This window comes from Sphaerodactylus townsendi, linkage group LG01, assembly GCF_021028975.2.
Source record: "Sphaerodactylus townsendi isolate TG3544 linkage group LG01, MPM_Stown_v2.3, whole genome shotgun sequence".
Classification (NCBI taxonomy): domain Eukaryota; kingdom Metazoa; phylum Chordata; class Lepidosauria; order Squamata; family Sphaerodactylidae; genus Sphaerodactylus; species Sphaerodactylus townsendi.
This window is the reverse complement of record NC_059425.1, coordinates 134,193,928-134,323,926: the sequence shown is the minus strand read 5'-3', so window position 1 is coordinate 134,323,926 and position 129,999 is coordinate 134,193,928. Positions and strand designations below refer to the sequence as shown.

Genomic DNA, 129,999 nt, shown 5'->3' with positions numbered 1-129,999 from the left:
GGGGGGGGGGTGGGGGGGGGGGGGGGTGGGGGGGGGGGGGGGTGGGGGGGGGGGGGGGTGGGGGGGGGGGGGGGTGGGGGGGGGGGGGGGTGGGGGGGGGGGGGGGTGGGGGGGGGGGGGGGTGGGGGGGGGGGGGGGTGGGGGGGGGGGGGGGTGGGGGGGGGGGGGGGTGGGGGGGGGGGGGGGTGGGGGGGGGGGGGGGTGGGGGGGGGGGGGGGTGGGGGGGGGGGGGGGTGGGGGGGGGGGGGGGTGGGGGGGGGGGGGGGTGGGGGGGGGGGGGGGTGGGGGGGGGGGGGGGTGGGGGGGGGGGGGGGTGGGGGGGGGGGGGGGTGGGGGGGGGGGGGGGTGGGGGGGGGGGGGGGTGGGGGGGGGGGGGGGTGGGGGGGGGGGGGGGTGGGGGGGGGGGGGGGTGGGGGGGGGGGGGGGTGGGGGGGGGGGGGGGTGGGGGGGGGGGGGGGTGGGGGGGGGGGGGGGTGGGGGGGGGGGGGGGTGGGGGGGGGGGGGGGTGGGGGGGGGGGGGGGTGGGGGGGGGGGGGGGTGGGGGGGGGGGGGGGTGGGGGGGGGGGGGGGTGGGGGGGGGGGGGGGTGGGGGGGGGGGGGGGTGGGGGGGGGGGGGGGTGGGGGGGGGGGGGGGTGGGGGGGGGGGGGGGTGGGGGGGGGGGGGGGTGGGGGGGGGGGGGGGTGGGGGGGGGGGGGGGTGGGGGGGGGGGGGGGTGGGGGGGGGGGGGGGTGGGGGGGGGGGGGGGTGGGGGGGGGGGGGGGTGGGGGGGGGGGGGGGTGGGGGGGGGGGGGGGTGGGGGGGGGGGGGGGTGGGGGGGGGGGGGGGTGGGGGGGGGGGGGGGTGGGGGGGGGGGGGGGTGGGGGGGGGGGGGGGTGGGGGGGGGGGGGGGTGGGGGGGGGGGGGGGTGGGGGGGGGGGGGGGTGGGGGGGGGGGGGGGTGGGGGGGGGGGGGGGTGGGGGGGGGGGGGGGTGGGGGGGGGGGGGGGTGGGGGGGGGGGGGGGTGGGGGGGGGGGGGGGTGGGGGGGGGGGGGGGTGGGGGGGGGGGGGGGTGGGGGGGGGGGGGGGTGGGGGGGGGGGGGGGTGGGGGGGGGGGGGGGTGGGGGGGGGGGGGGGTGGGGGGGGGGGGGGGTGGGGGGGGGGGGGGGTGGGGGGGGGGGGGGGTGGGGGGGGGGGGGGGTGGGGGGGGGGGGGGGTGGGGGGGGGGGGGGGTGGGGGGGGGGGGGGGTGGGGGGGGGGGGGGGTGGGGGGGGGGGGGGGTGGGGGGGGGGGGGGGTGGGGGGGGGGGGGGGTGGGGGGGGGGGGGGGTGGGGGGGGGGGGGGGTGGGGGGGGGGGGGGGTGGGGGGGGGGGGGGGTGGGGGGGGGGGGGGGTGGGGGGGGGGGGGGGTGGGGGGGGGGGGGGGTGGGGGGGGGGGGGGGTGGGGGGGGGGGGGGGTGGGGGGGGGGGGGGGTGGGGGGGGGGGGGGGTGGGGGGGGGGGGGGGTGGGGGGGGGGGGGGGTGGGGGGGGGGGGGGGTGGGGGGGGGGGGGGGTGGGGGGGGGGGGGGGTGGGGGGGGGGGGGGGTGGGGGGGGGGGGGGGTGGGGGGGGGGGGGGGTGGGGGGGGGGGGGGGTGGGGGGGGGGGGGGGTGGGGGGGGGGGGGGGTGGGGGGGGGGGGGGGTGGGGGGGGGGGGGGGTGGGGGGGGGGGGGGGTGGGGGGGGGGGGGGGTGGGGGGGGGGGGGGGTGGGGGGGGGGGGGGGTGGGGGGGGGGGGGGGTGGGGGGGGGGGGGGGTGGGGGGGGGGGGGGGTGGGGGGGGGGGGGGGTGGGGGGGGGGGGGGGTGGGGGGGGGGGGGGGTGGGGGGGGGGGGGGGTGGGGGGGGGGGGGGGTGGGGGGGGGGGGGGGTGGGGGGGGGGGGGGGTGGGGGGGGGGGGGGGTGGGGGGGGGGGGGGGTGGGGGGGGGGGGGGGTGGGGGGGGGGGGGGGTGGGGGGGGGGGGGGGTGGGGGGGGGGGGGGGTGGGGGGGGGGGGGGGTGGGGGGGGGGGGGGGTGGGGGGGGGGGGGGGTGGGGGGGGGGGGGGGTGGGGGGGGGGGGGGGTGGGGGGGGGGGGGGGTGGGGGGGGGGGGGGGTGGGGGGGGGGGGGGGTGGGGGGGGGGGGGGGTGGGGGGGGGGGGGGGTGGGGGGGGGGGGGGGTGGGGGGGGGGGGGGGTGGGGGGGGGGGGGGGTGGGGGGGGGGGGGGGTGGGGGGGGGGGGGGGTGGGGGGGGGGGGGGGTGGGGGGGGGGGGGGGTGGGGGGGGGGGGGGGTGGGGGGGGGGGGGGGTGGGGGGGGGGGGGGGTGGGGGGGGGGGGGGGTGGGGGGGGGGGGGGGTGGGGGGGGGGGGGGGTGGGGGGGGGGGGGGGTGGGGGGGGGGGGGGGTGGGGGGGGGGGGGGGTGGGGGGGGGGGGGGGTGGGGGGGGGGGGGGGTGGGGGGGGGGGGGGGTGGGGGGGGGGGGGGGTGGGGGGGGGGGGGGGTGGGGGGGGGGGGGGGTGGGGGGGGGGGGGGGTGGGGGGGGGGGGGGGTGGGGGGGGGGGGGGGTGGGGGGGGGGGGGGGTGGGGGGGGGGGGGGGTGGGGGGGGGGGGGGGTGGGGGGGGGGGGGGGTGGGGGGGGGGGGGGGTGGGGGGGGGGGGGGGTGGGGGGGGGGGGGGGTGGGGGGGGGGGGGGGTGGGGGGGGGGGGGGGTGGGGGGGGGGGGGGGTGGGGGGGGGGGGGGGTGGGGGGGGGGGGGGGTGGGGGGGGGGGGGGGTGGGGGGGGGGGGGGGTGGGGGGGGGGGGGGGTGGGGGGGGGGGGGGGTGGGGGGGGGGGGGGGTGGGGGGGGGGGGGGGTGGGGGGGGGGGGGGGTGGGGGGGGGGGGGGGTGGGGGGGGGGGGGGGTGGGGGGGGGGGGGGGTGGGGGGGGGGGGGGGTGGGGGGGGGGGGGGGTGGGGGGGGGGGGGGGTGGGGGGGGGGGGGGGTGGGGGGGGGGGGGGGTGGGGGGGGGGGGGGGTGGGGGGGGGGGGGGGTGGGGGGGGGGGGGGGTGGGGGGGGGGGGGGGTGGGGGGGGGGGGGGGTGGGGGGGGGGGGGGGTGGGGGGGGGGGGGGGTGGGGGGGGGGGGGGGTGGGGGGGGGGGGGGGTGGGGGGGGGGGGGGGTGGGGGGGGGGGGGGGTGGGGGGGGGGGGGGGTGGGGGGGGGGGGGGGTGGGGGGGGGGGGGGGTGGGGGGGGGGGGGGGTGGGGGGGGGGGGGGGTGGGGGGGGGGGGGGGTGGGGGGGGGGGGGGGTGGGGGGGGGGGGGGGTGGGGGGGGGGGGGGGTGGGGGGGGGGGGGGGTGGGGGGGGGGGGGGGTGGGGGGGGGGGGGGGTGGGGGGGGGGGGGGGTGGGGGGGGGGGGGGGTGGGGGGGGGGGGGGGTGGGGGGGGGGGGGGGTGGGGGGGGGGGGGGGTGGGGGGGGGGGGGGGTGGGGGGGGGGGGGGGTGGGGGGGGGGGGGGGTGGGGGGGGGGGGGGGTGGGGGGGGGGGGGGGTGGGGGGGGGGGGGGGTGGGGGGGGGGGGGGGTGGGGGGGGGGGGGGGTGGGGGGGGGGGGGGGTGGGGGGGGGGGGGGGTGGGGGGGGGGGGGGGTGGGGGGGGGGGGGGGTGGGGGGGGGGGGGGGTGGGGGGGGGGGGGGGTGGGGGGGGGGGGGGGTGGGGGGGGGGGGGGGTGGGGGGGGGGGGGGGTGGGGGGGGGGGGGGGTGGGGGGGGGGGGGGGTGGGGGGGGGGGGGGGTGGGGGGGGGGGGGGGTGGGGGGGGGGGGGGGTGGGGGGGGGGGGGGGTGGGGGGGGGGGGGGGTGGGGGGGGGGGGGGGTGGGGGGGGGGGGGGGTGGGGGGGGGGGGGGGTGGGGGGGGGGGGGGGTGGGGGGGGGGGGGGGTGGGGGGGGGGGGGGGTGGGGGGGGGGGGGGGTGGGGGGGGGGGGGGGTGGGGGGGGGGGGGGGTGGGGGGGGGGGGGGGTGGGGGGGGGGGGGGGTGGGGGGGGGGGGGGGTGGGGGGGGGGGGGGGTGGGGGGGGGGGGGGGTGGGGGGGGGGGGGGGTGGGGGGGGGGGGGGGTGGGGGGGGGGGGGGGTGGGGGGGGGGGGGGGTGGGGGGGGGGGGGGGTGGGGGGGGGGGGGGGTGGGGGGGGGGGGGGGTGGGGGGGGGGGGGGGTGGGGGGGGGGGGGGGTGGGGGGGGGGGGGGGTGGGGGGGGGGGGGGGTGGGGGGGGGGGGGGGTGGGGGGGGGGGGGGGTGGGGGGGGGGGGGGGTGGGGGGGGGGGGGGGTGGGGGGGGGGGGGGGTGGGGGGGGGGGGGGGTGGGGGGGGGGGGGGGTGGGGGGGGGGGGGGGTGGGGGGGGGGGGGGGTGGGGGGGGGGGGGGGTGGGGGGGGGGGGGGGTGGGGGGGGGGGGGGGTGGGGGGGGGGGGGGGTGGGGGGGGGGGGGGGTGGGGGGGGGGGGGGGTGGGGGGGGGGGGGGGTGGGGGGGGGGGGGGGTGGGGGGGGGGGGGGGTGGGGGGGGGGGGGGGTGGGGGGGGGGGGGGGTGGGGGGGGGGGGGGGTGGGGGGGGGGGGGGGTGGGGGGGGGGGGGGGTGGGGGGGGGGGGGGGTGGGGGGGGGGGGGGGTGGGGGGGGGGGGGGGTGGGGGGGGGGGGGGGTGGGGGGGGGGGGGGGTGGGGGGGGGGGGGGGTGGGGGGGGGGGGGGGTGGGGGGGGGGGGGGGTGGGGGGGGGGGGGGGTGGGGGGGGGGGGGGGTGGGGGGGGGGGGGGGTGGGGGGGGGGGGGGGTGGGGGGGGGGGGGGGTGGGGGGGGGGGGGGGTGGGGGGGGGGGGGGGTGGGGGGGGGGGGGGGTGGGGGGGGGGGGGGGTGGGGGGGGGGGGGGGTGGGGGGGGGGGGGGGTGGGGGGGGGGGGGGGTGGGGGGGGGGGGGGGTGGGGGGGGGGGGGGGTGGGGGGGGGGGGGGGTGGGGGGGGGGGGGGGTGGGGGGGGGGGGGGGTGGGGGGGGGGGGGGGTGGGGGGGGGGGGGGGTGGGGGGGGGGGGGGGTGGGGGGGGGGGGGGGTGGGGGGGGGGGGGGGTGGGGGGGGGGGGGGGTGGGGGGGGGGGGGGGTGGGGGGGGGGGGGGGTGGGGGGGGGGGGGGGTGGGGGGGGGGGGGGGTGGGGGGGGGGGGGGGTGGGGGGGGGGGGGGGTGGGGGGGGGGGGGGGTGGGGGGGGGGGGGGGTGGGGGGGGGGGGGGGTGGGGGGGGGGGGGGGTGGGGGGGGGGGGGGGTGGGGGGGGGGGGGGGTGGGGGGGGGGGGGGGTGGGGGGGGGGGGGGGTGGGGGGGGGGGGGGGTGGGGGGGGGGGGGGGTGGGGGGGGGGGGGGGTGGGGGGGGGGGGGGGTGGGGGGGGGGGGGGGTGGGGGGGGGGGGGGGTGGGGGGGGGGGGGGGTGGGGGGGGGGGGGGGTGGGGGGGGGGGGGGGTGGGGGGGGGGGGGGGTGGGGGGGGGGGGGGGTGGGGGGGGGGGGGGGTGGGGGGGGGGGGGGGTGGGGGGGGGGGGGGGTGGGGGGGGGGGGGGGTGGGGGGGGGGGGGGGTGGGGGGGGGGGGGGGTGGGGGGGGGGGGGGGTGGGGGGGGGGGGGGGTGGGGGGGGGGGGGGGTGGGGGGGGGGGGGGGTGGGGGGGGGGGGGGGTGGGGGGGGGGGGGGGTGGGGGGGGGGGGGGGTGGGGGGGGGGGGGGGTGGGGGGGGGGGGGGGTGGGGGGGGGGGGGGGTGGGGGGGGGGGGGGGTGGGGGGGGGGGGGGGTGGGGGGGGGGGGGGGTGGGGGGGGGGGGGGGTGGGGGGGGGGGGGGGTGGGGGGGGGGGGGGGTGGGGGGGGGGGGGGGTGGGGGGGGGGGGGGGTGGGGGGGGGGGGGGGTGGGGGGGGGGGGGGGTGGGGGGGGGGGGGGGTGGGGGGGGGGGGGGGTGGGGGGGGGGGGGGGTGGGGGGGGGGGGGGGTGGGGGGGGGGGGGGGTGGGGGGGGGGGGGGGTGGGGGGGGGGGGGGGTGGGGGGGGGGGGGGGTGGGGGGGGGGGGGGGTGGGGGGGGGGGGGGGTGGGGGGGGGGGGGGGTGGGGGGGGGGGGGGGTGGGGGGGGGGGGGGGTGGGGGGGGGGGGGGGTGGGGGGGGGGGGGGGTGGGGGGGGGGGGGGGTGGGGGGGGGGGGGGGTGGGGGGGGGGGGGGGTGGGGGGGGGGGGGGGTGGGGGGGGGGGGGGGTGGGGGGGGGGGGGGGTGGGGGGGGGGGGGGGTGGGGGGGGGGGGGGGTGGGGGGGGGGGGGGGTGGGGGGGGGGGGGGGTGGGGGGGGGGGGGGGTGGGGGGGGGGGGGGGTGGGGGGGGGGGGGGGTGGGGGGGGGGGGGGGTGGGGGGGGGGGGGGGTGGGGGGGGGGGGGGGTGGGGGGGGGGGGGGGTGGGGGGGGGGGGGGGTGGGGGGGGGGGGGGGTGGGGGGGGGGGGGGGTGGGGGGGGGGGGGGGTGGGGGGGGGGGGGGGTGGGGGGGGGGGGGGGTGGGGGGGGGGGGGGGTGGGGGGGGGGGGGGGTGGGGGGGGGGGGGGGTGGGGGGGGGGGGGGGTGGGGGGGGGGGGGGGTGGGGGGGGGGGGGGGTGGGGGGGGGGGGGGGTGGGGGGGGGGGGGGGTGGGGGGGGGGGGGGGTGGGGGGGGGGGGGGGTGGGGGGGGGGGGGGGTGGGGGGGGGGGGGGGTGGGGGGGGGGGGGGGTGGGGGGGGGGGGGGGTGGGGGGGGGGGGGGGTGGGGGGGGGGGGGGGTGGGGGGGGGGGGGGGTGGGGGGGGGGGGGGGTGGGGGGGGGGGGGGGTGGGGGGGGGGGGGGGTGGGGGGGGGGGGGGGTGGGGGGGGGGGGGGGTGGGGGGGGGGGGGGGTGGGGGGGGGGGGGGGTGGGGGGGGGGGGGGGTGGGGGGGGGGGGGGGTGGGGGGGGGGGGGGGTGGGGGGGGGGGGGGGTGGGGGGGGGGGGGGGTGGGGGGGGGGGGGGGTGGGGGGGGGGGGGGGTGGGGGGGGGGGGGGGTGGGGGGGGGGGGGGGTGGGGGGGGGGGGGGGTGGGGGGGGGGGGGGGTGGGGGGGGGGGGGGGTGGGGGGGGGGGGGGGTGGGGGGGGGGGGGGGTGGGGGGGGGGGGGGGTGGGGGGGGGGGGGGGTGGGGGGGGGGGGGGGTGGGGGGGGGGGGGGGTGGGGGGGGGGGGGGGTGGGGGGGGGGGGGGGTGGGGGGGGGGGGGGGTGGGGGGGGGGGGGGGTGGGGGGGGGGGGGGGTGGGGGGGGGGGGGGGTGGGGGGGGGGGGGGGTGGGGGGGGGGGGGGGTGGGGGGGGGGGGGGGTGGGGGGGGGGGGGGGTGGGGGGGGGGGGGGGTGGGGGGGGGGGGGGGTGGGGGGGGGGGGGGGTGGGGGGGGGGGGGGGTGGGGGGGGGGGGGGGTGGGGGGGGGGGGGGGTGGGGGGGGGGGGGGGTGGGGGGGGGGGGGGGTGGGGGGGGGGGGGGGTGGGGGGGGGGGGGGGTGGGGGGGGGGGGGGGTGGGGGGGGGGGGGGGTGGGGGGGGGGGGGGGTGGGGGGGGGGGGGGGTGGGGGGGGGGGGGGGTGGGGGGGGGGGGGGGTGGGGGGGGGGGGGGGTGGGGGGGGGGGGGGGTGGGGGGGGGGGGGGGTGGGGGGGGGGGGGGGTGGGGGGGGGGGGGGGTGGGGGGGGGGGGGGGTGGGGGGGGGGGGGGGTGGGGGGGGGGGGGGGTGGGGGGGGGGGGGGGTGGGGGGGGGGGGGGGTGGGGGGGGGGGGGGGTGGGGGGGGGGGGGGGTGGGGGGGGGGGGGGGTGGGGGGGGGGGGGGGTGGGGGGGGGGGGGGGTGGGGGGGGGGGGGGGTGGGGGGGGGGGGGGGTGGGGGGGGGGGGGGGTGGGGGGGGGGGGGGGTGGGGGGGGGGGGGGGTGGGGGGGGGGGGGGGTGGGGGGGGGGGGGGGTGGGGGGGGGGGGGGGTGGGGGGGGGGGGGGGTGGGGGGGGGGGGGGGTGGGGGGGGGGGGGGGTGGGGGGGGGGGGGGGTGGGGGGGGGGGGGGGTGGGGGGGGGGGGGGGTGGGGGGGGGGGGGGGTGGGGGGGGGGGGGGGTGGGGGGGGGGGGGGGTGGGGGGGGGGGGGGGTGGGGGGGGGGGGGGGTGGGGGGGGGGGGGGGTGGGGGGGGGGGGGGGTGGGGGGGGGGGGGGGTGGGGGGGGGGGGGGGTGGGGGGGGGGGGGGGTGGGGGGGGGGGGGGGTGGGGGGGGGGGGGGGTGGGGGGGGGGGGGGGTGGGGGGGGGGGGGGGTGGGGGGGGGGGGGGGTGGGGGGGGGGGGGGGTGGGGGGGGGGGGGGGTGGGGGGGGGGGGGGGTGGGGGGGGGGGGGGGTGGGGGGGGGGGGGGGTGGGGGGGGGGGGGGGTGGGGGGGGGGGGGGGTGGGGGGGGGGGGGGGTGGGGGGGGGGGGGGGTGGGGGGGGGGGGGGGGGGGGGGGGGGGGGGGTGGGGGGGGGGGGGGGTGGGGGGGGGGGGGGGTGGGGGGGGGGGGGGGTGGGGGGGGGGGGGGGTGGGGGGGGGGGGTGGGGGGGGGGGGGGACATTAGTGAACTGCAAGGATTACTTGCAATGCTCACAAGCTGTTAGTAGCCTTGGAATGAAAGGCAAGAAGCAGACAATGGCAAAGAAGGGCAAGATGTCCTCGTTATGTAATTCATTGTTTTGAATTTATTACAGCTGGCAGCTTAACCAGATGATAACAAGTTCTACTATAAGACTCTCTCTTCTGCAATCACTGTTTTCTAAATCATGTGTTCCCTTAGCTGTGATTTTCTCAGCTAAAATAAAAAAGCTCTTCCCCACCACAATGTACAATGTAATAAAGAGGATTTTTAATGAGGAAGGATTAAAAAAAAAAAACATTTGCCGCCTGACGTGCTGCAATCCCAAATTCAATCGTCGTGTTTATAATACACAGAGCAGTCCTTACACTGGAACCTTACATTCGCTCATCAGTAAGAGAGCTACAGAATATTCTTCTTTCCTGTTCCAACAGGCAACATGATCATGGCGGCCCAGTATTATTTTTTGCATACAAAAAACATGATGGGACAGCAAAGCCACACATGTAATTTTTTATATGCCCATCTTACATCCTATACGTATCACTCCCCTGTGGCCTTCTGTGACATGGCTGATTGTTTCAACATTGTTGTCTCTTTCCCCATGGGATTGTTTTTTCTCTCCTTCTGTTAATTGAAGTACGTTCCCATTTCTTTGTTGGCATATTACATCCCAAGAGGCTGTCCATCAGTAGAAGGGTGGAAGTATTTTCATATATCTCACATACTCTTGGAATGCAACGTTTACTAAGACCTACGTGTATCCCTTATTCAACTTTTGCTAACAGCAAGGACCGCTCAATTAAATTTCCAGGTTATCCGCTTTTTACTAAGTGATTGTAGCTCACAAATTACCTCAGCAGTAGCCATATATTTAGAAGGAAAAAAATCTTAACTTTGTATTTGGACCTTTAACCTTTCCTTTTAATGTTTTTCACATGTTTACACACTTCCGATATTGTTTTAATATGCCAATAAAGATATAATGAAGGAAGGAAGGAAGATGTGTTAGCCTTTTTTCAGTTGACATGCTTTTCTCTCTTCTCCTTTCTGATCTGAGATCTGTACCATCTGAAAAGTAGAAATCTGTGACTCCCTCCTCCCTCTAAATCCCACCTTGTTAATTTTCTTTCATAAATTGCCCCCCTCCTTCTCTACCAGATGTTCAAAGGAGATGGGCGGAATATTCAGTGATGCATAGCTGACCAAGATGACTACAGCCAATGCTTATATCCTTCCTGAGCAAAGAAACTCTTCTAGTTATGATTCTGTTATCTGGTAGCTGATGGCAGCATCAGTGACATGGTGTATTCTTGTAACTTCCTTTGCAGGGGGCAGCACCTCACAGAAATTCCTTAAGCTAAAAAAATCATATAAGACATTAAATCAACATGATGAACAGGCTGAGATCTACTCTATCTCAACCATAATAAAAACGTCACCTGGGGAAGCATTTATACAAATTCTGTTAACACATGAAAAGAATGAATGTCTAAAGAGACTCTAAATTCAGCAGTGCTACTGCTTGTACTGCCGGTAACATGAGAGAGTACCTCTTTACTGATATCATTAACCCAGATTCTTTTTTAAAGTGAAAGTAGGACTGTATTTTATTTAAAATAGTTTTAGTTATGAAATAACAATAGTACCACTTCCAACATAATGTTGTGTAACTGCTCATGAAGTGAAATGTGATTTTCCTGCCACTACAATTACTTAGTACAATGCAGTGTTTATGCCATGTAATAGACATCACAGCTATCATACATTTAACACACAAATAATAATTTCCAAAACATTACTATACAATACAAATATAATAGTGTAAAATGGAAAAAAAAGAATATCCTCTGTTACTAGCACTGAACAAGGTAATAATGTTTTTAAGTTCAGATATGCAACTGTTCAATAGTTTCAAGGGCTCAGAGTTAAAAATGCCTCAAAGAGGTGTCTTCTACCTTGGTCTCCTAATACAATATTTTGAAAATACAGACTATAATAAAATGAAGTTGTTTACACTACCAAGTTAACTGTCGAAGACATAGATTTACAAAAACATTCAACCACACATGAAAATCATATATTTTAACAACTCATTAAGTATCAAAAAATGACATATAATCCCTCTTTTTTATGTTCAATGCATACGACCTGTTCTTTCTATAATGGTCTGAAAAGCATCCAGTTCATAAGAGCCTACTCAACAGAATCAAGATCTGTCACACCTACCTCCTTTCTGATCCTGCGTAAAACCCAGAAATCCATATAAGCAGCCCTTACAAAATCCATATAAGCAGCCCTTGCCAAAACAACACTAGGAAAGGATGGCAGATTCAAAGTTGTAACTAATGTTTTTCCAAAGATTAGCCTAAGGAATTGTAAGGTGGTATACATTTGTTTATTGGTTGGGGGAGATAAAGCCACAAAGACATATAATAATCTAATTTTTTTAAAAGATCAATTCACCTTATTAGATGTGCAAGCAAAATTATAACCAAAGCTAAAATTATAATGTATCTATTTCTTCTGACATGGCAAACTAATTTTTGTAATCTTCAATTGGATATTGGAACTAATAAGTAAATTAAATTATGCAATGGAAAAGGGCAGTGAAACTGAGGTGCCTCAGTGAACTTCATGGAAGAAAGTTTCACGGATGAGCAGGCATTAGAGTTTTCTAATCACTTACACTGAGGTCCTAAAGTGAGTTACATCCTTATAACTCAATTAAATTCAGTGGGGTTAGAGAAGATTGTAACTCTGCTTAGGAGTATAATGTTAGGGAATGAGGTTTAAGTGCCTCTTTCTGTAATCATTCATTTCAACAGGAAATGGCAAACCACAAAAACAGAGTACTGTAACAGAATGTAATTTCTTTTGCTAGTTTTCTCTTTCTATTTTAAAGTAAACTAAGTCTGATAGTCAGATAGATGCAAAATTTCCCTGCCCTACATTATGCAAGAAATTCCCAACACTACTGCATATTTCTCTAATCTGAAACTATTATAAACCAGCTTGCATTTGGAAACAGCAATGTAAACTCTACACCTATTAGGGCTGAATTGCATCACTTGAACAAAAAAAGGCCTGAAGCACATACAGTGATGTCTGAGTATTTGGATGTCTTCACAATTCCAACAAAACAGGCACGAAATAATGCCAAAAAACCTCCTAGTAATATGTTATCAAGAAAACAATGTCCTCATCCAATCTAGGTCTGTATTAACAAAAGGCTATTTATATCTTAACTGTAGCTCTTGAAGCACAAGTTTGCTTGTACTGCAGTACGTTAAAAAAAAGTAACACGTGATGCAAGAAAATCACGGTTAGACATCTCTGCTCTATCTACAACTGAACACAAGGGGAAACTCTTGATACAATCTGTAATCAGTGCTCAGCTGGACAGCACTAGATAGTCCACCCATTCCCCCTAAAAATCTTGATCCAGCAGCAGCTGAAACTGCATCAGAGCAGGAAATGGCTCCAGCTTGCATTGATATAGAGTTTCATGATGTAACTGAGTGCAGAAATGAGCTCTCAGTAAAGTGAAGAGCATCTAGATCAGACAAATGGTTCTACAGAATAACAGAAATGACAGCTTAAACAGTGTAGCACTCTGAAGCAAGGGTCAAAAGGAAAATAAAGTAAGACATTTTCTTAAACAAATACATAATTACCGTATAATTCAGGAAAAGCTTTGGACAATTTTTGTTCTACTTTTTTTGTGCTCATTATAACTGTATTAAAGAATCAGCAAAATTAATCTTCTTCAGATACTGACTGGTTACTATTTCGCTGATAGAAACTCCTAGAATGTGAATGAGAACTTGAATTAACATGCTTCCGTGGAGATTTAGATAGGGACCTGGAAGGTGAGCCTGAACGCTTAGGATGTGATCTGGACTTTGTCCTTGAGCTGGACCGTCTTCGATGGGAACTTGGTGATTTTTCTGCATATTTTGAGCTTCTCTGGGTTGACTTTGACCGCGATCTCCCTCTGGAATTTCTCTGCGGCGTGACAGATCGCCTTGGTGAGCTGGAATGCCTTGGAAGAGATTTTGAACGAGACTTAGATTGGCTGTAAGAATGCCGTCTACGCCTTGACCTGCAAATCATCCAAAGAGAGCAATCTCTGATGTTGCTTTGTGTTATGTCAAGGAGCAGGATGACCTTAAGACTTCATTTCATTTTCTTGTTTGTTTTTTAAAAATAGGATAGCAGTAATGAATTCCTAAAGTTTCAAATAAAATTTGAACACAAAATAACTGAATAGGGAACTTAAGAGCTCTAAAAAGGAACATCTTAGCCCCATACGGGCCATGGACAGCTTGCCTAGCGGTCTTTTAAACAAAGCTTTATGCACACTATGTATTGTGCATACAATGTAATGTTAACTGTGAAGCAGTATTTTATTCAATAAAGTTTGCTTCACCTCCACAACAATTTATTTTTCCAAGCTGATGCAACTGGTAGAATAAGACCAAAAAGATAAATCTTACCTAACCCTTCAAATCCAATCTAAGATTTTGAAAACGTTCTATATTTGTAGCAGAAATAGTCTCTGCTGCTTCCAAAGTTCTTTGCAAATACTCCTTTAGTACAGATTATTCATGATCATTACTCAAGGCAACAACATGTTCATGCTCGATAATAAATTAAATAAACTAGAAGATAACATAACTAAATAAGTCTTCTTTCTTACTCTTTAAAACTGTCAGAGTGTCTCCTGCTCCATCCCCATGAAGAACTTCTGCTACGTGTCCTTCTTCGACTACGACTTCGTGATCTTCTGTAATCCATTGGAGAACCCTGGCGCCGTTCTTTTGATTTCATCTGACCTGGTGCTAGAATGCAAAACAGAACTGAAAGATTGCACAAGGAAGACACCCTCCTTTATATTGACGAAACATGCAATTACAGAAGTCGTTCTTCGTGCTTATTTATTTTTCTACATAATATGAAGACTATGTTTTCTTAAAGCAAATGTTTTTGCAGGATAAGTAAGTGATGTGCTTATGTTCACTTACTTTTGCGATCACCTTGTGCAAACTGTATTTCAATTTGCCGGCCACATACCCACTTTCTATTGAGGTTATACAGAGCATCTTCTGCATCACGAACATCTTCAAACATGACTGTCTGTTAAGGACACTTTAAACATGCACAAAGCAAAACACTGTATCATATAACACAGACCAAGACTTAATTTTTTTTATAAATCAAATGATCTTTTGATATAGTACTTACAGCTGAAACTTAGAGCCACTTTACATTTTATGTGACCAATTGATACACCAGTATTTCACCAGTGCTCACTGCAATAAATATGTCTACGCATAAAAGACTGACACCAGAAACATGGAAAACTTTTGTCCCTGCGTCTAAAGATGATTTATTTCACAAATTAACAACAGCGAATGGGTGCTACTGACAAAATAATACTAGGCAAGGATGGCAGTTTCAAAGTTGTAACGAATGTTTTTCCAAAGATTAGCCTAAGGAATTGTAAGAAGGTATACATTTGTTTATTGGTTGGGGGAGATAAAACCACAGAGACATATAATAATCTAAAATTTAAAAAATATCAGTTCACCTTATTATATGTGCAAGATAAATTATAACCAAAACTAAAATTATAATGTATCTATCTCTTCTGACATGGTGGAAGAAATATTGTAATCCTCAATTAGATATTGGAACTAATAAGTAAATTAAATTATGCAATGAAAAAGGGCAGTGAAACTGAGGTGCCTCAGTGAACTTCATGGAAGAAAGTTTCACGGATGAGCAGGCAATCACATCCATGGTATTTGAGGGTGCTAAAATTAGTTTGCCAACAGCTTTCAGTGCCTTCAAATTTCATAATGTCTCTAAATGTTTACAAATGATATTCCCATAAAAATGACTTCCGCATAAAGATATGAATTTGTTTGAATATAATATTTAAACCACACTGGAATCCCTCTAATCCAATATTTTAGTTCAAGTAATTGGTGCAATAGGAGCATAACATTAACAAGAAGTACTAAAATACAAATAAAAATAAACATGATGGATCAGATCACTACTTAGGATAACAGCTTTTTTTTTAAAAAAAAATCAGAAAATACACATAACTGAAAGACACACATCCCCCAAACACCTGACAGGGAGCTAAGATTGGACCCAACATAAATTATGTGGCTGGAAACAAGGTCAGTTCCATAGAATAGCAAGCTCATTTGCCAGTAATAAGACCTACAGAAGGGCCCAAGACCACTTGACAAAGGCCAAAGTATGAAATCATTTTCTATCAGGAAACCCCTCCTCTTTCAAGTTAAGAGGACCCACTGAGGTAGTTTTCTTTTATGTCCCCAAAACTTCTGAAATTCCCTGTTTAGAAGTAGGCATCCTTCTTTAAACTTTATACGTGTACTGCAGTAAGCATCAGACCTAGAGAAAAATGTGCTGTCCCTTTAACAGAAACATAAGGTGTGAAAGTGGGGAGCTGAAGTTTTTCCCCTGGAGCCTCTATTAAAGGGACAGGGCATTTTCCTTCGGGAAGCTAGGAACTCTGTCATTTTCCTTCGGGAAGCTAGGAACTAACATGTACCTGAGCTGCCAAGTAAAGTCTGAAGTGGTACAATATTATTTACAAATAAGGTTACAATGAATATTTTTTAAATATGATTGATTTCACCCAGAAGCTCATATGTGCACTGAAATGCACAAATACTTCCTTGGCATCATATAGACCTCCCCATCCATTTTAATAAAAATCCATTTTAATATAGTACTATAAGAAATATAAATACTCCCTCCACTGATAGCAAAGTCATAATGATGAAAAGCTCCATATGATTTTGAAGATTCTACATCAGATTACTGAATCTGGGCATTAAGGTATTCATCGTGTTTTAAAAACCCTTAATTAAATCTAATACATTATTTTAACAGGAAGATACCTAGTTGAGAAAATAATTTGATCTATTCTTCTGTTCTACGGCAAACGCTGTGAGAATTATCCATAAACATCTGTGTGTTTTTTCTATTTTTCTCCTTTCATCCTCCCAGTATTTAAAACAGATCAAGGTAAAGGCCACAAAAATAGCAGTAGATCGTCTGAATGATTGATACATTTCAGTATTCCATGAAAAATTATTCCAATTATAGAAAAAATGAACAAATATTTGCATATAGTTCTCTTGTACCATTTTAAGGAAGCAATATTTTAAAATAAACATTATAAACAAACAAGTTCTTGATTGAATTTTAAGCGCTTGAGCGAGAAGATATAAAAGGAAACTTTGGCAGTTACCTCCACATCACGTGATCTTGACCTTTACTCTTTAGGGCTTGCTAGATGGACTTGACAAGGGCCGTAGAGCCAACCAAATCAGACTTGGCTTTGACTTTGGAACTCTGATCAAATGTCGGAAAGCCGAAGCCTTAACTTGGTGCTGTGGCTTTGTCTTTTCCTTGAAAAAGGAGTTCCCCTCTTCCAGTTTTCTTTTTATCTGTTTCCACCCTCCCTCTTTATTCCTTGATGCTTGAACTTTAAAGGTGTCTTTTGGCTTGCCTGCTTGGACTCTATCTAACCAGGTTCATTCAAACTTTGGGGTGCTTGCCAGCCACTGTGGACTGCTTTACATTTTCTGAGACAAAGAAATAAATACATTAAGTTAGGACGCAGTAACAACAATGCACCATTTTTTTTAAAAAACACACATTGAAATAAAGGATATTGTATATAAGCAAATCCTCTTGGGCGTCTTGTGTAGAAGTCAAGCGGAACGTATACGTCTACTACAGGGCCATATCGACCAAACTCACGGCGCAAATCCTCAGGCCTGAAGTGTTTTAGAAATAAGGCAAAAAAGAGAGCGTTTCTGTATTATGGCACCAGGTTTAGCACCATCCAGCTGTAGCACCCCACAGATTTATCTTGTGATGTATAATATTAAGACACACAAAGTATAATCCTAAAACACAATCACTTATGAATTAATTCTTCACTTATCTGAGGAATAATAGTTCAACCCTGACCATTTTTATACACTCAGTTTCAACAAGCAACCTAGATGATGATCCTGGCAATCTGATGCATTTCAGTGTTTCCTGTGGGTTTTCCCCTCATCTTTTTTTAGACTTGATCTGAGAGTTTTTTCTACATATAGCACCAGAGTGTCCAACATGGGCAGTCAAAGAAGGCTACTGTAACCTTCCAGTTTACTTATTTCCAGTTTTTCTTAGGTCTGTTATATCTCTCTCTCACTCACTCATCAGCTTGTGAGTGAGTTCATTACAGTATTTTTTCATGTTGCAGATAGACAAAGGCACAACTTTTAAAATTTTAATGGATGTGGCTATTATGATCATAAACATGTTTTTAAATTATGAGCAGTGACTTAAGATAGCTACGAACTGAAAAGCAGCATTTCCCCCAAGGTAAAAAGAACTGACAATTATCGCTAAATTCATGATTACTTGATATAACCTATCACCCCCAAGAGAACAGAAAGCAATTTAGACTGAAAACAAAGGGATAAAGAGATATTTGCAAGGAGGAGAACTTATTGGAGGTGATTTATTTCCAAGTAAAAACACAATAGGATCTATATTGTCTTGAGGCTCCACCTTTGTACTTCTACTAGAAGCTGATTGCAGAAAAGGAATCCTTCTATAGTGCTAAAAGATCCTAAAATGGAACTATCTAAAGTAATAGTACTAAATGCTGAGCCTCTGCCCTAAAACAAAAAGAGCTATGAGCTCAACTGTATCTTGTAAGGTTCATTTACATGGGTTCTTCTTAACAATGGTTCATTCCCATTAGGATTCTTATATCTATATGTTGTGGAAATGCATGCAAACAATTCCAGAACTGGAAAGTCTTTATCGTCTCCCCCCACCCCGCCCCAAATCACAAATCCTAGAACTACTGCTCCACTGAATTGTTGTTTTTAAGCCAATCTTCTGTGGCAACTTGACTGGCAATCTAGCTCAAATATAAGGTAACTTCTGTTTTCTAACAAAAGGAAAACTTGATAGCATTTGGGAGTTTATCTTAAAACAAGCATCCTTTAACACAAATGTGGCAAGGATGGAATATGATCAAGTTTCATAATTTTTTTGACAGGTGGACAGCATGTGCACAGAAAAATTTTCACACATATGATACTTTAGCAAAACTGATAATAGGTTCACGAAAAACAGATTGACTTGTTCACACAGTGCATATTTTAGCCATTAAATTAATTGCCACGAGGTATTGTGTTTTTTAAATTAACTATAAAATTCAAAAAGGAGGGCATGTGTAGATTCTGCGAAATGTATAAAAATTGTTTGAAGAGACCATAGCAAAAGACACCATGTGTATATTATAGCTGTATGAGTTGCACAATGCAACCGATGTATGCAACAGGTAGTAAACAGGAATTTCATTAACAGGAATTCCCATTTACAGTATAGATCCACTCATTGTTATAGTTATACCATGCTGCTGTTTTATTATGTCAACATGTGTAATTTCTTTCCTACCTTTGTATTCCACCTTTCTGCTTCACACAGTAATACGGCTATTAAACTTGATATTCTCAGATAAGTAGTTGTGTGAACATATTCTAATGTTCATTCAACCAAGTATATTAACCCCCAAACAATATTATTAGTTACTAACCAATAATGGTTAGAAAAATAATGTTATTTTGCTAGCACAATAAATCTTTTACTGAAAAAATGATAAAATACACACATTTTGGGAAGATCAATCAGAAGCATCATACTTCAGAAATAAATTATGTTTTCAACAGTGGTATATTAAACAGTGGTATAAAGCTAATTCAATAGTATTCATTAGGTAATCCGAAATTTATTTATTTACCCATTTTGCATTCCACCTTTAAAACTGGACCTACAAGTGTTACCCTAAGTAGGCAGTCTCCACTTTGGCTAAGGGAATTAACTGGACACGGAAAGTGAGAGAGCATAACTGGGATTGGTAACCTTATCTAAACCAGGACAGTCCTGGGTGAAAAATCTCACATGAGAAGGTAAATATACCATTAAGATGCAGTTTTAATAAAGAATGAAAATAATAAAACCAGAAATATATTTGAAGCAATGAACATACGTGCACAAAGCATACAAGAGTTGATTATGAGAAAGAGGAAGAAGTTGGGACAGGGTTTCAGGGATGGTTGATAGTTAAAAGGTTTAACGGGACGTCCAGAGAATGCAATGCAATGCTGAAGAGGAAAATGACCAGTGTTTCCAGGAGCAAAAGGAAGTGCCCACACGAAAGCAGAGGTGCATGCATGGAACCAGAACAACACGCACACACTATATGTGGCCAAAGGACCAATATTTATATCCCAAAATAGGTCCTGAGGCGATATAAGATAGGTTGGCTGGAAAGCTAGAAACAAAGAATTGATTGCTTTTCCGGGTTCGAACAGATAGTAGACTTGATGAGTTGTCATGATCCCAGAGAATGCCTGCACTATTCTCTTGAATACTGATTGATTGCTGGTATGGGTACAGATAGGATAAGTAAATGGTCTGCTCAAAATACAGATTAAATCACTAAGGGTGACGCAATGGGGAATAACTAGCTCCATCGTCCAGCCTGGCACACCTTATAACCAGAGGGAAAGTGCAGCAACCAACCACCTTTCTGCCCAGGCTTGACACACAAAATGGATCCCAAAACTCTCTGAGAGGCATCCATTTTGTGAGTCTTGCCAGTTTTTCACTCCTGTGCCTTCGTGGCATCCCTTCGGAGGGGTCCAGTGGTTTATACAAGTTGGCAACAAGTAGCTGAATTTAGGTACAGTATTTCCAGATTTGGTGTGAAATTGTATTTAAAAATAAACACTTGTCAAGTGGTGGAAAACATAACAAATTTCAGTTGCCGCTCATAACTGCTTGTCTCTGACATTGTTTCTAAAATAAAAGGAGCATTCCAAAACAAAGGAATCTGTTATTTAGTGGTATACTAACCACTAAATAAATATTGTTGATGATTTTATAAATTGATTAATTTGTTATTAGCTATTAATCTGATAGTATTATTGATTATTATTGAATTGCTGGTTTGTGGGGCTAGTGAAATTGGTATTGTTATTACGCTCAAACTTACTGTACTGTATTATTATGTTATTGTTTTTTTATTATGTTATGCACTCCCCTGAGTCCTCCAGGGAGGGGAGTATATAAATTAAATATCTAATCTAATCTAAATAGGTTCACATAAAGTGTTCACTCTGGGCAGTGGGGTCTCACTGGTTTCCACTTGTCCAATACAAAAATATATTTGATGACAGATGCAAATGACAGGGTTTCTGTATTTTTTTTTGGGGGGGGGGGGGTAGACAGAAGTGCAAATTTCAGTAGAAATAGCTAATCTCACCCCTGAACTACATTGGTCAAGCGCTTGAATTTGGGTCTCAAACCAACCTGTTAACATCATTCTACCACTAGATTCTAGAAAAATACAAGATTCCAGCTTTCATTTATATCAGATTAAACCTATCTGGTAACTGCAAGCCCCTTCACTTACACAGCAAGAAAAATGGTGGGAAGGGGAGAGGAATCCATAATGTACATTAAATTCACAGAGAAGAAGCACATAAAACATTGGGGGGGGGGGGGTTGTAGCAGGCGTTGCTTTCCCAGTTCTTCTACCAAAGGACCCAGGTTCCCCACTTTGAAGTATCTCAGGCTGGTGGCCTTGTAAGGAGGTTTTCCCACAGACATCTCCAGAGTACACAGAGTCCCGCCATTGTAGATAAAACAGCAGTCATTCGATTAACAGTACAATGAAGATTCCAAGCCACCTTCCTGCATGAACTTGAGAAAGGCGCATGGATGACATCACACTGCAATGCTTCAAGATCCTAACCCGACTAAGGAATTACTAGTGCCAAATATGCGATCTATGTTAAGCTCTATGGTACAGGCTACTCAACGTAGACTGGGAAAGGGGGGGGGGGGTTGTGAGAAACTCCCACACCCCCTAGCAACTGCCTTAGGACTTCTCTCCCCCCCTCCCCGGCCCCCAACAGTAAGCCGACCATATTCTCCAGTAGCCAAACAAATATATTTTGCTTCCATCGTGAGCCTAGGGAAGGTTGACTAACCCTTCAGTAATGTGCCATTTACAGCCTCTTTTTTGGCACGGAAATACGATGGGGGGAGGGGAGGGATGTCGCTTCCTAAATCTCTGGAGAGTCGTTTAAAGGCTACCAACGCAAACGTGGCGAGCCTAAAAAAAGAAACCGGCCCTCCCGCCCTGCTTGCTTTGAACCAGCTTGCCGTTTTGTTCTCGACGCTCAACCTTTCCTGTATCTTTGCGACCAGGCCCACCACTCTGTCGCCCCCTCCATCCCAGGACAAGGCAGAGGCCCATCGCCCGGCCGCCCGCCCGCCACTCCCTGCATGCCCGCAGCCCTCGCTCCTCCAGGCTCTCACCTCGTGGCGTCTGCCACGTTCCTGACGAACAGCGAAGTGTTGGGAGGCCGCGTGTAGCGGGACATGGCGCCCAAGGCCCACGGATCTCCCGCACCGACAGACAAACGGCACAGAGAAGAACAACAACGCGCGCTCCAGTCGCCCACTCCGGAGAGCGCGAAATGGAGGCGGAGGAGGCGGAAGAGGAAGGGGCTGAGAAAGAAACTGCCGCAGCTTGGAGAGGCCAGAAGCGAATAGGCGAAGGGGCGGGAACAGCCGAGAGCTGCAGGAGGGGAGAAAATGCAACACGGCCTCCCAGAATCTCTCTTTGGCAGCAAGGAGCAGAATTCTGGATTTGCACGTAGGAAGACAATGGAGCAGCAGAGATCTACGTAACTTGAAAGCTCGCGCCTCGGAAGGCTCGACCCTCTGGTGAAAACTCTCAGCGATGAGGGATAATCTACAAATTTGTTATGCAGAGCCCTCCGGGGGTGGGCGGTTATACAAAATCAAATAAACAAACAAACAAACAAATATTGGAATCGCTGGTATAATAGGGAGTAGCACTGCTTTCGAAACATAACGCTTCCAGGAAAGCAAGGAACAGCCGCTGCTGAAAGGGGCTAGTGTCACATTTCATAACTGAGATGCTAGTTGGGGAATTTGCAGAGGTTAACTCGAGAACTGAACTTGAACAGTCTGGCTAGTGTCTCTCTGGCTAGATTAAGGTATCATGGCAACACGTAAAGGAGGTGGGGAAGGAGCTACCAGAGCATTATCTCCACATCAAGGAAAGCTGGAAGGCAGATCCATAGACTGGTTTTGACGTAATCTTTCAGATGATCAGCCCAAGCAGAATGGAAGATTTGGATTATTTACAATGTAGTAGCTCAAGATTGTAATCAGTCATTACAATATTTTCTGTCACAAAACACAACAGAGCACAAATGTCATCAAAACATTAATGCTTAAATATTGCAGGCTGACCAAAGATGTTTTGATAGCTGGTACAGAATATCCTTAGATTAGCAATTAACTATTTGCTGTCCCTTTAAAATGGTGTCCAGTGTTGTTTGAGGCAAACATTTTACTCTGACTCCCAGTACATACAGCCCTGATTATGAAAATCCTGATTTAAAACAGGTTGGCAAAGATTTCAGATTTTCAAGGTCAGCTTCAGTTGCACAAAATTCTAATGACTAGTGGAAATACTATTGATTTGAAATGCTGAATGTCTGTTTTTACAAACAATTTGGTAAAGGAAGGAAGAGGCCAGCATGCTTGTACACAACCAGCACAATTCCTGTCAGGCCTTCAGCTTGTTTGTAACTCAAAACTTTTCACCAGGAGTGTCAAAACAAGTGGCCTGGGGACCAGATCCCGCCTCTTGGAGAGCTCTCTCTCTCTCTCTCACACACACACACACACACACACCCCTCACTCACTTCATTGCAGCCTTGACAGCTGAAAGAGCCTCCTCCCCCTGCCCGCCTGCCATTCTGATCTGGGCTGGCGAGCCAACTGTGGGATCAACAGCGGAGGCACCCGCCACCCCCTCCCCCCGCCTGGCCTGACAAGTCACATTTACGCCATATCCAGCTCTCTTAAATGATTTCAACATTCCTGCTGTACACACTCCTTTTTCTTCCTCTCATATTGCTGTTATAGCAATGAGCAAAAACTGGCCCAGTGCAAAGCACAACCAGTTTGAATACTGATTCATTTATAGTTGTTGCTGCAGTGTTCAGTTTCTGTGCTCGCAAGTCAATTCTAATCAGATTTGCTTGCAATTAAGAAACATTGCAGAACATTAAAATTAAACGTAGAATACTTCAACATACTTTTCTTAGTACACTCTGATTCCCATATCCGTGTTAAAATGTTAAAATAGCAAACCAGTTGTCAGAAAATATAATACTAGACTGCTATGGAACTAAATATAGATGATTTAGTGCAATCTCTTATTTATAGCCTGTGATGTCAGTGTGTGTGTGGCGGGGTGGGGGTGGGGGTGTTATTAAAATAATTTTTGGCTGTTATGGGTTTTCCAGGCTGTGTGACCATGGTCTGGTAGTTTTTGCTGCTAACGTTTCATCCACATCTATGGCTGGCAAGGTAAAAGGCACAAATGAGAGCAGATTTATATAAGTTTCTCTCTGTGACACAATATGGAGTGATTGAGTGGTGATGAGATATATGAACCACGGGGCCACACAGCCCGGGAAACACAACATTATATCTCCATGAATTATAAAGTAAGTAGTTTTCATCACGTTCTTTTTGTAATAGGCCTATGTGAAGGACTCCTTTTCATGTACCTTCCCAAATTTTAAACAGTTACTCTCTCATTACATGACTTCTGTTTCGCACTATATTTTTTCTGCATTGATTTTTCTGTCCATAAATGATTATGTAATCCTTCTTCTCAATCAGCCATTCCTAATTTTATTATTCTCTGGCCTGGATTCTAATCCAATCTACATTCCAGACCAGTTTCTTGATAATATAATTTAATATTATGTACTGCTAATTCTCCTCTCTTTTTCTCATCTTGTAAAACTTTGAATCTGATTTTTGGGCTTTTTGCTGTTCCATATAAATTTGTTTACCTGAATATGTCCTTCCTTTAGGGTTTACAACTGGTTACAACATTTGAAACTGGTTACAACATTTGAAATAAGAAATTCAGTTTTGACAATATATTTATTTTTACAGTGGAAATCCTCCCTAACCATGACATTTTTAGTTTGGACCACCTCTGCGTATCCTCTTGTATCTTCAGCCATGTCCTTTTGTAATTAGTGTTTACAGAGCATGAAATGTTAGGTTTCTTTATGTGGTTGATACCAATGCCTATCTAATCTTAAAGATGAAAACCCCATCTCAAATATCACTGCAGTTATATTTATAGGAAAGTAGTTTTCATTTTACTCAGTAAGACTTACTTTTTTAAATAAATAGGTTTAGCAGACAGGTGTTTGTATTTGGGACTCACTTAACAGTTACTATTATTATCACTATAGTCACAATTCAGCAATGTATATATGAGTCAGAGTTAAGAATAATGCCATTCTGGAAGCTGCTTATGATGGCAACTAAGCCTCACTCTGGCAAGATACAGAGTCATGCTGGTATAACACCATACTGGTATAAATCTGGTGTACCCACACAGTTAATTTGGTTCCTCTAAGCAAGAGGCCTCTATTTTTCTATAGGTTCTCACCCCAGTGGAGACATGATTGTCAGTAGAAAGATGCAGACTTAATTCAAAGTGTTATGAATTAAACAGATAATGTACTACAAAAGCAAATTGCAAACTGCAAACTGAATCAGATGCATGGTGCAGGAATACATGAAAAAGGAATGACTACAAAACCATTAGTAAGATGCAGATGGTTGCAGGAAATTATATAAGCAGATAAATAGGCAGCCCTGAAAAATGAGTAAAGTATAATTCTAAATCATGTGAAACTAGTAGAGGACACACTAGATCAGCGGTTCTCAACCTTCCTAATGCCATGACCCTTTAATACAGTTCCTCATGTTGTGGTGACCCCCAACCCTAACATTTATCAATTTTATAGATGGAGAACACTGATGCAGAAAGTCTTAGGCGACCCTGTGAAAGGGTCGTTCGACCCCTAAAGGGGTCCCGACCCCCAGGTTGAGAACCACTGTACTAGATAGTGGAGAGATAACAACGAACTTTGCAGAGTCACTGTCTGAATCCATTTTGTTCAAAAGTGGAGGCTGTAACTATACCCCTTTCAATAAAAAGAACAAGTAGAATTGTAACTTCATCCATCAGGTGCTGGACCATCTTTTTTTTTTTGAATGTTCAGCTTGGGTCCTAGTGCCCGCCTGCTGGATTCTGTTAGGTGATGAGCGAGAAGTAGGACTAGCGGACATTCTAAACAAAAGTAACCAGTCCAGCACCTACTTGCAATGAAGTTACAATTTTACTATAGATTCTTTATTGAAAAGAATATATAGAGACAAGAGATTAGAACCAAAAAAGAATTACAAGATTTGAAACAAAAGGTTGCAATCATTAGAGTAAATCTAAATCCATATATTAAATCATTAATTGCCATCCCTACCACCCTTATGGTTTCTGTTTAGTTTCTTAACATGCATGCTGATACAGTTTTATATCTGATGAAACAGGAAAACTGAAGAAGAAAGACTCTCACAGGCCAGTGATCCTTGCAACTCTTACAGCCCCATACAAAGGACTCGGGTGGACAGGGACGACATTGCTGCTGTGCTGCCTCCTGAAGGCTTCCAGGTGGCGTGGCGAGGTTGTGAGGCTCCAGAAACCTCCAGTGGCCTCAAAAAAACCCATTGCCTTTTGGGTGGCGTAACTCCAAGGGCCTTAGGTTGGCAGTTTCTGACACCAAAGGCTGGGTTGAAGCCAACTAAGGTCAACTCCACCCTGGGAACTTCCCTGGAAAGCCTTCAGCTATGCTGGCATTCTCCCAGATGCCAATGCAGTTCTGATGGCCAGTTCACTTCCAGGTCCCCAGGGCCAACCTGCCTCCCAGTCTGCCCATCCCACCAGTGCATTTGGTAAATGTATGGTGGTGTGGGCGAATGCACCGGTGCAAGCTTGCGCAGGCTCTACACACCCATTCGCTCCCCCTTTGGATTGGGCTGCCAGACTCCTGAGAATTAGTTGAAGAGGGAAAGGTAAAGATAGGCCTTTGGAGGACTCAAGACATCTTCAAAGCATTTGGCTTTAACCAAAAAAAGGCTGCCTCTGGCCTGAGAAGAAAAGCTGCTTTTAAAGAAAAGGTGCTATTCTTGGTACCATTTCCCTTGGGAAGTGGTGGTATCATGGTGGCAGATATTCCTAAGAGGTGAAAACAGAAGTGTGACTTAGTTTTCCCCTCGTTCATCATTTACTTTGACACCTTGTAGACTGCAAAACCCCATACTCATAACATCTTCCCACAGTATCACAAAATGACATGCTATCTCACTGCCCGCGTCCCCTAATCCTTTAATACTGTGAAGTGACACTGATCAAAAGGTTGTTTCGGGGCCTCTTATCATTTGACTATCAGTTCTGCTGGAATTGTGTTCACCAAAGTCAAGGTGACACTGACATCTTCATGAAGTATACACATACCAGACTGCACAGATGAAAGGCATAACTGAGAACAGATTTGTACTATTCTAATTCAAATTAGCTTTGGGTATTTGGACAAGTTTTAAGCAAGTTTTGGGCAAATTGCTTTTCCTCTATATTAAGAGGTGGTTTTCCAGTGTCTACAGCTACCTGCAGTTAGATGTTTCTTGTGGAATGCACAACAATAATTCCATGCTGTTTCAGTCTCAGCAAAAGTCACAATTTCTTATGGCAAGTTATACAGAATCAGCATCTGAAATCCATTTTGTTCAAAGATGGAGGCTGTAACTTAGTCAATTCAGAGTAAAAAAAAACCAGATTAATACACTGGTATAAAGGCTGGGAAGTTGTGTCATGGAGGGAATATGATGGGGAGGAGCAGGACTTGTTCAGCATCTTAAGCCCCTGTGGCCACATCCTGCTCCTTGTTCCAGCACAAATGTTATACCAATGAAAGAGATGGTATAAATGTAACCTTTCCCAATGAACTCAACAGGAAAGAAAATAAAATTCCCATCACACCTAAACAACCATGGCACACGGCTTCTTAACGGATAGAGGCATTCCAAGGAGAGTTACACCCTTCTAGAGTCACTGAAATCAATGGGTTGAGAAGTGGGTAACAGTTTATGGTAGCTCTTCCAAGACAGCAGCCATGCCCAGCATACCTAAAACACTAGGCAAACAGACTCAGTGTGGTGCAGCAGTCAAAGTAGCAAAGTAGGAGATGGGAGACCTAGGTTTGAATCCCTACTCCTGGAATCCTGGAATCTTGCTGGTGGTGACCTTGGGAACCCAACCTAACCTACCTCGCAGGATCATTGTGAAGTTACAGTGGAAGAAAGGAGAATGATATAAGTCACTTTTGGTCCCCATTGGGGCAAAAGGCAGAGTATAAATGAACTAACTGAACAGATTAAATATAAACCTCAAACAGGATAGCAGATGATAAGGCACACAGCTCTAGTTTCATGTTATTTATACTTACAGCAACGTTGGTGATGGGAACTCTAGTGAGGGCAGTTAGCACAAACAGGCAAGAATGGTAACAAACATGACTCACATGGAGATGCTTTATATTTAATCAGACCATGGGTCCCATCAAGGTCACTACTGGCTACATACCCTTCGATGGCTCTCCAGGATCTCAGCCAAAATCTATCCCATCACCTACTCTCTAATATTGAACCTGGGACCTTCTGCACACAAAGCAGAGGCTGTTCCACTGAGCCATCACTCAAGCCCGATATACTCAGAACTCTTCTTACCTTACAGCACACACCAACCAGAATGCTCCCCTCCTCCAACTGATACAATACAGTATTTCCCACACATTTGTACATCACACAGGTCAGCTGTGAACCTGGGAACTTACTCTCACTCTGGAAAGTACCATGGATTAGTTGAGGAGGTCAGGAGGTTAAGGCCAGCATTTTGTTGGACAGAAGAATCGTTATTCCCTTTACCCCCTATTTCTTCTTGCTGCCAAGAATTCTACTCTGGAATTCTTTGCTTTATGAACCAGCTACACTGTGTCATGACTCCAATAGCTAAGATAGCTAATTAGTTTTTATTATTTACTAGCGGGGCCCAGCCACGAATTGCTGTGGCAGTTGTCCTTCTCATCACAGTCTGCAACCCACACAGATGTCCTTGCAGGTTCAATGATCCGCAGCATAGCCTTTTGGGGTGGTCAAATGGAATCCCTCTTTCCCTTTTCAATTCACATTGTTATATGATGGTGTCTTTTTTTTAGTATAAGGTAACCCTTTCCATTCCACAATGGAACTGTCCAGAGTGCGAATCCCACTGTCCATGAGGCTGGTTGACACCACAGTCCTGGCTTGGGTAAGGCAGAACTGGGGCAAGGAGGCTATCCCAGTCAGGCAGCAGAGGCAGGGTGGTGAGGCGCTCAGATCGAGGCCAGCTCCCTGGGTTCTTAATGTGCAAAAGAAGCAGAGCCAGTAGTGTTGGTTTGCCCCCACCCTGCAGATTTTCTTAGAAGAAAAAGACAAATTCCAGCTTGCTTTTAGTAAAAGAGAGCTGTGGTGAATATGGGTAAGGAAGTAGGTAAGTGGTGGTTGGATGTGAGGGAGGGCAGAGTGAGGTGTGTGAGGATGAGCTGGATGTGTATGAAAGTATGTGTGTTATGTGGTAGCAGTGGGTGAGGCACAGAGAGTGAAAGTTACCTGCATGTGAGGGAGACCCCACCTGAGGTGTCTCACTGAGGGCAGAATTGTTGTATTATGTTTTCACTTCCACTCGTATTACCTAACAGTGTTACCTATTTACTGTTTTAACTGCTCATTTCTGCCCATCTGCGTGAACATTCTAAGCCCTCATACCAAGGCCTCAGGCCACAGACAGACATGCTGCACGAACATTCTAAGGGTGACAGTTAAACAGAGCCAGCTTCATAGCCTGGTATGCCAGGAAAAAGACGTTTTACCTGGCTCAGGTATGGACTTTTGGCGATTTGAAGGTCCGATTACCAGCCCGCAACAGGGAGGAACGTCATGTGAAAATTTGGGGGCGATCCGTCCAGCCGTTTTGGCGTTAGGGAGTGACTAACAAAGTCACTGTTAGCTTTTTATATATATAGAAGATATGTATAGCACAGTGATGTGGGGGTGGGGAATGGCAACCCAGGCAAACTGGCAACCCAGGCAACCCCCCCCCCCCCGCAGCACCCTGTCCCCCCCACTGACCTTAGTTCAGCCGACTGAACTCCAGGCTGCTCCAGGCTGCCACCCCATGGGACCCTGCCCCCATGGGGCCCCACCCCCATGCCCCCTTACTTACCTTAGTTCAGCTGGCTCCTCTTTGCAGCCAGCTGAAAACGCTCCCAACTACAAAGAAGCAGTTCGGCCTGATTAGAACTCCCAGGCTACTCCAGACTGCCCACCCCTCCCTTGCGCCTGCAACCCACTTAGATTCCAGCCGCCTGCTCTTTGCAATTCCAGGCTGCTCTGGGCTTCTGCCAAGCTGGGCCTGGCCTGGTCTGGCAGGGCAGGAGTGTGGGGTGGGGGTGATTTTCCATACCCCCCGTGACTCCAATGGTGCATGCCAGGGGCATGGTGCCCTGCCCCGCAGCAGCTATGCCACTAATATAGCGTTGCTACTGAGCCATATGCCTTGTTTTTCATACCTTCTCTAAAATTTCTCCAACAAAGTCTTCTTTTGTTTTATAGTATGTGTTGTTCAGGGAGTTACTAAGACCAAACCCAGACCACGCTTAGTTATGCTACTGTACCAAGGTAAGGTCAGCCGTTGTAATGGGGTATCTGTATTGCTATGGGTCTCATCCATGTTACCAGGTCCTTGAGATGGGGTATTTTTTTTTTTACATTTATTTTTCTCTACTGAGAAAGCAACACATTATTAGTTATCCTGGCATCATGCCAACATTGCCAGAAGACCTGCACTGTGACTCTTAGAACTGGGCTGTATGTTTCTTGATGAGTTAACTATTATTCATCCCGTGGCAGTACACAGATATAGGCATATGCTGCAACTAGTTTAATAAAAGTAGAAACCTATATACCTTTTTATCCCATCTTTCTTTCAAGCAGTTCAGAGTGACATACATTCTTATGTTATCCTCATAACTACCATAAGGCTGAGTGCAAATGACTGGCCCAGGGTTACACAGCAAGCTTCCTAACAAAACAGCAACTTGAGGCCAGCAGTACAGTCCTAAACTGAATGACACCCCAGGCTGGTCAATCATTAAGAACAACTGAAGTGGCTGCTTGGGTACCAGATTATGAGAAACACCCAACAGATGAGAAGAGCTGCTTTTTTCCTTTGTGCCATTCCCATGGAAGTTAAAAGGACTGGGAAGCCACCACCCGCTCACCACTCTTCTCTCCCTCCCTCTCTTCACTGGTACTGAAGCTCAGCAAGACCACATATTATTCTGAAAGTTGCCACATGGGACACTTTGTATAAAGAGGGGAAGCACTTTGTACAAAAAAGCCCAGTTTTTGGATCAGGCATATCTTGCAGGGTACTGTTTGCTGATTGTACGGGTTGGGATGTTCCAAAGCCTATTTTGGAGTGCAATCACCCAGTTTCTCCTTCTTAGTAATACTATGGAGTTCCTGGGGTCCCACTTTTGACCATTTTACACAAAACCCAGGCTTTGGACTGGACATCATTTTATGGCAACTTGTAGAACACAGTCAATCAAGGACTGCCTATAGTCAAGTATTTTTCATTTCAATTTCAGGCAGTCCAAGACCCATTTGGGAACATTAGTGATTACTTCTGTTTTAAAACACCTCCCAATCCTTTTTGTTATGAACTGATAAAGCCGTGTTCACTAATTACATAATGAGACATGTGATGTGAGAGTAGTATTAAACTTGATCTGTGGACCCTGATGACCTCAACAGATGGTAGCATTTGCCGACCAATTGAAAACTGTAGAAGTTCCCACACCCCCAGCACAAAACTACATATGTTTACTTGACACTATACACTTGATAAAAATACACTTGCTACCAGGAAAGTAAACTTGATCGGACTGTTGCAAGACTGGGCTCCGTTATTTAAATCCTGGAGACTTAAAGGGGGGAGGGGAAGTGTAAAAGACCCAAGTCTAGACGAATTGTTTATTATTCCGACCTGATGCCCTAGTTGCTAGTATATCATGATTATACCACTGTAAAGGGGAGAGGGAAAATCGATATGTACGGTCCAGGGCAAGATCACCCAAAATCCTGCTTTGAGAGGCAGCACGCGTTCACCTTCCTTCTTGTAGAGCCAATCCTGCAGAGTTTAGCTACTTCTCGATCATGACGAGCCTCAGTGCATGGAAACCCTTTCCTCTTAGACGCGTATTCCATTGCATTTCTTCGGCATGCTCGTGCCAGCGCGATGGCTTCTGGTCCGAGTGGTTCCCCTGTGAAGAATCTTTATAGAGCTCTAAAGTAAAAAGACTATTTTTCCCAGCAAGCTTCAGGGTGAAAAGTCCCAGTTCGGACAGCTCACCGAAGGTATATAAGGTTCCCGGACCGCGCGGATTTTAGACATTTGCCGGTCGTTGCCTGAATGGTAGGAGGTGCGCGGTCCTTCTCGTTCCTCGCCCCCCGACCCGCCGCTGCAGGATCGAGGCTCCCCACCTCCGACTTTACCGAGTTTCCCCCCTCGTCCTCTCCGTCTTGGCATCACCGATGAGGCCGAATGAAGAGTCGGAGGTGGCCACGTTGGCGCCGCGCTTGGAGGAGCTGAAGCGGCAGGCGGGCGAGTGCATTGAGGCGGCGGCGGCGGCGCTGGGCGAGCTGAGCCGGGCGATCTGGAGCCGGCCGGAGCTGGCCTACGAGGAGCGCCAGGCCCACGCCTCCCTGACGCGCTTCTTCGCCAGCCGCGCGGCGTGGTCGGTGCAGCCGGGCTACCAGCTGGAGACGGCCTTCCGCGCCGACTGGGCCTGGGCGCCCCCCGACCCCGGCTCCCCCGACCACCCCCGGGCCCCCCTCCGCCTGGGCTTCCTGTGCGAGTACGACGCCCTGCCCGGCATCGGCCACGCCTGCGGCCACAACCTGATCGCCGAGGTGGGCGCCGCCGCCGCCCTGGGCCTGAAGGGCGCCCTCGAGAGCCTGGCCGCGCGCCCCCCAGGAGGGACCCTCCGCGCCCCCGCCGTCAAGGTGAGAGGAGAAAGCGTGGTGGGGGGATCGCTGGTTTCGCTTGGTTACTGCCCACCTTTGCATAGCCGAGCTGTTTTGCTCCTTTCTTTGGCTATGGTCACGCGGGTGAAGCAGTTTTCTGTCTTTTTGCTTTCATAGCCTTACAACCCCCCAAGGCTTCCTTGGTTGGGTCCCCCATCCCTTCCTGAATGATCCGATTTCCGCGTGGCTCTTCCCTGGTTTCTGTGTTGTTGCCATTTTAATGACCCTGGATTCTTATTTCCTTTGCTTTTAGATCACGGTGCTGGGCACGCCTGCCGAGGAAGATGGAGGAGGCAAAGTCGACTTAATCAAAGCTGGAGCTTTTAATGATCTAGATGTTGTTTTCATGGCTCACCCCTCCCAAGAAGATGCTGCTTATTTGCCTGATGTAGCAGAACACGAGTGAGTTAGCGGCCTGAAACCCGGTCTTCACTTTTTGTTAGTTTTTAACCTTTGAGGATCTCTTTTGGTGTTCTTTAGCACCATTAATGTACATGGTGTTTTATGGAACAGCTATCAGAAAGTGTCCCTTGCTTTGACAGAGGTTTGAAATCCAACAGCCCGTTTAATTTATTCAGTTTATATCCCGCCCTCCCCAGAAGGGCTCAGGGCGACGCACAACAATAGTATAAGTAACAATATCAATATCAGCAATATCAATACTAGCAAACCTCAATAAGCATCACAATATACAATTAGTAAGTAGTTTAGTAGAAGGTCATAAGTAGAATCAGTTGAAGAATGATCTTTTCATTCTGCATCCCTTCAAGTGATCCATCAGCAATGTTAACTGCAAAAAAGACCACATTGTTTATGTATTTATTCACTTCCAGGTTGGCAACTGAAACAGGCCAGATAGTGGCTCAAAGGCTACATTTGGCCCTGCCATCTCTGGTTTCTGACCTTTGTCCAATATGTTCTAGCATTTTTAGTAACCTATATATTCTGGCTAAAGTACTGGGTGTAAATGTGGAAGCGTCTGTGTACTTTGTAACAGAATATAGCAAATTAAAATTTCTAGGGAGATTAAGCCCCTTAAAATTAGTTTTTTTATTTCAGGGGCTAGTCCAATTCTTGTATCCCTAAACTATCTTTCACTTTATTTCAAAGTGCAAGTTTCAAGATTGTTTGCTAGATCTCATGAGACTACCAGCCTTTACAAGAATAGGGGATACTACAATTTAACAAGTTAAAAGTTCCTTTTTTAACTTCCTTTTATGTTCTATAGGCAGTTTGTCTGGTCCTGAAATGCTTTTCAACTTACCGGTATTATCGTCCCTATAAGGCTTGTATAGTTGGTCCATTATTAGTGCTCAAGATGTTGATTTGAATGGAAGCACTCCAGTCTTACTTCAGATGATTCTAGTTTGTATGTATTTTCGGTACATAATTTTTCCAAGAATTGTCAAGTCTGATGGTTATCTGCAACATAGTACTGAAATGTCTTGTGACTAACTTGCATATAAGTTGGATGCTGAAAACTTTTTCATAAAGGCAAAGATAACCTTTAGGTACAAAAATAAATAAAATAGTTTTCACCCTAACTGCATACCTCTCTCATCTTTGGTAGAAGGGTTTTCCCTTTGAAATTAATCTCTAGAACCAGAACACAAGCATTATTATGCTGGTGTCATAGAAGTGCCCTGCTTATCTTAGTATTCTGGGTTTTTTTAAACTATATCTAGATGTTGGAAAGGTCAAAACTGGAGCATGATGGCAAATTTGAATCCTTGCTAGTTTCCAGAATTTGGAAGTTAGTTGGATGTTTCCGACACAGCAGCTTAGAAGCAAAATGCATTTTTCCTTGACCCAAAATTTGATCCTTTATTTCAAATTATTTTTTCTTGGTTAACATGGAATTTTAGTATATCTATAGGAAACATACCAGCTAGTGCTCCCTAGATACATTTCAGCTGCCTTTCAGCTGCACTGTTGCTCTTTTTTTAAAAAAAATACAGAATTTGTATTTTGTTTGCTGAAATGAGTTATCCAGGACAGGCTTAGATCCCACCTTTGTTCACTGGGACTCACGGCAGTATATAGAGTTCTTAGTTATGTGATCTTGAAGAAGAAATTATGGGATTGGGAAGAAGGAGGTGGCATCCATCTGTATGCCAAGGTGTTTTAGACTAAAATGTTTGCTTTTCTTTGAGAATATCTCAACTACTAACCAGTGGTGTTTTTCTTCTCACATATCTTTGTTATCAAGGGTCAGGTTTGTTGCATTATTAGCTTTCCCACCAATACGCTTGGTAGAACATACAATAGAAAATTAATTTCTCATTCACTTTTTCACACTTTTTAAATAGCTGTACTTTGCTTGCTGATTGGAAAGTAGCTATTGATGCATGAGGTGATAGTGGGCCTTTGTTTGGAATCCCAAAGCATTTGTGATGTATGTGAGAACTCCTAGAAATAGGTTAGCCTATTTCTTAGCCAAGTTTAGGAGTATAGGATAGCAGGCTTAGTATTGCTATGCTCAGCAGCAATACTGAATCTCACCGCATTAAGCATATGTTACAGAAAACTGTATTACTGCCTTTTCTGAACAGTACAGACCGAATGATTAGTTTCTCTTCCCAGGCATTTAAGTAGGACCCCCTGGTGCCTGGCTAGAGTTGGAGAGTGCTTTGTATAAAGACTGGTAGCTGCTATCTGCTCACCTGCAATTTGTATAAAGACTGGTAGCTGCTATCTGCTCACCTGCAATTTGATTGTCAGGGGCTGAGGGAGCAAGAAAGTGAGGGGAGGAACTTTTGCATTGGGTTGGGTGTCTAAGCAGGTATTAGACTGACTTCTAAGTTTGGAGGTAATGCTGACATCCAGACGAGATTTACTCAGGCACAGTTGTCTGTGTGTAAGGATTGAAAAATATTTGGAATTTTTAGCCTGGCAATAGGAGTAGCTGCCATTGTGAATCAGTTGGGAGAAAGTGGCATCTGTTGCTTTTGAGTACTTTAACTTAACAGCTTTTCTGATAATGAATAGGAGTTGGTTGTTGGTTGTTTTGCATGAGTGTTCCTTTACAGATTGCACCTAGTACAAGTTGGGGTTACTTTAGGTCATGTCATGAGTGTGCTGTCTGCTAGATGCAGTGAAGCTGCCAGATGAAAGTGGAAGCTGCTGGCAAAGTTGTATGCTTCTTTGTAAAGCGTAGCTTGATTTTGGAAGCTTTAATATCTTCAGATAGCTCTTTTAAAGTTGCTATCTTTGAATTGAGCCTTATCATTTGTCTCCAGTTTTCTGCTATAATTTCCATTAAGTATTTGTTGTGACAGGGCTTAGTTGGTATTGGTTGAAAATCCCTAATTGTATCAACATCTCATTACATATTTAGCACAATGAACTTTGCAAAGTATAATATCACGGTTCTAAACTTGGTTGCAATCCAATAAGTGGTATGAGAAAAATGTACTTTAGATCCATGCTGTTGAAAATGCTGTGTATCAAGCCTGTTGTATTTGGGCTTTGATGCATTTTGTGAGACTCCCAGATACACATTGAGCCTGAAAATTCTGTTTCTCTTGTTCATTTCTAACATTCATGGTTTCTATGAAAGCAGGGTTCAGAAATGTTCAAAACAAGTACCATTGAAATAAACTTTGAAATGTATTAGTTCTATTAAAATTATATTTGGGATTTACTCCTTCCTGTACTTGCATATTCAGACTTATCTCATCAATGTCTTGTGGACACTAGAATATAATCCTCAGATACAGTGTTTTTAGTGAAAGACATTTAAATAAATTGAAATGAATTTTGAGACATCACTGTATCATCTATGAATACAACAAGTCTATGAACAGTAAACGGCAGAAGTACTGTAGACCTGCAGCAGCACAGGAATACTAAAATAGTAAAGAATTCCTGGATAAATATGAACAAAGTACAATTATTGTGTAAAAACAAGGCATATGATGACCATCTGTTACGTCTTAGTCTTTCAACTGTACAATTTGAAGAACACACAAGGACAGCAATCTGCAAACCCAGACATAGATGACTGACTCAGGTGTTACCATGTTTCCCTGAAAATAAGACAGGGTCTTATATTAGTTTTTGCTCCAAAAGATGTGTTAGGGGTTATTTTCAGGGGATGTCTTATTTTTCCCCCCATGATTTTGTGTCCCCCACGTGACCAGATTAGATGCGCTGGGGAATCTGTAACTAGGGCTTATTTTTGGAGTAGGGCTTATATTTCACGCATCCTCCAAAAATCCCAAAAAATCATGCTTGGGCTTATTTTGGGGAAAACAATAGATTCCTGGAAGCTTCAAAAATCTATTCAAAGGTTTTGTGAACATTTTATTTTCTTTAACTGCAGCTATTTCTAAAATTAATTGTCTGAAGAGTTACAGAATATGTGTTTTTAATAAATGCTGCTCTTTAGTGTTAAAAATCAAAAGTAGTCATCGTACACATTTTCCATCTTCAGTACATACTAAGCTTCTTGAATAGTCAAAGTGTAAAAGATCTGGTACTTTGGGGAAGGATATAGAAGGGGAGAAGCAATTCTTTTATGACTGGAGTCGGATGTGTTTGATTCTGTTTTTATATTCTACATGTTCCTTGAATTCTTGGGCTGCCTAAATTTCAATTCCTTTTAAGCATTCAATTCTCATGCAAGTATAATTAGGTTTTGCTTTAAGAGGACATAGTAAGAACATGGGCAGCTTTTGTTCATGAATGCAAACACTCAGGTACGATTATTAAAATTGTCATTAAAGTGTCACCTGTACTTCCTTCATAACTATTCATTGCTTGAGTTTGCAGCTATTTCTTGGATCTTTTTAAAGTGAAGAAATGTAGTTGAAGACTGAGAATGTTCCAGCAATTATCCAAATTTCCTTTTTGAGAAGAGCTTAATATTTTGTGTAAACAGAGTTGTGTTGGTTCTGATTTCAGGGACCTCAGCATGCATCGAACTTCTCCACCCAGAATGGCTTCCCCGTTTATTTCAGGGATTCAGTATAAAGACATTCTTCTGTGCACTGAGATTTTTGAAATTTAAATTATTGATTTTATTTTTTATTAAAATATCTTTAGAACAGATTGGATGAGGACAGCATGTCTGATATTGTGAAAGGAAGCAAATGGAAATGTCAGGAAATCTTAATTAATGTACATTCAACTTTAATGATTTTGTTTTTTCCAGAATGCAGTATAACAATTCTCTTTCTTTTAGTTGGTTGATTACAGGATATCTGGTCCAGGAGAGAGACTATGGCTCAGTTGCTAATACACAAGATTATTTCCATAGAGCTTTTTTAATTTGTTTGGATTTTTCCCCTGTCTGCTGGTTTATAGAAATGTCAGGCGCTTTGTAGTGACAGTGGTCAGTTTTGAATATGGAAGTTCTTTATAAAAAAATTTCCACTGTCAAAATCATATTGATCTGGGTCTTTTAGCAGTAATTTACCTGTATAAAGTAATCACAGCATGCACAGTTAATGCCATTAAAACAGAATTCATTAAATAAATCCAAAGGGATCGTTTTTCTTCAATAAGTGTTTAAAAACAAGTGATGGCTTTTATTTCCTAGTGTGACTGTGAAATACTATGGAAAAGCTTCTCATGCTGCTGCTTACCCTTGGGAAGGAGTAAATGCATTAGATGCTGCTGTTCTTGCATACAACAATCTGTCACTTTTAAGACAGCAAATGAAACCAACCTGGAGAGTTCATGGTGAGATCTTCATTAAATCTTATGTCCAGCAAATGATACTTCAGATACTGTTTAAGCAAATATTTTGTATCTGGCATGTTAAAATACAAATGGCTGCTCATGTGTTTGTTTTTCTGACAAATGCACAGTTACTTGGTAAAAGTAGAAATTTTTATATGCTGCATGTTTTCCTAACAATTTATTGTCATTAAATACATTGTAGAAATGGTCTGAACAGAATGAGTTAAATTTCATAACTGTGTGTTCGTGTAAGTAGTGGTCATTGTTAAGATTGAGATGAATTACTGTTACAGTTTTTCTGCTGCTGAATAGCCTGACTTTATCCACCCCCTCCGAATGGGACTTACCATTTTCTTCACTATAGTGGTCAATTCAGCCCCCTTTAGTCAACCATTTTTGTATGCTTTAGAGCAAGCGTCCTCAACATTTTTGAGTCTGCAGGCATCTGCGGAGTAATGAGATAGGTTAGTGGGTGAAGTCAGACAATGGCTGCTACAGGCATCCAAATCAGTTATAGAGGTGGTACATAACTTTAGTTGTAAATGTCCACCATTTCAGGTAGAAGCTCTGCTTAGCAGAGTGCCTTCTAATCTGCACGGCAAATTGGAAGCCCTTCTGAGCAACAGTCCCACCTTGCTCTGCCCACCCACTTTCTAAAACACTTGGTCAGCATGAGGAAACACCTCGCCGTTGGATGCCGTAGAACCCATGAACACCACGTTGTTGACCCCTACTCTAGAGGTACTTCCAATAATAGATGTTTCTCCCCTTCTAACTTAAGGTGAAGGCTCAGTCTGTATTCTCTTTTTGAGTTCTTGTGAATGCAAATTAAATGTTAATGCTCATATGAGTTTGGTACTTAAACATTTTAATATAAGCTCTGCATTTCATGTGACTAGCACATTTATTTGCAGAGTCCTGGCACTACCATCTCCCCTAGTTACATGAGAGAGTGGGCTTGAACAGGTTGTGTGTGGCCTGGGTGGACAAAACCGTGTGAGACAGGGTTGTAAGACAGAGAACTGAAAATCACCTTCCTGCTCTTTTTTTCCCCAATAACAAAGCTGATGGGTTCAAGCCCCTAATCAAGGAAGCATTAATTGCAGATACCAGATAGCTTTAAAGAGATGCAATTGTATGTTAATTTCACAGAAATGAATAATTATTGGGAAAATATGTTTTATAACCACACAATAAATATTTGACTTAAATGAACTAATTCTAAATACAAAATGTTTACATTTTTGTCAGAAGAGTATAATGAGTGAGTTGACCCTTGATAGTTCAGCAAAAAATTAATTTTAGGATATCATGGGTACAGGAGAATCCTGAATTTTCTTTTCACAGAATATGTAGCCTAGGCCTTGATGCCATTTAGATGTTACAGTAGATTCTTGGGGAAAATGCTTTTTTTTCTGTTGGTTTTGGTTCCAGGAGAAGACATAAGGTATTAACTGTGCCCATGTGGTTGCAGGCCATTTTTGCACAAAATTATTCAAGCTGCACAGGCATCAGTGTGCCAAATAAAGCTTAGCTGTGTTTAAATCAGTGAGTGTTAAAATAGTTTTAGTTTGTGGATAATTGAAACCATTGAGATTGTATGTTTGGCCTTACTGCTCTTCTGAGCAATCATACCTTCTTGGAACAGAATCAGAAAATATTGCAAATGGTACTGTTTCACTGGTCACCAACCACTCTTCCCATTCTACTGGCAGATTCCCCAGAGCTGTACAGCAATACTCAGTAATTGTGCTATGCTGGTGTAAACACTGGCTTAGTTATTTTTAATACACTTGATAGGCTGATCAGAGAATACATGGTGACTGCATTTCAGGAATCTTGTGCATGTGTGAGCTTCATCACTGCTAGAATGAGGTGCAAACATGGCCTCCTATTTGGTTAAAATGTGTTTTGGCTATGGTAATCTCTCAACTTGTAAGATCTTGGCTAAAATCTTAATGGAAAACAGAGATGCAGATCAGGGGCTGTGCTGGATTGTTTCACATTGCTGGACATTCTTGGAGCATTTTTGAATTTCTGTAAAGTCAGACTTTCCAGTTCCAGCTGCTTTCTCTTGAAAGTTAACATCCTATTACTATCCCAGGTAGAGGGAGGATCCTATGTATCCACTGGAATCCTTCATTGTTGGAGACACATCTATAATGGCTAGTAACGTGGTTTTTTAATTTGCTTTCAGTCCCTCTTCTATTATGTGTATTGTATCTGCTCTCAGAAGTCAGGCTAGGTTTGGGAACTGACATGGTATGAACAACTCATTGTAGACAAGACTGGTGAAAACAACAGTTTTAGCGATACTTAGTACTTCAGCATGGATGTTATGTGTCTTAGGTCAGGGGGTTGTCATAGGGGAGCTTGTATCAACTTGTATCTTGGAACTAATATGGCCCTTTGATTATCTTTGTAGAGATTTTCCTTATGGGAACCACTGAACATTATCAGTCAAACAAATATTCTTTATTGGGAAATAATTTTTAAAGCATAAATATACCACACCCTTTTACTCTCTTTTGAACCCCCTCACCCACCCACCCCCAAAAGTGACTCATTCAGCTTTATCTTGCTGGTGGGATTCCAAGAAAATGAAAATATAATGGTTTTGTTGGTCAAAATGATATTGCAGGAAAGGTCAGATTGCATTTGGATTAAAGGGCAGAGCAGAGGTGGCCTTCTAATTTATGCATTAAAGAAAGGAGGACAACAGACTGTAGGGCTGCAGTCTTTATGTAAAAGCATTAGCTAATATGGGAACAACATTTTCACAGGCAGAGTTATATAGGTTTATTGGATAGATTCAAAGTTCTTCCACTCTACAAAGATTGCTATTTCTTATTCAATTTAAGGTGCTGTTTTCATCAGATATGAACTGCTATGCCAGGTAATGGTACTTTGTTCCTGATTTTTCCTTTTACAGGAATACCTGATGCTTTAACTTTCATTTCTGAAACATTGTAGGTTGAGCATAGTCCTGCTCTCAAAAGTTTTGTTAATAATCATAGAAAGAACTTAAGAACACAAACAAATAAAAATGTCATCTCTACTTCCAAAATAGTTCTCAATTATAAAATGAGGAATTAGGGAGTTATCCTCTCTACCTTTTATGAAGCCACTGAAGCAACTTGAAGATATTTCATGAACTGTTTTATTTTTTACCAATAGCAATTCACCACAGAAATGCAACATTCAAACATGTTCCATTTATTTGTTTTTATTACAGAACCCTTTTCACCAGAGGTTTCTTATTTGTTATATTTGTTTGTGGTATTTCACCTAGCTAGTACTCAGACCTCATGCTGTTTGCTTTCATGTAGGCGTTCTGTATACAAATTCTGTTTACACTTTATAAAAGGAAGGTGTCCTCGTGGCAAATGATGGGGGTTCCTTTAATGTTATGTGTATTATCCAGGGCTTTAAATATATTGGGATTTCAAAAACTGTATTTTTTTCCAATTTTTACAGAGTGGTCATATAATTAAACCCTGTTTCCCAGAAGTTAAAGCCATCTAAGATTTTGCATGTCTAGTTATTGTTTTACCTTGGTCAGCCCATGGGCTTAAAATGTACTATTATGTACTGTTAAACTGATATGCAAGTTGGTTAAGCAGAAATTATGTGGCATAGTTTAAGCACATTTTTGTTTTTCTGGTTTTAATAAAATATGGAATTGTCAAGCAAGAATTAGAATGTGATTGATAGTTTTTATGTCTTGTTTTTGGTTGTGGTAAAGAGCCTAAATATATTCAGCTTCTGCGTTCCTGCTCACTTAGTTGCCTAGTGCCCAGTTGATGGGGGATAGGCAGCCCCAGGTATGATTCTAATAGGCTGTGTGGCTTGGTGTTGCAGCTCCCTTGCTCCAGCCCAAATTCTCATGCAGCTGAATTGGGATTTCATGAGGTCACAGCTGGAAGACAGTAGGATTCTGCGGAGTGGTTCCTGGACAGCAGCAATTGTTTAAAATTAGAATTTATATTGTAATAGTTTTGAGTAAAACGTGGAGCTCACTGACGACTCCCATACGCTGCACTGGGACCCTGCTCACAAAGCATCTTTTGACATTATATGGGTAGTAGTTTCATCCTTAGCCATCACATTTCTCAGTATGTGCACTGAAAGCAAAACTGCTGACATTTCATACTGACGTTTCTATTAGTCCCTTACTCTGATGCAAAAAAGGAAAAGAAAAACGTCTGTATACAACAGATGGAATGTGCCTAGCCAAGTGCCGTGGCCATCCACCCCATTGTTTGCTGGCACATCAGCACCATTGCAGGGTGACATTGTTTGTTTTCCCGTATTCTGACCTAAAATTTTACTCCAAGATGTATTTTCTTAACTGGAAGCGTAATCCGATAATAACAGAGAAATATGAAAACATGTCTAGCTTTGCCTTTTAAAAAATTGAAGTTAATATGCAAGACACAACATTTTGTGTGTGTGTATGTGAGAGAGAGAGAGAGAGAACCTGCTTTACTCAGCCATCCAGAAAGGAGTCAGGTCCAAATATATAAACTAATGTGTGTTTCAGTTTTATTTGCCTATCCTGAAATGTCAGTATGCTTCTTGTGGGGTTCTTGAAATCCACTAACATGATTCTTCTCTTGGTAGGTATAATAAAGAATGGAGGTGTGAAACCCAATATCATCCCTTCATATGCTGAATTAGAATTTTACTTGCGTGCCCCTTCATTAAGAGAACTCGCAATCCTCACCGAAAAAGCAGAGAACTGTTTTAAAGCTGCTGCGCTGGCCACTGGATGTGAAGTAAGGTTCTTAAAGTTTGAGCAAGATTCAGTATCAAAAATATTGATAGCATCTTGACTGTTGTACGCAAGACTGACTCAAATAAGCAATCATGTGTAAATATAACCCTTATTATTAGATATTATGATGGAGAAATAATCACAAAGAGTCTAGTCCCCATGTAGATCACAAAAGCAGTGCAGTAGGGCAAGATACAGAAAAGAGGGTGGTTAATGCTTACCAGGAAGAAGCTCCAGGTATGCCGAAAAATATTTATTTTGCACTGGAACCCCAAGCATTCGGGTTTTTTTTTTTAAAAAAAAAACCTGGCTAAAATCCCCGGAGTTTCCCCACAGGCAGAAGGATTTCTGCTCTTAGCATAACCCCAGCTACCTGAAATGCCCTCAGGAGGTCAAGACAGTTGTTCTCTTGTCAGTGCAAATTCTCTGCTTGTGGAAAAACTCAGAGGGATCTAATTGTATGAATATGGCCATCACACCGCTATAAAAATCAGGTAGCATGAAGTGAAAAGACATCGTTGTATTGCATTGCTGGGTGGGTGACTGTGGAGGCCATCTCTTCCTCTCGGCCCAGCTCTTAAAAGTAGAAAATCATTTTGCTGATAAAGACAGCACACCACCCATTCTCTTGATACCATAGAGCAGGGGTAGGGAACCTGCGGCTCGAGAGCCACATGCGGCTCTTCTGCCCTTGCACTGTGGCTCCACGAACCGAGCCGCCAGCCCCATCCTTGCCCGCCCTGCAGGCAGCAGGGCGGGCGCACCAACTGCCCATGGTCAGCTGGGCCGCACCGCGGGCTTCCCCTCTCGCCCGCCCCGTTGGAGCGGGGCGGGCGCTTTCCTGGCGGCCGGCGTGGCCAAGCCGCCGGCTTCATCCTTGCCCGCCCTGCAGGCAGCAGGGCGGGCGCATCCATGCGCTTCTCAGAATGATCGGAGTAAAAGGTTAAAAAAAACCCTAAATATATAGTGTTATCTTTATTTTAAATGTCAAAAATTATTTGCGGCTCCAAGTGTTTTCTTTTCCTGTGGAAAATGGGTCCAAATGGCTCTTTGAGTGTTAAAGGTTCCCTACCCCTGCCATAGAGAGATCTTCTGGAGATATCTTGGCCAGAAACCCATCATCTCCAAGACTCGCTTGTGTTCCATAACTAAAACAGCAGCATACCTGGCTTCAGAACTAGGCCAACTAGCAATCGCTTCTGTCTCGCTTCTGTCTCCCAAGCCTCAAGAGGTCTCTTATGAGGAGAAGGAGCAACAGTTGGGCCACCATGACTGAGGTATGCTGAGTAAGTTGAGGGTGAGTCTTAACATTTCTCCCTCAGACTCAGTCAAATTCTCTTATAATTTTTTTCTTTTCTATCTCAGACATGTTTTTTCTGCTTTTTCTTTGAAAAAAAACCTTTAAAAATAGTAAGACTCCCTACATTTTTTACTTCATTAGCTTGAGGGTAAGCAAGAGATTAAAAGCGGTGTCCTTAGCTCCTTGAAAAGCTCACCCCTTATGTACCTCTCAGCTATACTTTGTCTACCTGCTTACTTAAATGCAGGCTTACAAAAAGGAAGGGTTCCCCTTTTGTATTGTTCAAAATTGCCCAAATCTTACTCATGTGGAACTCATATTTCTGAATAGCAATATTTTAAACATCTGCTGTGGTATTGTCTAAGGTTACAGTTTTTAGTATCTCTAACATATACAGAAGTGAACACGAAATCTGTTTTTAGAGAATCATCACAAAGAGTCAGGCTGTGTCCCTCCCTTAACAAAAATTTGCATTCTTGCTAGTATTTATCCTCTTTAGGTAGATTTCTGGCGCTTTTATCATAAAGAAGAGGCTAGAGGGGTTTGTAATGTGTTCCATATGTGTACCTAGTGTTTACAGCTGCACGGGTCAACAAAAAGGGTTCTTGCCCCAAATACTTTACAGTCTAAATAGCCTGCTTTGTATGAATCCCCTTGTATGAAGCTCTACAGTGGAGCTTACTTCCAGATATGAGCTTAAGATTAGGATAGTAAAAAGAATGTTGAAAAGTATGTTCTTTCAATTTATCTTGACCTTTTTTATGCCTGTGTTTGACCATGAGCAGTAAAGAGAGAATTGTGTGATTCATTGTTTTAACTATCCAAAACTGTTTCCTCAGATTTTGGTTAAGTGCGCAGGGTAGAAATGTGGAAGAGCCTTAATCATTTGCTAAACACTTGAATACATAGTGAAATATGCATTTTTGTGGAGAATCAAATGTGTTTTTCTTGTATAGGTGGAGCTACAAGGTGGAGCGAATGATTATTACAACGTGCTTCCTAACAAGAGCCTGGAAAAAGCTTACATGGACAATGGGAAGAAACTTGGCATGGAATTTATCTCAGATGATAACTTGAGTGGGCTGTCAGGTAATACTGGAACTCTTGCATGCTCATACTTTTTAGGGTTGCTTTACTAATTTCACATTTTGTTTTGTTTTTCCCATTCCACTTAACTTACTGATTTTTGATATGTAAAGGTCAAACCAGATTTTGCAAAAGAACATGACATAGGTTTGCAAAAATATGAAGCTCTACTAATTTTTTAAAAAAAATACAGATTCAGAGACATGTTTAACTGTCATTAAATATATTTTCATAGTAAAATTTCCTTTTAATGTTACCACTTTTTTCATTCCCATTATCATTTTTGTTTTGTTTTTCCTATGGAATAGTAAATATAACAGCAAAATCCCATCACCCACTCTACTTCCTCTTTCTGAACATACCCATTAGCCAAAGAAGAAAGTTAGAACTTCATATATACAGAGTATAAAAAGGGGAGGGGTGAGAATGTGGAGGTGGGAAGCAGTAATATGACTCCAGACAGTCTTCATGTGTGCCAGAGACAGACATCTGATGCTGTTGCATTAAGACCAGTCCAGTACAAATGAGGGCCAGGTAGTAGTAGATTGGGCCTGTAGAAACCTGGAACTCAGCTAGGAGGCTGTACCCCATCTCCTAAAGTAAGCACTTCAGCTTAAGCCATTAAGGAGAAAATCAGAAGTTGGGTGCCTCCTCTGTGCAAATTAACTTTGCTCCCAAAGTATAGCTTTCACCCCCAAAGCAGTTTTCTATCTCAGTTGTGCAATTAGAATGAATTAAGTTGGTTTTACCAAATGCATGTAATTGGCATTCTGCACGCAATTTCTCTAATGTACCAGTATGTTTGTAAGGCCTGACACTTTTGGTTTGTGCTTTAAACAAATTATGCTCTTTTGACTCTTGTTATGGACTTCTATATGACATTTCATGGCTAGGGAGTACACCTACTCTTCACATGTGGCATTGCTTGGCGTGTTCATCATTATTACTTTCTTATTTCATTTCCATTCTTGCAGAATATTTTTCCCCTTTAAAACTGCCATTTGGAAATGAAATGCAATAATGTGAAATTCAAATATAATAGTATTGTGTTTAATGTATTGTCGAAGGCTTTCACGGCCGGAATCGCTTGGGTTCTGTGTGGTTTCCGGGCTGTATGGCCGTGTTCTAGCAGCATTCTCTCCTGACGTTTCGCCTGCATCTGTGGCTGGCATCTTCAGAGGATCATCCTCTGAAGATGCCAGCCACAGATGCAGGCAAAACGTCAGGAGAGAATGCTGCTAGAACACGGCCATACAGCCCGGAAACCACACAGCACCCAGTATTGTGTTTAACTTTCACAATTCCAGCAACAGATTTTCTTGATTCGTTATCTGAATGTATTGGTGCAGTGGATACCCAAAGTGGCTTACATCCTCACATCAACTTGTGATAAGCTTGTGTATATGACTGGCCCAAAGTCACGCCACACATTTCCATGGAAGAGAGGGAATTCAAATCCGGAACTCCCAGACCCTAGTCTAGCCGTTACTCACACCAGTACATCAGTTGTGTAGTAACTATATGACTTGTGCCTTTAGGCTTTTGTTTTCAGTGTACATTAACACTCACAGGCTTTTTTCTCCTCTTAGGTTCTACTGACTTTGGAAATGTTACCTTTGTGGTTCCTGGGATCCATCCCTATTTTTACATTGGCTCAGATGCACTGAACCATACTGAGCAGTACACAGTGGCTGCAGGTTAGTGGAAGTGAGCTATATTTCTTCTTAAATAAACAGGTGCTTTTTACATCTCAAATGCATATCTTATCCTTCAAGGAACTTTGAATTGTTTTACAGTGCAACCCTGAGCACTTTTACACAGGAAGTAAACTTAAAACTGCACCCTTAGCCTCAAAACAGCCCTGTGAAGTAGTTCAGGGAGGGGGAGTTACTTGACCAAGGTTTTTGAACTTGGGTTTCTGACATCCAAGTTGACACTCTAGCCTCTTTCCATTAGAGTATAGGAGCCTGGAATTTGTGACACCTTGGTAAAGAAACTTGCTAGAATTTGTGATTACAGGTGCAGTTTGGATAGTGTTCCAAATCATTTATTGAGGTTATTTTTTAGAAATTTAATAATATGTGTGAACTTTTTGATCAGTGAGGACAATTGACCATGCAACTATTGTTCGTATTGTCGAAGGCTTTCATGGCCGGATTCAACTGGTTGTTGTGGGTTTTTCGGGCTGCGTGACTCTTGTTCCTGAGGTTTCGCCTGCAACTGTGGCTGGCATCTTCACAGGTTTATCACAAAAAGAAGTCTGTTACACAGTGTGTCCAGTCTGAATACTGTGACGTACCGTGTCCACAGTGTGTAACAGACTTCTCTCTGTGATACATCTCTGAAGGTGCCAGCCACAGATGCAGGCGAAATGTTAGGAACAAGATCTACCAGACCACTGCCACACAGCCTGGAAAACCCACAACAACCAGTATTATTTGTTTATTTGGCTTGTACTCTATCTCAATGAGACATAGTAGTAGATTACACAATATAAAACAATGCAGTTAAATAGTAAGAGAGATCTGATCACGTGCAATAGAATTAGGCTTACAAAAAATAGCAACAGGGCAAAAAATATCACATATGATATGTCAAGTTATACCAGAAATATTACAGAAGTCGAAAACAATGCAACAAGAGCAGGATAATATATACCACTCACAGTGGCACATAGTCCTTTTCTCTTTATAAAAGTGCCTTCCTGAATCATTCTGTTCTACTGTAGCCATATTTCCTTCAGAAAAATGTTCTCCTGAACAGTTCTGTGTGATATTTTTTCATGACATGTTACTATAGCAATGAATGCATCTAGGCATAAATGTGTGCTCCATTTGCAGGGAATTTCTGGTTTACTTTTAGTGCTTTAAATAGCACATGCAAAGCCCTCGTTCTGAATAATTCATACCTCTTATGCACATTCCTGTAGTACTTCTAAACTACATCTGGATGTTCCCTAGTAAAATTTACAGCTTGGCTCCTTGTTGAGTATTTGGCAAATTGCACCTTTGATTACCAGTGGCAGCAAAGTAGTTGGTGTTATAAACTTTGGAATTCAGACTATTAAGAATCTAACTTAAATGACTTTTGCTAGTAATGTATTTTGACATAGCTGGAAAATTTTTCATATTTTTAATTGTTTTTTGCCATCAAGTTGCAGCTGACTTGTGGCGATCGAATAGGGTTTTTAAGACAAGACGTGATTTGCCAGTTCCTACCTCCATGTCATACCACTGTTATTCCTTGGAGGTCTCCCATCAAAATATTTGCCAGGGTTAAGGCTTGAGAGTATATGACTAGCCCAGGGTCACTCAGCAAGTTTCCATGGCAGAGTAGGGATTCAAACCTGGGTCTCTAAGATCCTAATCCAACACCTTAACTACTATACCACACTAGCTCTCTTACACATGTGCAGAGGGAATAAAGTATCCTTGATTGCAAAGCATATTGAATTGAACTTTTTAACAGGGGAAATCACTTTTCTACAAATTTCTTCAAAATTGTAGAACAGCTATACAGTAATTCTTGCTTATTAGTTCTAAGGTACAATACTTGTGGCTTAAAAATGATTTTGTTGCTGATTTAAAGGCAGTAGACATTTCATATACACTTCAAAAGAAATTACTTGGACCTGTGGGCTGATATAAGACAAACTCATTCTATATCTGTGGACTGCAGTTCTGAATGGATCCATAAAGACAGTTTCCTAGAAAAAGATTTCAACTTGTCATGTTTTGGGAAACAAGGGTTCCATCTTCTTACATGGTTTTGGTGGGCGGGTGAGTGGGTTACTGCATCTTTATGGTAACAGTTTTATCTGTTTTGTTCGTTTGTTTACGGGCTTTCATTTATCCTAGGGTCAGATGAAGCACAGTTCTACACCTTGCGGACATCCAAAGCTTTGGCAATGACTGCGCTGGATGTTATTTTCAAGCCAGATCTGTTGGAGAGAGTTAGAGAAGATTTCAGAGTAGTAAAACTGAATGAGGAAGGTAACATGAATGCATCTGATCGTGGAAATGGGTCTCTTCTTGGAATTGGAGCTGCATGTGCCTCACGTTGAAGGACAGCACTTCACAAGTTTAAACTCAATAGAATATCTTGAATTGTTCTACTTGAATTCTAGAGAATGTGTAATAGCTGAAAAGATGCTGACATTTTAAGTGGCGCAACTAAATGACCTCAGTGTACTTCTGAAATATCTGTGATTTAATGTCATGGAACTGCTTTAATTTGGCAGACAAAATTACATAATGATTTCTCTGCAGTGTTTGAAAATGTGCTGAATACCTTAGCTTTGCACATTTTTTGCAAGATAACTTTTGAATTGCTGGTACAATTTCTGAAAATTTGAGTTACTATAGTGAATGCTGCCTTATCAAGAAACTATGGAAGTAGTTGTATGTTCAGCTTACTATATACAAAAAACCAAACGCAAACAATCAGGAAAAACTAGTGTACTTGATACATATATATGTGTTTAACTGAGGTTTTTAAAGAAGTTGATGCCAAAGGCAACGTGGCTATTATTCAAGATATGATCAGATTATCAGGTCAGAAATTTGTTTCTGCTTCCAGATTCTCACATTATTTGAGACTTGAGAACTCAGTATTTGAGAATACAGCATTTACTTCTTGATTTTGATCATTTTTCTGAATGATTATATTGTAATTAATTGATATTTCACTTGTAGTTAGCACTCTTATTCTGTACAATCTGTATACTTTGTAAGTCACATAAATCCTACAGTAGTTGTACATAACAAAAATCAGGATTCTTGGTTCTGATGAACTACAAGTATAATAGTACAGATCTTTCCCATCTTCTTCCAGCAACATCCATTTGATTGCAAAAACCTGGTGCATGGGGATGGGATAAAAGCGTTGAGACAAACTTCTACAGGAGACTGCAAAAGGACAGGAAACTTGGCTGAAATTGGCCCCAACTCATTATCACTAGTGGCACTTCCATTGGGGGAAGAGCTCCAGTGCAGAAGATGGAAGTCTGATTTAATCAGATTCTGTCTCCCCATAGTGACACTTATGCCCTGTAGTGTTTGTCTTCAAGGTTCTCCCATCCCTCATCATCAGGTCTTAAATGGCTGCGGTAAAAGATAGGTAGGTGAGCCTGTTCTGGTTGTAGGATGCAACCCAATGACATGGCTCCAGCAGAGCATTTCATGGGTAGGATTTCTGCCCCAGCATACAACTTTCTCACTTCCTGTTGCAGCTCAAAATTATGGTTACATAAGAAAGTTGCTCTTCATGGATAGAAATCCTTCCACAGACAGAAAGACTCCACTTAATTCAACACCATGTTTTTAAAATAGGGTACCTTGTTCTTTACAAAATGCTTAAGACACTATTTATTTGGAGGTCTTGTTTACCTCTGAGTTCATTACATATTAAAGGTAGGTGGCTGCTTCTGTTAGTTAAAGATGCTTTTTTTCTTTTTTGTATTTACAAAATCAAAATGGACCTCACCTGGCTAGCCCAGGGTAGTCTGATCTTGGAAGCTAAGCAGGGTTGGTCCTCGTTAGTGTTGAGATGGGAGACCTCCAAGAAATCCCAGGGTTGTGACGTGGAGGCAGGCAATGCCAAACCACCTCCGAACATCTCTTGCCTTGAAAACCCCAGTAGGGGCTGCCATAAGTCAGCTGTGACTTGACTGCACTTTTTACCCTGAAGCTCATTGCAGAAAACACCTTGCTATATAGTCTTGTCATGACTATAAATGGCAGATCGGTAAATGTAAATGGAAAAATAATTCAGTTCCTTAATTCAATACAGACTAGATTGTTATAAAGAACTATATGTTGGTCATATACAGGTAAAAGTATCCTTATGATTCCCCCCATGCAGTGGTGACCTCATATAAACTGGAGAGTGTAGCATTTTCCACATTTTTTATTGTATAAGGGAGAGAAGTTTCATTTGCAGCTATTCTGGAATAGCTGCAAATGTCAATCTCCAGAACATAGATCTCCCTTTAATTTTATTCTATATGGATATTCATTTTTAGAAAGGAATTACCAATAACGTTGGCAGTTAGACCTTACTATGAGACTACCAGCAGGTTTTTAAAAATGTTTAGACGACATCTGTAGAAAAGCTATTTGTAAGCTAATCTAGATGGCAGCAGTTTCCTCCCCTTCCCCAAAACAAATATAACTGCAAAAAACACAGCACATTTTGAGCCTGGGCTGTTGAACTACAGTGGGGTAGACAAATGGATGAAAAGCTATGTTAAAGTCTGTGGAACTCACACTAGGTTTTACTACACCTGAGCTTGTGCTCAAACCAGCACCTGGGCCAAAAGTGAGCAACCATTAGAGCATGCAGGTAGCCAGCCTTATAGCTGTAATTGTCAGCAATCTATGTTAGATCTTCCTGTTTGATTCAGATGGAGCTGTTCGATCTTCACTGTGAAAAGTGAGGACATCTTGTAGCGGTGATTCCCACCCCTTTCTTCAGGAAGGCAGGGACAAAAATATTTCTATTTCCTGTCTCCATGGTGGGAATCATCATCCTCCAGTTCAAACTCTGAAGAAAATTAAAAAATAACTATCTGGAAAGACAACTGTAACTTGCACAACAACTTGGAAATATATAAAGTAGAAGCAGAGGAGAGATAGGATAGTAATGAAACAATGATTTGGGGAGGGGTAAGATGTCCTCCAAATCTCAGAGGAGAAGGGCCTTTTACAGTGAATAACCAACAGCCCCTTTCCCCTTTCTCTTTCTAAGGAAGGAGGATATTTTGTATGAGACCTTCCAAAGCAGTGTCCCTTGAGATCAGGTATTTCATCGACTAAGATTCTATTATATGCTGTAGTACTTTCCCACGAAAGGCTGCACCTGCAGGACTGTATGTATTTAACTTACAATGTCTAACAAAGGGGGGAGATGCATCTCAAAACTTGTTTCAGTTTCTCCTCTCTTTGTAAAAACCCATCCAAGATTTTTCTCACACAGCTTCAACTCCTTCACACACAGAGATCTCTTTCTCTGTGTTCAGCACAGACACTTCACAGTTGCTCCCTCTGTCTCCACCCCCTTTTATAATCTTTCTTTCTTTTTCCCCCCCAAGCACTCCTCACAAAACCCAGTCACAGCTCACCTGCCTTTTTATGGCCACTCCCTCTCTTCTATTCAGCACTCAGTTTAAAGCCACTCAAACCTACAATCATTTCAATGCAACCTTAAAATCTTTACATCTTTCCCCCTGGGTCTTAAAGTGAACCACATCTCTTTTCCCAGAGTGATGTGTTCAGCTTCTTCCATTGTTTGTAGTATCTTCCAAGTTCTGGGAAAGTCTAATCAATTGTCCAGTTCATTTTGAAAGTCTTACATTTCTTGATGGCTCCTTTGTTCTTTACCAGGGCATTACCATTCTCATCTGTGATGCTTCACTGCTGGGCTGAGGTCCTCTCCTCCGCTGGGTTGGTCATCAGCTGTGCTGAGGTCATCTCCTCCACTAGACTGTTGTTTACGCTGAGTAGTCAGCTCTATAATCTGCTCTGGTCTGCTTTCATACCGGACAAGGATTCCGCTCTAACGTTATCCTTGCCCTTGAGATACTGGATGTTAATATTAAACTCTTGTATGTACCGAGACCATCTTTGAAACTGTGTTCTTTGCCAGGCATTTCTGTCATACCAAAGTTTTTGTTTGACCTGAGCCGTAGCCATGTTTATTTGCACTTGTTTCATCATTTCCATTTTCTCTCTGAAACTTAATACATACTCCACCACAGATGTTTCCTGTCTGATAGTTTACCTTCCCACTCTTCCCTTTGTAAATGGAGAGACCCCCGTGTATCTCTTTCTTAGATTAATTCAAATGGGGAGAATCCAGTGGATTCTTGAGGTACCTCTTTGTATGCAAAAAGGAAATAGGGTAGTTTGTCATCCTAGTCATTTGGATGATCTTGCACATAGGTCTTAATCATGGTCTTCAAATTACCATTGCATTTCTCTACAAGGTCATTGGTCTGTGGGTGAAAAGTGGTGGTCTTCAAGTATTTTATGCCATAGTATTCCCAAATGGCTTGCATTACTTCAGACAGCAACACTGTTCCTTGATCAGATCAGATCTCCAAAGGGAATCCTAATCTCGTAAATATCTTTAAAAGTGCCTCTGCTACTGATTTCACATCTACAGAGGTTAAAGCTTCGGCCTCTAGGTATTTTGTTGCATAGTCTATTGAAGTTAAAACATAATGCTGTCCCTTTTGTGTAGGCTTAGGTAGGGGTCCCCCAATATCAATTCCCGCGCTCTGAAAGACCTCCCCTATAATGGGTAAGGGCTTTAAAGGTGCTTTGGCTTTATGTCTCTGTTTTCCCACCTTTTGACAGATGTCACAGCTCTGGCAGTACTTTTTAATATCTTGGGATATTCTGGGCCAATAGTACTCTTTCAGTAATCTTTTCTTTGTTTTCCCAATTCCAAAATGATCTGCACACACAATATCATGTGCCATTTTCATCAGGGATTGTCTGTATTTGGTAGAAATAACCAATTGTTTTGCATAGTTCCAATTTGGCTTAGCCTCAGGCTTCACCATTCTGTGTATAAGCCCATTTTCCCATACAAAGTGATAGAGTTTAGATTTAGATTATTCCTGATTCGCCTGTTCTTTAATATCTTTTAAACCAGGATCTCTTAAATTTGTTGTCTAAGCTCCTTAGAATTTTTATTTATTGCTGTTCCAAGTTTCTGTGTATTTTAAGTCAAACCAGCACAATTAGTTAAACTGTTCTGTGCCTGTAATGTATCCTTTTCGTTGGTTGCTAGGATACAGTTGGGCCTGCTCTGGCGAAACAGAGTCTGTACAGATCTAGAACATGGACTTAGCCCCTATAATGTCTCTTGCCAATAATACTGGTACCTTTTGATCAGGTACAACTGCCACAGTAAATAATTCTTTTTTACCCCTCCATTTAATTGGCACTTTTGCTAAAGGTACAGTTCTAGAGTTTCCCCACACTCTTTGCAAGGAAATCTGTTTGTTGGGAATCATGTTTTCTTCAGTGACCAAATCCTTTCTGACTAGGGTTATTGAAGCCCCTGTGTCTAAAATGGCCAAGGTATCTTTCCCATTCACCTAAACCACTTCCCTTATTTCAGAATCTGGCACAATCCTATTTACTTGCACTCTACAAAAATACATAGAGTCTTGTTTATTTTTAGCTGAGAGATCATTCTCAGTGACTCCTTTGGTCACAACTGTTGGGTTTAGAGAGCTCCTAACCTCCTCCCTCTCTCTTTTTTGAGCTGGTTCTAATAACTCACCTCACATGCTCAGGGGAAGTAGACTTAAGTTGTCTCTTGTGACAATTAAGGATAAATGTCCTTGGAGGCCACAAATATAACACGTTCTCTCCTTATAATATTTGTTCCTATCCCTATCTGTAGCCACACTCTGTCTTTTTGAAATCTCAAGACTTTACATACGTGTTTCTATTTTTTTCATCTAATTTGCTCCTGGAATTAGAAGATAGCTTATAAGGAGCAATTTTCCTTTCATGATGATCCCAACCTCCTCTATTAAGAATCAGTCTGTCAGCATACTCTGCTACCTCATTGACATGATGTGAAAAGCTTACCTTTTACCAAAAGTCTGATCTCTGAAGGAATTTGAAACAAAAATTTATCTAAAATAATTACATCTCTCATTCCCTCTTTAGTATTAGCTTTGGCACTGAAGTCTACTTATCAAAATACAGGGGCGTAACGAGGCAAACTGTAGCCCTGGGCAAAACCTGAGTTGGATGCCCCCCCCCCCCCCAATGGGCAGCCACTCCACCACAACCAAATTTTTTTTTGCACCAGGAAATTGGTGCCTGCAGGGGGTGCATTTTTAGACATATCAGCACCAAAATTTCAGTGTATCATCAGGAGACTGTCCTTATGCTACCCCCCAGGTTTGGTGAGCTTTGGTTCAAGGAGTCCAAAGTTATGGACTCCCAAAGGGGGTGCCCCATCCCCCATTGTTTCCAATAGGAGCTAATAGGAGATGGGGGCTACAGTTTTGAGGGTCCATAACTTTGGCCCACCTGAACCAAACCTCACCACACTTGGGGGGTAGCATAAGGAGAGTCTCCTGATGATACGCTGAAATGTTGGTGCCGCTAGCCTAAAAACTGTGCCCCCTGCAGGCCAAAAATGGAAAACCACTAAAAATACCCAAAAACGAACCCTGCATTTTGATGCCCTCCACAAGGTGGTGCCCTGAGCAGCTGCCCACCTTGCCCAATGGGCATTACGCCCCTGTCAAAATAGTTAGTGATTTAAAGGACTTTTCTTTCTGAGGTAATAGGCTTCTAAACTTCTTTCTAAAAAAATCAGTATTAAGTCTAAATCTATCATACACAGCTTGTGTGTATTCTTCATAGCTGGTAGGTGTTTCTGAAGGAAAGGTGTTCTATATATTCCCCTCTAATTAAACTAGATAAATACTTCATGTGATTCTGGGTATGGCAAATGGATGGCTTTTGTAGTACTAAGGAAAATCAGGTGGGAGTTCCAATATTTCATTGAACCAAAATAAGATTTTATTTATAACTGATAGGTAACTTCAAGGTTCCAAACAAATTATTTACAAAAGTTAAAATCTAACTCAGGCACCAACTACTTTTCACATCTGTTCTCTCTCTCTCTCACTTATACTATTCTCTTGTTCTAGAATTTAGCCCTTTCACTCTTACAGTGAAACTACGTCAGCCTTGGTCACACCCATACAGCTTCTGTCTCTTTCTGACTTCAATTCTTACTCAGAGAGAGTTCTGAGGAAGAACTCTGACAGTTTCTATAATCCTCACAGATTAATACAGGAGTGTCCAACTCTGGCGCTTCAGATGTTCATGAACTACAATTCCCATCAGCCCCATGATGGCATGGCCTGATGGCAGTTGTAGTTCATGAACATCTGAAGCACCAGAGTTGGTCTCCCCCGGATTAATACATCTCAAAACTAGTTTCAATTTCTCCTCTCTTTGTAAAAACCCAGCCAAGATTTTTCTCACACAGCTTCAACCCCTTCACACAGTCAGCACAGACTCTTCACAGTCACTCTCTCTGTCTCCACCCCTTCATTTTCTTCCTTTCCCCCCCAGACACTCCTCACAAAACCCAGTCACAGCTCACTTGCCTTTTTATAACCACTCCCTCTCTCTCTCTCCTATTTAAAGCCACACAAACTTACAATCATTGAAATTCAACCTTAAGATAGTTAAAATGTAATTTCCAAGTACAAAATAGATCACTCATAAGAGCTGCCCAGGAATATAAAGACCATGATTTGAATTACATTCTTTTTCCTAGTAAGAGTAGGTAACCAAAGAGACTACTTTAGATGGCTCTTCCATTGGAGGAAGGCTTCTTTTAGGCTTTAGGTTGGATATTTGCCTCTACATGAAATTTTTGGGTTATGGTGAAAGTGTTTCTCCCCTTTTCAGTACAGAATAGATTAGTTTCTTCTGTCTTCCTGGATTAATTAAATACCTTAATTAAAACCAGTTTTCTTTTTGAACATCTAGGATAGTTTCCCTCTTTATGAAATAAGGCAAACTTGTAAGTAAGTATCTCTCATGTCACCGAGGGATTTACTTATTTTAAAAAATTCTGTAATCTTCCTCTTATAAATTTCAAATAGCAGTCAGTTTGCAAACACTGACCATCAACATGTTTTGCATTATACTTTGCATTTATGCCATTAATTGTTTAATTAAATTAATATTTATATTAAGTATATTTTAATACACATAACTAAATTAAAATATTGAATATGCCACTGCGTGTGTGCCATATGCTTATCACCTTAATCTCCTTTGTATATGTGCTACATTATCCTACAAGGAATCCCTCACTTTCAGATCTCGTACGTGTGTTGTGTTCTAGGAAATATTTTCTACTTTACTGTGTACACTTGCTCGCCCAACCAGTTTCTTCGTAAAAATCAAAAGCTTGCATTCACATCTGTTGGTCAGATAAAATTATACATTCAAGTCTATTGCAGTTGATGATAAATATCTGCTGACTTTCTAGTTGTCAACTATAAGTCAATTTGACAAAGCATTTTAGCAAGTCTGACTACTTAAGCCATATTTCTGATTGATATAGATTGATATCTGAAAGAGCAGCATTTTTATGAATTACTTGCAGTTGCTATTCTGAGCCATAACATTTTTGAGCCTCATATTTCCATGTTGGAAGTATTAAAAGCTAATATTAGGGGAAAAATTAAAATTTACCTCAGGATTGAATTTTTCTATTTTTTTTCTGCCATACTAGAAGGAGATAATCAATTTTCTTTTCAATATATCACAGATATTTTCTAAATACAATTCCATATTTGTTTGCTTGGGGATAAAAATCAGGCATAATTATGTCTCTGTGTAGTATAGGCCAATATTTAAAACTGTGTCTCAAAGTTCAACTTTTTAAAGAATATCTATATCAAAAAATTAATATGACCATTCTGCATTTTAAATGGGTGTTTGATCTGCTTTAACTGTCTTCATCTAGATTAGGTAAATATCGCTCATATAAAAACGGTTCATTGTTTCAAGAAAGGAGAAGAGGCTATGGAACAAAATTAGGGTAGAGTAGTAGCCTATTTCAATCACTAGCCAGACTAGCTCAACCAGGGTCTTCGGTTGTTCTTACGAAGACTCCCCAGCCTCTATGTAAGTTATACTCCTGAATGTACCCTACATTAATACCAAAGGGGAATGAAGTATTTAATTGAGCTCGGATGCTTTCTTGTTTTTCTGCTCAAAACACCCAGCCATACAGGTTGCCATATGGTGTGCAGAATATTTGTTATATTAAACTATTCAGAATGGACAGAAGTTCAAAATCCAGCTTGAAGATTTTAATGCTGCATATTTATGACTTACAAGGCAGTAATGATAATGCCATCAAGAGATTACAGTGTCCATTTGTTCTAGGTTACACTCATTTTATGGAGTATATTTTGTTTAGAAAAGTTCATTTCATGACTTCTGCTGGGTAGTGCCAGGGATATTATTTTGATATTTAGCTTGTAATTATGAAATCAATACTTTTAGCAGACATATACATTAGGAGGAAGAAGACATGTTCTTATGTAGCACCCCTGATCTGGAATACTTTCTCCTGAACAAGTAAAAGAACATTGCTTTTATTGTGAGTTTCTGTTAAATGTTATGGACTCTTTCCTGGACAGCTCCCCTGATACAGTCTTTTATTTCAACTGCTCTGTATGCTTTATTTGTATTTGACAGACATTTGAAAATTACCCTTTTGATAATAGCATTTTTGTTAGAACAGTGCAATGTGACACAATAAAATTGATATGCCACATAGATTGCATTGACCTTAGTTTAAAAAGAGAGGGCAGATTGCTTTAAAACATAAGTATGTCAAAAAGAAGTACAACTTAACCATGTTTGCAGCCTTGAAAGCAGTGTCCCATTTGGCCCTTATAACTGTCATTTCATTTTCAAGATTTGATGTGAGTTACAGGGAATCTTTGTTTAATATTAAGTAGCATACATACGCTGTGGTCTAGAAAGACATGCTACAGTATCCTAATACAGTGTGTGAATGGTCCAGCATATCCTGGAAGCCCTTTTTCAAAAATGAGGCAGCAATTATGTAGAACATCTATATAGATAAGTACCTCTTCCAAATAATACCACTGGCTCTGTGTGCATATTACAGTGAACACACATACATCCTGCTTGTAAGACAAAGCCAACATCCGTTCACTTTACAACCTAGGAACTATTGCCTGGACAAATGTGCAGTTTCAGTCACATGCTCAACAGTACATGTGTGACTAACATGAGAATTACCCAGTACACATATAAAGAAAAATCAGAGTGTACACTGTTGTATGTGCATTCACTATAACTTGTGAGAAGAGCTTTTGTGTCATGCTTAAATTAAGCCAGAAACAATATCTAAAATAGCGAACCTTGGGAGATGCTCTTCCTTGTCAACAAGGCTTAGAGTTTTATTCCTGTATTGTGTGCATTTTACTGGATCTTGGTATTTGTCACCATAGTGGCCTGAAATACCCAGTCAAGTTTCACTGTATTGATTCTGGTGTTGTGCAGTTGCTGGTTTCTTTTAATGTTGATTCCTTCTCCTAAGAAGTCTACTTGCCCCTCCCCCCAATTCCAGTGGTTATGCACCAATGATGTACAGACTTCTTGATATGTATTCCACAAGTCCAGAGTATATTAAAATTCCAGTTATGTGCATGCTGCAGAATACATCCTGTCCTTCCTTTGTACTTTGGGATTAATTTGCCTCTGATTTGCTGTACTATCAGCAGGCAGGAGTATATCTCTGGTTTCTGTGTCACAGCATGTCCAGGCCTGCTTCAGATTATGCTACCTGTGCTGTATGCTTTGGAAGTCATCTTATTTGGATTTTAGCATGTGGCTGTAACCTCCTGAATCGACAGCAGCATGTTTTTATGCTTTACTAAATAGAACACAAATATATAGTAGACAGGTCTTTAACCCTGGAAAAATAATTTACAGTTTCATTGCTAGGCTGTGAAACTATTGCAATGGGGCAGTTGCTTTTTAGTGCCACCAAATATCACTTGCTCTTTATATGCCTGCAGTTTTCAAGAATGTAAAAACCCAGTTAATTTAACAGATCACGTGAAACTTAATGAGCAACTTGTTGATATGCTGGAACGTGTATAAATACATTTCAGGGCTTCTGTTCTGAGTAAATTTCGGCAGATTTGTTTTGCAGTGACAATTTCTGGCTCAGGTATTTGTGGGAAAGATGTGTTCAGAGCCTAAAGCAGCCAGTTGTGCCACCTTTAGACGATTTTAAACACTTGAGATGTACAATCTTTCTGTACAGTAACTTTGATAAGTATGTTGTGTTCACTTAGCGCGCCACTGTTCATGTGTCATCATTTTGGACATTCTGCTTTAATGGTATGCTGTGTGTATATACTTGCTGGATTGTAAGAATAAAATGAAATCTTGCACAATATTCTTTCATTGTTCTTAAATTTACTAGGAGTGGAAAGATCTTTTTGGCCCTCTGTATTTCTCATCCTGACTATTAATCCTCTTCACTTCTCTGCTCCTTAATCATATGCACATATTCATTCTTTAAGTGTTTAGTGGTTTATGTTTGCAGTTACAACCCTATAAAATAGGCCACACATTATATGGATTATTATGGAGATTATGGACAAGTGGAACTGAGAACACAGTATCTAGTGATAAGTCACCTTGTTAGTTTGTAGTGGAGAGTCTGGAGCCTCCTAACTCACATTTAGGCACTACAGTATCTAGCTTAGTGGTTCTCAACCTTCCTAATGCCACGACCCTTTAATACAGTTCCTCATGTTGTGGTAACCCCCAACCCTAACATTTATCCATTTTACAGATGGAGAACACTGATGCAGAGAGTCTTAGGCGACCCCTGTGAAAGGTTGTTTGACCGCCAAAGGGGTCCTGACCCCCAGGTTGAGAACCACTGATCTAGCTTATCTAGGTTTCTGTTCTCCACAGAGAACTTCGCTATAACTCTGAATTCCTAGTTATGGCATTTGTTTTTCATTTGTTTATTTTGTTTATGACCCACCTTTCTCCTCAGCAAAGACCCAAAGATTCTGTCAGGGAGATGGGGACCCAGCATACCTGCTCTGAGATGGTTCCACCTCCTCAGTCTTTGTCCTCTCCTCCCCCACTCTGCTGTACTCTTTGAGGCCTGCCTCCTAGGCCACACCACTGCCACCAGCATTGCTGGCTGCTGCACTGCGTTCCACAGCTGTCTTGATTTCAGCGGACTTGCCAGTGTTCCTGCCTGCCCTAACCACTCTTTCTCCAGTTGCTGCTATCCTGCACTGTTGGGCTGGACAAGGGAAAGGGGCACCCCTTGCTGCTGGGTGAGTGCAAGGGTGGGGGCGCCACCCCCAGAGAGGGCCACTTTGGAAATGAGTTGTAATTCCAGGAGATCTCTAGGTCCCACCTGGAAGTGCACATCTTTATCTGTGCCTAAGGCATTTGGTCAAAGAATCTTAGGGTGCAAATGACATGGGTCTCAGTGGAGGGTGCCATGCAACATTATCTGATATGCCCCTAAAGCTGATGTCGTATATGCCTGTAGGTAAGCAATGCAACAATTAAATTACCACACAGAAATCAATCTGCTATTCCACTTGGTGATATTTTCAAATATCAACTTCTTGGACCTGTAGATTCAGCCATAATGATATATGCAATAGTATGAGGCCAGAGTACTGTAACATGCACTATGTGAGGCTGCCCTTAAAAACTATTTGGACATTTCAACTGATACAAAGTGAAGCAGCCTGCTTACTAGCTTGAGCCAGATGCCTAGCACATATTATACCTATTTAGAAGAGTTTGGATTTATATCCCCCCTTTCTCTCCTGTAGGAGACTCAAAGGGGCTGACAATCTCCTTGCCCTTCCCCCCACTCACAACAAACACCCTGTGAGGGGGGTGGGGTTGAGAGAGCTCCGAAAAGCTGTGACTAGCCCAAGGTCACCCAGCTGGCGTGTGTGGGAGTGCACATTTAGTGATTTCTTCACTAATTGCTGGCTTGCCTTCATGTTCAGCTGAAGGCTCAAGTTCATCTTCACATCATCTGGGCAAGAATACTTCAGCTTTGAGATTCTGCAAGTTGTTCAAGGCAGGATTATTCAAAAGGGCTTTTGACACTGCCACCTAATTTTAATTATATATGTTCATTTATTTTAATGTATTTTAATTTTATATTTTTATTCCATTTTAATCCTCAGTCTGGTTTTGGAGAACAGTGGATTAAACATGTTGTAAAGGAATGGAAATTACAATAGTGTCTGATGAGACTATCAGTAAAATATACTGAAGTGAACAACTGAAGTATTAACTCTGAATTCTTTACACAAAAAATGACATTAACTGATTTTAGAATTGTTCCAGGCAGTATACTACTAATAACAATGCATAATAGGTGTTGTAGAAGGAACTGGAGATCCAAAACTTTAAGACTGCAGAGTTTAGCATTAATTTAGGGGACTTGTTTCCAAATAATGATACACAGGGTTAAGTTTCAACTCTGATAAAGCCCCAAGTACTTCAGTTTGTATCCTAGAAGCAGGCAGTTGAATCCTAGAAAATTTTAAAGTACGTAAACATTAGGGGACAGAAAGGAAACTGGCAGAGAAAATAATGCTCTTTTGAGATTATACTTGTGATGTTGCTCTGAAGGCAACATTTAATCAGGCAAGGATGCTTGCCAAAGAAAGGGATTTGCAGTAATTTATTAAATACTCAGCAACATTCCACATTGTGAAAGGTTAACTGCTGTCAGCTGAATAAGTCATCAAATCCTGGAAGCTCTTTGAATAGTGATATCTCATTCGAAATATTTCCACTGTCATGTCTGTTGGTGCTGCTTATAATAAAACCATCAAAACACAGAATATTAATGAAAACAGTGATGAAAAGCAGTAAAAACAGGCCACTCAAAGACAAGGCAAGTTACAGGCCTCTGCTTATTGATGAGCCCTCTCAGGTGTGAACAAAAACACAAATTTGTTAAGACATGAGAATGCCATCTTCAAAAGCAGCCTTAGAAAGTCAAAAAGAACAGAACACTAAGAAACTTCAAAGGGAAAAGAAAACTTAGTCAACTGCCTGTACGGTCTACATTATGACTGATGTAGATGCCCTGATCCTTGTGTATGAGAATCCAGATAACTCTCAAGAAGTGGTACAGGATCTCAGTTGTCAAGCAGAGGTAAATGGCTATGTGACACACTACATGGGGATCCAGATAGACAAGAAGATGGAAATTATCTCTGAACCAAAGGCAAAAGATACAAGAGCTTCTGAGATGGACATGAAAGGTGCCAAATCTGCACCCACTCCTATGTAAGAAAGTTAAGTCAAACAGAGATATCACAGAACCTTTGCCAAAAACGAACAAGTACTGTGAAGCTACTGGCATTCTCCTATAGATTAGCACACTTACTAGACCTGACGTATCACAGCAGAGGCAGACCGCCCATTGGGCAGAATGGGCAGCTGCCTTGGGCGACGGAATTGCAGGTCGCGTGAGGGGCGATAAAATGTCTGACCTGCCCCGCCCACTCTGGACAGTGGCCAGCCCGTTCAAGCCACCCGAGCAGCCTGCAGGCTGCAGATCACTCACTGATGACGTTGTGAGTGAGTGAATCACATGGGGGGAGAGCTCAGCCTCCTCCTCCTCCTCCGCAGTCCCGGTTCCGCCCATCTTCCCCAGCCTGAGCCTGCCCAGCCCGGCCCCTGTTGGCTCGCTGCAAGCGCTACTTCCACCACTCATGACTCAGCAGCAGTCGCCAGCCGCAGGGCAGCCGTCGCCCCCAGGGGTCCCTCACATGCTGCTGCTGGCCGCGCGGCCTCTCCTTTCCCTCTGCCGCCCGCTTTCCTCTCCAGCCAGGGACCGGGTTGCCCCCCACGCCCAGGCAGGCCATCCCGGAGCAGCAGCCGCCAGCTGGCAGGGCAGCCGCCGCCCCAGGGGTCTCCCACATGCTGCCACCAGCCGCCGCGGCCTCTCCTCTCCCTCTGCTGCCTGCTTTCCTCTCCGGGCCAGGGACTAGGTCGCCCCCCTGCGCCCAGCCTGGAGCAGCAGCCACCAGCCGGCAGGGCAGCCATTGCCGCCCCCAGGGGTCCCCCACATGCCGCTGCCAGCCACCGCGGCCTTGCCTTGCCCTCTGCTACCTGCTTTCCTCTCTGGGCTGGGGACTGGGTCGCCCCCCCACGCCCGGGCAGGCCGTCCTGGAGCAGCAGCCGCCAGCCAGCAGGGCAGTCGCTGCCGCCGCCGCCCTCAGGTGTCCCCCACATGCCACTGCTGGCCAGGAGAGGCGACGTGTGCGTTGGAGCCGGGAGGAGGAGGGAGGCTGCTCATGGGGGGGCACCAAACTCAGGTTTTGCCCAGGGCTCAGGTTTGCCTAAGAACGCCTCTGTATCACAGGCAGGGTGTATGTTGTCCACAAAAACTCAAGACACCCATTAGAAAAGACTGGAATGCAGTTAAGAGATTTTGAGGTATTTAATGGGGACTGAACACCTCAAACTACCTGCCATAAGCAATTCCAGGATGGTGGGATACATAGAAGCAGCCTGGGCAGTATAAATCACAGAGAGACCACCAGTGGACACATTCCTCAACGGAGAGAGGGCCATAAGCTGGTTAAGCAAGAAGCAGGTCGCAGTTGCACTCTCTCTCATCCACTGATGTGGAATATATCTCACCTGGCCAAGGCTGTCAAGAAATAGAATGACTATACCAGCTTCTGCAAGATCTAAGAACAGAGGAGTCAAAGCCTACATGGAAGACAATCAAAGCTGGATCAAACTTTCTGAAAACAAGGTGCTTGCCTATACGCAGCCCACTGATGTTAAATATTATCATATATGAAATCTGCAAGCAAATGTTTTGTTGCTCATCAGAAGAAATAATCGCAGATGCACTAACCAAGCCACTTTGCAGAATTTGTTTTCAGTACCTAAGAGAAAAGATGAACCTTGTGTCCTAGAACATGCTCCACTGAGAGAGGCTGTTAGAAGGAACTGATTGTGTGATGTCACTCAATGCTAGTGCTGACTTTGGAGTCCCAGGGGAGGGCAGTAGAGAATTAGTATAGGGGTAGAAAGGGTTCTCTCTGACTTTTCTTTTATCCATGCCTGATGTTGTCCCTTTGTTAACCAGAATGCTACTTTCAGAGGTTCCTTCCTTCCAGTAATACCATCCTTTGTTCCCTCAAACCATTCACCATGAAGCCTGGGCATTCTTTCTGTGGTGCCCAATATTTCTTTACCAAATATCAACAGAAGAGCGTTTTAAGTAGCTTTCTTTACAAAGAAAGGAGATACCCTACTTGGGTTGGCTCCGCTGGAACAGTATATCCACAGCACGTTTATTCCCTTCTCCCGAATTCGCCACACCCTCTCCATTCTCCCATTGGCTAAGGATGCTTGGAGTCACAGCTTTCCAATCTGCCTATTTACATGTTGCTCCCTAGTATGTACCCCCTCCCATATTCTTCCTGTATGTTCATTATAATACAGTTTGTCATCAGAGCAGGAGGATAAGTTTATATTCATTAGCTCATTAAGCATGCTCAATGCCTACGATCTGATGCAAGCCTTGCCCTTTAGCCTAGTTATTCAGTTAAATTGGCCTCAGCCGGTCTTATCTTGTTCTACCCTGGCCAACTGCTACATCCTCTTATCTAATTTCTTTGTTCTAGTAGAAAACACATTTCTTGTTTATCACATTTCTACAATGTGTTTCCAGCCTACTGTAGATAGACAGCTAGAAGCCTTTACTCTGCCTTTGTTATCTAGTTCCTCACAGTAAAGAACTTATATTTCTTTTCTAAGTAACAAACCAGACTATAGAATTCAGCTCTTTCATGTTTGAGCTTAAATTTTTGAATGAATCAAATTTGAAAATCCACCTATGGTTTAAGAGCACAGAAAATTCTCTAGTTCTTCCAATTAAAAATAGGTCAATGCACTTTCAATCCACTTTGAATGTATTTTGCAGCTGGATTTTACTATGCGGAATAGCAAAATCCACTTTCAAATAATTGTGTAAGTGAATTGAAAGTACATTCTGCATGTGCAGAGGAGGCCTAAGAGTTACACACCACGGACTGAAAAGGGCAAAACTCTCAGGTCTTGTTTCCTGCCTGCTGGTTGTAATCCTGTGCACGATTTGCAAATAACTCACAAGGTATAATTTATTTCTGCACAAACTAATCCTCAGCCTCCACCTGGTCTCACACAGTGTCTTTTGCGCAGGAGCAGAGCAGGTTTTGCTTGTCCCTTTTGTTATAGCACATAAAGCATTGGCAACGGATTGATTCGCTCTCTAGGCCTGACAGTATAAAAAATAAACAGAAGTCTTGTGGCACGATAAAACCGATTTTTTTCCCCAACTCACAATGTCTGAAGAAGCAAACTCTAGTCCATGAAAATGTATGCTGGGATTAAGATACCACAAGATTCTTGTTAACTTTTTGCTGAAATTGAATACGACTATCCCTCGAATTTATCATCTATAGACGTTATCAACCAACAGGCCCTTATGTAAGGGTACTCTGAACTACGTCTAATTGTATGCCATGGGGCTTATTCGTTGCTAAAGACACACAGTTTGGTAACCGTAGCTTGCCTCACACTTTCAAAAGCACGTGATGCAGGGCATGAAAGCATGCTTATCGCAATGCTTTATGGGTTTAGTTGTTCTATATGACTAGACGGGAAATGAACGGGCCGGGCCAGAGAACCACATTTCCCAAAATCCCACCGGTGGAAATCGCCAAGCGAGGCGCCTTTATGAATTCTCGCCGGCGGGTATTCGAACTCTAACCCGGCTGGGGCAGCAAGTGCGACTGTTCAGCCTGGTCCACGGGCGGGAAGCGCTCATGGAGCCAGCAGCGATGGCGCCGCGCTTGGAGGAGCTGAAGCGGCAGGCGGGCGAGTGCATCGAGGCGGCGGCGGCGGCGCTGGGCGAGCTGAGCCGGGTGATCTGGAGCCGGCCGGAGCTGGCCTACGAGGAGCGCCAGGCCCACGCCTCCCTGACGCGCTTCTTCGCCAGCCGCGCGGCGTGGTCGGTGCAGCCGGGCTACCAGCTGGAGACGGCCTTCCGCGCCGACTGGGCCTGGGCGCCCCCCGACCACCCCCGGGCCCCCCTCCGCCTGGGCTTCCTGTGCGAGTACGACGCCCTGCCCGGCATCGGCCACGCCTGCGGCCACAACCTGATCGCCGAGGTGGGCGCCGCCGCCGCCCTGGGCCTGAAGGGCGCCCTCGAGAGCCTGGCCGCGCGCCCCCCAGGAGGGACCCTCCGCGCCCCCGCCGTCAAGGTGAGAGGAGAAATACTGCCAGCCACTGCAGGACTGTCGAGTAGACCGGCCTGTTTTGTAGGTGGGCCGGGTTGGATCGCCAGAATCGTAATGATTGAAGGGGGGGGGGGGGTGTCTCTTAAAGCGTCAAGCTGCGCGTTGACTGTAACCCCCCCCTCCCCCCGTCTTATTTAGCCCTCGTGGGTTCTGCCTGGTCTCTCCCCTCAAACGAGGACTGAACGGGGCACAGTTTGCTCCAATAACATGGGAAGTGTTGTCGGTTCAGGATCGGCGTTTCTCTCATTGGGGGAACCTCCAAAGAAAGTCTCTCCCCCCCCCCCCCCCCCCCGGTTTTTAAATTGTGTAATCCGCCTAGAAGAGGCTTAGCAAGCAAGGAGAGTTATAAATAAAATGTTTAAAATATGGCTTTATGGGTTTAACGCATCCTGGAGGGACATTTTTAGTCGGAGATTGTATGGAGAGGAAAGAAAGTTAATGCCTTCTCCTACCTTTTTCTCTGCCTATTCCTGTCTGGGAATGAAGATCACCTGGAGAGACACTCTCAGCAAATAAGGTCGATTGGTGGTATCCCCTTCCAGGTGTTCCCCCTTCCAGCCTGCCCCTTAACTTTTGATCTACACTACAGGAAGCAGCAGGTGACAGTTTTACCTAGGTCTGCATTTGACTAAAGCACTCTTAAATTGCATAGATATTTGCATAGGGTATTTGATCTGGAGAGTTCACATCATCCTGAATTTCTGGACTCTTGAAATAATTGGAAATACTTTTCTTTCTAGATTACGGTTCTAGGGACTCCAGCAGAAGAAGGGGGAGGAGGCAAAGTGAAGCTGATTGAAACTGGTGCTTTTGACAACCTGGACATTGTGTTCATGGCTCACCCTTTTCAGAATGATGTGCCCTATAAGCCTTCTTTGGCAAATCATCAGTAAGTCTGCTGTTCCATTGCTTCCTTAGGTAGGCAAAGAGAGTTGGAAGAATCCACATATTCTGAATTCACTGAAAGAAGAGCAATGTATGATTAGGTCTGAAATACAAGACTAAATTCTTGGTAGCTGGTGTATAGCTACAATGGCTAATAAAACTTGTCATTCATCTTGAAGGAATTGGGTTGACATGAATTAAGCAATCTGAATGGTTGGCTCTTCAGTTCAGTGGTTTTTGTATTTTTGTACTTGATATGCATAAGTTGACTGGAAGAAAACAGATTCCTTTGAATTGTGGTGTTGAAGGAGAATTTTATGGATACCATGGACATTTGTCCTAGAGACAAATAAGTGGGTTGTTGAGTAAATCAAGCCTGAACTCTCCCTAAAAGCTGAAATGACTAAACTGAGGCTATCATTCTTTGATCACATGAGAAGACAAGAGTAACTGGAAACATAATAACGGTAGTAAAAGTTGAAGGCAGACCCAACATGAGATAGACTGACTCTATAAAGGAAGTCACAGCCCTCAGTCTGATCAAGGCTGTTAACGGTAGGAGATTTAGTACGATATTAATTCATAGTGTTGCCATAGAACAGAAGTGACCTGATGGCACTTAATATGCTCATATGTGAACCTCAGTGATTTAACCTTGTGCTTTTCATAGCCTGTATTCCTATGTTCTGACATTTAGGATATATAGAGAATGTTTTTATTTCCTAGTGTCAGTGTGAAGTACTATGGAAAAGCTTCTCATGCTGCTGCATATCCTTGGGGAGGAATAAATGCTTTAGATGCTGCTGTTCTTGCATATAACAGTCTGTCAGTATTAAGACAGCAAATGAAACCAGCTTGGAGAGTCCATGGTGAGCTGTATAGTCTGTCTTTAGTTTAATCACAACCATACAACCTCCTTAAGTGCAGTGAGGCATTCAGACAAATCAAAGTGCTATAGAACTGCACCCCTAATCATATTAGTTGGAGTATACCAAATCAGTTTTCTAATAAATTCACAAGGCACAATCAGGTGGCCTGAAATTGAATTAATAATAATAATTCCAAATTCATAAATCGTAGTGTGTTCATCTGTTCGGAAATGCAATGTCCTTAAATTCAAGTAACCTGACATTTTATTTTAATCTTGTAAATTGAGAATCTGGAAATACATAACTGGACAAATGTTAACCTCCATGACAAAGCGAATGTTTATTTTGCAGGTGTTATAAAACAAGGTGGTGAGATAGCAAATATTATACCTTCACGAACAGAGCTAGATTTTTTCGTTCGCACCCCTCTGCTGAAGGACCTACCTGTTCTGGCAGATAAAGCTGAAAGCTGTTTCAGAGCGGCAGCACTGGCCACAGGTTGCCAAGTAAGAGGTTTTTCCATGTGAATATTTGTTAGGCTGTATTGTCAAAGGCTTTCATGGCTACAATCAACTGGCTGTTGTGGGTTTTCCAAGCTGTGTGGACATGGAGCTTAGGAGCTTTTGCTCCCAAGGTTTCACCCTTCATCTATGGCTGGCATCTTTAAAGTCATGTCACGATAAAATGTGTTCAGAAATACATATTACTGTGACATTCTTCTGAAGATACCAGCCATAGATGCGGGCAGAAGGAGCAAAAAACCACTAGACTTCAGCCACAAAGCCTGGAGAAACCCACAATAGCTATTTGTTAGACTGTATACAAGTAGTCCTCAATCTGCTTAACTACTCCTGTTAACATATATAATGCTTTACAAGCTACAGTCATGTGCAAACTTTGTTGACAATATGGAGCCCATTTTCCAGGGGGAAAGTGAAATCTAGAGGTCCTTGCCTGAAGTCTTCTATTTAGCTGATGAAGAAAACAAATCACTAAATATAGATGGCTTGTCATAAATGCTGAATATCAGCTTTTGTAGTTATCAGTATTGCAGCCAAAATAATTCAGGGATGCTGCAGGGATAAGATCTTTTTTGTGAAACCTGTGAGTGGGAAAGTGAAATATAAATAACTGAAACAGCAACTTCGATCAGGTTACCTGTAGAGACTGGAAAAAAAAACTTTTGGTACCATTTGTTCTGTATTTTAGCAAGCATTTCCCCCTTTTCCTTCCAGTTTCAAAGACAGAATGCTGATCTGTTCATTTGTTGCTATTGCCTGAGTGACTCCTTTTCAGTTGCTCATTTGCCAAGACCAGTGAGATGTAATAGAACAAATACATTGTCCTTTTTGTCCTTTTCGTTATATAAGACACCCTATGACCCTTTTAATAACATAAGACATGGATATTTCCTTGATAGGTAGCATACTAAATTATTTTCTCCTTTTAGTCTTAAAATCACCCTGAGGCAGTGAAGTAGTTGTGGATGTTCTTAAAAGTCTAGTTCAGGGGTCCTCAGTGCATGCATGCTATGGCACCTGCTGACACCTTTCCTGGTGTCCACAAAGTGTTTTTAGAATGTGAGTGAGACCAGGTGTTGCTCCTGCCTAGCAGAGCTTCTGATTGGTTGTGCAGATTAAAATAACGTTTCATCAGCAACTGCTGCTATAGTGTATGGTTTTATTCTTTCATGTCTCTTTCCCAGTGTATTTTTAAAAATTACTCCTCTTCTCCCTCCCCCCCCCACACACACACTAAGGCTTCCTTTGTGTGTGTTTGCTGTTGGCTGTTCCTCCCATGGTGGCCATTTTGTGGTCTGCTTCCCACAGCAACCATTCAGTAGTTGCACCTACTACTCTGTGTCAGAATTTCATAGGCCCAAAAAAGGTGGGGACCCTGGTCTAATTTGTGTGTTTTGATTTTCTAGATAGAATTAAAAAGCGTATGTCCAGATTATTACAATGTGCTTCCAAATAAAAGCCTGCAACAAGCTTATAGGGAAAATGGAAAAAGCCTTGGAATGGAATTTTTGGACAAAGCCATCTCGTCTAATTTTTCAGGTAATTTGGCATTTCTGCCTGCTGAATTTCTTGTGGAAGCTATTTTCATAGTAAAAAGGGGGGGGCATTTAAGATTGAGCTCGTTTATACAAGCATTTGTTGAGTTTCCTGACTTTTAAGATGACTGTAGTGAAGTTGTTAACATGAAGTCAGGTATCTAAGTCAGGAGTCTGGTCTAAGATCCTTTGCTCGGCTACCATGGCAACACACGGTGCGAAGTATCACATCCTGCCCACCTGTCAGTCCTGTGCCTAAGACAAGCTGGAGTCACATTTCCTCTTGAAAACTGTTTCCTCTTGCAAAGTCTTAACTTTGACAAAGTTTTTTGCTCAATATAGAGACCCCCAAGTCCTCAATAGCTAATTGGCTCCTATAGTTGCAATGCTAAGTGTGCTAACGCTAATTGACTTATGTATCCGCAGAATTGCTTGCCAAATAAGGTATAAAACAGGTGTGGTGGAAAACAATAGGATGAAAAGCTAACTGCATATGCAAGTTAACCAGTATAAAAGGCTAATGCATGTGTTGTTCTGGGTCCCGAACTCCGGTAGCTACGTGCCTGTTAGTTTCCATTAATAAAATAACTTCCTGATCAAGAAACCGTCGTCCTGTTTGCTGTCTGATCCTACTGTGACTGTGCGTAGGACAGAGGTAACAGAGTTACTGCCTGAAAGCAAATTAACATTTTTATTAGATTTATTGAAAATTCTGGAAACTGCCAAGCAGTACTTTATTTGTACTATAATATTCAGAAGTAAGTTCTAGTGCTGAGGTCTGTTCAGGAGTTATAGGTACATTAGAAGTTGAAACCAAAATAAATGGATTTTGTTTTTTTATGCTTTTAGTGTATGTATTCTACATTAATTCAAAATTGTAAACTGCAACTTAAGATCACTGGTCCTTTTTTCCTTTTAAACTGTATAGGATCTACAGACTTTGGAAATGTTTCTCATGTTGTTCCTGGAATTCATGCTTATTTTTATATTGGTTCTGATGCTCTAAATCACACTGAACAGTTCACAGAGGCTGCAGGTCAGTGGATATTTTTGTTTTGGCATGTTCCTCCAGATCTAAAAAAACCTAGTGGTTTGCCAGCCATTAAATTGCAGAAATTGTGTGTGTGTTTGACTGTATAGATTTTGGTAATGTTATTAAACTGAACGCTGGTGTTCCTGCAGGGTCCAAAGAAGCACAACAGTATGCTTTGCGCACCGCTAAAGCTTTGGCGATGACTGCGTTAGATGTTATCTTTAGACCAGGCCTGCTGGAAAGAGTGAGAGAAGACTTCAGACAAGCCAAGCAAGATGAGCAGGAGCACTACAGTGCAAAAGAGGAAGCTGTGCCTTTGGGATAGTGAGAAGACTTGTCATCAAGCCAACACTGGCTATTGGACTGTGTTTGGTCCATGCTGAAATGATGAATTCTGCAAGCCTGTTTTAATTATGGAATACATACAATGAAATAATTTGTCAGACATAATTTTGCACTTTTTGCAGAATTCAGGGTGGGCACAGAGTTTTGTTTGGCAACAAAGTTCCCTTCCCGTTTTCTTACTATTGGAAATCCTATTCCAGATCTTTGAGATTTCAGCAAGCCTAAGTCACCAATTTTTCAAGCATATCTTGATCATAAACGTGCTGCCCGAAATGTTATAACCTTAGGAAACTAAATCACACACGTATTCAGGCCTTTTTTGCATTCTGTAAGACTGCAGGGTGGTTATAGCAGTTTCAGACCACTTTTCTATTCACCTCTTTCCCCTTAGGGGTCCATGCCACAATTGCACTTGTCATGCAGAAATGTCTTGTGCCCTCAACAAGCGTGGTGCGTGGGCCAACAACTGGTCTTTTTCAGTTGTAACCTTTTCTGTTTAGAATGAGCTTCTAGGGGAGACCAGCCCCAGTTCCATTATTACAAGCCGTCAGTGAACTAACCCGTTCTTGCTCCAGTGTTTAATGATTTGAGTATTATCACAGTACTGTTGCACTTGTATTGCATAGACTGTAAACTGCACACAGAGATTTGGATTTCATGTACAAATGATGTTCAAAGTCCAAGCTGGAAATGAGCAGACACCTTCCATGAGTTCATTGACATGATTTATATTTAAATATTGCACAAGAAGAGTGCTGAGGTATTCTTTTCAGCTGTTTTAATTAAATAAATAAAATATGTAAATTTAATGCAGTTTTTGTGCTTTGTATTTGGAGATAGTAAAGAACTGAACACCAGTTGCTTTTGAAATCTAAAACAAAATGCCAAACTCTGAGTGAGATGGAACCTCGTTTTTAAATGTCTCCTCAGGGTGAAGCAGTATTTGTGGCCCAACTGCTGGAAAAAAATGGTCTAGACTCTTTTCCCCCTAAAGATGTCAGTAGAATTATATATTAATCCATCTTCATGGATCTTCTTTGTTCAATCTAGAGTGCTCCACTTGGGTCCCAGTGCCATGGGGACATAACTCGGTAGGCACTAGGACACAAGCAGAGCACTCTAGAACAAAGAAGGTCCAGGAAATGGCAGATGAATATACAGTTCTACCATCTTTCAGTGAAAAAGAGTATACCTGTAAAGATGTTTGTGTATGCCTGCAAACAAAATGGCAGAGAAAAAGGGGTTGTCCTTGGCTAGATACCCTGTATAAGCTGGATAACTGAGCAAGTCTGGGAAGTGATAGCAGGCATGAGCTGTGGTTGTTGCTTTTTCCATTCCACGGTTCCCAGCAGTGATTTCAATTCTTCAGCTGCTTCAGTTGCACAGGTTGACTGCCCTTAAACTAGTGGGAAGGGAAAGGCCAATGTAGTAATCCTCTGTGCCAAAGGAGAGAGGCAGTCTGTTCTGCCCATTCTGAAGGGAGGCACCGCTCCTGTTAGACACCAGGAGAATCAGTAACATGTTATTGTCAGTTTTCTACAAACTCAAAGGCACAAGGATGAATAATAAATCTAACAAAAATCTAGTAATGTCCTTATGTGAGGCTGGGAAGAAAAACTTTTTTGGCAAAGGTTAATTATTTTGCAAATTTTCCTGAATCATTGATTGTGACTGTTTAATATTGAAATGTATCAATTGGTTACTTCCTGCTGTGTAAAAATCTCAAACTGCCAGAAAGAAATTAGGTTTTGCTGTGTTTTATAGCAAGGATCTGTACAAAAATACAACTTTTAAAAATCAAATATTTAAATAGGAGTAGAATAATTGAACAAAGTATGGACAATGAAAGCAATCAAAATGGTGTGTGTAGGAGGGGGGAAGGATTGGACAGTTAAGCAGAGCAATTGGTTTGCTGATACTTCTTCCAAATTTTTCAGTCTGGCCTTGATTCAAATCACCATGAACAGAGTAAAACTCAGCATCACTTTCCTGCCTTCCCTTCCTGCTGAAGTCCACTTATTCTGCCCTGGGTTATCAAGATTCCTTCAAGTCCTGTATTGCCAGGTGAATGATTAAAAATATGCCTCTCTTCTGCCAGCATTAGTGCTATTATGTCACCAGAACATCATCTTAGAACCCCACCATTTGACTTTAATGAAATTTCTATAGTGGCCAGTAGTTAATGCTTTAATCACTTGCTACTTTGAAAACCTGTATCTAATGCTAGGAGAATCCCTGAAATCTATGGTTGTGGAAGGTAATTCACACTGCAAATGCATTATGAGCTTCTTATAGGGTGTTAATTTTGGTTACAACCATAGACTTTGCAATGCAGATGTTCAGGGAATGGGGGTATGTTTTAATTTTATGAGGAAGCACTATATTGAAGTAACCTTTTAGACTGTTTAACTTTCTTGGAGGCTAATGAAATACCCCACAGTGTAGGGAAAATTACATGCAAAAAAAGTTTAGGAGTTTTAAGCAATGACTTTTGTTGTGGACTGGTGTAGTGAAAACATTTGGATTTATAGTCTTATTTACATAAATACTAAAAATGTAGAATATTATACGCATTTACAGATGGAAACAAAATATATGCTATACCCATTCGGTTTTGCTCCTAATAGTACATAGATAACAACATTAGCTGGTACACATCAGAACATCGAGATGGTCTTCCTTTTATAGCATATATTAAAACACTGTTTCATGTCTTTTTTTGCAGTTTTCTTTTTGTTGTAATCCTGCTTCTGCTTCTTATGAATTTTTAAAATGCTGTTGAACTTGAGTCTTCTAGGGAGTTCCACAAGAGCATCCATAGAACGAATTGGGTATTGATTTCATGCAACAAAAATAAGAGATTTCTTTTGTCAAAGCACAGAATAATAGTCTATTGCCATTTTATTTTGAATGGTGGACATTAGTTTCATACAGTCAACACATGTACCACGTAGAAACTGGCTAAAGAGGGGAAAGCTGTAATTATGAAAAAATAGACCAGTATATCAGGTTAAATAAAATGTATGCTCCAGGGAATATTATTCTAGAATACTTGTCAATGGCATGAGTGTCAATCTTCATGCTGCTGTATCTCTGGCTTTTCCTTCTGCTCAAATTTCTTTCTGAACCAAGGGCCAGTTGGACCATCATTCTGTCTTGTTTATCTCCATTTTCAGATACATACTGTCCCAGTTCATTCACTTCCCCATCACTGTAAGTGCCATCCATCATCATTTGCCGTGGCTGGGGCACAGCACAAGTGCAAGGAAGCTGTAGAGAAAAGGGCAAATGGTAGTTTTTCTCATAGCAGTAATTTTAATCTCTGTTTAGATCAGGAAATCTGCAGGACTGGGTAGAAACACTGGGCTGGATCAGCTTAAGTGATTAAATAGGCAAGAAGGGTGATTTTCTTTCCTTCCCCCTCACAGAATCCCACAATCCAGATTTTAAAAGGGCTGTTAGGAAAAGGTGGAGGGAATTCCTTGGCGTCTTGCTGACGTATTGCTAGATAAAAACCATACAGACTGAGGGTTTGTATATAATACTCATTAGAGTGGACTGCTGGGACTATATAACTCCAGTCTAGGCCCATCTATACTGGATCCAAATTTGTTTCTGGACACAATTCAAGGCACTAGTGTTTACCTTTAAAGCCCTATACAGTGGTACCTCGGTTATCGTTGACTTCAGTTTTAATCGGTTTCGGTTTTCGTCAACTTTTTCTGGGCAAAATTTGTCTTGTTTTTTGTTGATTGCCTCTGTTTTCATCCTCAAACCCAGAAAAAGTTTGCCCAGAAAAAGTCCACGAAAACCGGAACCGGCTGGGGTTTGAGGAAGCCCAGCTGGGAGGCAGAGGGAGCTCCTTATTTGGGCAGTGACTCCCCCTGATGTCACTGCCCAAATAAGGAGCTCCCTCTGCCTCCCGGCTAGGGTTTGAGGAAGCCAATTAACCTGCTTGAGGCACTTTTTGGAGTGCTTCGAATGGATTAATTGGTTTTTCAATAATTTCTTTGGGAAATGGTGCCTCGGTTTTCGTCGATTCCTTTCGGACGAATTATCGACGAAAACCGAGGTACCACTGTATCACTTGGGACTAGTATACCTGAAGGATCATTTACACCCTTATGAAACTATCCAACCACTATTGTCATCTGAGGCCCTGATGGAAGAAGGCCTTTTCAGTTGTGGCACCCAAACTTTGGAATGCTTCCCAGAGAGACTAATCTGTCCACTTTTGTTGTTGTCTTTGGGAAGAATTGGGAAGAGCTCTGGGAGTGGGTTGTTCTGGATAGGGGCATCTAATTTCCTGCAGGGCTGCTGATGTGAGTCTCCTGGAAGAAACCAGCCAACTTTGCTAAAGTTTGCTTGGAAAGGGCAAATGCTATGGGCACCCAGTTGAAGGTGAACCTGATGCCCACAGAACAAGTGCCCAGCCATCCAAGCTTTAGCAAAGTTGGCTGGTCCCTTCCAGGAGACTCACACCAGCAGCCCTGCAGGAAATTAGATGCCCATACCCAGAACAACCTCCCCCTCGAGCCCTGCCCCAAAATCTCCAGCACAGAGCCAGCTGGGCATAACTGCAGGATACACATTTTTGAAGACAGAGGCACCAGACTTTTAGGGTGGCTCCAGGAGGCCCTCCTGGTAATAGCACCCAGTCTTAGTGAACTTTGCTTCTGGGGGCAGTGGAAGGGTTAGTGTTGAGAGAGTTCTGAGAGAACTAAGCCAACAGGCTTCATCTGTAGGAGCGGGGAACAAAATAAACCTTTTGGGGGCCCATAAATTTGAACCCCCAGACACAAGGTTCACCAAGCCTGCATGCTATTAACAGGAAGGCCTTCTGGAGCCACCTTGAAGGTCTGGTACCTCTTATCTTCAAAAATGTGCAGCCTGCACAGAAATTCCCTATTGGCTACAATGGTGCCAAGGCACTGCAGATCAGAGAATCTTGGACAATTTTGTGGGGTGCCTGTCAGGGATGCATTTTTAAAGCTAGTGGCACCAAAATTCCAGGGTCTCATCTGGAGACTGTCTTGATGATACCACCCGAGTTTGATGAATTTTGGTTCTGGGAGTCCAAAGTTATGGACTCTCAAAGGGGTAGCTCCCATCTCCTGTTAGCTCCCATTGGAAACAATAGGGGATGAGGCACCCACTTTACCAAACTTGATTGGTGTCATCAGGAGATACAAAAAAAATCAAACGGACCTGAATTTTTTGGATATACCCAAATATGTTATTTGTCTTATTTGGGCATACAGATAATTTTATGGCCAAATAAATCTGAATTTTTTAGGGTATTGACCAAACCTACTGAAGACTCCTGAATATTTTTGTAAAAAATCATATAGACAGGAAGCTTGAAGAGCAAAGAACAGTTCATGTCCAGCCCACTCTCTTGTGGATGATAACAAGTCTAAATGTAGCTTGACAACAGCTTGCCAACCAGTGAATGCCTTCTTCATGTTAAATTCACCACTATAGAAACTCTTCTTGCAAAAAGGTTTATTTTTAAAATAGAGAACATTTCTTCACCATAGTCTGAAACATTGACCTGTATCCACCCACACATTTTAAAGACGTAAGGGCACTTACATTTCCTCAAGAAGGAGCAGTGATTGCTGCCCCCTGTTAAAATGTCCTTAAATCTTTGAAACTATAGTTAAATACAGGTCAATAAAATTTGTTTTCACACCTCTGAACTCTGCCACCTCATTCGGTTTCTTGTACAGAGCCAGAAAATGTAAAAAGCATCTGATGTGCACACTGTCATTGGTTTTATTGTATGAATGTTTTATTCAAGAAATAGTGTACAATGGGTTTTAAGAATACAAAGATTAAAAGACGTTTAAAAAAGACGTTTTTAAAAATTAAAAAATTTTGTTTAACAAAAAATGGAGAACGTGTGGTGACAACGACATGCAGAAATCTGACCGTAGGTTCAAATATTGAGACTGAGTTGCTATCTAACAAAAACAAGGTTTTGGCAATATCCGTGATGCTGTCTAGGCCAATCAGAAGGGGCTTGAGTAATTTTTTCACGTGGAATTGTAAAAAGGGCAATGATGGAGGACGTGATGAATAGTTTCCTCCAATCTGAGGGTATAGCTGCAGTTTCTGTCAGAGGTTGCAATACGATTCTCTCTATTGAATTTTCTGGTAGAAGAAAGTACATTACATCTAGCAAGAGTAACAACCTGTCACAATTTGGGATCAGTTAAAAGATGAAGGTAGCTGGCTATAATGGAAAACCGAGGGAGGATGCCCAGATGGATAGGGGAGCAGACTTTATTGAATGTTTTATTCTACAGACTCTTAGTTCCTGTTGGTGGGTTTTTTAAAATGTTCAATGCACCCATTCTGGCATTTTAGTTACATAGTACCAATTGACATCAGACATACCTTGTCTCGTAGCTTCCGTTCTTTACGTTCTTGTACCGTAGTCAAGTAGTTCACTGCTGCATACTCTAACACTGAGAGGAAGACAAACACAAAACTGACCCAGAGGTAAATGTCCACAGCTTTGATGTAAGAAACTCGAGGCATGGAGGCGTTGACACCCGTGATGATAGTAGACATGGTCAGCACCGTTGTTATTCCTGAGGCAAAAAAATATTCATTCAGAAATTACCTAAAATAATGTGCCAAGTTTATCTTTACTGAAATCACCTGCTTAACTGAAGGAGTGAGTTTGAGTCATCTGTAACTATTGGCCCATATTTCTGTAGCTGTCTGGTTACAGCACACTTTGATCTTGCATTTCAGCACAAAGGCCTTTTCTGCATGCACAGCTTACTACAGATTTTTCCAAGGGTCAAACCTGTGTCTTGGAAACATTTCTTGTGAACTCATTCCACGCACCTCCTTTGTCATTTTGGTTTTTACCCCTTGACTCTTCAGATGCATTTCTTTACACACTACTGCTGAAAATGTATTATTCCTAGTGATGGTAGGATTCATCCATGATGCAGAACAATCCTCTCCCTTTTTATCCTTTTGCTCTAGTATTATTGCACAGTTACATCTTGATGCAGCAATTTAAAAATGTTTCAGCCTCCATTTCTACCATTAAGAACTACCAACTAAGCCAAACCAACTCCTGAAGCAAGAAGGAACAGCAACACGTAGCCCATGCACCCTCACAAAGAACCACATTTTAAACCAAATTTGATCTGCAGTAATGTGTGATCATTACTGCAGCACTCCCCATGTATATGCAGCAGTTACTCCTAAGTACTCTTTTCAATTTCTCCAGCATCTCAGTGTTCTATCGCTGATGCAACCAACCCTCTCTTGAAGGAGAGAGACATTCAGAAGTGGTTTGACAATGCATAGCAATCCCAGACTTCTGTGATGTTCTCCCAGGGCAGATCCTTCCTAGCTTCTGAAATCATGCCGGAAATATGCTATTTATTATGTATTTCAGGAAAGGACAGCATTATAGAACAATATTTGTAGTCATCCCCGCAGGGTCGTCGCTAAGGAATAGGCGAGACGCGGAGGAGGTTTCATCTGGTGGAGAGCGTCAGCAACAGGAAGCGCGGGATTTCGTGATCCTGACAACTCTCCCTGTGCTGGTCTCTGGCACCTTTTATTAGGGTTTCATTGTGGGCGTGTAAAGGAGGTGGGTAGGGAGATGAGCGGGAGACCGGGAGACCTGGAGATCATCATGTGATGCATGATCTCACCTGGCTACGTGCGGAGAGGAGCGTAAGCGTCTGAGCCTAATCCTCACCTGGGGGCAAGACCATTGTCCCTGCGCCCGGTGATTGAGCCAGGCAGTTCATGACCCGTGACTCATGGGGGGATGAGGAGTGGGGGTGCGGTGCGACCAGCAAGGCCGTAGGTCCGTTGGCGTCCCAACGTTCTACCACGGTGCTGCTGGGTCAGCAGTGCATCACTACAAATATTTAGAATGGTTCTTAACATAAGCCTTATTATATACTTCTCAGCTTTTAGTCATTGTGGAAACCTTTACATTAAGGATGATACAGAGTTTAAAATCCAGAAACAGTGCAGAGTGAATGTATGACTAATTCTGCAGCTAAATAATATACTATTCCTGTTTTCCAATTACAGTAAACAACTGAAAATTGTAATAAAATAGGTAAATATGCTGAGAGCTAGTGTGGTGCAGTGGCTAAAGTGTCGGACTAGCATCTGGCAGATTTGAATCTCCACTCTGTCATGGAAGCTTGCTGGGGGACCTTAGGCTAGTCCAGGGGTAGGGAACCTGCGGCTCTCCAGATGTTCAGGAACTAAAATTCCCATCAGCCCCTTTCAGCATGGCCAATTGGAGAGCCGCAGGTTCCCTACCCCTGGGCTAGTCACACATTTTCAGTCTAACTTACTTGACTCGGTATATGGTGAGGATACAGTGGAGAAATATGTAAACCATATTGGGTCCCCATGGGGAGAAAGGTGGGGAGCAAATACATATGGTAATCTTTTCAGAGTTATACTGAGCAAACAGTCACATTTAGTGGTCATGCATAAGTACCTCATAAGATGCATATGTATTTGTAACTGGGATAAATCAGTACATATTCTTCCAAGCTGTATTACCAGTATAACATATTAACTTTTAAAAGTGCATACATAACAACTGTATTTTGATTATGCCTTCATCTTCACTCTCACTAGCAGAGATTCTTGTGTCGGTCATCTAAGTGAAGAAAAAATTCTCATTGAATTCTTTAAGCAACCACCTTCCATTTATAAAATAGTCCTTTATTGTTGGATGCAGGTAAAAGTCTGAGAACTGCTGCTATAGCAACTGGGCTGTTTAGGCCGTCATTTTGTGGGTTGGGTACAGAAATCCATCAGCAGAAGCCACTGATAGAAGCAGATCATTTCTTGTTCTCCTACCGTTTTTCCCAGCATCCACAAAAATTGATTCTTGGATTTGTAAGTCCCTCATGGACAGTGCAGGCCAAGGGGACTGCACTGAGGACTCAGAAGGGAATGAAATCCTATTTCTTTTGTCAGCAAAACTCTGTTACCAAAATTGGTCTAGTCTGTTCCTTTAATTGGCTGGATACAGACTGGCAATGCAAAAGGCAAGTAGGGGATCTCCACCAGTCTATACAAAGATCGGTCCCTCAAGAAATCCACTCAAAACCAGAACTGAAGCAAAAAGGGTACAATATTATTAGGGGATCAAAAATAATAAAAATACACTCACAAGCAGGTAAGCAATAGCAAGTTCAAGAGGTTCAAGGGCAGTGGGAGAAATGGTGTTGGAGAAAATCCAAGCACAAAGAGCGATGGATTTGGGGGCTCTAGTTATAGAAAAAATTGACCCTATGCTATGGCAATGACAAGAAGGGCGATCTTCCTAGGACAAAGCAAAGTTCCATCCCTAGGCACAGACAGTGCTGTTGAAAATGAATGGGTGAGATTAAAACCTGGACAAGCCCAAGATTTGATGAGTTTTGGGGCTGTGTTTATGAAATTAAAACAGAGACAATCCAAGTCTTTATGAGTTTGCATGGTTAAAACAAAGAAATTCTAGAGAGCTGACTACCCTTGATAGTTGCTGTACCAGAAACAACACCTTTGCATACAAAAACTCAATACATGAGTCATACAAAAGTAAATTTCAAATGATATTCTAACAGTGTCTCAATTTTTGTAATCAGGGATTATTTCCAAAAATTCAACAGGTTTTATTTCATTATCCTTTTTCAAGCCAGTTATAACCTGGTAAAAAGTATTATAACCTGGTAAAACCTGATTATAACCTGATTATAACCTGGTAAAAAGTAATGTTTCACAGTTAAGGCCCTTCTTCATCTCAGACCTAATGCTGTTCTCTATGCCAGAAGGTTCCATTTAGAGAGCCATCATTTGAATATCATTTGAAATTTATTCTTGTATGGCACTCATGTATTGAGTTTTTGTATGCAAAGGTGTAGTTTCTGTTACAGTATCTGATATACAGCTACCTTGTTAATATGGTGGGTTTACCCTTGATAGTTGGACAGGAGGTCTGAGGTTATGTCAATGTCAGGGAGAAAGGGTGCAGAGCATTGCAGCAAGTTCAATGACAAGACCAGAGTATGGACATGTGCAAGCTCTTTGTGAAACTAGAGCCAAGTGCACGATTTCAAGGCTGGGGTGTTGTTAACCAGATGCGAGTGGCTGTGCCCTTAGGAGGGGCATTGACTGAAGCTTTCCATTCTTAATTTGGCAGGGGAAAGAATGATGTCATGTGTCCAACAGACTCTCTTGTTTTCAAACTCTTGAATTATGCCTGGCATCCATCTTACCCTTGCTCTGTTCCATGAAAGGGGGCTGTACATTCTATCAAGATTATGACTGGTAGGCCACTGTTACAGAAATGGCCCTCCTGTCTCACTATAGGCTTGCCTAGATATCAACTGCATTGCTGCAAAAAAGGGGATGTCGCTGCCTTCTTAGTGCAGCCTCTCCAAACTATGGGGCTATTAGTCTCCATGGGTTTGCCTTGACTCCTCAAGCTGGAAAGGACTGCTGCTAGGAAGGAAACAAGGGAAAGATCTGCCAATAATTGTCCTCAAGGACTGCTGCATCCAACGTCTTATGTTCATACATAACAGTGAGGTTCAAAGTATAAACTCAGTAAGGTATGAAAGCAATAAATCTTTACACTTAGGTTTCCCATAAGCAGAGGCGTACCAGGGGTAAATGGCGCCTGGAGACAAATTGTCTCCAGGATGCCCCCCAGGCTCTGCCCCCCACCCCAGCTCCGCCCCCACTGCCCTTGAGCCCACCCATGTCACCATGGACATGGGCAAGGTCTAGGGTGCCCACCTCCCCCCCAGACTACCCCTGCTGGCTGGGTTCCCAGCTGGCAGCCTGCAGTCTCTTCTGACCTCCCCTCCAGGCAGGCCAGAAGAGACTGCAGTCCCGGCCTCGGAGACCTTCTTTTATAAGCACTGCGGCTGGGTGGTGGGGCTTGGGAATCAGGAAGGAGTGGGACTTCCTGGTCCCCAAGCCCCACTCCCCAAGCCCCACTCCCAGCCTCACAGAGGGAGCCCAGCCGGCAGGGGAGAAAGGAAGGGAGGGGGAGTCCAGGGTGGGGTTGAGGGTGCTTGGAGGCAGCAGGAAGTCCTTCTGTCTTCTTGTTTTTGCGTGCCTCGGACAGGGTCAAGGCACGCAAAAATGACGAGACAGCAGGACTTCCTGGTCACGTGGGGGGGGGGCGATTTTGCATCCCCCACGTGACCAGAAGAGTGGCGCCCGGGGACAGATAGGCAGATACGCCACTGCCCATAAGCCAGAATGGAATACAATTGTGTGTGGGAGAGGAGAGGAAACATACTGAAGTGCTAAAAATTGAGAATAAAACTGCATGCACATGTAGTCAGCTAACAATCCACTATTCTAGGTGGAAGAAGAGGGGTGGAAGAGGCTGCCAAAGGCATCTTTATTATATCTGCTTTTCTGGTAGATTCTCTTAGATTAGAGATGCTAACAAATCCAAATAAATAAATAAATAGAATAATCATGAGCAACCATATTTATATTAATTTACCTAAGGGAACTCTTGCAGGCACAGCTCTACGGTCTATCCAGAAGGACACCCAAGATAGCATGACCATCAGAGTGGCAGGAAAATAGGTCTGGAGCAAGAAGAAGAATATATGGCGACGTAAAGTGAAGTTAATGTAGAGACGATTGTACCATCCTACAGGAGAAAGAAGAAAAGAGATAACCTCCAAGGAAAAACAGATAGAGAAGCACCAGCGAAGAGTCCACATTTTGCTTATAAAAGTCAGGCTTATTACAAAATATTTCCCCATGGTAGTAATATAAACTTTTTGAAACGAGAGTCAAGTGCATGATTTCAAGGCTGGGGTGTTGTTAACCACATTCAAGTGTCTGCAATAGAGACTTTTAACATGTGAGTATGTCAGATGTCAGATGATAGATAGACAGACACACACACACACAGAGAGAGAAATATTTGAATAAGAGAAATGGCGAATGGCGATATCCCAAATTTCTTCTTGGTACTGTTTCTTACAGAGCAATTCCCTCTGCTCTTGCTGCAATGTACAAGATGAGAAACGCTTGGAAAGATTTGGAACATGCTCTTTGCTTATAACGGTCAGACATATAAACCATCAAATTTTACAGTCCATTTTAAAAGAGAAGTCTCTTAACACTGTCCCTTCCTTCCTTAACTGTTCTGTTACTTACTGTAACCAGCACATGGCTATCAAGAACTTCAAATGCATCAATCAAACTGAAGTAATGTTTCATATGGTATTAACCACTGAAGACATAAGCACAACACTTTTGACTTATGAAGTTCACTTACATTGTACCATTTTCCACCAGCTGATCTAAGTGCGGTCAGTCGTGGTGTGATGGAAGTGAAAGTACTGTGTTTCTCCAGTCTCAAATGTCTATGAGCATTAAATAATAAATTCTGTGCAGCATTCATCAAAACCATTATTCTGTGCACTATTAAACATGGTAGTTTGATAAAAGAGTATTTATAGTGCATCCAGTGACTATCAGCAAAACTTGCCTCCCCCCTCCTTAAAGGTCTTACTTTCCTTTTTCTAGTGCCTGCCATTTTGTGTCTGCTAATCAGGAGCCTCTGTGCTGCCAGCACCAGTAGCAGAATGTTCCCAGGAATTTCCTCTGCTTGCAGCTCATCCAATGGCCATTTCCCTATAAAAAGTTGATGAATAAAGTTTGTTTTTCCAGGTGATCCCACGCATGTGTCATTTTTCCCCCTTTTATTTTGAGGGAGGTGTCTTTGTAGCTACAATGACACCAACTAAGAATCACAGCCACTCAGAGGGCTAATCTACCTCCCACCAAGAAGCAATGGGTAGACTTGTCTTCTGCAAAGGGTGGGTCTACCTATTGCTTCTTAGTGGGAAGTAGACCAACCCTCCAAGCACCTGTGATTCTTAGATGATGTTGTCGTAGCTATGAAGACACTTCCCTCCAAAAAAAAAAAGAGGGAAAAAACATGTGCATGGGATCACCAGGTAAAACAAATTTTATTCATCAACTTTTTATAGTGAAACAGGCATTGGATTAGCTGCAAGCAGAGGAAACTCCTGGGAACATTCTGCAGCTGGCAGTGGGAGCACGGAGGTTCCTGAAGCTTACACACAATGGCAGAAACTAGAAAAAGGAAAGTAACAACTCTAAGGAGATGGTGATGGGGAAGCAGGGAAAATGAAACACAACTTTGCATGCATCTCGCTGGCCTAATCCTTAATCTCCTACAAAGCGATAAGAATGGAGTCTTTAAAATTGTTTAATTTTAATTAATTTAACAGAAAGCTGGGGGGCACAGAACAAAACAGAATGGCAGGAGGGAGGAACAGAACAGGCAGGCATTAAGACCCCACAATGCATTCTATTACAAATAAGATCCAGGAAGATGTGGCAGATGAATTTACAATTGTACTTAAGTCTTTCAGTGGAAAAGAGTATAGTTCCCTGGGCCAGTCTCACAGCCTAACCTACTCAGAATTGTTTATTTGCTCATTTGGAAAAACTGATATACCATCTTTACTGTGAGAATAAAATATAGGAGGGTAGAACTATGCTTGCTGCCCTGAAATCTTTGGAGGAAAAGTGAAATGAAAAGGTAATGCATATTTTTAAAAGACCCTCTTGATCATGATAAGTATCTCCCCATAGAGTTTTTATATTTTCCCATAAGTTAATTCATATCTTCATTATCCAAAACTGAGGTATCTGAATCTACTTGGCAAATAGTTCCATGTAAGGGCAATAATAAGTAGCGCTTGTATTTCTGAAATTTTCACATTATTCTTTTTATTGTCTTACAAGAATTAACTGTCAGTAGAAAGAAATCCCTACAGAATAAAATTAAATTATTTACATGATCAATAGACTGCTAACAAGTCTGGATCCATCAAAATATACTAGGTTACAATGTTGTGAACACAGCCTCTCTGCAGTTGCTACTCTTTTGTGCAAAAGAAGTTGCCTGTCATAAAACTGTAGTGGCCTCTCTAATCAGTCCAATGCGATTTTCTCCAGGCAAGTAGATTCTACCTGAAATAGATTTTACCTGAAAACATGAAAAGTGAATGTTTACCAAAATGGGCTTACCGGTACTGCTATAGAAGGCTAGTTTGGTAGTAGTGTGAAATTCTTGTATAAGGAACTGTGACAGTGATATCCTCTCATCTGTTTTCAAGGAGTCATTCCCATTCTTCCAGTACAGCATGAGATCATCTTCAGTATAGGCATCTGCAGGGAGGGGACAAGTAACCTAGTTTCATTGCAATAAATAGGGTGATATTCTGCACACAGTTTAGAATGTGGTACTATTAGGCTATCAAACACACACATCATATATTCAAACCAGAAGAGTGAATCTAAACTAGACTAGTTTAACTATTCCAGACTATTGAATTTCTTATGTAGACAAATAGCTCCTGTTGACTTATATGGGAGAAAATTACCTGAATCAGCTGTAAGTGCTGTCACTAAACAGAATCCCATAGTAAATTTCCATTAATGGAAGAGGAGGGTGATTTTTGCCAATTCCCCCTTCCTACTATATACATTCAGCTCCTTCTTTATACTGTTCCAGGGGGGTCCTATCCCTCAGGAGCACGATCATTTCGGGCTGCAGTGGGAGTTCAGAGACAAGAAAATCCTGTTGCACTGGCAAGGAGTTTCCACCAGGAAATATTTATTGTGGGATTCAGTCCAGTATTATGGACTGAGATATGTGGTGGCTCTGTCTCACCAGCATTCTTGATTACTGCTCTGTAAAAGTCCCATGAGGTCCTTTCCATATTTTAGCAAGTGAAAGTTGGCTGCTATCAGCACAAAAGGTCTTTCTACAGGACAAATCTTCTTTATTGCTACTACACAACAAGCTTTGTAACTATGTATTGTCGTACTACACAGCACCCAAGCTTTGTAACTATTCAAGACTAGAATCCAAGAACTGGTTTGTTGTATTCAGAGTTGTTGCATACACTTGAAGATGGAAATTACTCCACATTTTGGAAGATATTGCTGATTTTAAATTACCGGTACTTTTTGCCTGATCTAGGCACAGATTCCATGACTGGGAAGGGTTCTAAAGTTGGTGCGAGTTGTAGGCAAGGATAACGTCTCACAGTAGAATGTAATTTATTGAAATGAAAGTAGTGACAAGAATATAGATGTTATGATACCTTTGGGCTCAATTCTGAGGTATCTCCATCACAAGCATTCTCTGCATCCTTAGGTCAAAGTAGTTTGTGGGGGAGGCAATCCACTATGAGGACTGCTCACTGCTTGGTACTGCTCACAGTACAGGACCTCTCTGTATGGGTCGAAAGTGTCATCAAGAGACAAAGTGGTTTGCCATTGGATGGCTCTGTGTAGCAACAGTGCCATTGGATGGGAGACTTCATTGGAAGTCTCCCATCCAAGTACAAACCAGGAATGACCCTGTTTAGCTTCCAAGAGCTGATGAGATCAGGCTAGTCTGGGGCATCCAGGTCAGGGGCCTTTCTGTATACAACAGTGAATTTGTGCTTTCAGACTTTTTGCTCATCACATAGTTCTGAAAACAGTGAGGAATTTTTAGAAGAACTGTGAGCAACACTTCTCCAAAGTCAAAATTGAAATAGAGTCTGTCCTTCAATTTAAATTTTGTTTACTTACAGCTTTCAATTTCCAATGAACATGTTTGTGTGTCAAGAGGAAAGCGACTAAAGTCCATATTACACATGGCTGTTACAGTGACCCTAAAAACAAAATAAGTGCATTAGAAATTTCATCCTATTTAGATGGAAAAGAAGGAAAACAGATAGTATAGGTTAGGTGCATGTCAAGTAAACTTTCAAGTTTATCAATAAGCTTTATGTACCTAGGTAAACAAATGGGACTACTGGTGTTGATGGTTTGCCAGTTTGGTTGGGTATACCATGAAACCAATTTGTAATGAAGAGTGTGTTGGGGTGCAATCACATTGATGGCTTCAGAGAGCTGGCCATCCAGTCCTCTATGAGCACACCCAATTAGTCACTGTGAGGCATTGGGTCCCACCCTAAGCAGCAACTGCAGACCCAACAGAATTACACTCCCTTATCTAATTTTGCAATCATAGTTTGTAGTTTACAATGCCTTTCAGATAAAAGCGGTGTGAAAATGGTGTAAAAGGGTTTAAAACAGTGTAAAAGGGTTCACACTGTTTTCACACTGTTTTCACACCGCTGTTTTTGGTCCATGAGGAATCCGCCAGAGAGACGAGGGTCTTTTTTCAAAATAAAATGTTTCAATAATGTAGTTGTGAGAGAAACCTTCCAGTAGTTTGATAATGTAACTAGTAAACAGCTTCATCTTGTAATTTGAACTTTTTCATGCTTCAAATTGAGTGTATTAATAATTTATTGTGTTTCAAGGACACTATAAAAATAGAACTCATAGATGGAAGTTAGGAAAGATATATGTTCAACAAGATAGTACTGAACAGGAAAAAAAAACACTTGTACTTCATGTTTATCCCACGACACTTTTGAACCACCATTTTCAGCTGTCTATGCAAAAAGTCAGAAGTAGGTTCTGCTGACTTCTGCTTAACTTTCTGCCTAGTATAGGGGCACAGGACTTGGTTACTTGCTTACCTATCATTAAAGCAATTCAATGACTGAACTGAGAATAAAATCCCATATCCAGATCATTCAGTCCACCAAAGCCCTCTTCCTTTACACTTACTCTCATAATTTGTTCTGAATTTGATATTAGCAACACATGCTTTTAAATTCAAGAATGTAAAACTGTATGATTAACAATTTACCTAATGAGAGAGCACGCACAATAAGATATAGGTGTCTGTAATGAAGTTAATTTCTTTTTAGTGTCTGGACACTCTATGGTTAAATTAAAGATGGCTGTAAAAACCACTTTACCTTAGACTGTAAAGTACCTTCCCATCTGGTTGGACGCGAAGCATGACATTATCGGTAGTGGTATCATGGATAAATGAGCGTTTGGAATGCACAAAGAACATGTCAGGTACCCAGATCTTTTTCACTAGTCTGCCATCAAAGGTCATACTTTGGTTATTGGTACTTGGAAATGATAATCTTTCATCTTTCCAGTAGTGCCTGAGGTAAAGTGTCATGGTGAAGTCCTAATCAAAAATTGAGAAAGGGATAATCTTATTAAAATCACCATTTATACCTCAGATACCACATTGAACAAGATACATACACATGTTATCCCACCTTTTTCCCAAGTCTGAAAAAATACATTTTATTGAAACTGTACAGGAACCATGGTTAAGAAATCTTACATTGCCCCCTTTTTTGCTCCTGTGCCATAGTTGAACAGAAAACTTTGTTCAGTGGTCAACAGGGTTTGAAATTAATGTACAATCAACATCTAAGGCTAATTAATGTTTAACTTACTAAGAGACTGACAGCCATGTTTTTGGACAACATTCACTGTTTCTTTTTAAATGTTTTACAAAGCATTAAGAATAGCAATCAATAACCACCAAAACCAACTTTTTAAATCAATGGGAGCTGAAATAGGCTTTGAGTGCACTTTTCTATGAGATTTATGTTTGAAACTTGAATATATAGTAGGAATATATCCTATTATACAATCAAATATTAACAGGTTTTGTAGAAAAAGAAGTCTGTTCTTTTAAGACAGGCTGCCATCAGTAAATATAAAAAAGCTTTTCCCCTCCATGCTAAAAATAAGGGATTGAGTCCCAACTTCCCGGGGGGGGGGGGGGGGGTCCAATTCATCTGTTATGCTGCCTATGTTAATTTCACCCTCCATGCCATTCCTCCATGCTATCTCCTAAAAGGTAGCATTGGGGTCATTCATTCAATGGACTGCAACAGGAAGGAAGAAGGGGGAAAGTCCCTCCCTGCTGGTGGAAATGCAGAAAACATTTGGGTCCAATTCTGAGGGAACAGTAGAAGAAAGAATCAGCTAGTCTAGAAAGGCTAAAACAAATTAAATATTTTAAAAATTATTCTAATGGATTTCAGGACTATAAAAATAAGTATTTATAAGTTTGTTCATCAGTTCGGGATAAAACTATGTTTTCAGTGCCATCATCCTCCACACCCAGTTTTTCTTCCCATGGTCTTCCCATTCTTCCTCAAAGGATGGGCCACTTCCATGTGACAAGAAGTTCCCATCTTTCTTATTTATTTATTTGTTTGTTTGTTTATAGTCATCTTTTCACACTGAGACTCAAGGAGGATTACAAAATTTAGTAATGTGATAAAAACCACATAAGTCACTGTAATAAGATTGGCATACAAAGGTGAAAAGCAAAACAGTAAAACATATGACATAAGAAACAAAAAACAGGATTACAGAAATTAGAAAACAATTTAGCAAAAATAAGAAATGCATGTAATAAACAGTGCCATAAATTACAGCACTTGTTCCTTTGTAAAGCATCCTAAACAATCCCTTTGTTCCCTTTATTAAAATGCCTCTAATACAGTTCCATTTTACACTTTTCATGGAAAAATGGAAGAGTGGGAGGTCCAATCTGGACCTTCACCCTGCAAACCCCTCCTATGCCCATTCCAACAGTAAAGGGCTGGCATTGCTAAGCCAGGCAATGCATAGCTCCTATACATAACCACCATGACCACACTGGTCAGGTTATCAAGCAAACAAGAAACAGGTATGTGAGGGTAGGGAAGGCCATTGGGTATGCATGGGCTTAAGCCTGGCCTATATAAGGGTCCAAATGGCAGGCCAGGACTTCTCCAGGCTGCGGAGGAGAGCCTTGGGAAGAGAGGAGAAATAAGTTACAGTTAATCCACTCCCCTTTCTGCATCAGAGCCAGGGGCGTACCTAGGCAAACTGGCACCCGGGGACAAAACCTGAGTTTGACGCCCCCCCCCACCCGCCGTATGGGTGGCCACCCTCCCCCACCATGACCAAACAATGATTTTTGTACCAGCTCACAAAACACCTCCCACTCCCATCAAAACATACATACCCCACCAACTCTTTTCCTAATTTCCTAATCACAACAACCCTATGAGGTAGGTTGTTAGCCTGAGAAACAACTCCAAGCCAGTGCAAGTCGGTATTAAGCATGTAAATCTCTCACAAATCACCCCCAGCAAAACCAAACAAATGTCAGCATCATCTCTCGCAAAACACCTCCAGTGGAATCCACCCCCAAACAGCATCACTTTCAGTGGTGTTTAAACTAGGGAGCTCAGATTCTTCTTTTAAATCTACCTTAAAGGGAGGATCTTGGGTCCCCGGTTAAAACAAAATTGAAAGTGATGCTGTTTGGGGGTGGATTCTCCCCCACCCTGAAACAGCATCACTTTTGAGGGTTAACGATTCAGATGAAACAAACAGCAGATTTGGCTGGAATCTGGGCAAATTTGGGCACATTTGGACAAAAATTGTCCAATTATGTCCTGCCCAAATATGAACAAATGCGAATGCAAGGTATTTGGGGTTTTGGGGGGTATTTTTGGTATTTTTTCAGCCTGCAGGGAGCACATTTTAAAGCTAGCGGCACCATGATTTCAGGGCATCATCCAGAGACTGCCCTGATGATACCACCTGAGTTTGGCGATGTTTGGTTCAGGGGCAGCAAAGTTATGGACACCCAAAGGAATGCCCCCATCCCCATTGTTTTCAATGGGAACTAACCTGAGATGGGGGCTACCCATTTGAGGGACCATAACTTTGGTCCCCCTGAACATAACTTCACCAAACTATGCCCAAACCAAACAGTTAACAGATGATACCCTGAAAATTTGGTGTCACTAGCTTTAAAAATACATCCCTTCCAGGCACCCCAAGAAATTTGCCCAAGATTCTTTGTTTTGCAGTGACTTTGCTCCATTGTAGCTAACGGGGAATTTCTGAGGCAGGCTGCACATTTTTGAAGATAGAGGCGCCAGACGTTCAAGGTGGCTCCAAGAGGCTCCTTGAGTAATAGCATCCAAACTTGGTGAGCTTTGCTTCTGGAGTGGGCGAGTTGAGAGAGTTCTGAGAGAACTCAGCCCAGGCTTTCATGTGCAGGGAGCCGGGGAAACAAAATAAGCTTCCTTTGGGACCCATTAAATTGAACCCCCAGAAGCAAAGGCCCCCAAACCTGGATGCGGCTACCAGGAGGCCCCTCCTGGGAGCCTGGTCCCTAAAAGCCTGGTGCCTTATATTCTTCAAAAAAAAAATGTGCAGCCTGCCTCACACACTTCCAGCAATTCCCATTGGCTACAATGGAGCAAAGTCACTGCAGCACCCAGAATCTTGGGCAAATTAAAAGTTCCTTGAAGGTGTATTTTTAACCTAGTGACACCAAAATTTCAGGAGTATCATCTGTTAACTATTCTTATGATACAATCTAAGTTTGGTGAAGAGAGCTTGGGGGATCTCAGCATGGTCCCTCAAATGAGTAGCCCCCATCTCAGGTTAGCTCCCATTGAAAACAATGGGGATGGGGGCACCCCCTTTGGGGGTCCATAACTTTGCTTCCCCTGAACCAAACATCGCCAAACTCAGGTGGTATCATCAGGGCAGTCTCTGGATGATGCCCTGAAATCATGGTGCCAGTAGCCTTAAAAATGCGCCCCCTGCAGGCCAGAACGTGAAAAAAACACTTAAAAAATTTAAAAACACACAAACAACCCTGGAATGTTGGCGCCCCCCCACGTGACCAAATGGGGGGTGCCCGGGGACATAGGGTACCCCCTGTCCCTAGGCAGCAACACCACTGATCAGAGCCTTTGTTGGCCCAGGGGCATCTCAACTGGAACCATGGCAGACAGGGAGGACCAAGCAGTTGCAGATCCTTGGGCGGACTTGGCAAATCTGCCAGATCGATGGCTAAGAGACCAGTTTTCTGCTTGCATTTGTATGACTAGGGAGAGGGAGAGAGAGAACAAGAAAGGCAGAAATGGGAGCTGGCAGATACCACCCCCACCCCCGGAAAAGGATTGAGGTTTGAAGCTGTTTAGCATCTTGAAGCCTGCTCATTGGTGAAACTGATGTTGCTTTGCAGATTAGCAGCAGGGGCAGAGGGGGAAATTTCCTGGTGGGCTGTTACTGTAGAGGGCTACTAAAGGCTAGGAATGAGAATAACCTCAGCAGTACAGGAAACACCTCAGGGGCCACTCGTTTTGGACTCAGCCAATAATGGGGGTTGTCTCAGCTATCACGAGGCAGGGCATCTGGCTGATTGTGAAGGATTCTTGGCTTGCTACAGCAGGCCTGTTTTAATTTCCCAGTCTGCACTATCTGCCTCCATGTTCCTTAACATACATATTACAAAAATCATATAACAAAAATCACATACATTTCCACTATTCTATCTTCATTGGCAAATGGATTCCCTGGAATGCTGTTTTACTGAAACTATCTACCATTTAGGAAAGCAAGGATTCAAAAATATGACTCCTACATTAGTTAATACATGATATCTCAAAATATGAATCTGAACTTGTACAAGTCATCAGCCCGACACTTACCATGTCTACCTCTGAAATACTATCCAGGCTTTCAACTTGTACATCTACTCCAACAGGAATTGCAGGCCCTACAGAAATATGAAAACAAAATAAACATCAGAAGGAATATTCAGAAAGGTTACAGAAAAAACAGGCATCCGTTGCAGCAGAACCCTTGCAGAAAAGGCAAATGAGCAAACTGCCAAGCAAATTTACAAATTTGTTTTGATCAAATGTGGCCCATCAGGAGACCATATGTAGCTATTTCAAAACATGGTTTACAATCCTATGTCCATTGCATATAATTTACTGCCAAGAACACGTGTGTGTGTGTGCGCGCGCGCACAAAGGAAGGTTGAGATCACTTCCCATTTACAGCTGTGGTATGGGGTGATTCATGCACTCACTCTTACAAGAAATCCTGTGTATAACATACATGGCCATTTCATGCCATCCTGCTCCCACCCAAAAGAAAGAACATTGCGCTAGTAAAGTGCATGTGCAAATTTAAAAGCAGCTAAGTAATAGAATTACCCTGAATCAACTGTTCTACAACTGAGGTGTGGAATTTACCTAGCTTACCCAGGTCTCAAGTTGTTAGATCACAATATGTTTCACCAGCCCAGCAGAAGAACGTTTTAACATATTGCTACAGATTTGTAGAAATATGCCTGTTTTGTCCCTCTAGAAAGTAAACTTTTTTGTCTCTTTACTGGTTTCTTCATACTGAGAATTCCAGTACAGTTTAGTTCTGCTGGGCCTCCCATCTATTTTCTTTTCATCTACCTTTCCCATCTGCTAAAAATGAAGACAGATGTCAGTTTTGCTCCCACAGCAGTTGAGGAGGAAGTTAAGCCGCAGGGCCTGAAAAGGAATGAAGTGGAAAACATTGATGGCATAAATTCAATTTCTGGAAAAACCCAAGGAATGGTTCAACATATGGGCGATGAACTGTGGACCACAGACTATGGACTATGCCCAAACCATGATTTAGTATTAACATTTGAATGGACAAACTGTGGTTTGTGAATAGTCACTTTGACCAAACTGTGTAAGTTCACAGTGATCTTCAAGGAACACCCCCCCCCCATAACAACATTATTCAAAGTTATTTCTTTAAAACATAAACCCTAATCACAGACTGCTTCCATAAGTGGGATAGAAAAACCTCCCCTGCTGTGTAAGCAGCAGCAAATGGGGAGAAGGAAGATAGGGATGATGTCCACATCCCAGGTCTCTACTCTGCTTGCTGCTGTCCCCTTCAGAGGGAGAAGATATGGAACAGCTCTGACCGCCCTCCCCCGATTGGGTGTGGGTTGGTATTCACAGGGATACTTTTATTGTAGCCACCCCTTTCACTTCCCCTCATATGAGCTGAAGCAAAGGAGAAAGTCTCAGTTGCCCTATGATTTGTGGTCAGAAAAAGCACAATGCCTATGAGGCCCTCTGATTTTTGTTATCCTTTCTTTAAAGAAGAAGAAGAAGAAGAAGAAGAAGAAGAAGAAGAAGAAGAAGAAGAAGAAGAAGAAGAAGAAGAAGAAGAAGAAGAAGAAGAAGAAGAAGAAGAAGAAGAAGAAGAAGAAGAAAAAATGTGGCACATGCTGCATTTCTTGTGGGTGGGTGGGGAGGTGGAAAGTGTATAATACCTTTGACTGATTTCTACAGGATTTACACATCCTTCAGTTTCTCATAGCTCTCAACAGATTATAACTGCTTCATTGAAAAGTTTATTTCTTTTTTATACTGAATAAAAATAAAAGATTACAAGCTATATGACAATGCAGTAAAAGCAGGTAATCCCTACAGTAATAATTGCAGTGGACTTCAGCAAAGTGATATGAAATCTCATTGCATTTAACCTATGAGGGCTGCCTTGGTCATTAAAGCTACTACAATGTTACACTCATCCACTCATGAACATGCATCTGTGTATGCAACCTTATTAGCGAACCACTTATTACTTCATGATTTTATATTTGGGGTTGTAAGGCTGTATATCATGGCTCTGCTCTGCTAATGACAGAACCTCTTGTATCAGGAGAATGCTCTTTGCACTGCGGAACTATGTCCATTAGCAGAATAGATCTGTGGGACCTAATCCAAAGTACTGGATTTTCATTTTCAATAAGGATCACTTTTAAAAACCGAAAAGTAGGTTCTGCTATGACAGTTGATGCTTCAGTTGCAGGACAGGAGATTTGCTAATAGCCTAAATATTAATGAACAGTTCTGAAACAACCCCCCTCCCTCTTTTACAATTAATTGGATGGAATTGTATATATCAAGCATTTAACAATAATACACTTGCTCAATCAAAAGACATAATAGTATTTTGGATTTGAACTACCATCTGTCAGCCATGAAAGGGTAGATAAATTACAACATTCTTTAATCCGAAGGGCTGTAAGGAAGCATGCTCTCCTAATCCTCTAGTCTAAAAGCTTGGATGTCTACAGGACTTGACTACAATGCTGCTAGTGAAATATTAACAAAGAACAATATACATATTATTTTTATAATGGAAAGCCCAGAATAGCAAAATTGTGAGTTCAATGGTTATATGTTCACACAGGGCTTTTCTGCCTACAAGCTCCTCAACAGGTCTGTATTCCCTCATGCCTTCTGATTCCCCTTCTGCTTGTCTCTGTTTCCCCTGGATGGATATTAACCACACGGCAACTATCTGAAACGGGGCCAAACAGTGAAAAGCAACAGTAATTTCCTATCACTTGCAAACTGAACTTGTTCCCCAAACTTGTGTGCTCCTTAATCCATCCCTTATCCAGCTTTCACGGTTTGAGCTTCTGTGAGGGACCGTTGTGTTGACAGCAGCCCACTGCTGCTGAGTGAGTGGAATAAATGCACAGCTCAATTCCCTTTGTGAGAACACACATCCCATCAACAGTGGCCTACCTGCTAAATTATTCTACAAGATGAACATCTGAGTTCCATGGGTTAAGTGCTTTATAGACTTCTGCTCACTTCTGCTTTCCCTCTAAATTTGGCAAGAGCCAATCGTGGGCCTGTGATTTTATTGGGGATGGTGCTGGGGTGGCAGAAGAGGAGGATTAACACCTCTGAGAGAGAAAATATCTCTACTAACTGCATGGCTTCTTACTCTGGCCTACGTGTTAGAGAAGATGAGCTGGGAAGCTTGTTCCCTAAACAGAGAGACCCAGTGAAAGGGGAAATCATCAATAATTTGTGGGATCCATGCAACCTTCAGATTCATTATAGACATCTAGCCAGAAATGTGAACTGACCACATAATTATTTTTTTAGGAAAAAAGAAATTATGCTTTAGGAAAAAGTTGAACTTCATACCATGATTATGAGGGGTATGCACATTTTTTTCAGTATTTTTCTGGTTCGGTTTTAAAAGACCTGGATATTTTCTAAAAAGTTCAAAAGAAGCTGGAACTCCATGCTGGCTTTTTCAAAAAAAAAATTGGGTGGTATTTTAAAGTTGAACCCAAATTCCCAGTTGCAGAATTCAGCCAATCCCTGCACATAGCTATGCTGGCTGCCCCACTGCCTCTAAAGTCCAATCAGGGTTTGGGGGCAGTGGGAGAAGCTGGGTGTGGGGACTGGATGACCCAATCCATTCATGCAATGCACCTGGCTGCCCCGCTGCCTTTGAAGTCCACTTGAGGGAGAGCTAGGCACAGGGATTGGGCGTGGGGGTGGGTGTTGTTTCAGCTCAGCTTTATCCAAATGTGCAGCCTGAATTCATACCTGGCATGCCTCCTTGCTCCCTTTTGCTAAGGAAATATTTAGAACAAGGATTGCCAGCTTTTGTATTCTTCGGGATCATTCTGTTTCTCAGACAGTAGTTCTGGGGCCAGATATGTTTTGGTTGCTTGGCTGTTTGTTTTGCCATATACAATGGTCTCTTAATATTTAATCAGGCTGCAACATTCATAGTTCTTTGAGACTGACACTCTAACATCACTTGGCTACAGAAAGAAAAAAATCAGAACAGAATTTAACATTAACAATAGTATATGTCTGCTATTGTATATAACTTTGGATCTGAGCCCTTTGGGGGAGAGCGGTTTATTAAGTTGAATAAATTTTCATTATTATTATACCTTCTATATAATAAAATAGTGTAGGAAGGAAGGAGGGAAGGAAGGAAGGAAGGAAGGAAGGAAGGAAGGAAGGAAGGAAGGAAGGAAGGAAGGAAGGAAGGAAGGAAGGAAGGAAGGAAGGAAGGAAGGAAGGAAGGAAGGAAGGAAGGAAGGAAGATTAACTGATTGATTTGGGGGCACACAAGTCATCAACTGGCCATTTCTACCTATCTCACTGATGGAAATCTTTTGGTACTAAATAATATCCAACATGGGCTAATGAAAAGGAGAGAACTTCCCTGTAAGTGTTGACCATTCCCCATGGATTTCTAAAGAAATGAATACAATGTATTTTCATAAACTGCAAAGAGGAAAAGAAATGTATCTGTAGAGCTCCATGCATCATTACCTCCAAAACCAGGTCGCATGCTGAAGTCATGGTCATCTATTCTTAGAAGTTGTTCTGACTTTGTCAACGGCGATTTGGTAATGTCAGGACTTCGTTTTAGTATTGGGCTAGGTGGGGGGAAACCAACAATTATTGATCTGAAATCTGTTCTTCTTTAACCTGGGTATGTGGGCTCTCTTAAAAAGGTACAGGACAGTAAGATGTCTATGGCAGGGAGAAACAAATCAAATCTTTTACATGGGGATGGTGGTGAAAGGCATATAAACGTTCAAACCTCAGGATTCCCCGAAGAATGCATGATATAACCTCTCTCGGGCGTTTTCCCCATGGTCAAAATATCCTGGGAGAAGGAGGTGAAACATCCCAGTTTAGGTATGGCTTCTGCCTTGCTTCTGGACCTAACTTGGAGATGCCCCGCGAGATTTCTCTTATCCCACAGCTGTCAACAAACGATGAAATTGGCGGTTCTTTTGAAAAAGTCCACACTGCTCCTGCTCCCATGCAAACACTGTAGGAGACGGGCTGGTTTATTTTTCCAGCTTCACCGCCTTCTCTCCCTACCCCTTAGCTGCAGCCAATCAGAACATCAGGAAGACAGAATCTATGTAAACTATGTAAACATATGCAAACTACGTAAACTACGTAAACATTCATGTGAAAAGTGAAAATAAACTGGGGGCTCATGCATAATTCACTGGAGTACTTCCTCCTCCAGGCCTGAACGCACTGATAGGCAGCCGTGTGAAGGGAGAAACAGGGATAAAAACACCCTGGGATATATGATCCTGGATCTATCCCAGGATATTTTGTCCTTTGTAAGAGGAGTGTATCCCTGATTGTTGTCAGTCCATTTTTCTGAGTGAGGTTGCAGAGGAAGTAACTTTGGGACAGGGAATGCAGGAGCTATACAGTAAGTTAGAAAAAAATAACTCCTGATTATTTGATTCTTCTAAAATCAGCCATCACAATTTGACAGTAATAGTAACATAATTTGAAATTCTGCTGTTTTAGCTGTGGAAAGCCAGCTCAGTTTAAGCCATGGGCATATGTGATAGCTTTCACTGCTGAGCGATATAGGAAACTAAACTAGCAGGATGAAGAGAAGAAGAAAGAGAAGAGTTTGGATTTATATCACATTTTTCTCAACCATAAGGAGTCTCAAAATGGCTTACAAACTCCTTCCCTTCTTTTCCCTACAACAAACATCTTGTGAGAGTTCTGACAGAACTGTGGCTAGCCCAAAGTCACCCAATAGGCTTCATGTGTAGGAGTGGGGAATCAAACCCGATTATCCAGATTAGAGTCTACCACTTTTAATCACCACACAGCCCAAGCATCCAAAATTTCAAAGTATAGGAATGGGATAAATGATAAAGTCCTGTTCCACATTTCTTCGGGGGGGGGGGGGGGTAAGCAGTAAAGGTGGAGAAGGGGAAGCAGGAAAACTTTTACTCCAGAGCAGACTGAACGCCTCATGGCTGACCAAGGTAAAAGCAGCATATCAGTCATGTGTAACAAGTGGCTGGAAACTCATTTTTGGCACCTCCTGAGATGATCAAAACAAAGGGTAGTCAAGCACCTGGCAGGCCACAACCCAGAAATAGTCACGAGTTAGATTTAGATGGTTCACAAACTAGGCTGTTTCAGAAACAAATTCATGTGCAATCTCTCTATACCAGTGGTGGCGAACCTATGGCATGGGTGCCAGAGGTGGCACTCAGAGCCCTCTCTGTGGGCACACGCAAACAGAGTGCCCCCACACACATATCTAGGCTGGCCTGGGCCACTGGGCTCGACTATTAGCATTAAACAGAAGACCTAGTTTTGGAAAAGCAGTGTAGGTAACCCTGTTGAGCACTGTTAAACCCCACTGATTTTCATGGGAAGAACTAAAGCGCGATCCTTAACCTGGCAGTAAGCTCGGTTGCTGGCAGTGGGACAAGCAAACCCTCCTAGGGTCATGATTCACCCGTTGAAAGAGTTGCACAGTTGCTTCAACGCAAAGCCACCGACTACCACCAAGCTTACTCCTGAGTAACACACACCTCAGAGCCAACCATTTTTTCTAAACTAAAGCCTCAGTATTCAGGTTAAATTGCCGTGTTTATTTATTTTATTTATTTATTTTTTCAATTTATATACCGCCCGAGCCCCCAGTTGGCACTTTGCAATAAATAAGTGGGTTTTGGGTTGCAGTTTGGGCACTTGGTCTCAAAAAGGTTCGCCACCACTGCTCTATACAGTGAATATTGTCTGGGTTGACCCCTCCTGATTATCAAGGAGAGATGAGGTAATTCAGTACTCAGCCCTCTTCCTTCTCTGTGTTTGCAGCATGGTAATTGTTTGAACTTTTTATAGTCATTATTTAAAAGATACTTAAAATAGTCTTTGGTGATATGATGTGTAAAGCTGTTCATATAAACATGTCCTTAGGGAATAGTTTAAAAAATTCCTTCTAAGTGGGGCAATGGCACCTGAGGCTGAAGGAAGGGAATGACTGCTCCAGTGGAGAAGAACTAGTATCCAGCAGTTGGGCCCCCAGCTATGATCTTTCAAAAGCTGTACCATTAGAGCTTTTCTGGCTTCCATGAACATGCTTAATTAAAGTGACCAATTATACTAATGCAGGGGAAGTATGAGCTCATGTCTGGGGATTGTTTTGCTTTTAAGTACTTGCTTGTGAATTTCAGCAATGAGATGGTGAAATAGTATAACATGTAAGAGTTCCTTATGGATTGTTTATGCAGAGAAAAGCAATGGGAAACCACCTCTGCTTATCTCCTAGATTTGCTGAGAGTTGGTTGCAGCTCGAGAAGACATTATTCATTCATCGAGTGTCTCGTCTAGATTTAAAGTAGAGGATCAGAATGGAGAAGAAAAGCAATTTCGAGTTTTTACAAAAAGTAGATTTAAAGCAAACTAACCTACTGCCTGGATCAGGCTTGAGGGCAAGGGTAGTTGATCAGTCTCTACAAGGTGATCTACATGGCTAACCCTGCATGCCCCAATCTTGTAGCAGATTCATTGTTGGTTTTAGCTAGTCATACAGTAACGAACATTTCGTTACGTGTCATGTTTGGCCCTGTTTCTTTCTGTCATTTTCATACCTGTTCATGAACTACCATATATAAAAATATTTTTGGCAGTCATGTGAAAATATTTGAGTATGTGAATTCAAGAAGGGTTTTAAACTGGACTGGGAGTTCTTTGGCCTGTTGCACAGGAACAAAAGTCCATGGTAAATCATGCTACTACAGCATGAATGAACACTGAAGAAATTTTTGAGTCACTCCTTCCTCCCCTTATGCAGGGCCAGTAAATTAGTTACATGGAAAGTTATAGTGTCCCTTTATATCTAGGCTAGCAAATTATAGAAGAAGAAGAAGAAGAAGAAGAAGAAGAAGAAGAAGAAGAAGAGGAGGAGGAGGAGGAGGAAGAAGAGGAAGAGGAGGAAGAGGAGGAGGAGGAGGTGGAGGAGGAGGAAGAGGAGTTTGGATTTATATTCCCCCCTTTCTCTCCTGCAGGAGACTCAAAGGGGCTTACAATCTCCTTGCCCTTCCCCCCTCACAACAAACACCCTGTGAGGTAGGTGGGGCTGAGAGAGCTCCAAGAAGCTGTGACTAGCCCAAGGTCACCCAGCTGACGTGTGTGGTACAGGTTAATCTGAATTCCCCAGATAAACCCCCACAGCTCAGGCGGCAGAGCTGGGAATCAAACCCAGTTCCTCCAGATTAGATACACGAGCTCTTAACCTCCTACGCCACTGCTGCTCCATGAGTTTTCCATGCCAATTATGATTCCAGTATTTGGAGTTCTTGTTTACAGAGAACACTGTAAATAGTTCACCAGTTCAGATATAATGGCAAACTAAGCTTTGCATGAATGCGAGAATAAATAATTAGCGGACCTGTTGTGATGAGAAAAGGAAGGGGGAAGAGATTCCCACAAACTCATTGATGTAATAGCAAACCATGATTAGCCATTCCATCTGAACCATGTCATGGAGAGTCAAGTGCAAGTGTGATAATAAAATAGAAGGAAGTAGGGCTGGAAGTGTGGATCAAGCAGAACAGATTTCCCCATACAGGATGCTGATGTCACTTGGTTGAAAAAATTCTGGAAGCAAGTACTGTATGACAATATAAATTAACAGCAGATGCAAAAATTTCATTAGGTTTGATAAATGACCGTGTTCCATTGATGCACAGGTGTGTGATCTTCAATCTTATCACTTCTGCAGTGAAACTGATAGCCAAATGCAGGGAAAATGTATATATATAAAGAGGCATTCAGTTAGATTCATCATTCTAGTTATCTGGCAAAACTGTGCAATAGACTGAATCAGTAAGATTAAGAGGGGTTGGTTGCATAAAAAACCACCCTTCAAATGCTGGAAACATTTTTTTAAATTTCTGGAGTAAGGAGTTATATTTCTCAATTGACTTATGAATTGTACAGTCTTTTTTCTGAATTGGCTGGTTATCAAATCATTATAAATATTTATCAGATACATCACTACGATTGATCTCTTGATCAAAGAATATGATTATATTATAAATTTTGGATTATTATTATATTTTTGAATATTTGCAAAAATCAAAAACAAAGTAGAGTGTGCTGCTGTCTTTTGTTAATGCTGTACTTCCATACAGAATCCTTTGTTTGGTTGCAGTAATTCAGGTATTTAGCTTTGGCTGCCAGTGAATATGGAAAGCAAGAGATGAGCCAGTATAGCTAACGTAACACCTTTTCCCCCACAGCATACCTGCCTTGCTTGTGTGATTCTCCATGTGTTTCTCTTCTCTGTCTTTGAGGCCGACTATTAAAAAAAAGACAAAATAAGGATATAAAATTTCAGTGTTACAAAATGTTAAATTTCTATCTTAAATTTAATCTCTGCATCATACCAGAAGAAAAATACAAGTGAAATATCACTGTGTGCGTAAATATGCATGTAATTTTTATGCTTAATTATCTTAAATATTTCTATTTTGTCCCTATGTGTGACATTGTCACATGGAAGTCTGGGTTGTGAGATAATTGACTAGATATGCCACATCCTTTCTGGGACAAAAAAGAGTCAGAAGTATGAATGCCACATGTGCTTGGAAGGTTTCAGACCATAATGCTTCCATGATTTGACAAAAAACAAAACACTTGTTGAAGTCAATTCCATAGAAATGGTTGTGAAAATGTGAATCAGACTATCTTTGGGAGGAGATTGGAACACTGGAGGAACAGCAGTTTAAACCAGAAGAATGCTTATGATACTGAAGTACTTGGTGGGGTTGCCAGGTCCCTCCTGGCCACTGACGGAGGATAGCAGGAAGGGGGGCAGGGGCGTACCACCCAGGGGGGCATATGAGGTCAAATGTCCTAGGCTGCAGCCATTTAATCACGTGGGGGGCAGAAAATCTCACCCCACACCCTTCCTCCTTCCCCCTAGGTCCATACACTGACTTCAAGACCTGGGGCAAAAAAAAAAGTTGTTTGGTCATAGTGGGAGAGGGCGGCCGCCCATACCGGGGGAGGGGCGCGCGCGGAAAACTCAGATTTTGCGCTGGACTACATTTTCCCTAGATATGCCTCTGCAGTTGGGTTGCCAAATCCAGGTTAAGAAACTCCTGGAGCCTGGGGAGGACACCTCAGTGGGGTACCTTGCCATAGAGTCCACCCTCCAAAGCATCCATTTTCTCCAGGAGAACTGATCTCTGTGGTCTGGACATAAGTTGTTATTCTGGGGGATTCTCAGGTCCCAGTTGGAGGCTGACATCCCTTGTAGTTGGTGATGCTTTTTCTCTCCATTAGCCAATGGCTGGTTAGGTGGGATGCCTCCATGTCAGAGATGCCTACCCAAATCCTCTGCCAACTGAATGAATGAGATGTCAGAGCAGAATCTATGCAAGCATACAATATAATTGACTAGAATTTTTTTCGCTTACTGCTACAATTCAGTAAAACTTGCTCTAAGGATATGTGAGGAGCTGTCTCTTTAAGAGAAGCTCATGCGCTCGTTCTGATGCAATGTTTTTTCCTTCCAGTTTACAGACCAGAAGCCAGTGATAGCATTGCAAGTTTATTGTCTAGGTGCTCTTTGTAAACATAAACATTACAGATATTGCTGAGATGTGCTCTGCTTTCTGCATTAACATAGCATTCAAACAGTATATGAACCTGGGCATTTGGCCAATAAATGCAAAGTAAAATGAACAAACAAAAAAACAGGAAAGCATGGGAAAGATCACCAAACAAACCAAACGAAGCCATGCTATTATACTGTGATGCCAAAGAAAATAATGATTAGCTCCAGCTGCTCATAGATCCCTAACAGCTGTTATAATAGGTCTTGATAAAAAATTTATACTATTAATTGTAAATTACAGGATAAATTTTAAAAGTTATAAAGAATATGACTTGTGCAATATACCCCACAAGAAATGCAAGGGCATATATAAAACAAGTTTTCCACACAGCCACTGATAAACCCAGTCTTGCTTCAGGTCAGAAGGACTGCCATGGCATATGCTTTTCAAGCATTTACTATAAATAGTAACCCAGATCACTTATGCTTACTGGCTGTGGTGGCTTCTCTCAAGTTAGCTGATGTGATAATCTTGCAGGTTCCAAGGACTCTCTGGAATCAAAGATGCATGGTGCATCCAGGGAAAATGCACCATATAGAACCCAGAGTTAATGTCATCCAACAATTGATTATTTCTTTGCAAGCCATGCTGTACTCATTCTAAAAGAGAAACTTGTAAATGTTTCAGCTTGCTCAGACAAAATAAACAAAATGACCAGTTAGAATCACAAAATCCAGACTTGCTGAATGAAAATTGGTGCATTGTATTATCAGACCAATTTGCTCATCTCAGATCTTGCCTCTGCCAGTGGAGGTGTGCTCAATATGTTCTTACATACCAACCCAGCAACAAAAGGAATGCATTATCAAAATAGCTTGGGGCGGGGCGGGGGTGTGTGTGACACAAGGCAGTTTAACGCATGGAAAAGACAGTGCAGGACTAGTCTGTTCTCTTGTCTGATCAACTAGCCTGAGTGACTGAGCAAACCTCTCTCTCAAGAAGAGAGTTCAGAAAGAAGAGGCATTAATGTCTGAAATTGTGCCTCCCCAACATTCCCCCATTTTTCCTTTTATGCTACATTCCAGTGCATCCCCCCCAAACCAAAGTTATAATGGTTTTAATTCAATGAGGCCAAAACCAAGGATGCATGACTCATCTCAGTCAAGAAAGAAAGAAAAATAAATTATTTACCAATTTAGAGATATAGTCAGATCAACTCATGTGAAACCACTAGTGACTGATTAACTAAAAATGGGTGATTTAATAGATCTTTCTGACATAGTAAAGTTGAAGGAAAATGGTGCCATTTATGCTCATCTGTACTCTATAAAGAGGAATGTCTAAGGTTTACTCCTTCACTTAGATTTAAATTGCCAGCTGCCTGGAGGTAAAAATGCTCTGTCGTGGAGATGTTTAATTGCATGCTATTTGCCAGGTGATATTATTTACCTTCATGCAATGAAAAGCTTCACTGCCTCCATCCACACATGAAGACTCTATTAAAGGGCAGGACATATTTCTTCAGATCTGTTGGCAGCTCTGCTTAGTTTTCTTGGTAAGTTGGAGGACTTAAGAACATCATACACTTGAAACAAAGTATAACCCAAATTTACCCCTCAACCGCAGTACAGATTTGTTGCCTGAGACTGGGACTTCAATCTCATTTATTATGGAGGTCTTTGGGTGTAAAAGATGCATGTAAGCGTCCAGATGGACGCATAGCATTAATAAAAATGGTCATCCTCCCAAAACTGCTCTATCTTTTCCAGAATATTCCCATAGTAACAACAACAAAAACATTTGAACTTTGTAAACAAGATTTAAATAAATTTATATGGGCTAATAAGAAACCGCAAATAAGATATGCAGCATTAATCGAATCTAAAACAAGAGGCGGATGGGCATTACCAGATATGAGACTCTAAAACGACTAATGTGCCCTTATGTGGATACAGGAGTGGGTAAAGTTAGAGAACAAAAATTTACTCACATTGGAAGGTTCTGACAATCTAAAAGGGTGGCATGGTTATTTATGGCCGGCTAAAGGAAAACCATTGAAAGCCTTTAACGACCATGTAATAAGACGTGCACTCATAAATATATGGAATAAGTATAATCTTAAATTATATGAGAAAATTCCGATGTGGGTATCAAGGTTTGAAGCCCTCCAAAACCATCAATGCAAAGCTGAAGGGAAATGGCCGGGGTACAAAGAGCTGATCGAATGGGGGGATAACCAACTGAACTTGAAGCCAAGAAATGAGATTAAAATAGGAAAAATGCGCTGCCACTGGTTTTCCTTTTTCCAATTGCGAGAGGAATTTGAGAAAGATATGGCAAGTTGGGGAATTGAAAAAAAGGAAAATGAGTTTGATAAAATAATAGGGATAGCAAAAAGAAAAATGGTTAGTCAGATATACCAGTTTCTTTTGACAATAGAGCTAGAACAAGAAATTGTAACGGAAACAATGATAAAGTGGGCACAGGACCTGGGGAAAAATATTGACTATGATAGTTGGGAAAAGTCAAGGAAAAACCAATATAAATACACGTTAAGTACAGACTTAAAAGAAAATTATTTAAAGGTGTACCATAGATGGTATATGACCCTGGTAATACTGAACAAGATGGATAACAAACATCCACAACACTGTTGGAGATGTAAAAAAGAACTAGGAAGTTACTTCCATATGTGGTGGGCATCCCCAAAGATCAGGAAGTATTGGGAAAAAACCCATAAAGTAACACAGAATATATTGGGATACAAATTCAGGTTAATGCCAGAGTCATATTTATTAGGAATATTCCAGGATAATGTACCACCAAAAAATATCAATTTGTTTTTGTATATTTCTGCGGCGGCAAGGATCCAGCTAGCGAAGAATTGGAAGAATAACAGAAGTCCAAAATGTAAGGATTGGATCAACACCCTAATGGACTATAAAAAATATCAACAAACTCTCAGCTTACTTGAAAGACATCCCTCAGAAAAAATACAAGTCAACATGGGAACCGCTGGACAAATATTTGAAAAATTACAAAATACAATAAGTGAAGATAGTATTATAAATTTATTGTGTGTAATATATTGTACAATTTTTGTTTACTAACGAAAAGCACCTCTTGTGAAGTCCCGTCTAGAGGGACATTTCAAGTATTTAAAGTATATACGCACGCTCTGAGAAGTAATCTAAAGAGATATAAATAATAATATCATAAAGTTTAGAGAAAGCTCGAAGAAAGAGCCACAATATAACAAAAATACAATAATCTCAAAAGTGGGGGGGGGGAAGTATAAGAAATACTGTTTTATGTTTATCTGACTAGAGAATGACCTATATGAAAGACACAATATAATTTTGTTACATAGACCGATAACTACGGAATTAGAAGGTTAAATGAGATTTCTCGCACAATGAATGGAAGTTTCAGTTTATTCATTTTTAAATTATATTTTTAATTCTTTTTTAAGGTTAATGGTAATGTAGCAATGTTGATATGAAAGATTATTGAATCTCTGTAATGATGTTTCTATTTTTAATAAAAACTTTTAAAAAATCTGACAAAGGGAAGCACAAACAAACAAACAAAAAGATGCATGTAAGCGGCCTCAGCCCACAAAACTGCAGTTGTGACAAACACCCTTCATACAGTCACGGATACGTTCCGTATGCAACTTGACTGAGGCGGATCGGTGCTGTTGGTGTTGTTAGATCTCACCGCAGCGTTTGATCTGGTCGATCACGACCTTTTGGCCCACCACCTGGCCGCCTCCAGGGTCCGAAGCACTGTCCTTCAATGGATTGTCTCGTTCCTCCGGTAGCGGAGTCAGCAAGTGTGGTGCGGGGACCAAGCTTCCCGGAGGTGCCCGCTTCATTGCGGTGTGCCTCAGGGTGCTTTGCTGTCCCAACTGTTATTTAACATTTATATGCGACCCCTTGCTCAGTTGGTGTGGAGCTTTGGGCTGATCTGTCATCAGAATGCTGATGTCACTCAGCTCATTCTGCTGATGGAGGGGAGAGCTGTCACCGCCCCTGCGGCTCTACAGCATTGTTTGGAGGCGGTTGTTAGTTGGTTGCAGCAGAGCAGGTTAAAACTCAATCCATCGAAGACGGAGATCCTTTGGCTTGGTCGAGGGGGAGAGGTGGGGGATTTCTGGCCGCCGGTGTGGGAGGGGGTCACATTGGTGCCGACCTCCTACGTCCGCAGCCTGGGGGTCCACCTGGATTCGTCTCTTTCAATGGAGACCCAGGTGGCCCATATAACCCGGGTTGCGTTTTTCCATCTTCGACAGGCCCAACAGTTGGCTCCCTTCCTCTCTAACACTGACCTAGCCATGGTGATCCATGCAACGGTCACCTCCAGGCTAGACTATTGTAACTCGCTCTACGCGGGCCTTCCCTTGCGTTTGATCCGGAAATTAAAACTGGTCCAACATGCGGCGGCTCGTTTGCTCACAGGGGGCGCCTTTCGAGAGCATATTCAACCTGTGTTGGGCCGCCTGCATTGGCTCCCAGTTGAATTCCAAATCATCTTCAAGGTGTGGGTGTTGACCTTTAAGGCCTTGCGTGGCCTGGGACCCTCGTACCTTCGGGACTGCATTACCCCATATGTCCCAACTCGACCTCTGCGCTCAGCAGAGGCCAATTTACTGGAGGTCCCCGGCCCCTCAATGATGCGGTTGGCCTCCACTCGAGCCAGGGCCTTCATGGTGGAACACTCTCCCTCCAGCTGTCCGGGCCCTGCGGGACCTTGGGGATTTCCGCAGGGCCTGTAAGACTGAGTTGTTCCACCAGGCCTTTGGAGAGACCAGCCGCTGAAGATGCCCCTGCTCCCTCCTCTTTACCCCCATGGGCCCTAATACCATCAGGACCCATTATTTCGCATTAGGAGGATTTCGTAAGGGCGCGGGCGATGTTCTAAGATACTACTGTTGTTTTAATTATATGTATGTTTTTAGCTGATGTTTTATCTGTACACCGCCCTGAGCCCTTCGGGGATAGGGTGGTATACTAAATTTAATTAATTAATTAATTAATTAATTAATTAATTAATTAATTAATTAAAATAATAATAATACCACTCAGTATATACTACAGTAGTCTAAGAGAGCAATCATACTTAAATTCCTGGGAATAAGACCCCTGTATGTACTGGGGGTTACTTCTATGTAGATATACTTCGACATAAAACAATCTAAACAGTGATGTATTTCTTAAAGTTGCTATTTGATTGCATATATTAAGGTATCCAAATAGTAATTACATTTCACTTTCAAAGAGCCCGTCAAGCCCATAGATCTCTCTTCTACAATTCCAACAATTTAGGATAGTTTCAAGGAAACCACTAGAGCAGGGGTCCCCAAACTTTTTAAACAGGGGGCCAGTTCACTGTCCCTCAGACTGTTGGAGGGCCGGACTAAAAAAAGCTATAAACAATGCACAAATGATTGTAAAATGTTTGATTTCACCTTTCAGCCTTTCTGTCATGGTCTATTTTTAGAACAGTGACCAAAGTATGTCAAGTACAGGGTGGGCTCCAAATATTGTTGGGGAGGCTGTGGAATACCTTCCCCTGTAAAAAAAAAAAGCAGAACTTTCCCAATGAAGCATTCCATCTAACCCAGGATCAAGTATCTTCCTGGGTTCTTTCCTCCCTAGCAGCCAGCGAGCGATTCGCCAGCCTGGCTGATGCCAATGGGAGTGAGGCGGAACAGAAAGCCTGAGAGTAACACATGGAGTAGCCGAGAGGGAAGGGCGGAGCAGGCGTTGCCACATGTAAGGTTTCCAACTCTGGGTCAGAAAATGCATGGAGATTTGGGGGTGCCATCATGTAACTGCAATCAACGGCTGTTGGGGGCAGTTCCTCCTCTCCCTCGAGCCCCCACTGCACATGAATGGAGCCATCACTGCCATGCCTGGCGGGCCGGATAAATGCCTTCAGGGGGCCACATTTGGCCCCCGGGCCGTAGTTTGGGGACCCCTGCACTAGAGGATCATGTCAACCATAATATTAAAAGTGCATTTATTTTCAAAATATATACACACTCCTTTATTTTCAAACAAAACGTCTACTTTAATACTGCTGGGGTCAGATCCCTTTACTATAGCTGCCATTGATAGCAAAATAGTCATAGATGATCAGCAGATGAAAAACACACAGCACAAACAGCCAGCCAGAATACAAGCACATCTAATTATGGATACCTTAATGTCCCATTGACTAGACAAAATGGGTTTTGAAACAGGTTGAAATATTAGCTTTTGTGATAGGATGTATTCAGTTGCACAGTCACTTCAGGACTCTAGCCTTTATTTGGAGCAATATTGCTGTTTTCATTGCTTTGTTATGCATCTGGTTGCTAATAGGAATTCCATCCAGTCTCCGAGTATAGCTAGATTATTCTAAAACAAATGAATGCTTCATGATATCCGGTCATAGTTTCTGGTTTCAATTCAGTTTCTAATCTGCATTCCCAAATTCAGAATTATACATATCTTATGCAATCTTGTTTTTTATTTTTGGCCCATTCGTCATCGGCCAACAAACACGGTTGTGGGACGCTATAAAACCGTGGGGTACTTTGTACAGGTACCACCTCCAAAATGAGTCTGCCCCATTTTTTGTCCCCCAATTTGAGGTTTTTTGAAAAATGATTCTTTTGAAAAATCCTGGGTTGGACTGCTCCTGAGTGAACAGTCAAGGCAGGAGGCTCTTTATTTGCCTCCCTTCCACCACACCCTCCATGGTGAGGGAGAAGCCACCTGCCCTTGCCCAGTCGTTCCAGGGAGGCTTTTAAAAAAATTATTTGGATTGTATCTGTGTAACTAGGCAGGTGCAGCCGGTCATATTGTAGGATGATTGGCATGGCAGTGGGGGTTCATCTCTGCTTTGCCGGACATTAAAAAAAACAGAGAAGTGTCTCCGTGCAAAGGTTCGAAAGCAACCCGAATTGTTTCCATGGGCTCCAATTGCTGACTGCGCGGGATGCATGTGAACACATAAATGGGAAAATGGGTTCCTTTATCACGACTGCAACCCATTATACATTTTGCTGTGTGGAATCGGCCTTTGACAAGCAGACAATTGAATTTGAATTTATGTAAACTAATAACAGAAATGAGCCTTGATCAAGAAAATTACAGGTACATCTCCTCCTTTCCAATTTGAATTTCGTACTGTGATTATTGTTGGAGATTTATTTTTAACTATTTGTTTAAAGGATAGCCCTATCCCTCTTATTTATTTACAAGTGATTTCCATCTTGTGATTTTTACAATATGTATTTATTGCTGCTGATGTTTTACTGTTTAATGTTTGCATTACTTTAAATGTTTTATATTGTATTAATATGATGTGAACTTCCCCAAAAGGAGACGGCAGAATAGAAAACAACAACAACAGCAATATCAGGATGGCTAAGAACTGGTGGGAACATCACCCAGAGATAGCCATGGAAAATGAGAAGGTTAAGATCTTGTGGGACTTTCGAATCCAAATGCCCAAGTATTGGCATATAACACACCAGTCATCACAGTGATTAAGGATAAGAAAGTGACCATCATCAAGACAGCTATACCTGGGGACAGCAAGTTTGATGAAAAAGAACACGAGAAGGTAATTAAATATCATGATTTGAAAATTGAGGTTCAGAAATGGCACAAACCAGCTGAGGTTGTCCCAGTGGTAATCGGCACCATGGGAGCAATTCAAAAAACACTAGAGATACACTTGAAACATCTTCAAATCAACAAAATCAACATCTGTCAGATTCAAAAGGCAGCCCTGCTGGGATCTGCATGAATACTATGTTGATACGTTACAATGTCCTAGGCCTCTGGAGGAGGCTCCAATTGTAATGAAAGACCAACATCCAGCTAAAGAACTGGCAACTGTGATATCAAACAAAATTAAAATAATAATAAAGTGAGGGACCCACAGGACTTGTGAAAGGCATCTCATTTTTCCCTGAACCCCTCCACCACTATTTCATTTTTTGCTACTCTGAAAGTTCCCATAGCCTCTTCCCTTCCCCTGCTTCCCTCTCTTGAGTCTCCACTGGTTATTACTGTGCCTGTGAATGGCATATCCACTTCTATTGCAGAGATTGTTTTTGGGCTGCCAGTCTACCCTGCACTCCCCCCATGGCTTCACTTTACAGAAGCCAGTGCTTGGAAGTCTGGGCAATATTGTTGTGGTTACCATGGCTGAAGCCTTTCCTGAGCAAACCCTCGAAATATCTAGATTAGATTACTCCAAAGATTTTTAGAAACATCATTTAGAAAGTCCCACAAGAATGCTGCAGTCAGGATGTTGACTGGAGTGGGTCATAGAGATCATATAATTCCAGTCTCCACTGGTTTCCACTTGACCAATCTCCACTGGTTTCCAGTTTGTTTCCAGGTCAAATTCAAGGTCCTACTGTTTACCTTTAAAGCCCTGTGTATTTTGAAACCAAGACATTTTAAAGACCACCAACTTCTACAAACCTATCCAACCACTACAGTTACCTTCTGAGCCCTGCTTTGGGAGCTTCCCCTTCCAATGCTTAGATAAGTGTAATCCGAGAGAGGGCTTTCCCGGTTGTGGCACCAAAATTATGGAACTCCCTCCCCAAGGCTATTCATCGGTTCCCTTCTATCCCTCTCATCTGCTACCGTTAGTAGGTGAAGATATTTTTGTTTGGCTGCCATTCCCTCAGCGAGCCTTCTTCCTGCCTGATGATCTAAATTCTGCTGTGGTTTATAGATGAAATGTGGGGGACCTGCAAGGACTTACAGGGAACATCCCCTTTCCCCTTCCCCCACTATTTCCTCTTTCTTGTCCCTAATGACACCATATTTCCTCATAGGGTTGCCAAATCCAGGCTGAGAAATTCCTGGGGAGGGAGGCTGAGGATGATGGGATTTGGGGAGAGATCTCTGCAGAGTAGAATGTCATATAGTCCACTCTCCAAAACAGCCACTGTTTCCAGGCAAACTGATTTCTCTATTCTGGAGATAAATAGTAATTTTGGGAAATTCCCAACCCCATCTGGAGATTGGTAACCCTATCCTCTCCGCCTTTCCTGCTTCCTTCTCTCCTTCCCACCCTCCAGCAAACCCACCTTAATCTGTCCCCCTGTCTTCAACTCTATCCCTTTCCCTGGCATCCTCTACCTTGGAAAAATCTGGCCCAGGGGCTTATGCTGACCACAGTGTCAGGCCCAGTAGTTCAATGATGGATGCCATGCCAGGCCCAGTTGAACAGTACCATCTGTCAGGCCCAGTTACATGCTGTCAGCCACGAGAGCTGGCCCAGATGTGCAGGAGAATGACTTATGGAGGCACCACATTTCCCCCTGTATTCCCTTCCCCACTCTTATTTCCTCTTTCCCTTCACCTGGTAATCCCCATATCCTCCCCTTTCCCCACTTCCTTCTCTCTTTCCACCTACCAACCAATTTACCTTTCATCTGTTTCCCAACTTCAGCTACGTTTATTATATATTTAATTCATTTATACACTGCTTTTCTCCACAATGGGAACCCAAAGCAGCTTACATTATTCTTCTCTCCCTATTTTATCCTTTCAGCCTATGAAGTAGGTTAGAATGAGAATGTGAAAGTGGCACAAGATCACACAGTGAGCTACCACACAGAAGAGTAGTGATTCAAACTTGGGTCTTCCAGATCTATTCTGAAATTCTAACCATTATACAACATTGGCTTTTGTGATGTAGTTGCTATTGAACAGCAGCAAGCAGCCAGTCCTAGGTAAGTCTGAACATTATGCAGTATCATGTAGCCCAGTGGTTGTTGCCCATTAATTCCCCTTTAAAGGCCAAAATAGCCCTGATAAGGGCCCTTACCTCCCCCTGCTTTTTACTGATAGAACCAAGTCTGGCAACACTGTGTAGTATCCTTGCAATGGCCACTGCGGGAATTTGTTTCTTAAAGCTACAACTGCTAGTTTAACCCCCAATAGCTACAAAGATAGAAAGATTTAGAGTTCAGATTTTTCTGCAGACCTGGGCATTTTTCAAGTTTGTAAAAAGATCTGTCTTGTCTGTTCATGGCCTCAATCTCCAGATTTAAGTATCTACAGATCTGACCATGTTGAGAATTCGATATATTTAGTTTTGATTTTGGTTGTTTTTTATGGTGTACTTTTATTATAATATTTGTTTTTAATTTTTAGCCATCTTGGTGGCTGTGACTGGTCAGAAAGGAGGAATATACATGCCGTGGGCTCAGGTTCAGCCAATGAGGAATTCTCAGAAGAGGAACACTGGCAGAATAACCCAGCTACATCAAAGCCCTAGCTGGTTGAGCTTCAGCAGCAACCAGAAGCCTTGCAGAAGGGAGATAAAACTGATCCACAGACAAGAACTGGAGGTTGGAGGGTGGATAGAATCACCCCCAGCTGCAGGTGCCAGAAGTGATATCCCATCCAGTTCACCTCAACCGGTTAGGCAATTCTGTCAGGAGTTACAATCTAAAAGGCACAGCATGAAACTGGAGCTTCTGAGACACCACAGAGAATGCTCTAAGTCCTCCCAGAAACCAGACTAAGGAGAGACTCATAAAAGATTGGGAGACTCATAAAAGGTAGGGAAAGGAAAGCTCACTTTTCAGGAGTAACTTCGTGAAAAACCTGTGACTTTCTGCCACACTTGCTCATGAACTTCTATCTCTGGACTCAATGACCCTGGACCAGATTGACTGACCTGAACTACTTCTGACCTTCAGCTGCTTCCTGGACCCTGCACTGGACTAGTTTATCTTGACTCTCAGTCAGAGTTCCTTCACCCTCTCGGCTGCGCTTGCTGTCAGTTGTAACTTGCTTCCCTCTGAACTCAGCAGGCCATTACAATACGTTTTATAAACAACAATACCTATAATGTTTCCATTACAAACAGTGAACTTGATGAACTGATAAAGAAAGAAAATAAATCTATTGAAAGAAGAAATTACAAAAGCACTTTGTACTTATATTTTAGATCTAACAAGTGGGGACCTGCAAGAAAATTGCAGAGAGGGTGTATTCCTTCCCCTCCCACTTGGCTTCCTTTCTTCTTCTTATCTGCCCATTTCTTTCCCCTCTTCCCATTTCTACCTCCTGTTGCCCCCCTTCTCCCCTTCCCGTTATCCCATTTCTTTCCTTCTCTGCCAATCTGCTATTCCTCTGTCAACTTTAGGCCCCTAGGCCCCTCTCTATTTCTTCTCCTGAAGAACCACACCCCCTTCTCCAGCACTGGTTCTCTTCACAGTCTGGCAAGTTAGAAGACAAGGGGGCTTTCCGCACTGACAGAGTTGTACTGGTTTCTATCTAGGTTCACCTCAGTGTATCCGCACTGCAACTGAGCTCAACGTTGTTTTGTCTCAGTCCCCCCCCCTCAGAACTGCGACATCCCTGTCACAGTTATGAACTACACCTTTCTGCTGGAACAAGGTCGATACCGCTTCGAAGCTTCGAAGTGCGAACCCATCGAAACAACACCTCATCCGTTCAACCAATCAGGAGCCGCTTTTGTGGCGTGCGCAGAACGGGAGAGTCGTGGCAGGCATGTAACTGTAAACTGTAAAAAGAACGCTCCCATTTCCCATGGTAACACAAGCTCCAATCACGATTGAGGAGCGAAACAGGCACCAAGATGTTCCCGCCCACTTAGCTCGGTTCCAGGGGGCCAAGTAAGTTGCTGTGCGGACAGCCTGGAATTGCCCCCCACTGAAGGGAACCGAGTTGATCTTAGCTCCCTTCTGTAGTGTGGAAAGCCCCAAGGGAAAGGTTTTTAAGGGGACAGCCAAGCCAACAGTTACAGTGGATAGGCTGAAAATAAACCTTCTCTCCCTCTCGCAAGACTCTGTAATTGCTGTCTTAGCTCTTCTGTCCTTTTAAAACTTTCCCTGGTTTCTAACTGTCCAGTCTGAGGGGAAAAACAGCACTCAAGGTGGCCAAGTGGAGCTGTGCCTTTCCCTCTGAAAAATATTATGCCTCATCTAGGGGGTTATCCCATGACCCACTGAGGTCATTCTGCAAGGCTTACCCAGGTGTCAAAATTGTTTATTACAAGAATTTGTAAACTGTAAAGTGGTTTTAAAATTCTAAATAAGGAGGGAAATGGCCAAATCCTGGCTTCTGTGCTACAAAAATGGTGACTTAAGAAAGCATCAGCAGGGATTCCCTAATACTGATTTGAGTACTTCCCAAGTCTGCCCAAGTGTAACAGTGACCAAAATGGAACCAGCAGTATTACTTCAACTGATTCAATTGATCACTTCCATCAATTGATTAAAGTATGACATTTTAAAATGTGATTGAACAATTGTTAAAGCTAAATAAAACAAATAAATAAAAAGGGAGGTTGCTCTGCAGGTGGCCTGTTTACTGTTGTGAAACATGTCCCTGACTTTAGATTCTGTAAAATGTAGTAAGACTCCCTCCCAACCCCTCCCTTTGGTTGACACTAGGTGGAACTCTTGCTTCTCTCCAAGACAGTTTTGCAACAGACATTACTTTAGGCCCCTAGGCCCCAGATTTGGGATCTAAGATCAATACAGTCCAGGCCACGTACCCTGAAAGAAGTGTTTGATGAACCTGAATAGTTTCAAACAACTCAAGCAAGACAAACCACATAAGAGGAAGGGGGGAAACCAGGGGTGACACCTCCCAGTGGTTGGGGGACATTAACGCTTGTATGTCCCACCTCCCCCAACTTTGGGTTTTCAGCAGTTTCTCCACCTACAAGTTCTGCCCTAACCCTGAGGAAGTCACCCTGGTCTTTGCTACCTCTTACTGGTTCATGCTGCATCAAAGGCATGTGAGAGCCTGCCCCAGGACTGATTATCCAGTGTCCTCAGGGAAGAGGGCTGTAATAAGTTGGGGTTCAATCATATGACAGACACGCCAAAGTAAAAAAATTAATGTGATAGTTTATTGTCAGATAAATACAGTGTTTTCCAGCCTTCTCTGTCTATTCTTTAAATCCTACTGCCTGCATCTCCTCCCTTCTAGCCTCCTTCCTACAAGGGGCCTGTCTCTAAATTATAACAGTCACTGCATCTCTCCTTTTTAATTTTAAAGCAATATCAATCTTTCAACATAAAACCACAGTGAACTACCGTATTTATAGTAAAATTTCTGCAAAGGAGGGATTACGATATGGAAATAGAGAATTGCTTTGGGTCAAATTCAAGAGTGTGGAGCAAAAGTGATGATGGAAAGTGTACAAGTGGTCGATGGTGTACAAATAATAGGTAGGGGGAAAGGAGAGAGTTATGTGCTATGCAGCAAAGGACATGTACTGTATCAGGAGAGAAGGCAGCACAAGATTCTTTCGTCTTTTTTTGCCAGAGAAAGAAGAGAAAGAACAGTTTAACCTAAACATGGTCCTCAAGAAACAAGTTCTCACTTTGTATTATTCTCACAACAATAAGCAAGGCAAAAAGCTAAGACAGATGTTTATTAGAAATGACAGCTGCTAGAAGCATTGCGGTAGATAAATGCAGTGTGATGAGAGATAATAAAAAGAGAGGTAAAAATAGCCAGAATCTGGGTCATGGTGGGATTCTAGTAGCAACTCAGGGAGGCTTCAGGTCTACTTTCTGCTAGTGGGACTGTCTCTCCCTCTTTGTTTGGCAGCCTATGTATGCGAAAGACCACTATCATTTTCAGAGGACTACATAGTTCTTCTTTTCTCCACTCCCAACCTGCACTGAGGTTGCGTGCAAAAGCTAGATGATCCCTATTGCAGTGAGCGATATTTGCATAAAACCTGGAAAACAGCTGCAGCTCTAAACACCCAACAACTGCCTTTGACTGGTCATGTGTAGCACAATGCCCTCTCTGGATGCCAGTAGAAACAGGTGTGAACCTGTTTATGATTTTGGTATTCTGCTAAAAGAAATAGGCTAGGCAAATGCGTACTCTTTAAGCACTGCCCATTGAGTGCATTCAATCCGATAATATGGTAAATGTTCAAAAGTCATTTTTTTTGAGGGGGAGGGGATGACAGACTAATATTATCCTGCGTTCTCCCATGAAGAAAAGACAGGGCAATCCAGAAAACTCAGATCACAAATAAGGCCTGATTGAGTTACTGATAATAGCAAATCCATAACACATCCACAACTGCTGCTGCTGCGATTTGATGGCAGATGGTGTCTCTGGCAGCTCCGGCAGTATCAACAGCGCCAGCAATATGACTACCACCAAGATGGCACCCAAAGCAGTTTGTCAATTGGGAAGATCCACGAATGACCTGCTGTGTATGCTGTTTGCACTGAGGAGTAGCCAATGGGAGGAGCAGCATCTGGTGACCCATAGACCATGGCAAAGTGGGCCTCGATGGGGGTTGGTGGCAGGGACCCCCATGGGGCGCCAAGTGAAATTGAATGCCCCGTGAGCAGCTGCAGGGGCGGCTGCGGTGACACCGGCGGTGCTGGTGGCATTGGCAACAATGGCGGCAGCTGAGATTGTTTGGGAAAGATTGGCATTGCTGTGCTTGGCTGAGAGCTGGAAGCCAGTGGCAGGGGCCTCTGTGCAGAAGCAGATGACGCCCAGAAGCACCAAGGCAAACATTGAAGGAAGAACCAAACAGAGCTGTATTAGGCAGCAGAGGCCGGTGGCAGAGGCCTCTGTGGGACAGCAGGAGAAGGCGCTGCAAGTGAGAGAGGTAGTGTCAACGGAGCTCGGTACACCTGAAAGGGGTTGACTTCTTTGTGAATCTATTCTGTGAGCAGTGGCTGTGGTGCTGGGTGGCAGTTTTGGGCCAGGAGAAGCATTGCTGGATTTTATCTTGAAATCCCATTCATGGCTTATTCCCATAGGGAGGGGATCCTAATGGTGTTCAAAGGTTTGGGGATGATAGTCTGTAGTTTTGTAGTCCCTGAAGTCAATCCCTTATCGCAAGAACATACTCTTTCTGCTATAGAACTTTCTTATACTGTACTTCCAAAACAGCAAATGGTAGGGCGTTACATCTTGCTAGAGTGTTCTTATGACTATGTAACTCCAACTGGGCAAGGTAAGTAGCTGCAATAACTACATTAGGGTAGGAGAGGTAATTATAGTTCTGTAAGGGGTTTGTGATTAAGGGGAAACTGTGGACTATGGTAGAGGGTGTTGTGTTGAGGGCTGGAAAATGGATAGTATTTGTCCTAACGAGGCCAGCCTAAGGTCAGGAATTTCAGTCATTGCGGAAATGGGAAGTATGGGGGTGAGAAAAGGTGTGGAGGAAAGGAATTGGAAATATGGTTATGCTTGGACTTCTTCCAACCTTTGTCCCTAGTAGTGTATCTAGCGGGGGCAGAGAAGAGTCTAAAGTCCCATGTGCCACTTCTGGAGGGCACATTTTGCGGCCATGCCTTGCCCCCTCCCCCCACAAATGCAGCCAATAGGGTTGGGGAGCATAATTAGGGGAGCCTGTTGGGGAGCATAATTGAAGGCCGACAAGCATGGCTCACCCTAATGTATTGTCGAAGGCTTTCACGGCCGGAATCACTGGGGTGCTGTGTGGTTTCCGGGCTGTATGGCCGTGTTCTAGCAGCATTCTCTCCTGACGTTTCGCCTGCATCTGTGGCTGGCATCTTCAGAGGATGTGATAGTAGGAATGGAAAGCAAGTGGAGTATATATACTGTGAGGCCTCACCTTTTGACCTCACAGTATATATACTCCACTTGCTTTCCATTCCTACTATCAGATCCTCTGAAGATGCCAGCCACAGATGCAGGCAAAACGTGAGGAGAGAATGCTGCTAGAACACGGCCATACAGCCTGGAAACCACACAGCACCCCAAGGCTCACCCTGTTTGTAATCTCCTCAGGAAGATTCTGAGCAGGGAAAGCTGGGCTGCCCCTGCCCCCATCTCCATGTGGAGGTTGGGAGTGCCAGACCTGATCTCCGCATGGAGACGGGAGCAGAAACAGCCTGTTTGAGACTGGCTCAGGCCAGGCTTGGACACGGCCTGCAGCTCAGAGCTAGATCTAAGCCTGACCTCAGCCACATAGAGATTATGAATGGGGGCAAGCCCAGCACTCAACTGCACCACCCAGCAGGGGTGAGGTGCAACTGGGGGGGATATGGTGCCTGGGCTTAGAGGCATGGGGGGGGAATGCTGCCCAGGGCAAAACCCGCTCTGGCTGCCCCCCTGCCCCACGCCCCTATGCCACACTTACCTTAGCCAGCGGGAAACTGCCATGGGCCGCACCTCAAGCCGCCTGGCAGGGCGGGCTAAGGGGTGCCCAGCAGCAGCCCCGCCAGACTGCTCCTTTGGCCAGCGGAAGCTCCGCAGACTGAAGGAGCAGCCTGGCAGGGTGGGGCCAAGGGGAGGGGTGTGGGGAGCAATTCTTTGCCCCCCCCCCACGTGACTAGCTGCTGTGTGCCCAGGGACATGTGAGTCCACATGTCCCCAAGAGTGTTCCATCTCTGCCTTGGCTTGTCCCAGGCACCGTTTTAGGTAGATATGCCCCTGTTCATTCCATCCATGGTATGATGGTGAAGAGGCTTGGATTCTAAGATCATGACTGACACTGATTTTGTGTAATGCTAGATCTATCAATAATAAGACCACTAGTCTGAAAAATTATTTCGCAGAGCACAGAGCGGAGATACCATGCATGACTGAAACCTGAATAAGGGTGGCCGAAATAGTGCCTTAAAAGAAATAACCCCTGCCCCAGGATTCTTGGTCTTCCATCAGTTGCAGATTAACAGCCAGGAGGCTGGCTCTGTTCATCTGGGCGTCTTTCTCCTTCAGGGCATTCCTATTCCAAAGATCCCAGATTCTAGACTGTATTGGTCTGACGTGGGAAACGGAAGAGAGTTTAGCTATTTAGCTGGTGTATCATCTGTCTAACACACCAGCTGATACTCTGTTGCACCTGCTCAGGGCAGTGTCTAGCTTGGAGTTCCCTCTGTGCTGACTTGCGGTCAGGCCCTTCTGCCATTGCTCCTAACCTTCACAGGGTATTTTTGGTCCATTCTATGGCCAGGTCTTTTGGCCTGTGTGGAGACCTGTGTACAGGTCCTGGCCAGGCCTGTGCCCTTGGTGGGCAGGCCTCAGGTTTGTGGCCCTTTGGGACTACATTCTCTGGGCCTGTGCTGGGGTGTAGATGTGCTTGGCTCCCATCCTGGCCCTTCCCTCTCGCCCTTGAGCTCTTTCCCTGTGCTCATGCTGTTTTTCTCTCTCTCACTCCAACTCCTGCTCCTTCTCTGTCTTCCTTTTGCTTCCTACTTCCTCTTTTCTTCTGGCCTTCCATTTCCATCTACCCCACCACCTCCCTGCCTGCTCTTGCCCTTTTCAGGGCCAAGGCCTTCACTGGTAGGTTGTGTCAGGCCACAGACTGGCCCCCTAGCCCAACAGCCCATCCTGCCTGTTAAGGAGCTGGATTTGGGGTGTGGCCCAGCTCTGCCATGGTGCCTGGCCACCCGCTGCTGTGGCCAGTTGTTCAGGGATGTCTGGGATCTTCCCTGCAGGCTCTCCCCCAGGCCCTAGAATGCAGCCTGGCTGGACCAGATATTACTACCACCTACTTGGAGCAGGGGTGGATCTAGTTTTGCCTGGTGCAATCCCAGGGTGATATTCCCCAGCCCACTGAGCTTGGCCTGCCCACCTCTTACCTCAGTGGCATCCTGGGCCGACTTGGCTTTGCTAGGGTGTGCGTCAGTTATTGTTGCTGCCTTGGGGACACAGTGGCCACACCACCACCACCCCGCCCAAGGTAAGCAGCTTTTGCGTGGGTAAGTCTGGGCCAGCCTGGAGCACCAGCTCCAGACATTTAGGTTGATGGTTTGGGGGGACTTCAGTGTCCATGTGGATGCAGTTGCCTCCACACAGATTGCAGACATGTCCTCCATGGCATCAGTAGGACTCTCACATTTTGTAACAGGTCCCACACATTAGGCAGGCCACACTCTGGTTTTGATCTTTGACATGGGGGTGCATATTGACCTTATATTTATAGATAAAGTGCCATGATTGGACCATTGTGCTCTGAGTATCCCAACCCCTGTTTTTATAGATGGAGAATGAATTTATGCTTGCTTGCGGAGACTTATGAATCCAATTGCTTTTCAGAATGTTCTGGGGGATCTGATGCCTCCCAGCAACTGTCAGATGAGCTGGTAGAGGACTGGGAAACCATCTATCGGATGCAACTGATGAGATCACACCCTGATGTTCTCTCTGCCCCTGCTGTAAAGTAGTTCCTTGGTATACCTTGGAGCTACGGAGGAAGAAGCAGGAACTAAGACAGAATGAATTTGGTGGAAGACTCATGACGTTGCAGCAAGAAGATCTTATAGGATATTTATGAGATTGTATGAGGTGATAGTGAAGGCCATTAAGAATGCATTTTATATGGCCTCCATCATGTCCCCAAGCAATCAGCGACCAGCCTCCCCAAAGGCCTGATGGAAGAACTCCATTTTACAGGCCCTGCGGAACTGTCCAAAGTCCCGCAGGGCCCTGATGGCCATAGGGAGAGTGTTCCACCAGGCAGGGGGCAGGGCAGTGAAAGCCCTGACCCAGGTAGAGGCTAGGAGCATCATTTAGGGGCCGGGGACCACCAGCAAGTTTGCCTCTGCAGATCGCAGCACTCATTTGCTTGGTAAGTCCAGAGTTTCAGGTTGGGGTGTCACCAGTATGCTGATGGCACCTAGCTGCAACTGTTGATGAGTGGTCAGCCAAGTGCCACCCAAGATATATTGGACAGTCTTTCTGGAGTCTAGGTGGGATGAATGAAACAGAGCTGGTTGAAACTAAATCCACTGAAGATGGATATCCTGTGGTTGGGTTGAGAAGGGGCAGAAATGGGATGTCAACTCCTAGTTCTTGATGGTGTGCAATTGACATGTAAGCCATCTGTCAAGGACCTGGGCATGATGCTGGATGCCTCCCTTTCCATGGAAGCCCAGGCCACCAATGTGGCTAAGCTGGCATTTTCCAGATGCACCCAGAGAGATAGCTGCTGACCTACCTGTCCCAATCCAATTTAACCACAGTGATCCAGGCAACAGTCACCTCCAAATTATACTTCTGTAATTTGCTCTACACAGGGATTCCCTTGAGGCTGCTCTGGAAACTTTAGCTGGTACAGAATGCAGCTGGATGGATCCTAACTGGGACATCATGGAGAGTTCATATTCAATCAGTGCTCTGATAGCTGCTCTGATAGCTCCAGGTGGAGTATTGGGTCAGGTTCAAGATTTTGGTACTAACTTTTAAATGCCTAAATGGTCTGGTACCATCATACCTAAGTGACTGCCTTTCCCAATACATCCTGAAGTCTGGAAGACCACTCCTAGGTATTTGAACATTGACACCTGTTCAGTTGGATGCCATCAAGGCTCCATGCCTTACACCTCATTTTTTTGGCCAAAATCCATGGGGTGGGTGGGTGGATGGGTGATGATTTATCTTTAAATGATCTTCCCTACAATATTGGGCCAACACCCTTAATGCTCTTCTTAACCCAATCAGAGTCTTAAATAAAATAGCTGCATCATCAGCATACAGCAGCACAGAAATTCAGCATTATGATTGCTCGGGTAGATGATTATGACCTTTCAGACATTTTACGATATAATTGGTGTAATAAATTAAAAAGGGGGCCATGATACAATATGGTTGAACACCTTCCATGGTGGGAACCGAATTTGCAAGTTTCCCTTGCTTATTACATCTAACTTTAAAAGTGGTATTTTCATGAAGGGCACAAATTAAAAATAAAAGCCTACAGTCTACCAAGCTTGCTCCAAAGTTTAGTCCTAGAAATGGAATCAAATGTCACCTTTACATCAATAAAGGCAGTTTAGAGTGATACAGAACTTTCAGATGTTGGAGGATAAAGTGTTGGAGGATCATACAATGATCTATAGTAGTTCTACCTCCTCTGAAGCCCACTTGTTTGTCAGCAATCAAATCTTCCTGCTCAAGCCAATCTTTAAATTTACCAAGCAGATGTTTTGCACAGAGCTTACTAATAATTTTGAGCAGACTAATTGGTCTATAGTTAGCAAGGTCAACTCTCTTGCCCTTTTAAAAAAGAGGACCTATATTTACCAAGCCCAAGTCTCCCAGGTTGTGGCCAAGTTTATCAGTGTAAGAAAAGAGAGATGCCAGGGGAGGGACCCAACAGTCAATATTATTTTTCAAAAGATCTGGAGAAATATAGAGTCACCATCAGAGAGGTAAGATACTTTTTTGCATCATGGCAGTCCTTATCAAACCATAGCTTTGATGACCTCATCAGCCTCTTCCAGTCAGAACCAGCATCTTGTAGCAATAGGGGCTCCAGGCTCTGTATTAAACCCTCGTAAGTGGTTAAAGGATTTTGTTCTGTATTAGATGATATAAGGGCTGAACAATATTTCAAAATATTTCCTTCCCCCAAAGGCTTCTTTACTCCTTCATCAAGCCGTGTGGACAATTTAACACAGCAGCTCACTTGATCTGCTCATATCTGTATTATGACAAGACTTCAAATGAGATAGCCAAAATGGAAGGGTGATTTGTGCCAGAAGGGGAAAATGATCCCCTTCAATATAACCTGAAAGCTCTTAACCGGGGGCAACAGCGATCCACACACCATCATATAATCAATTGTACTTGACCTGAAGCCTGACATAAATGCAAGTTTACTGGCATGATCCCCTATGATATAACTATCCAGTATATGCAAACTTGATCTACTTACCATTCTAACTAAAAGAAGCCAGCATAATTTGATCTCATATCCTTTGAGACATGCAGGAATTTATTGGCCAGTCATTTCTCCTGATCATCAATTACCAAATTGTATTTCATGTAAAGTGTCTATCTAGCCTTGCATTAAAATCACAATCCATTAATACAAAGGCAATAGGATGTTCCAATAAACATTCTCCAACATAGTGATCTAAAGAGTGCCAAATAGAATCTGTATGACCCTTTGTTGAGGAGGAGGTACAAAAATGTTGCTGTAGGACAGCCATTGTCAGTTACTGCAGCAAAGGTAATTCCAGGAGATCTCCCAGACCAATCTGTGAGTGAGCCTGCCATAGTCAGTTTCAGTGAGCCTGCTATAGTCAGGGAAAATACTAGAGTAGGGTAGGAGCAACCCTACCCTACTCTAGTATTTTCCCTGACTAACAGGCTAACTGAAACTCTCTCTTCAGTGAAAGAACAGCATAACCAATGGTGCTAGATAGAATATTTTTCTTAGCAGGTGGACATCATAATAAAAACTTGAACTGGAACTTTTGAGGACAAGGTTTTAACAGCTGTTTTAATCTACTCATTCCCATTAATAGCTGGTGTTACACTAGTAATTGGACTCAGTTTGGCCAGTGAGCTGAATTCATTTTTTTTGTGCTGTTGTACAAACTCATTCAAATTAGTGCCAGATTCTTATGTGCCATTCTCATTTCCATGGGGTAAAATGTTGGGGTAAAATTTTGTCTGGTATAAGTGGTGATCCATGATCACTGTACAGCCTGAAATGATAAAATATCAGTAGGGATGAATGGGCTTAATTTGAAGATGAGAAAACAAAGTCACACCAAAAGTTTTAAGATGTGATTTTTTCCCCATGAGCAATAACACCTGAAGTGTGACTTGACTGAAAAAAGGTATGAACTGTACCACCATAAATGGAGGTATTACGGGGAGTGATTCTATTCTATTTGGTTAATATTTTTTAAAATACAAAGTTCACTATTCTCTATTCTCATGCAATCAATTCTTCTTAAGTAAATGCAAGTGGTTTTGTTGCATCATAGAGGTCAGAGGCATTTTGCTGCCGTATCTACCATCATTAAGCATTTTGATCAATATTTTCCCCAATACATGACAAGATTTTCCTAGATTGATTTTAGGCTGTCAGTCACAGCTTCACATTTTTTTTTCTTTCCAAAATCCTGGTGTTTTACAAAAGAATAGCATTTCTGTCCTTCGCTTCCATAGCGATATTATATGATGATGACATTACTTAGAATCAGAACATTCTGCAGGCCACAAAACTTGTGACCTATCAACTCATATCTTACATCCTGGCAGGTGTATGATAGTCCTTCTTTTCTTTACAACCCAAACAGGGAGCAAAAAAAAAAGACTTATATTTAGTCCCTAGATGGCTGAATTTGGCTTGAGAGGTCACAAATATGAGAGCCGGCTGTATAACTTGATGTTCCTTTGGGGGCTTTTCAGCCTTAAGTTCCAAGGAGGGCAGTGATCCATGCCTGCTACTTCAATCAGATAATTATTCAATAATTTCAGACTGTTCTAATGAGATATTGTACCCAATACAGAATTATTTAGGATCTGGAAAAAGTGTTGTGTTTAGGTAAGCAACCATTCTGCTTAGACCACACAATCGGAACCCTGGTTTTTCCAGTCCTACCCTGACACTCCAACTATTATACCACATTGGCAATAATTGCTAATTTATCAGAAAAATAATTTAAAACACAAATTAACATGAATCTGGTTGCCAACCCACCCAATCGTGTGAGTTCTCAGGCACTGATATTGACTCTCTTGTGTGTTTTCCCCCCAATCCTAAATCTTTTGCCCTAAGTAAATCAGTGTTTTGCCCTAACTAAATCAGGAAGAAGAGGATTGTTTCCTAAGAGCTATGCTATGAAGATTTTAGACTTTTGGATTTTGATATTATTTAAAGCTACATCATGCCCTGTGTCTTCCAAATTACTTTTCAATTAAATAATGTAATTAATGCACCCGTTTTAAACAGGTCTACTCAGAATGAAGCCCCATTTTATTCAGTGGGACTTATTTCCAAAAAAAGTATTATTTGGATGGCTGCCTAAAAATCTAATGGTTATTTGTGAAAACTACAGTGACACCATCGAGGATATAACCTGTACAAACCCATAGTGTGTGAATCAATAAAAGATATGAATCAATAAAAGATATGAACCAATGTGAATCAATAAAATATATGAACTATCACGATTCCTCTGACCCTCCCCAAAGGTCAGTTTTATATATGATCTACATATATTTGTGTTGAACATACCTTATTCTCAAGACCAACTACAGTTTGTAGTCAGTTCTGATTTTTTTTACAAAACTTTAAGATGCTACAAGTAAATATTAATAATTATAATGGACATACACATGGAAAAGAAAATGTATGATGTTTATGAGACTGTCATGGAGATTTGACACAACAGACCTCTTCATGTTATGGAGGACATCTGCCAACAACATACAAGACGAGCTATCCATGTTAGTTCTATCCTTGCAATTGAATCAGTAAATTCCTGAAAAACATATGGATTAATGTAACTTTATCCTTTCTCTTTACCAAACAAAAAACCAGAAAATCATGTCCAGCCTAATTTTATATTCAGTATTTTGAATAGTTATAAAAGTGCACACCACCTTATCATTACATGAAAATCATTAAACAAAACATTAAGAGAAAAGAGAATCATTCTTATACAAACAACTGCTATAGTCAATAATATTAAATTAAATTAACTCTGACACTACAGAGTCACATGAGTTAACCCACCTGCCTTTCTTATAGACTTCATGTATTTCTTTTCCTTGCCAGTGAGCTTTGCATTCTGTGGATAAAAGCCATCCCCAAAACAGCAAGAAAATACTGAAGTGCATTTTATAGACAGTCAACATGATATCCTCTGGCCTTATATCCAGAAATAGTCCACAAAAGAAGAAGAAAAAATAAAAATAAAGATCCTTTTTGTTTTGCTTTTTAAGACATTATGAGTCTGTTCATTTGGAAAGGATGTTTACTCATACAAAAAAAACATCCCTCAGTATTTAATCTGGACAGTGGGGAAAGCAATTTCCACTAAACCTATAAATCCCTCGACGTCAGAGGGCAGGGATTTCCAAACAGCACAGAATTCATGAATCCATGGAGAAGAACTTATTCTCTCTCGATCTCTCCCCCTGCCCCCTGCTGCCCTTTTTTTTGAAGCAGCCTAATGTATAAATTGGTTTAAAATGAAGCACTCCAGGTATTTTGGAAAATGGTATTTATCATTTCATCTAGGAAAGAAGATAGTGTGGCTGTTGAGCGGTTTTCTATGGTAGCTTTTTAATCACAGGGAAAGGATACGATGAACACCTGTTGAGATGCCTTTATGTACCAGTACTAATTTTAACATACAGCCATGTCTTGGAACCTCCATCTTATTCTCACGGTTTCAATCTTTGCTTGAAAGATAATATTTTTACCCTTCCCCTCCACCCGCCCCCATTAGCATTTGAAGCTTGCTGTTTATGAGGATGCCATAATTGTGTTTCAGGGAACACACAAGGCTTATGGCATATGTCTCATTGTTGTCTGTATGCCAGACTGCTTGGATGGATACAGGCCCAGAGGAAAATATCCAATTAAGGAGGCAAAGATGCACACAAAGTCAACAGAGAATCCTTTCCTGAACAGGATATTTATAAGCCACCATAGCTGTTTGTTGCTCTCATCTCAGCAAAGTAGACTAGTGAAAAACACTGCAGCCAAAGAGAGCAACAAGGGCTTTAGAGGGCTTAGGTAATAATATTGCCAGCGTTAGTCAAATTGTGAAATGGTTATTGATGGTAATGAAACAGAAATAGTATCTGCTAAGACTACTTTTTTAGGTTTACGGTTTCCTTTTCAATGAACCAATACTTTTACAAAGACCCAGATAGCTTTAACACTGAAATCCTCCAACTGCTGCTTTTTATCTTCCTCTGTTTCTTCTATCCTGTCAGTCGTATCCATGTCTTTTTTTATTTACAAAAAAATAGATAAGTCATACAAAACAAATAGTGTGCATTCTTACATTTTAAAAAATCTTTCAATTTAAATATAAACCAGGAAAAGACCACCAAACGATGGAATTGTATCAAAAAAAGTTAAGATCCTTGGGGATGTCTCTTGATAAATTGGCCATGTTTTCAAAACAAGAAATTTACCTTGTCATCAAAAAAAGACTCTACCAAGAAGAATTTCTCTTCTTGTTGAAGGAGGCTGACAAGTTTTGTTCTCCACACTATATGGGAATTTCTTGTACCAACTTAACTGTTGCTAGCTACCTACATGTTTTAATTGAAGCCAGATGACCCAGAGCCTTGACCCTGCCTAGATGCAGAGGTGTATCGGGGGGAAATGGTGTCCGGAGACAATGCGTCTGGGGGAGGGGCTCCACCCCCGCACTGCACCCCCCCTCCCCCAGGCTTCCGGAGCCCGATAGCAGGCAGCCCGACTTCTGCCCTCCCCTCTGGGAAGAGGAGAAGAGACTGCAGCCCTCTGTCCTCTGAGAGGTGCTTTTATAAACACTGAGGCCTGGGTCAGGGCTTAGGGGAGGTTTCTCTTGAACTCTGCTCGTAAGGACATTGTGGAGCTGGTAACTAAATTTTTATGTTCTGTCATCGACAAATGTGTATAAAAGGGTTTATTGTATTTAATTACTGTGTTACTATGCCAATAAAGGTCATTGAACTGAATTGAACCTGGAAAAGAAAATCAGCCTATGAGCAATTTTCATAAAACATCAGACGGGCAACTAGCATAAATCCCAATACTTAACCTCTTTAGAGCACTGTGGGACGAAAGGCAGCATGGTGTAGCCAATCTTGTCAGAAGCTCTCAGAAGCTAAGCAGGGTCAGTATTTGGATGTGAGCCCACCAAGAAGAAGGCATTGGCAAACCACCATTGATTCTTACTTGCCTTGAAAGCCCCATTGGTGTGATTTCTATAATTTGATTGCAACTTGACAGCTCTTATGGATGATGGAGCACTGCAGACCTGCCATTTTGACCATTTCCATCATATCCTGTATTCTCAGTATTCACTCTTCTTGACATGGGGCGGCAGAAGGAGGGGGAATGGGTCAATGGCAAGCAAATCTTATCATGACTGCTGAAGGCCTGGACTTCTGGTGTGGCATTGGGCTGTGCCTGGACATGGCTCAACCTGCCTTCCAGGCCTCTTCTGCTGCTGTGTGACCTTTGAAACCCAGGGAGCTGATAGCCTAGGGTAGGACTCCTTCCTGCAAGCTGCCTTCCTCCATGGGATCTGTCCACTACCGCCTGCCACCCTGTGCACCCCTGAGGGCCTGGATAAGTTTTTCTCCTGGGGCTTCTTCTGGGACTTCTAGGCCCTCTCCAGTCTGGATGGGAGTCCACGGATGAGGTGCCTGGCCAACACATTTTCCTAATTTTAGGTAAACATTTTAGAAAAACAATTTTAGGTAAACATTTAAGCAACTCAATGCTGT

The 129,999-nt window shown here is 45.0% G+C and overlaps 4 protein-coding genes across 6 annotated transcripts; 2 read left to right on the top strand and 2 right to left on the bottom strand.

Annotated features, from left to right (window-relative positions):
- Window positions 1–10,167: 10,167 nt before the first annotated feature.
- Window positions 10,168–21,269, bottom strand: SRSF12 (serine and arginine rich splicing factor 12). Of its 2 annotated transcripts, none has more exons than XM_048494582.1 (5): window positions 21,036–21,269; window positions 16,313–16,417; window positions 13,616–13,719; window positions 13,291–13,432; window positions 10,168–12,693 (listed from the first exon to the last, which is right to left on the bottom strand). In XM_048494582.1, exons 1-5 carry the CDS (start codon window positions 21,098–21,100, stop codon window positions 12,348–12,350), a joined length of 762 nt encoding a protein of 253 aa, XP_048350539.1. In that variant the 5' UTR covers window positions 21,101–21,269; the 3' UTR covers window positions 10,168–12,347. The 2 variants fall into 2 exon arrangements, with proteins under 2 accessions (XP_048350539.1, XP_048350549.1); XM_048494592.1 differs by having other exon boundaries at window positions 10,168–12,633; window positions 21,036–21,264.
- A 9,863-nt stretch (window positions 21,270–31,132) lies between these two features.
- LOC125431599 (xaa-Arg dipeptidase-like) lies at window positions 31,133–54,511 on the top strand. Its single transcript, XM_048494557.1, has 7 exons — window positions 31,133–31,793; window positions 32,068–32,216; window positions 37,357–37,499; window positions 42,123–42,277; window positions 44,533–44,665; window positions 46,252–46,359; window positions 48,520–54,511. The coding sequence occupies exons 1-7, from the start codon at window positions 31,323–31,325 to the stop codon at window positions 48,723–48,725; spliced, it is 1,365 nt and encodes a 454-aa protein (XP_048350514.1). The 5' UTR covers window positions 31,133–31,322; the 3' UTR covers window positions 48,726–54,511.
- An 11,449-nt stretch (window positions 54,512–65,960) lies between these two features.
- On the top strand, window positions 65,961–72,584 carry PM20D2 (peptidase M20 domain containing 2). Its single transcript, XM_048494569.1, has 7 exons — window positions 65,961–66,551; window positions 67,328–67,476; window positions 68,199–68,341; window positions 68,693–68,847; window positions 70,269–70,401; window positions 71,326–71,433; window positions 71,580–72,584. The coding sequence occupies exons 1-7, from the start codon at window positions 66,114–66,116 to the stop codon at window positions 71,753–71,755; spliced, it is 1,302 nt and encodes a 433-aa protein (XP_048350526.1). The 5' UTR covers window positions 65,961–66,113; the 3' UTR covers window positions 71,756–72,584.
- Window positions 72,585–74,658: 2,074 nt separating this feature from the next.
- GABRR1 (gamma-aminobutyric acid type A receptor subunit rho1) lies at window positions 74,659–127,746 on the bottom strand. 2 transcript variants are annotated; one of them, XM_048494536.1, is made up of 10 exons: window positions 127,280–127,746; window positions 102,463–102,516; window positions 97,698–97,804; window positions 93,240–93,307; window positions 88,674–88,897; window positions 87,427–87,509; window positions 85,870–86,010; window positions 83,294–83,446; window positions 78,178–78,374; window positions 74,659–75,045 (listed from the first exon to the last, which is right to left on the bottom strand). In XM_048494536.1, the coding sequence occupies exons 1-10, from the start codon at window positions 127,399–127,401 to the stop codon at window positions 74,758–74,760; spliced, it is 1,437 nt and encodes a 478-aa protein (XP_048350493.1). In that variant the 5' UTR covers window positions 127,402–127,746; the 3' UTR covers window positions 74,659–74,757. The 2 variants fall into 2 exon arrangements, with proteins under 2 accessions (XP_048350493.1, XP_048350501.1); XM_048494544.1 differs by lacking the exon at window positions 127,280–127,746 and having other exon boundaries at window positions 102,467–102,499.
- Window positions 127,747–129,999: the final 2,253 nt, after the last annotated feature.

Bases quoted from the DNA above. Each gene is read 5' to 3' on its own strand.
- SRSF12 (XM_048494582.1), bottom strand. From the start codon at position 21,100: ATGTCCCGCTACACGCGGCCTCCCAACACTTCGCTGTTCGTCAGGAAC. The intron at 13,433-13,615 runs GTAAGTGAACAT...TTTGCATTCTAG, and splicing joins TGCACAAGGTGATCGCAAAA to CACCAGGTCAGATGAAATCA. The intron at 12,694-13,290 runs GTAAGAAAGAAG...GATGATTTGCAG, and splicing joins CACTCTGACAGTTTTAAAGA to GTCAAGGCGTAGACGGCATT.
- LOC125431599 (XM_048494557.1), top strand. From the start codon at position 31,323: ATGAGGCCGAATGAAGAGTCGGAGGTGGCCACGTTGGCGCCGCGCTTG. The intron at 31,794-32,067 runs GTGAGAGGAGAA...CTTTGCTTTTAG, and splicing joins TCCGCGCCCCCGCCGTCAAG to ATCACGGTGCTGGGCACGCC. The intron at 42,278-44,532 runs GTAAGGTTCTTA...TTTCTTGTATAG, and splicing joins CGCTGGCCACTGGATGTGAA to GTGGAGCTACAAGGTGGAGC.
- PM20D2 (XM_048494569.1), top strand. From the start codon at position 66,114: ATGGAGCCAGCAGCGATGGCGCCGCGCTTGGAGGAGCTGAAGCGGCAG. The intron at 66,552-67,327 runs GTGAGAGGAGAA...TTTTCTTTCTAG, and splicing joins TCCGCGCCCCCGCCGTCAAG to ATTACGGTTCTAGGGACTCC. The intron at 68,342-68,692 runs GTGAGCTGTATA...TTTATTTTGCAG, and splicing joins ACCAGCTTGGAGAGTCCATG to GTGTTATAAAACAAGGTGGT.
- GABRR1 (XM_048494536.1), bottom strand. From the start codon at position 127,401: ATGTTGACTGTCTATAAAATGCACTTCAGTATTTTCTTGCTGTTTTGG. The intron at 102,517-127,279 runs GTGGGTTAACTC...TTTTTTTAATAG, and splicing joins GAAGTCTATAAGAAAGGCAG to TCGGCCTCAAAGACAGAGAA. The intron at 86,011-87,426 runs GTAAGTAAACAA...CCCTCCCTGCAG, and splicing joins TTCATTGGAAATTGAAAGCT to ATGCCTATACTGAAGATGAT.